Raw genomic sequence first — 144179 nt, 5'->3', positions numbered from 1 at the left:
TCCCAGGAGGCAATGTGATCACATCAGCTCCAATTCACTTCTTCAGCAAATAAAAGAAATCATTATACAGAGTACAGCCACATTCCATTGCTGTGAGAGTATAGAGGATCTCTGTGGAGGGGACCTCTGGAGCTTGGATACATGGGATCAGGTCCATTCATATGTGTGCCATGAAAGGATCAGCTGCATGAACCATCCTCATCTTTGGGTACATCTACCAAGTCTGTGGAGCATGGACTTCACCCAGGGAACCAGAGGCCTGTCACAAGGTCCCAGTTTTGAACACTCTTACCAGCTGTGCTTGCAAAGTCCTTCCCCAAAGTAGTCATGGGGTCCCTAAGATTTTGCAGGGATAGACAGAATTTGGTGATACTTAGTTGTGCCATCGTTTAACCCCAGATGGCAACCAAACACCACCTAGCCCTTCACTCATGTCCTCAGTCCCGGTGGGATAGGGAAGAGAATTGGAAAAAAGTAAAAATTCATGTGTTGAGATAGTAATTGAAATTAATAAGAATTGAAACAAAGCAAAATATAACAACAACAACAACAACAACAACAACAAATTAATAATAATAATGGTGGTGGTGGTGATGTTGTTGTTTGTTATTGTTATTGTTACTATTTAATGAAAGCAGAAAAACAACCCCAAGAAAAATAAATCCCAAGTAAAACAAGTGATGTTTGATACACTACAGTTGTTCACCACCCACTGACTGATATCCAGCCCCTCACTGAGCAGAAATTGGTACTTCTTGGCCAGCTTCCCCCAGTTTATATACTGGGCATGATGTTTTGTGGTATGGAATATCCCTCTGTCCACTTCTGAGCAATAGTCCAGGCTGTGCTCCTTCCCAGCTTCTTGTGCACCTCCTCACCAGCAGAGAATGGACAACTGAAAAGTCCTTGACTTAGTGTAAGCACTGCTCAGCACCAACCCAAACATCAGCGTGTTATCAACTTTATTCTCATACTGAGTTCAAAACAGAGCACTGTACCAGCTACTAAGAAGAAAATGAACTCGGCTGAAACCAGGACAAGCTTTAAAGTATTTATTTCTTTGCAAGAGGTCATAATTTCAATAGGGAACACAAATGTAAGATTTCTTCAGCTTTGGGACAGACATTTTCTAAAGGCTTATCTGGATGCCTGTACCCTCTGGGTACCCAGCACTCTCCATATTAACATTTACAAATGATGTTTTGAGGTATTTCAGATCTTTTAGGGCAGAGGGATTTCTCTGAAAGGCAAACCAAATAGGCTGTGATACACTGCTCTGTCTCCTCCCCCAGGAGCTCTGTAAAACCTGGATATTGCACTGACAGGCAGCAGGAGAACTGCAGGTGGTAAGAACAGCCAGTTTTTAAGTTGCCGATTCTTGTATGCAAAAAAGTGGCTCCACGTAGGCACCTGAGATCTAATATGAGGTTAAAACCAGGTCCTGACCTTGCACTTGCACACAGCAGAAGAAGGTAATTCATGGATTATTGTCAGGAGGCTTTGCTCCAGTGACACACTTAGTGAGCAGCTGTGAGCAGGTGAATCCTCCCCAGTGCAACACAGCATCAGGGCTGTTCAGGTTTACACTGTACCTCGTAAAGAGATGGTAGAAACTGCCCAATTTCTGTTATTCTGCACAACCCACAAACCTAAAATAGACTCTGCAAAAAGCTACAGCCTTGTGACCCCCCTCTTGTGCAGACTGAATTAAAGATATAATTGAAGGTGCCCTATTGGCAAAGCTCAGTGTCTATACATACTGTGTTTGGACAATGCAAAGAACTCATAAAAGGCACTGAACAGCTTTAAAACTATAGATACCTCCCACCTGAAGAAGGAGGCATTCAACCAGAGCCTGTTCATTCCCTGTGACCCAAAACCCAGATGCAGGCTACTAACTGAGCAAACCAAACAGGAGAAGTAGGCAACAAAGAGAATTTGGAGTAACTGAAGATCAGAATGGGTAGAGAGGTCATAAAATAAATAAGGAGATAAGGACCAGACATGAAGCAGAGACATCATGCAGAGCATCAAAATGAGCAATCGCCAGTGGGCAGTGCATCCATCACAAAGACATAGTATGCCACAGGGATCTCACAGGTGACATGGGGAAGCAGAAGAAAGCCCTGCACTGCTACAGGACTTGCTCCAGGCAAGGGGTTGTCACTCCTCCAGCAGAAAATAGGACTATAGGTGAGGAAAACAGGGCCATAGGTGAGTGTGAGCAGTCTCAGCCTGTTTCTGGGAGACGGTTAATTTAATGCTGCTCACAGCATTACTGCAGCAAGAATGCAGAATTTCAAGTGTCAAGTAAGTAAATTTGTATTAAAGTAACTGCAATTATACACAGCCTGCAGTCACTCCCACGGGAGGCTGTGGCAGGTTTGTGATGGACTTCACTGAGAGCAGAATTAGGATGATAATCAATACAAGCACAGCCATCATTTTGCATTTTCTTGTAGCTGCCAAAGCCTACCATAGTAAAAGCAAAGGGCTTTTTAGATTACAGAGCAAAGGCCTGCAGAGATTTCAGCTAGTCTCTGAATAATGGCATGTGATCAAGTCCTTTTGTGAACAAAAAAAAAAGAGAATTTCCCAATACGTGAATATAATTCCAATGCTGTGATACGTTATTTGTTTCACCGCTAGTTAGGTCACTGCACAGTGTTCAGTGGCACAGAAGATTTTGGTCAATCAATGCATTTTTCATTTCTCACCTCTCATCTAAATACTGGTTTGTGCCTTAACTGTGTATCTCTGATCTAACAAAAGAGAAACTAATTTTAGTGCTGTGAATAATCCACTGTGCTCAAAAATTAACCACTTCCTTCAATTACACAAACAACCAGGTAACTGAAAAAGTAATTCAATTTATTACTAATCTGATGGCTTTTTGAGATTTTTATAAAAAGGTAATAACAGAAAGAACTCATCCAATTGGCAGGGGGCCAAAGGGAATTAATGGGAGGCAACCAGGGCTGCAGGTGGATACCTAAGGTTGCTCCTTTGGTGCACCTGAAGCTGGCTCAGAAGAGAAAGGCTTGCTGAGCACCACTACCACAGAAAAGCTGAGACTGTGAGACTGAAGGCATGATTACACCAGTGAATGCCCAGTGCAAAGTAAAACCATGCCTTCCCAGATAACTGCAGTGCATCCCATAGTTCTGACCTGAAGACTATGCAGAAAATCTCCATTTGACTGCTGTGCCTGACTAACCTGAAGAAACAACAAGTTCTCTAAACAGGATTTATTTTCCAAGTAATTACCTTGACCTGCTTCAGGATGAGCCCGTGTTTGCCAGGGGGAGCAATACACAGGGCATGCTTGCTCCAGGAGGAGCTGAAAGACGTGAAGGAGCTTGAAATGGAGAAGAGGCTCTATCCAGCAGCAGGGCATGCAGAGACCTGGCCCCAGGCAGGGCTGAACTCCCTTTTGCACAGTGCTGAAATTAGGAAAACATTCGCACACAAGAAGTGCCTCTTGTAGTGCCTAATGTAAAGATTGGCCAGGAGCAGATGAAGAGAGGGAGAGGACAGTGACAAAGAAAATCTTTACCTTAAACTGCTATTTGCAAACTGTTCAAAAAGAAGAGAAGGAAGGTAATGATGATGACATGAGACTTTAGGCTGGGGACTTAGCATATTTTTTACCTCTGCTGTATGTTGAAGCTCAAGGGAGCTGCCAACCTGCTCCCTGCTTCCTGTTGGGTGAACACAGGTGAGAAATCAGGGAGTGGACCTTCATGGTGGCCATTCATGACCACAGGGAGGGGAGACAGAAAAGGGTATCCAGCTCCCTAGTTTCTTACCAGTCTCTAGGCAAGAACCCTGCTCTGTAGCAAGCAAAATCCTTTCAACAAGAGCTCTCAGGATTTCTGCAGTTTTCACAATCTTTGGGTTCCCTCTATAGTCTTGGGGAGATACTATCTCCTTTTTCCTAAACTAACCTCTTCACTGCAAAGCCTCCTTCTCCATCAACTCTAGAGCAAACTGTTCCTCTTTCCCCTCCATCCCTAGTTAGAGAGGCTCCTTTGTTCCAGGGGGCAGAACAATATATGTGCTCCCTTGCTCCTGCACCTTCTAGAATTTCTCCCAGTAAGACAGAGATGAGCAGAAAGAGCTGTTCAGGCTTACTTATTCTCTGACCCTGTGAGGATGTGACACTGAGATGAAGGGCTGAGACACTTCCAAACTGTCCTGGACTTCGCTCCTCTACCAAAAAAATGCCAGTGCCTGGAAAGGTGCACTTTTCTCCCCTCCCCACCTGCTTTCACCTGCTTTTCTCCAGTCCCTACCCGCATGCAGTCAGGAGAAAGGATATGGCTGAAAAATGGTTGCACAGTTCTCTTGGTAGGAAGTCCTGCTAATATGCAAATTGATCATTGGGATTTAAAGTGTTTAAATTCCCAGCACTTTGCTCTGTATACACTCTTTTGACAACATGATGCCTTATTGAAGCTATTTTGCAAATTTTTTTGCTCTTCACATGGGAGTTATGATGGGCAGATTTGGCTCTTGCCTTGTGCCCTCAGACAGGGCAAAGGGATAAGGGGGGGTCATGGCTGATTTCTGCCTCCCACTGGTTGTCCTGGGGTCAGCCAGATTAATGCTTGTATTTTGTTTGATTCATTCACCGTGCTATCAGGGTAACCCAAGACAACACGGGTGACATTTACTGTGAGCTGGCCCCTTTTTCATTAAGAATTGGCCTAAATCCACACACATTTAATGGTAATTGCTAGGCAGGCAGCACAGAGCAAATACCTTTTATTTCAAATCCAAGACAAGTCAGTGCTGGCTGATAGTTTGTTGGCGCTTTCCTACGTTAATTAAGTACCTCTCATCTAATATTACATGCGGTCTTTCTGAAAACCTCTAGTGAAAAGTCTATTTGTTAAAAGTGCCAGTTGAAGTCAAAACAACATCAAATATTGCAAATTAGGATTCCAGATTCCAGGATGAGATCTATTAGTCTTTCCCTGCTCAACTAATTAAAAACATGGAGGGACAAAATTTGTTTTGTCATTCTTCCATCCGCAGGAGTCCTTACAGTAACTAAGAAAAGAAAACAAAATTCCCCTTCATTTATCTTAAGATATCGGCTGGCTTACCCATCTGTGAGCAAAGAATGTTTTTGCTTAGCTTGCTTAGCTAAATGAATCTTGGTTCACTTGCTTGCAGCTGAAGACAAATTAGGCTGATTATACACGAAAGGGCATACAGTACATCTAGGAATTAAACTGCGACTCGGTATTTAGGATGAATGAAATGAATAGGCAGCAACAGCTTTGCGTGGCTCTGAACAATCAGCAGTCCCCTTCTCTTGCAATCTTTTTAAAGCACTTTCAAAATAATCCTCGGTGTTACTCTTGTGTGTAAGTCGCTGGTTTGCAAGTATGGATTTTTAAAGAAACAAAAAAAAATTCCCCATGCAAACTTTTCCCCCTTTGGAACGGGAAGCATTGCCGAGCTCAGCAGCTTGCTGCGGTGCTGCCTTTCCCACTCAGCGGAGGAATTCCTGACATGCCACGCTGCCGGGCTGCTCCGTGCACAGATCGTAGAGGCAAGGAACAGTATCGCCCCCTCCAGCAGTTTTATTTCCCACATCTCTTGCCCCGTAGGACACTGCAGAATGTGTGCTGTATCTGCTGCAAGTGCTTGACAGGTGGTATTTCACATTCACCGCTCTCGCTGCTATCGGGAGCAGCCTGAAATACTGAGTTCTTCACGTGTCGGTGGTTTTCAGTAATTAGCATATTTCAGCCCAAATCACAAACATCCTGCCTTGAAAAGAATGATAATTGGTGACAAAATCCATGGCATGCAGTTACATCAAATGCAAATTTGGGCTAGTAAGATAGATGCTGGGCTGCACTAGGAGAATTAAATGCACTGCTGTTAGCAAAAATAATTTTTGCTAACATTTTAGGCATAATGATTTTTGAGAAGACATTTCTAATTTTAGCGTTTATGTGATAAAAGTGGGGATTTGAAATACGCAGATAAAAAAAGTCTTATTGGACTGTTCTTGTGGCATACCAGTGACCATTCCCTGTATAACTGCTTCTCAGTATGACCACAAAAGATAAATAAATCTTAAACAAAATGGAGATTTAGATGTTCAGTTCCTCTTTGAAACACACATCCTCATTTGTTCTATTCCAGATACTTGCTGACATGCAGTAATTCCAGTTTTGTGCTCTCTCCCCTCACTGTACATGTAAAAGGGAGGCTGGAGAGTGTCTTTTTTTCTTTTTTTTTTTTTTGAGCCAGTATGGGCTTAGGTTCATGCTAGCTCCTCTGCAGTGCTGGTTTTACAGTTCCGTGACCTGAGCAAGGGTTCAGGAACACATTTGATACTGTGATTGGTGTCAAGAGGGGAAAGAAAAGCAATCTCTCTAGCAAGAGAAATCATACATTTCTTGAATAGTGGGTGTGGCCCATCTGCTGAAATCAGATGAAAACTGAAAGGCAAATATTTGTACCCAGATAGGACAAACTTGTCTTTTGACAGCAACAGACAGCTCCTGGGAAAAGCAGTAGAGGCTTGAACTGTACGGAACCCCAGCAAGGAAATTCCTTCAAACAAAGAACACTACTAAGGTGTTTGGAGCTTGCTGGCCAGAAGGTTTTCTACATTATGATCATCTTAAGCCTTGAGAAACTCCTTCGGTGCACATGGGCGACTGAAAGACAGAAATACTGCATTTGTTTTGCCCACTATGACACAGGGAGCCCTGGCCAAAGTAAATAGTGAATCCAGGTCCTGGGGGTCTCACTCACAATTACAGCCAAATCCAGCTTTTCTTCCCATCTCTTGTTTCCAGTGTGTGACTGTTCTTTCCATCTGTACTTGCTTTCCTGCAGCTTGGCCATTCTCTCTCCCCGGCCACCCCTGCCTGTACTGCCATGGCCATCTTCCCTCCTCAGCACGCCAGGACTTGGTGGCAATGGGTGTGATACCTAAAGCCTCCAACATCTGCTATGTTTCCTACACTCCATTTCAGCAGCATGGACAGTCACGGTCCATGTCTCTGTCTTCTCATCTCAGCTGCCCTAACACATATCAAGGCTCTGGAGATGCAAGAGAGCACTTTCCAGACCACAGACACAAAAAAATACCCAAAATTACAGCAGCACCTGCAGACCCAGCCACTCCCTGTTGACGGAAATGTGATTCTCATCTCAGTAAGAAATCAGAACAAAAGTTTTCTTTCAAAGACTTTCTGACTAGAAAAACATGGGAAGCAAATATAACAAGTCAAATCCCCAGGCTGAGATAGCATTGTCAACACAAGGCAGGATATGGCATTTGGTGTGAACTCGATGCTATTTTATTAAAAGCTGATAGGTGCTCATGAATATAAGTTAGCAGTTTACTTTTATCTAACAGGGTTTTTTTTTTCTCTGAAATGACAGGTTCCTGTTTTAGTATATAAACTTGCTTTTGATGTACAGATGTAACCTAGAACTTATCAATTGCGGAGAAAACAAGACAAACCACGGTAATATTGGGGGGTTGTAACACAATTATTGAGCTTTCATGATATAAGCATCATAGCAAAATTATTAACTACATTCAGGAGGGCACATCCAGCTTGCTTTTGAAAAATCACATTCCAAACACACACACACATATATTTCTATAACAGCCATATAAATAGACATTCAGTCATATCCTAACTTACAAAACATACACTACTGACAATAGGTGTGATAAACCCTTGTCTAACACTGAACAGCTTTGTCTCTTCTCTCGCTACAATTCTCTACCATGCTGAAAACAATTCTGCACGTGCTGCTGAATCCAGGCTCTGAAATCTGAAGACTGTTAGACCACCGTGCTGTACAATCACCAAATGCAAGATTAAAGTGTACAGAGGCACCATATTACTCCATTATCAGCAAAGCACAAAAAATATCTTCTTTTAGTTATTATTTATACGGTTTTAAGAAGCTGAATTTCTTTCCAGAAAAGAATGTTTGAGAATTTGCATTCTTATAACATAGTAATATTATGGGTATCTAAAGGAAAAAAAAATATATAAATGCAGTAATTCATTTTATACATATTTTGTATATAATTATTAGCTTTTTAAATTAAGGATGAAGTTACACCCATCAGATATGTGAACAATTTCTAAAACAACAGTGGTTTTTTGGTGTCATAAAAGACTCTGAAATTTAATTTAAATCTTACATTACTGCTGAAGTACATTTAATGTAACAACAAAAAGGAAAACAGCAATGTTAATAGCTGGCTTGCTTTAACAGCCATCAGTGAGTGATCCTCACAATGACTTCACGTGGCACTGAAAGCCGCAGTATCCCCAGAAGTCTACATGCAGGGAAATCTTAAAAAGCAGTCACACAGAGAGAGAGAAACTAGGATCAGAACAGAAGTAATTGCAGAAGCTCCATTTCTTTTCCAGCCCTAGAGACATGCCAGTCCTCTCATCTTCAGCACCAATGCCATGTCAGTGAGAGCCCGGCAGCCCGGGGAGCTGATGCTCCTGGGGCTTGGCGTGTGTCAGGAAATTCCTCCTCTTTTCTGCTGCCTGGGCTGCAGTGGCTGCACTGGCAGTAGGAGCAGCTCAGGGAAGGGAGGAGGGTGATGTGCTGCAGGGGCCTGGGGAGGTGAGAAGCAGCTGGGAATAACCCAAGCCACGCTGGCCTTCTCCCTCAGATGTTTGTGGGAGTTTCTGTGGGGAAATCCAATATAGAGACAAAACAGGGAGTGGCTGTTTTCTACGACATGCAAAACCAGGCTGCATGGCATACGTGTGAAATGAAACCTGCCTACTCATGATGCAACTGCAGTCTCAGTTCAGCTGCGTCATTTTCCATTGCTGTTCCACAAAGATTAGCATTTAAAACCTGACATCAGCCCTTTCAGTCATACAGGGCTTCCCCAGAGAGATGACTAAACAATCACGCAGGTAAAAGGTTTAATGAGCACTTTGAAGGCTATCTTCATCTAGATCAGACCCCTATGCATATATATAAGCTTTGGCCAGAATTTTAAGTGATTCTTAGAAGGCTGGTTGTTAATAATCTAAGATGTCTCATACAGGGTCTTCTCCTCCACTGGAAAACACAAAGACATTTATAAATTAATTTTTTTTTTTTAAGGTTGAACATTGTGGAGTTGGCATCACTGAGATGCACCAACGATCAGCAGGGCAGGCCATTGTTATTAGCCAGAAGCACTGGCTGCACCCACTGCTTCCACCATCCCTACCAGTGGGTAACTGGAAATCTTCCCTGGGAAACCAGCTCATGGAGACACCAGCACGTTCCTCATGCAATGAACAGAAGAACAAAGATAGAATTTGGGCTTATTTGGACTAACATTTACCTGCATGTCATGCATTCAGACATGAAGGGACACCAAACCCCTCCCGAGCCCAGCATTTGTGCGTCCTTAACACTGAGCAGACACAACCTTGCCCGACGTGTGAGCCACAACTGACAGCTTGTAAAAGCCCAATGCAAGGAACAGCAAGCCCTCCTGAAAACTTTTCCCAGGATAAAACCGAGTTTCCTACTTTTCTTCAAAAATCATTTTCTTTCAAAATCATTGCAGTGATTTTTGGGTTTGTGCATTCTGGTTGGTATTTCCCTGCACATAAGTCTTGGGTCTCTTCTGCAGAAGTGGGAAAGCACAGACTGCTCACAATACTCATGACCAAATTTGCAGATTCATTCTTTCTCCAAATCATTAAAAATACTGTGTTGCTAATTCCAATCCTTCATCCAGGATTTCTTAGAAATGGCCAAGTGGTTTAGGATGCCCAGCAATCCTCTTTTCTAGGAGGTTCAAAAGCTGGAAAAAATAAATATGTCAAACAAGGATTTTAAAGGAATAACTAAGGTGGTAGAAAACATGAGCCCAAAATGTTGGCTGTACCCACCATCCTCTAATATTTTCTCTTTCATATTATCAAAAGATCAAGTTCTTAAGCCTGCTGAACTCGGATGGCTAGGAAAACCTGAGCTCAAACAGAAGCTGCTAATGAGAGGCATTTCCTAAAGCTGCTTTAGCAGGTGCTTCCTGCTGAAATGGGGAGGGTCACGAATGGAAATCTCATTTGGAAAGTTTCTAACCCCGAGGATAATATTCAGTGGTTCTGCCACTCTCACTGCCATCTGCACTAGAAAGTGGTTCAGACTGAACTAGATAGCACTTGATCCCACTGAGTGAGCCCAATTGTTTGCATTCTTGCACAAATGTGTGAATGGCAGCCTTCCGGCGAAGCAAATGCTGGGTCTGCTCCCTTCAAAGGCTTTGCCAGTGATCCTTGCCCTGCTGGCTTCATCCTTAATTGGCCTACACGGTGGGGAGCAATTAAAAATAAATGGTAGCTTGCTGTGCTGCTGTAAGGGGAAGTTTTGCAGCTCCAGGCATGAGTGCAGCTACCTTAGTCCATGTCGTATGCCATGCACAGGGAATGGCACAAGGGAAAGGGGAGAGACCTGGCTATTCTAAGTGCCAAGAAAAAAAACCAAAACACTGTAGTCTACAATAAATCAGCATTAGCTTTACAATTAATGGTTTGATTGTCTGGGGCCAAAGCATGCTTTCCCTTGTGTGTCTGTGGAATGTGGGAATGGCATTTCCTATTATGCCTATCATCCAGAAATGGGATTTTTCATAACATCTTCACAAGCCCCCTTCAATTCAGTCTCACCAGAGAGAGAAGAATGGCTCTTATCTGCTTGGAAAAAAATTAGGTTTCTTCAAATGAAATACCCGATACCAGAAGCTGTAAAACTAGTCTTTCATTAAAGACAACTAATCTCAAAGAAAAGCAGTGTCCCATTACTGTGTCAGGAGGCTCTCTGAAACTTTAATCATAAGGAGGGAATTTTGAACCAGCAATTAACTTGCCACAGTCATCTGTATCAAGCAATGAAGTTTCTCAGATAACTTCCTACTACTTATTAATGAAAATCTGGTATAAGGATGAACTGAAGAACATGATCATTTATGGAATTAAAACTCGAATTAAAAATACAGATTTTTTCTACACAGCAACCCATATTTCCATGACATTTAAAAGTGGATCAAAGCACAAAAAAAAAAAAAAAAAAAAAAAAAAAAAAAAAAAAAAAAAAAGGAGCTGAGAGTCACTTGATTTTCCTTCACTCCCTGAAGATATTTGACACTGAAGGTGATCAGGTACTAACCACGTAACTCATGTCAGCAACAGCCATTTTACAAACATGACATGTATGCCATTTCTTATGATGGGGTTGCACATCATTTTTTGCATCTTGCTGCTTTACTACAAAGCATCTCTGTGCTTCCTGTTTCATAAATGTGTGGTACCTTCAGGGATGTCTCTTCATTTTGTGATGGAATAAAAAGGGATGAAGTCTGCCCTAGGAAAATCTCCAGGACATCCTTTTCTTTCATCTCTCTTTGCTGATACTAAATAGAGGCTAACAAAAGGCTTTACTCAGCTGATACTCTGAAAAATTTGTGATGCAATATATAAGAGCTTAGCATCTCTGGAAAAAGCTACCACTCTTTTTAAGCAGATTCAGTGAGCATGGAATGGAGCTCGTGTAGGACACACACTTCTTGTTGCATTCATTTTTATGCCCAGTGTTCAGAAAGAAAATCTGGCATACATCTAAAAATTATTTCTCCCATAGCTAACGTGTGATGGCTGGAGTGGGACAAAAAGATTTATTTGCTATGGCAGGGGCACTGGGACTAGATGGCCTTTAAGGCCCATTCCAAGCCCTTAACATTCTAAGAGCCTATGAAACTATGCTCAAGTGCAGTTCAAACTCTGTGATTATAAAGATCTCCCCCCTCCTACGAATGACCTAAAAGAAACAGTAAAGAAAGATTTTTTTTTTTTGTTTCAGTAGATTTCATCCTCAGGGAGAAACAGGTTATATAAATTGAATTTCTGCATAGAAGTATCTTGTGTCTAGAAGTATCTTGTGTCTTGTGCTGCAGTGTAGCAAACCATCTGAACTGCACTGACAGGATATGATTTACTCAACTGCTGAACTAGGAAATTTATGTGCAAGCACATAGATTTGCTATATTGTTTGTAGGCACCTCCAAAACTCACCTTCTCCAAACCTGCAAAATTTCAACAGCAGTAGGATGCTGTGGGGGTGGCAGAGACACTTTTCATATTCTCTCCATAGACGGCTGGAGAAGATAATGTAATTTCTAATTCTTCAACAAAGAAATGTCACTCATCCCAGGCACTTTCCTTTTAGTCCATTAATTCCTGATGCAGTTTCTAAAAGAGAAAAAGTTCAAAATTAGGCAAATCTCTCTAAACCAGATCTGAGCACAGCAACAGTGAGGGGCCAGTTGCTTAGTGATAATCACAAAGGCAAAGAAAAAAAATACTGCAAGCCCTGCTATAGCTGCGTGATCAATGTGAGGAAAAGGCCATGGCCTTGCAAGGGAAAAAACATTGAGCTGGTTTGTTTTGTTACTTGTAAAGATTTCTTATATGCTCATTCTACCTGATTACATTCAACACTGACAATCATGTTTTTTGACTCCAGGATTGATGAAAAATTACTACTAAAAAAGCACTAGGGGTTCTAATAGATTGTTACTATGATCTTTGTAGTAAGGTCTTTAAAAATCAAGTTGTATTCCAAAGCACAGGACAATTCACAGCTTTTTTGCACATGCTTTTTTTCCTCCCACATATTTAAAACACAGCATTTAAGCACTATGAAACATATTTAGATGAGGCACAAAAGATGCCAATCATATGGAGGCTGTCCTAAAATAGTCTGAACAAACTATTAGACAAAAGCTGTAAGAAAACTTTAATATTAAAAAGCTACTTCTGCTAGGGCTGGTCTTATCAGCCATGAGATCACTTATGAGATCCCTTCCCTACTGCTCAGGACCTTTGACTCCCTATTAGTCACTACATGGGTCATAGGCCATGTGGCCCTGTGACCAAATGGTCCTCCACATGGCAGGAAGATATCTCCAAATTAATTTCTGACCATTGCCAGTCTCTTCCTGTTCAGGAAGCATTAGCCAGTTCTAGTTTCACTAGCCAGTGAAAACCCACCTTTTTTAGTGTTAATTCCTCATTACAATGCTTGTGGTTACAGTGGCAAAAATGTCATTTTTATAATGCAAACTATAAAAATTGCAGTTTTACTTACCTACCTGCTAAGTGCTTTTCACATTTACAAATCACTCCAAAATAGAGAGAAGGAAGTGCGACAATGATTTTTTTTCTTTCTTTACCAAAAGGTTCTATAATTCCTGAGTCAAGAATGAAAGACGGACACTGCCCTGATCCATCTAAGAGTACTGACAAAATGAAGGTGCACATAATTTCTAGCCCCAGAAGTAAGTTGTATATTTACACAAATTATGCAAACCTTGAGGGAATACAATACAAAGCCAAAAGTGCAAATGAGCTAAAGATTAAGAAAAACATAACAAAACACCACAAAGGGAAATTCAGATTGCACAGCACCTATGGGTACACAGGCCACTTCCATACTGCACAGTGGTGACTTCCAGTGACCTCTGGATTCCTTTCCCTCAATAAACTTTGCATCTCGAGTTGCATCTCACAAAGGGCTGGAGGAGGGCTGGTACTGGAACAGGCAGCTGTCAGTCCTGGACACATCCCTCGCTCGTGGCCACCAGTGCAGCACCATCTGCTGGGAACACAGACACTTTGGACAAATCCTTCCAGCACCAGCGTTTGTCCCCACCTGTCCTAAACACGACACACAGAGAAAATGTCCACCTCCCTGATTTTCTGCCCCTCTTTTCAGCAAATATGAAGTGATTAACCACCACAGACTAATCAGACTATTGCTTGAGCACTTGGCAGCTCAGAAGACTCTGCAGAAAGTGCAACAGGATACACAGAAAGCTGGCATTTTAAGGTCCTGTTCAAGAAGTCAATTCAATACATTTCAGGTCAGTGATGCCAAAATGAAACCAGGAACAGGAGGGAGGGCCCTGTGGACTGAGCCATGTTTTTCGGTGTCCAACCCTTGCAAGGAGACTGGCTTCAGACATTCAAAAGTGAGACAGGAAAGGTCAGGGTTAATTCAGCTAAAGGAGCTATTAGGTGAGAGATCTAACCTAGTGAGCATAGCACTTGCTGAGTTATTATGTCACTGTTAAATCTGGGGGAAAATCAGTCACATTTCCACAGTCAAAACTAAGCTTCATTATAAAGTAGGACATCAACATCTTTATTAGCTATGAAAAACACCATGCGTCCTCCCTACATTAACAACAACAGCCAGCTGGAAATTTTTGGCAGGCTTTTATTTTTCTCTCAGAAAAGCATTGGAGGAGTCTGAACCTTTGACAGAAATCAGAAAACTTTTACCCTGAAAAGATATTGCAGGACAGAATTTCTGCAACTTCAGAAGGGCTGGCTAAGGGTATAGGCAACACACTGAGACAACCATACTGCTGCTGTTGTGGGGAATACCTCAATTTGTCCTTCCTCAGGAATCTCCTCATCCCATCTTGTTGAGTGGCACAGGCATGGCCAGAAGGACATTAATGAAATATGTCCCAACTTTTTGCTTACAGAAGGAAAATACAGAGTGATACTCCTGGAGGTTCTACAGTTTTGGGGTAGGACATTTTTGGCAAAACCTTAATTCTTGGATGTCCTTCAAAAGCAACCCAAAACCTCCAAAAGCCAAGGATTCCTTAGTATGATGTAGCTTAGAGTGAGTTGAACTAAATGGTATCATCTTAAGGTATAAACTTTACACTGATTAAAAGAGAGGAAAGACGTCTAGGAATTCTCAGTGGAATGGCAGGCATTATTCACTATCAGCTAACCAGTTATGCATGCTGTAAAGTGGCAAAATATATCAGATTTAAAGACCAGAGGCACTTGGAGAGCCAATTCATCTAGTTTGTTTAAAAAACTCTTCCACTTCTTTTGGTAACCCCGTGGACTGAGTTAGCACAGACAAGTCTGCTTGTGCGTTCAGACTTTTAGTGAGAATTAACTTTTTTTTCCACTGAGAATGGTGTCATGGATTAACAATCAAGAAAGGGTCATCCATCATGTTTTTCAAATAAATGCTCCCTGTTTATCAATGAATCCAAATAATACTAGGTTTTCATCACTACCTGGCCTCATATTTGCAAATTCACTACACCACTGTGTCATTTGCTCCATGACTGAATTTGCAAGCAGGGCAGCCTGCATTCCTGAAAAATCCAATCTACTAGCCACAGCTTATATTTCTAAAACATTTTATAAATCTGGAAAACAATTTCTATCATAACAATTTCATAAAATATCAGGGAAAATTGAATGTATAAATCTATATAAATACCTAACTAGTAACAATCTCTGGCATTTTAATTCAACATAGTTTAGTTTCCTTCTTATAAAAATGGTTTCATTGCACAAAAGGCACATTTTAACATAGGAATTAACAGAGTCTGGATTACTGAATTATCCAAATGAATAATGTGGATTATCCAAATTCACAGTCCTGACAGTCCTGATTAACTTCTTTTCCAACTACTTTTAGTAACAAAAAATGAACAGGAGGGAAGGTCACTGTGACCAGCAGCGTTCTCTGAATCCAGCTGGAGACTGCTCACAGCAGCTATGTACAGTTTTAGTAGACAAATCCACAAGCCCCAAATATGTCTCAAATGTTAAATCAATTAGTCAATATTTAAAGGCCATATACAACAAAATTCTTTGTTCAGTTGCCCCTGCGAATGTTACCACTGTTATCTCACATGTACAGGGCACAGCAGCAACTTGCACTCTCCATCAGCTGAGAGTATCAACAACACCCAAAATAATTGTCTCTGATGCAAAAGCCTACAATTTAAATGGCAAACCTCCCAAAAAGGATGACATGAAGGGTTTATCAGGAAGGGGATAATAAAAATTTATAGGTTGCGTGTCCTAGTGAATACTATTGCAGTGTCTATAATTCCTTTTCAGAACAGTACCTCTGCATCTCCATTTGACTAATGAGGCGTGCTGGTTTCGTTTGGTTTTTATAGCAAAACCAGGCTATATACTATAGCCTTTTTATAGGTTATGTACTAATTCATACTATATGGCTTGAAGCCTTCATGCATGGTGGAGCAGCAAGTAGACAAGGGAAAAGAAATGGTAGTGTCCTCACAGAGCATGCCAGGATTTCCCTATCTGTAGTCTCCTGCTTCTGCTGTTTCTTTTTCTTCTCCCAAAATGTAGAGTGTACATGTGTGAAGCCTGGCTGTAGGGGGCAGAGCACACTCTCCAGCAGATGGGGCCAGCACATGCTGGTCAAGCAGGTTTACCAGTCACCCTGAAAGTGAAAAACAGACACAAAACCCAAGCTGAGTGTTCAAACATGGAAAAGGTAAGGTTATAGCATGGAGAGATTTCTTGTTTGAATTCCAGTTCTCACTCACATTGGAGTGTGTCCTCAGCATCCACTCACACATTAAAGGGTAAGACCAAGAAAACCCATCACAGAGCTCTACACAACCCCATGGGCAGCCTCCTGGCAATGCAGTAGGTTCAGCTGCACCAACAAATTCCAAAGTGAATGTAAGGACTCGGTGCAGCCACTGAACTGCTTACAGTAACTTTCCCATCCCGCTTCACAGAAAACATTTATTTAGAGAAAGAGAAGAGGAGGATGAGAGTATCAGAAAACAGGTCTCTGAAAAAGCAAATGCTGTATATAGTGCCTCACTTTTTTAATGAGGCAGCAGTTTGTTAATTCACCTTCCTGTTTTAATAAATACAGCCTGTAAAGTAAGGAAACATATTGTATTCACAGAAGCCTGTAACTACTCCAAAGAAAAAAATGTTAGTTAAAAACATCCAAACAGATTCCTGATTGGAAATAACCCTTTGTCTTTGGCTATACATACTAATTTCCTCAGCAGACAGGAAAAACAAGCTAACAGCCCGCAGAAAGACCACAATGCAGATTTATGTGACAAACCACCACTACCTGAAGTGTAAATGTTATGGGTGAGTGGGGAAAAGATATGGTACCAAGCGTATCCCGCAGCACAGGCAGAGGTTCAGCATTCACCCAGCCCTGATCACCTGAATCTCTGCCAGCATCATTCTTAGCCCACATAAGGCAACTGACTGATTTCAGTTGTCTCTTTTCAGACTGTTGAGCATGTGAAATGAATACAAATACCTGGCTTCTTTCACGGTTCAAAACAGAGTAGGAAACTCAAACATAAGCTGCAAAGATAAATACCTATTTGCATGTCTACAAAAGCAACTTATATCAGTCTAATGTAAATAAATATTTTGTTAACATTTATTTGAAATTTCACTACACAACATAAACTACATATATAAATTATTTTCCTTTAAATTCCCATGGACCAAGGAACAGTCCTGAAAAACATTCGGACGTGCCATGTAAGGAAACATATTATTCCACAGAGGGATTAATACTGATTTACAGCTTGTGTGTCCCAACTTTAGGAAGTTGTTCCCTTAGGGACAACATTTAGGGCCTTCTGGTCATAAAGCTCTGCCAACAATTTTAACTCCTGTGGAAGCTCTCTCCCCTCACAAGCAAGACGCCCCCTGCCATCCAGTCTTGCCTGAAATCCTGTTCAAGGTACTATAATCTGTTGCTTTGTAAACAGTGGGACAAAACCTGACATCTGACATCTCTCTTTTCACTCATGTTTAATAAAAGGTGAGCCTTTTTTTCCATGGATGATTTCTCATCTACATGTAGGTCCATCTTCCTGAAATATGCAAGAACTTAACAGCCCTGATCTCTATTCCATGACAGTCAAATTTAGACAAAATTTCCCAATACTTACTCAGAGACCAGGAAGGAATGACTGACATAAGCAGGCACACAAATAATGAAAGTAACACAATTGCTGCAGCCAAAAAGGAAATTGACTGCCTTGCAGTTCTGACTTGTGTTGGACGGTGACAACAACATTGCTATTCATTGAGAATTATCACTTATTGCCAGCCTTCTTACAGGTGAAATTTCAAATTACAGCATTTGAAAGAAAGGCTCCTGAGGTGCAAGGAAGGTATTTCTGCATAGATACTGTAACATCAGAGAAGACCTACTCTCCTTCGTTTCTGTACCCTGTGCTGTATGAATACATAACCTCATTTCCTCATGATTAAGGCAAAACACCCCAGTTTTCGTCTCAAGCAACATGCCAAATGTTGTGAATGTGAAACTACAGTTTTAATTATCATCATGAATTAAAGTCTTTAAACCACCCATGTACAGCCTCTGCTCAGAAAGTCTTCATATCTTCATGAAACTAGCACTTGAGATGGCTCATTCAGTTGTCCTCAGCTGACAGACCTGGGGACCAGGAATATAACTATTCACTTAAGAATTCTACCAACGTAATAGTAATAGTAACAGGAATATTATGCAGAAAACCTTCAGTGGAGTCGTGACTCCTAATGGGATTCCAGAGCTGTTGTGTTATATTATTAAAGAATGTTTTCTCTATGTTGAGTTAAAGAAATTCCTCTAGAAAGTGGCAAGACTGGAGGGCAGTCCAGCAAATAATTCCTCCTATCACAGTGAACCATCTAATTTTTTCAGTAATTACATATTTGTCTACACCAGCAAGCACGATGACATTCTGATCAGCTCTCCACAGAAAGCAGGGCAATGACTCCAGAAATCATACTTTCCACAATTACTGATGTGCTAAGTCTGACCCACTGAATGACATTCAAGCCAAAGTGTGGACGCTCTTGCAGTTAGCACAGCATAGAACTTGGGCCATCACAGGCACACCAACAATCCTCGTGCTGATTAGAAAAATATTTATCTAGGTGAAGAGGTGAAAAAGAAATTGTCTGTCCCCAAATGCCGTAGGACACACAGAAAAGGCGTATTTAGATTTTAAATGAAACTGTCTTCTCATATAGGGAATGCAAATAGCTGAGATACCACTCAGAGGTTATGACCCAGCCACTCAGCCCACCAAAGTATGAAGATATGCAAGTGATGTCAATATTAGGCAAATAATCTATGATGGATGCAACTCCATGTTGAATGGAGTTTGCCTTGGTTTGCCATAGCATCAACGAATTTTACCTCCAACCCTCACGACGGCACCTAGTATGTGCCTGGTTTATCTGAAGATCATTTTCTGTTGTTTTCAAACGGCATAATTAATAACGTGAATAAGTAAGTAGATGAATGCAAATATAGGTAAATCTCTGATCTACTCTGCTCTTTCCTACACAGCAAGCTGTTGCACTCTTGTATATGTGAACCAATAATGTCAGCTTTCATGCAACTCCTCCTATAGATTACCCTGGATATGTCAGTGGGAAAATGTGCAGTGGTAAAGTCAGTATTCATTCCAAAATGGTTGCATGCTGCTTCGGTTAGGGGAAGCTATATAATTAGTGCACTGCACAACAGTCAGCATGGTTTCATCAGCTATAGAAGGTATTTCCAATAGTGCCTCAAAAAAATTATAAATATGTAAGTAGCAGACATTTCCTAAATCTGCAGCTCTAAAACCACAGAGTAACAGAAAATACACTCCTCAGGTTCAAAACTATATATACAAACTATGTAACATACTGGGGGATGTGGAGCAACCTGATGCTTATGGATGAATCACCCAAGGAAGGAAAGACACAGCAGGTTGTTCTGAGGCTTCACACTCAGTACGTCAGCCACCTTGACACTGCTAAGCAGACAAAGATGTAAGCTCATCCTTAATGGATGACCATGGCACAAGAAACTGAATGTAGGAGCCAGTCACTTTCAATGCCTAACAGCAAGATGAATTAGGTTTCAGATTAGGGTCCCAGTTTGCGATTGATCATTGTCTCTTTTCAAAGTTCAGGCTCTCTTTACTTTTCTTAGGAGCACTGCTATAAACAATCCCCCACTGTTTCTTCAGTCAGTCTAAACCACAGGAAAGTTTTCTATTTAGTCTTCACCACTCCCTTCTGCTTTTAAAGAGTGATTTTCTGAAGCCATTTGGGTTTTTTTTTTTGTCTGTGTTCTGTCTAGCACTGTCTTCCCTGATTATTTACTGGTTACAGCATTCTATCTATACCTTACTGCACCACTACCATTTCTAATCCTATGCCTTTTCTAGCTCTGATTTACTCAACTTTAATTTCCTCTTTTCCTTTCTTTTTTAACTTTTTCATCTAGAAATAACATTTTATAATCTTTCTTTGTCAGGAAGATGGAGGTGTCAAGTACTTGCTGGTGTGCAGATGCTTTCCTCCTAACTCCATCTTCTTCATCCAGCGACTAGAATGTGTTGATTCTAAAAGCAGGTTTAGTGGTAGGTACATGGTATGTATTATCTATGTGAAAGCAAATATAAGTTTTATTTAGAGAATTTAAAAAAAAAATTGAAACTGAATGTGTAGTCCTCTACTTGACTAGTTAATCCTTTATTGCTTGTGTATGTTTTTTAATTTCTAACTCCAGAAAGCTACCTAGTTTAAACTTCTAAAGATACGTGAATGAAAGGGAGTAAAACAGAATACAAACTTTACACGGGAGTTCCCTTGCGGAACCTGAAAACCGATTACTGCCACCTTCTGTAAGGTTCAGATCAGATGTGATCATCTGGAAAGTCAGTCTTCCAGAATAAATGTAAAGCAGCATAATTACCATAAAAAAGGCAAATTATACAGATGACTTTCAAGGCTTGCAAAACCCAGTGTGAGAGGTCCTTATCCCTCCTACGACTATGCTTTGACAAAAATAGAATTGCCAGAGGGAAATACTGATTCCATACAATCAATAATTTTGATTTTCATGCTGTCACAATTCAGTAGCAAATTAGGAATCAGAGAATCTACCAAGAAATGCCAGATGGTTCATTAGAAAATATAGCAGCTGTCCTTTTTCCTCCAATGACTCATTTTAAACTGGTGGAAAATGAAGTTACTTTAATCTGCCCTGTACAGCTCTATAATAAAAACAGACATGAAAATAAAGGTTGAGGTATCCAGCTACTCACTGGATTCACCTAGTCTGCCATGCAGTGCAATCACTCAGCAGTTTCACAAAACAGATCACACATTTCCACCAAGGTATCTTTACTCTCACCACCCTACTGGCCCTCGTCTAATGGAGTTCACAGCTCTATAATAAAAACAGACATGAAAATAAAGGTTGAGGTATCCAGCTACTCACTGGATTCACCTAGTCTGCCATGCAGTGCAATCACTCAGCAGTTTCACAAAACAGATCACACATTTCCACCAAGGTATCTTTACTCTCACCACCCTACTGGCCCTCGTCTAATGGAGTTCACAGTGTCAGGGCAGACAAGGAAGCAGCTGTCAGTATGAACTGGGTCAACACCTACACAGGGGAGATACCAGGGACATGAGCTGACCATGAACATTGTACCTCAAACCCAGTACATGGGTAGTTAGCAGCATTCTCAGTAGATGGCATATCAAAGCTGGCTCCTGACTCAAGAGCCTGGAAGTGAAAAGCAAAAGCAATTTTAGAGGGATATACATGAAAGAAAAAGCAACTTCTTACTTCAACAGATTAGCAATACACCTATTTCCAAGGCACCCATGTATTTGAACAGAAAACAATAGATAAAGAAGTTACTTAAAAATCATACCAATATTCACTATCTTTGGGTTCTAATTTTGCAAAACCAATAGCTCAGAACTGTTAATAAATCCTTGGGGTTATAAAAGAAGAGTTTCTTAGACATACTGGACTGCAATTCTTTTTCTTTTTAGTTGTACCACTTAAGGGCTTAATTTGGTGTGTTTTAAGAATGTAATAGACAAGGCATACTCTTCTGAGTTCAGCCTCAGTTATTACAGCACAGCCAAACTCTTTTCACCATGGTTTGCTAGAGATAACAACTCTATCCCTCAGCCAAGCATAAAGATGCAAGCAGTGTAAAAGAAGTGGTCCAAGGGGACATTTTTCACATTGCTTCACTAAAAAAAGGTTCATTTTCAAGTTAATTCTTTCCAGTTCCCTAGCTAAAAAAAAAAGACAGCTTAATTCTTGTTGCTAGGTGAGTATATTAGCAAAGTCTAAAATACAGCCCAATAAAAAATTTATATGATCATCTCACCTATGTAGCTGGATTATGTGTTTATAAATTTCAATCTTTCAAAAACTTCTGGAAGATTACTCAAATGTATCATTGTTAGATCTGCAGCCACAATTTCTCCACAGCAGCAATGTAAATTACATCAGCTAGAGAGATAAGTGCACACACTCCTCTGAGAAAAAAAAAAAAAGAAAAAATGTATGGGTTTTACATAAACGTAGTCACACAAGCTCCTTTTTCCCACTTGAAAATTGCCAGGCATCTCTAAGTATACTGGTAATTCTGGAGGAAAAAAATGTTTTGGGCACCACAATTGCCTTTTTACTTTCAGACACCTGGGACCTCATCTTTCTATTACTGTCTTGAAGTGTCTAGAATGAACAAGAAATCAGTGAAACAAAGCAACGGATCAGCAAAAGTTGAATTAGTTCTAAAATTTAGATACGGCATTGAGATAGATAACTATAAAACTCAAGAAGAACAAGCATTTATCGTTATTTCTAAACAAGATATAATTTTAAAATAAAGTTGAAACATTTCCTTGCAATATTAGTAATTCAAATGTTGTTGGAATGTGAAAATAACTAATTTTTCATCCTTAAGCTGTTTATATGATTTTTTCAAAGTTTTTTCCACTTTAATAACCTACAGTTTTAATGAACACTTGACACAGGATTTCTTTAAATATGCCTATATATTAAAGTTCTCTTATCTTTCAAGTATTTTTAAAAGATGGTTAAATTGATCCACTTTGCAAGACAATGTTTATACTACCTCTTTTCAGCAGTATTGTAAACTGAATGCAAGCTGTTTTTTAACATAATCCACAGCTGCTTCAAACTGTCCTTTCTGAAGCTCTAGTGCTTTTTTCAAAGTACTTTAATGAAGAATGCCTTTAATTAGTATTCATTTCAAGTAGATTTTTATTCATTTCATAAAAATCTGGTCTGAGGAGAGTTCTCATCATGGCAAATAACTGACTAAATACTAACATCCTAAAAATTAGAGCTAGCAGTAAGGTAATTCATATGCCATTTTCCCAGATTTCCTTTACTACTGCTTTTCAGCATGTCTTCATCTTGCTATAAAACTTAAAAGACTCTGTTACACACTGAAGAAGGTTTGAAATGAAAGGTTAAATGGCTAAATTTCACCAGAGCTGAATGTTTTATGTAATACCAGCCCTGCAGAACACTGGCAATGATAAATATTGTGCAGTTAACTCCCTTTTATTGGGTCCTTTCTGTCCCAAGGACCAGAAGCACAATACGGAACCATGGGAGAAAATGCCTAAGAAATCTGTATTTTCTGCTTTGATTAGCTTTAGTTAACTATTTGCTGACTTTTTGTACTTAAGCATGTATGTGCAATCTAAAAAGACCATAAGAAAATTAAAGTTAACAATTTCCCAGCCTCCCTGCTGTTCTTTCTTCATCTATGGAGAGATTTTAGCAAAAATGCAACATTCTCTGTCTTTATTTGGACTGAAATGTATTATCTCTACCTCTGGAAGGAGAAACAGAGATGGAGTGAGTTACGTGAGCTGAAGTCATATAGTGAGCCAAGGCCAATCAGTAAAACACACATTTCCAACTACTCTTTTAACTTCACAGGACTGTACTTCTAGCACGTTGTGATATAAAGCGCCTTACTTCTTTGCATGGATCTCAAACTAGGATGTATGAAATGTAAACACCAGAATGCACTAAGCCATGGTGAAATGAATTTGAGAAGGGATTTCATCTCTCAGAGACCAGCTGAGGCAAACACAAGGAGACTGCTTCTAGGACACGGTCATTTACCAACCATGTGCAATTTTGCTGACGGCATTATTGGCATTAGAGTACCACTTCATTAAGTTTAATAATTCAGGATTTTCGTAACACCTGCCACTTAGATTAAGTCTTTGTACAACATTTTTCTTTAATCTAACTTCTACATGTTCACATTATCATGCAGTGGGATCGTTCTGAAGCTTTGGTGTTCTCCATCTATGTTGAAACTATCATCCCTTTCAAAGCCCAAACACCAAATTCTATTGTTTTTTGACTATATGATCTTTTTGAGTGATTTTCTCCCCCTAACTCAAGTCCTAAGAAGCTGTGTTATTTGAAAGACAAAGTTGATGTCCTCAGAACAAGAGACACATGAAGATCTTAGAGCAGATCCAGTGGAGAGCTTTAAAGTTGATCACAGAACTGGAACATTCAAGGAAAAGCTGAAAGAGCTGGGCCTGTTCAGCCTCCAGAAGAGATGGCTGAGAGGGGACCTCATCAATGCCTGCCAGTATCTAAAGGGGGGGTGCCAATGGAGCCAGGCTCTTCTTGGTGCCCAGCAATAGGACAAAAAGCAACAGCCAGAAACTGACGCACAGGAAGGTCTGCTGGAATGTGAGGAAGAACATCTTTACTACGCATATAACCAAGCACTGGAACAGGTTGCTCAGAGAGGGTGTGGACTGTCCCTCACTGGAGATATTCAAGAAGTGCCTGGACACAATCCTGTGCCATGTGCTCTGGGATGGCCCTGCTTGAGCAGGAGGTCGGACGAGGTGACCCCACTGCGGTCCCTCCCAACCTGACCCATTCTGTGATTCCGTGAAACAACCGCATGGCCCCTCAGTATTGGCGAGCTTCTGAAGCGCTGTGCTCGAAGAAGGAATCACTGAGGGGAATGGAACACCCGACGAAATGGGCGAGCCTGGGTGTTTACCCACGCGACTCCGAGCTCGGGGCGAGTTGGGCGTTTGCTCCCAGGCTCTGGCAGTTCCACACTGCAGCCCGGTACCTTGGGCGGCCGTGAGCCCGCGGCGTGGCCGGGCCCGCAGCCCCGCACGCCGCTTCGGGCACCATGAGGGCAGCACGACGGCTGCGCAGCGCAAACCAAGGCACTCCCGCCTGGCCGGGGGGCTGCCGACACGGGTGCACGGCCGCCCGGAGGAGCCGCGCTCGCCGCCCCCATTGCTGGGGTTCGACCGCGCAGGCGGCGCCGCTGATCCCGAGAGAGCGAGCGCAGGCAGGCGGGTGTTCCCGCCGCCTCCCGCCTCGCCGCGGAGCCGCCCTCACGCCGCCGCATCACCATTGCCCGCCGGCGCGGCGGCAGCTCGGCTCTTTGGGCGGGCAGGAGGCGACTGGACGAGGGGAACAGATCGGTAGGCGAAGGCAGATAGTAAAGAAGAGAGAGAGAGTGGGAAAGCGGCGCAGGAGGCTGCAGGCAGCGGCCTTCTTGAGTCCGGAGAGGTGCGGGGCCGCTTCCTTCAGCGCCCTGGTCTGTGAGAGGGCGCTCCGGGTGTGTGTTTGGGGGCCGGGGCAGTGAGAGTGTCAGGAAGGACTTCTCGGTGGCCGTGGTTTTTGCTGGGCGGCCTGGGCTTCCTTTCCGTCGGTCTGGGCTCGCCCGGGTGTCCCCGGAGGTGGTAGTCTGGGAGGGGCTGTCCCCCGCTCCCAGGTCGGGCCTGCAGCCATCGTGGATGGCGGGCTAGCAAGGCTGCAGCGAAAGGTGCGCTGGCGAGCGGGTGTTGTGGGCTCTGTTGCTGTCTCTGCGCCCCCGAGATGCCGCAGTTGAGGTCAGGGAAAGTGGTGAGAGCCGGCGAGGTGAAGCCGGTTGACCCCGAGGTCAGCAGCCCCGGCTCTCCGCGGGTAGGGTGTGAGCCAAAGGGAAAGCTGGTAGTCAAGCGGAGTCGTCGCCTGGCACCAAAGAGAAAGCCTGAGCAGCCCTTACCTTCCTTTCCGCAACCTGACACGCTCTCTCTCACTTCCTTTAAGTGTTTTGCTCTTTCTGTGCCTATGCATAAGGAGCAAGGTGAGAACAGACAGAAATTCCCAGGTAGAAAAACCAATGGAATCCCGCAGAGGAAGTCTCCCCGAAGAAGCAAGGGTGTAGCTTCATTAATTTCAGACACAGCTGAGTGTGAAGATTGGCAAGCCGCGGCTGCAGCAATGTGCTGGGAAGGGACTCTAAGAGGGACAGGTCAAAGTCAACAGCTGTTTTTCTCAGGAACTACTTTGCAGAAAAAGTTCTCAGCAGGGATTGAAAGGAATGAACATTACTCAGAAGACCTGAACTTCTCATGTTTCCACAAGGTTTCAGGTAGCTCAGGAACAGAAGGCAAACATTCCTGTATGGAAGTAAAATTACAAGTCCCAAACTTGAAGAGGAAAATTGAGAGTACAGAGAGACATGGAATATCCTGTTTTCCAGAACCAGAAGTTCTTCAACCCAAAAAGGTCACATGGAGTACTGAAGTGAAATGGACTGACTCTACAATGATGCAGAATATGCAAATCTCAGATTTTAGGAAGAATTTGGGTGCTCAGGAAGTTGTCCCTGAACCAAAACCTCAGGAAGAGGTTGATATACTAGAGAAGTTGAATGGGTGTCCATTAGTTGGATCAAGAACACTAGGGACACAGGAGAAAGAAGGGAGATACTTGGGCAAGAAAGGCAGGAGATCAGTGGGGAAACCAAAAGTACATGGTCCTAAGAAGAGGGGTAATTCTGCCTTGCTAAAACAGCATGCACAGTGTCCAGAGTCCAGGAAAGGAGCTCTGAATATGAGGAACAGAAATGCCTTGCTGTCACAGCAGCTGCAGGACCTGCATGGACAAGAGCAACCAACAACCAGAAGAAAGACTCAGAAGTGTTGCATGAGAGAAGAGCAGCAGAGCTCGAGCCCTCAGAAGCGACCACACAGCCCAGGGGAAAGTGGTAAGCACTGGTAGCTCCATTGTAGAAGTACAGGTACAGAATTTGGGTTCCCAGATTGGTCCTGCAGTAAGACCCCTTTAAAAACTGGCTGCTGCCTTAGTTTGAGACAAGCTAGGATGTGCTTCACAATACTGTGAATTCCACCAGTCTTAGAAGAAGACAGATTTTCAGAAAGAGGAAAGGCTTTTCCTGAAGGAGAAAAGAAGCCTGTTTAACACTGAGGAGAGGAGACCAATTAGCCTTTCAAGGGGGTAGAGAAAGGCAGGAAGGAAGGGAGAGAGGAAGGGATATAGACAGAAACAGGCAGGCCATTGGTAGGGAGTGCTGGGAGTTTGTTTCTCTCAAAAGTATTCCCCATTTCTTCAGAGGCGGTCAGCCTCAAGCAAGAAAGGAGGCAGTAGTTTCAGCAACGCCAGAATAAAAGACAGTCAATTCCTCATTCATCTGTTTATTATCTGTTTATTTTTGATTATGTATGATGCTGTCTTGTTACAGTGTTTGCCTTTTTAGGGTGCTGGGGTTTGCTCTCAGAACTTTTTAGTTGCTATTTTATGAAAAATCCCAAAATATGTAGAAGCAAAAAACAAAAAAGTATTTTGATGTTTTAAGAGAATGTTGAGTCAAACTGGACCAATTCTGAAAGAGGAGTTTTTAAGGTCTCTTTTTTTTCAGGATGATGGTCTAAAAACATTACTTTTGAAGTGAATACATTCAAATGACATAGACTTACTGTAGAGTATTAATATTTTATCTAAAAAACATATTCTGAAAGACTGAGGTATTAACATTGTGCTTTGCCTTGAAAACAAATGTCTAAAAAAAAGGGCATTATACTAGCATGCTCTTGATTCCATTCTGTAGTCTTAGATTTTTAGATATACAGTTATTTACATAGTCTGTATTTGCTTTTAAATAAAAAGTAGTAGTTTCTAAAAATGCAAGTCCTCAGTTTATCTGGATCTTCTTGATCAGTCAGATGCATTTGGTTGGACTGTGTCTCTGAAGGATACTAATAAGTGTTCCTACTACAGAGAACCTGCTGTGCAAACAAAAGATTTTAAGGCTGAGCTTGCAAACAGCATCTGCATTTTTTTGCTGGATTTGCTCTTATTTGTTTTCCTCTTATGTGGAATACACAACAAATGCACAGCTTCCAGTCCTTATGACACTGTCCTTATGACACTGTACAGTTCTGCTCCTCTTTGCATTTGTTCCTGAAGGTAATACATCCTTTTTACTCTGTGTCCCAATAGTGTTCATTTAAAAAAAAAGTCATAAAACTTCACTGAAATATTTTAGCCTTATATAGTGTCATGTTCTTTAGCAGCCTTTAATGTTTGCGGGTTTTGGTTCTCTTTATAATGTAGGGTTGTCTTTTTCTCTTAGAGTTTTCTTTAATGACACTTCTTTGGTTTTTTAATCAGCAGAGGAACAGTTGAAAGCAATTGAGCAGGACTCTGGTACTTCACAGGCTGTAAAGAAGGTTAAGACAAAGCAAAACAGGGTAGAAGATTCTAAGAAAAAGGAATCTCACTATTTTAAATCTTCTACAGTTTCTACTTCAGGTGACACTGAAAGCAAGAGCTTTCTAGGCCGTGCTGTAACAGAGGAGCCCAGTGTGCAATGTAGAAAAAGGCAACACAGATCTGGTAAAATCAAGCAGTTGCAAAGTTTAAGTGTGACTGCAGCTGAAAAAGTGATGAACACATCTGCAAAATGTGATGCTGAACGTGGCAGTAATGCCCTAAACCGTTGTAGTGGCTTGCTCTGTGCAGCCGAAAAGAATCCATTTGTGGTATTAGAGGACTGTAGCTACATCAACACATTAGTGAAGCCTTCAGCTAGTGGAACTACCAACAGTTATAAATTAAATGGATTCTTCCATGTAGCCCATGGTACTGGAGACCTGAATGATAGAATTTGCAGCACTAGTAGAAGGCAGAATGAGAGATCACTCATAAAAGGTGGTTTATCACCTAAGAAAGAAAAGAATGAAAATGAAGAAGGCTCTGTTTCATGCTGCCTGAGTGAAAGCAGTAAGTGTTTAAGGGGAAAAAAGTTGAATATTGGTAGAAAGCCTAGAAAAAAGATGAAAATCACAGAGGAATCTGCAGACATGGCTAGTAAATGCAAGTGTGACTTACAATCAGAAGCATCAGTTGCCATGTCAAGCTCATTTTCAGTTTCAGGGCTAAATCATTCTCTCTCAACTTCATGTGATCATACATCAGATTTTAATACAGAAAAAAATACTAAGGAAGTAAAAACTGTATCAGCCTGGAGAAAGAATAGTACCAAATTACTTGAGTTTGAAACTGGCTTTAAGAAGACGTCTGAGCTCTCTGCAGTAGTAAAAGGAGAAAATTCAAGCAGTGTGGCACGTTATGCAGCTGCTTCAGATAGCCTTGGAGCATTAGTTCAGATCCATGATGTTTCTGATCGTCACAAAAGCAAGACAAGAAGAAATTTGAACAAAGTTACTAAGAAATTGCAGCAGTTTACCTGTCAAAGAATAATACCCATGACTGGTAAAAAAGTTTGGCCTGTTGAATCTTGTGCCAGGACTTCTGAATGGTTTCTTAAAAGTCATAGGTTCATCTCAGAAGGAAAAAGACTTTTAAAGGCTGCTTTTGAGGTTTCCTCTGATAAAAGCAGTGTTAAAGCTGTGGAATGTAGTGCAGTGACTGGGAATGTGAGACAGCTGGATTTGCATACATCATTGGCAGAAATTACAAAAGAAATTACACATAAAAAGATCGATCCAAATATTGACTGTCAGGCTTCACATGAAACAATGGAATCCTCTTCTGTGGGTATTTATGAGACTTTGACAGTGAACAATGAAAATGGGGAATCACCAGTTAATACAGATAAAAGTGCTGTGGCTTTTAACCATGATGATGTGCAAGAAGTTAAAGCAACCTTGAATTTTACAGCAAAACAAAAAGATGAAGTTGAAGGAGATGTAACAGAAAGAAACATGTCTGTAACAGTCCAGAATGTCACAACAAAACAACAGGATAAAAATGCAGGAGAGGTGACAAACAGAAACCTGTCTGTGACAGTCCAGAATGGTACAGCAAAACAAAAGGAAAAAAATGAAAGAGATGTGAAAAACAGAAACCTGTCTGTGACAGTCCAGAACGGTACAGCAAAACAAAAGGAAAAAAATGAAAGAGATGTGACAAACAGAAACCTGCCTGTGATAGTCCAGAGCGGTGTAACAAAGCAAAAGGATGAAAATGAAGGAGATGTGACAAACAGAAACTTGTCTGTGACAGTCCAGAGTGGTACTTCTGCAAGTAAGCCAAACAGTAGAAACTTCAGCCCTGAAGTGTCAGTAGTGAATCAGACATTTTCTGATTTAAACCTAATTAAACCATTAACCTCTGGAAACCTGACAAAATTCAAAATTCCTTTATGCAGAAACAAACCTAAATCCAAGAAACGGGAATCTGTCCATTCATTTGAAAGCAAAACTTGTAGTCCACTAGAGCTTCTTGAAAGCACTAGTCCAGGAAGGCAGAAAACAGGTGAAGAGACTTTCTTGGTAAAATCTGAGCAGCGTCCTCTTCCTGTCATGAGTGATGCTGCATCTCCAGCTTCCGTACAGAAAAAAGCAGATGAGATTGATGTTAAGGACTTCCAGCACAATGGTTCTGTAAACCTCTCTGATGAGATGTCTGTTCTCCATGAAAGTTTTTCTTCATATCCACATCCTCTTCTTGATGGACAGCCAGAGCCATCTGTGCCTGATTTCTATGGTACTGAATGTGTGCTGAAATCTAGTTTTCCTCATCATTCTTGGAATGCAGTCGACCACCTTGTTGGATTAGAAATAAATGGTGATAGAAAATCAAGAGGGAATTTTTCACAAAAAGTCAAAAGTCAAAATTTACCAGATGTCCTTGAAGCTTACAACCAAGATGTTCTTGTCATTGATGTGATTCAGGATGACCCTGACCTTTTTGGAACCAGTAATGAAGGGGAGCTTGCGCCTGCACGCTGTGAAAGTTGTCCAGTGAAAGCATCCTCTGCAAACTGCATTAAAGACACAAAGGTGTATATTAAGCCTGAGTCTCCTGTTACCTCAGAAAAGACATATTCAGTAGAGAGTAGTTTTAGGTATGCATATAATTCTTTTTTTATCACAATATTCCCAAGTACTTCTATCTCATATCCATATGCTTTGAAATTATTTCTTCTTTTGATTTTGAGTGTCTAAGTTTGATTGAACTATGACAGTAATCTGAATGCAGATAAATTAATTTGTTCTTCATAAGAGCTGGGATAAACTGAATTGTAGAACAAGGTAGTCCTAAAGGGCTTGTTTAAATGAAGTGAAATATGAAGATAGAAACAAAGATAATTAAAAATAATATTCTTGATTTGAGACTGCAGATATCCCTTGAAGGCAGTTTTCTTGGTTGTTTAGTGGTATAATACTTAGAAATGTTTTTACCTTTTAGGTGTTGCTTATTCTTCTCTTGAGTCTGTAAGAGTAAATGGTAGTCTCTACAGTAGTGTTCTGTTCTGCCACTCTTCTTCCCTCTTTTTCTCCTATCCCCAGACATGTGAATATTTTTCAGATGTGTGATTTGGCTAAGGTGTTGCAGAGGTTTATCATCCTGCATCTTCATTCTGCAAGTTCCTGGTGTAAATCATTAGGTGTTAATGTTTTACTGGGTTGTGAGATGATAATAAAAGACACAGGAAGAGAAAAAGAAATTTAAAGTAGAACCTAACTTTCGTAAATGAGGTAGCAGTTCTTCATGGAATGAACTCATCTATTGTTTAGCCTGTTTTCTCTCTTAAGCTTTGACACTTGTGTTCAGTTTAAGAACTGTTTAAGATTGAGTTTTTCATTAAAAAAAAAAAAGATAGAAATAATGCAAGATTGTCCTCCAAAGATGAATTTTTTTATCGGGATGGGTGTTTTAATTTTCTTTGTGTGGTCTTTCTAGGTGGCTTTATATTACCTATATTTTAAATAACACTTCAGTTATTTTCAGGATTGTACCACCTTATAACTGCATTCTTTTTTTTTTTTACTCCTCTCCTTATCCTTTCTTTTTCATTAAACCCATGTGCAAAAGAGGAATGGAATCTTCTTTGAGGTACTGAACACTTTTTTGAACATGAGAATATAAAACTTTTAGATGAATAAAATTTCTGCCAAAACAAGCCTCTAGAGACCAGGGCAAGTCTCTAATAGGAGCATCCAACTTCTTGAGAAGCAGCTAGGCTGTAGCATAGTAAATTTATTAGAAGGAGTATTCATTTCTTTCTGATACCTGTTGAATTTGTTTGCCATTAGCCAAGGGAAATAAAAATGCATGGTTCTTGTTTCTTAGAATTTCCCCTGGATTTGCTAAAGAAACAGACAAAATTTCTTGTTTTGCTTTTTATCTTCCGTAATTTGATGCAAAGATTATTAGATGGTAATTAAACATAGTTGGTAGCAGGAACATATTAATATTATAATTCAATACGAGAATATATTAATATATGTGAATTATATTAATATTATCATTCAAGATGAGAATATTGAAATAAGGCAATAGACCTTACCACAGTTTTATCGGGTAGCTTATGATATTACCACATAACACCAGATCATGGTCAGTTCATTTTTTTTTTTTTTTTTTTTTTTTTTTTTTGGTGGGGATTTTTTGAGGGTTTTTTTGAGTTTTACCGAATACAACTGGGACTTCAGCAGGTTATTTCTCTGGTGTTTGCTTTTTACATAGAGAAGAGTGCTGGTCACTTCCAGGCATAAGGAAAACCTTCTGGCCTGAAGCCTGAATGAGGCAGTAAAACTAACTTTTCACATATGCTTTTATTTGCCATTTTCTGTTGACTTGACTGGACAGCTTGCTATAATAACACTTGGTGGCATTCACCAGGTACAAGCTTCTAAAATGTGTGGTGATCATGATCATGTTTTATATATTCTATCTGTAACATTTAAGATATGTATTTGTCCCTCCTGAGCTTTTCTAAGGAGAAGTATTTATTTTTTCCTAACTTATCTTTGAAATAGGTGAAGTATCTTCCTAAGAACAGTTGTTTTTGTTACTCTCTTTGAGATTCATTGTTAAGCAAATTATCTTGAATATAAAATTACTATAAATCACATTTTTTAGAAATGGATGAATTGGTTCATTAGCACAGTATTTTCTTGATTTGCTATGCAAAGAAAATTTCCCTTCCCAGTATTTTAGGCAAAGATTAAATGAGATCATGAGCTTTTACTGAAAATTTTGGGCTTTGAAATGTCTTGATTTTACTTAACATGTTTAGGTGTACATCTGAAGGAATGAACGTAAGAAAGCCAAAAGAGAAAGTTAAAAAGAGTCTTAAAACAGCATGTTGGTTGTGTTTTGTCCATGGCTAAAAGTATTACTGAGAACTATTGATTTTATGTAACTGATAGATTATTTTTGCTTTTGTGCAAGATGGAAATCTTAAGTACACATTTTGTTCAAAACAGATGCATGCAAGAATCTGGAAAGCCAAGTGATACTGAAAATTCCTATAATTTGGTGTTAAAAGGTAAGGGTCTCTAGAAATTTTGGGTATATAATCAAAAGGAAAAAAAAACAAACAAAAAACTTGTCTAATTGTCTGGTTTTGTATTATCTTTTTATTGGTACAACAGTTTGTTTCCTAATGCATATTGAGTCAACATCTTTCAAAATGACACAAGCCTGAGTCATACAGGGAGCATGTACTTCTCTGTATTACTTGTCTTTTGGTAGAACTAGTGGGTTGGAGTGGGGTTTTTAAATTTGGTTTTGGTTCTGGGGTTTTTTAACGTTTCTCTGACAGTTTTAGGCAAAGAATTCTGTTAGTTGTTGAGATCATAGTAAGACTCTTGAGTCCTGTAATGGTGTGGAGTTTAAGTCAGAGTTAGAGGTGATTTTCTGTTGTGTTCATCAGCACACAGAATTTTGTAGTCAGGTTTATTTCCAGGTTGTCGTTTTGGGGTTTTTTTGTAGATGCTATGCCCATTCCACTGAGACAGTGTTTTGGTTTTAAAGGATGCCTTTTTCTAATGAAATAAGGTTACTTCAGATTTAGTGGGGTTTTTCTTCCTATTTAAAGCAGAACAGTCCAGCTAGGCAGCACATGAGTGTGATTTTTTTTCTACAGCTTGCATACCAGACCTGCTGGTATACCAAGGTATACCTAATGTAGAAGTTTCTCCTAGATAGGTTGGAAGAACAGGATTTTGACTTTCAGTAGAAGCCCTTTATTGACAGTGGTGAACATACAGAGTGCTGAGACTTTTTTTGGAGGTTCATGGTGTTTCCCTTCTGGTATCAGTTTGTCAGCTTGTTGTTAATCTGACATTCTGACATTACATGTTGATTTTGCTTCAGGCTTGAAAGGTGTCTGTGACCTGTTGTTGCTCTTTTTCCACATTAATATGTTGTGCTCACATACAAAGAGTAATGTCGGCAGATAGTGCCTCCTGGAAAGGAGTGACTAGAGACTACTGGGGGAAGAGAGGATTTCAGCCTTCAGGTATTGGAAGGCAAAATAAAAGGTAATGAGGTTTTAAGAGCTCAGATACCAAGAAATAGACACAAGTTCCCTGAGGAGGAGTCAAGAGGATGTGCACAGTTATGCCTCTGATCATGTAAAGAGACGGGGGCCTGTGCCATGGAATCTGCAATGCTGAGGTGATTGTAGCCAAACCTGGCAATAAGTTTTGTACTATTCAGTAACTTCTGCATGTTCTTTGTTGTTTTATTTACTTCATGTTCTAGCAAACTTTGAGGCTGAAAGTCTTTGCTTCTTTTTGTGGTGCCTAAAGTCCTTCTTCCCAGATCTGAGTAGCAGGATCCCATCATAATCTTAGATGAATATGCATCCAGTAACTTACTGTTTAATACGTGACTTTTAAAAAAGACCTGAACAGAACAAAAGAAGGGTGCCTGGTTTTGCTAATTACTGACTATTTATGTATTTATTTAGAAATAGCTGGTATACTGCTTTGGTGTCCTGTGTTAAGTTAGTGAAGTCGTGGCTCCTTGCCTTGGTGACTTCACCATTTAAGAAGGGGGAAAAGTACTACAGTTAAAATATTCTGGGTGACATCAGTCCTCTTCACCTTTCAAGTGGAAATCTTGTGTATGTTGTCTTTAGCCAGATGTGTCTTGTACTTGATGATCATAAGAGACCAGTGACTATACGAGAAAAGCCTTTCCAATACTGATCTGATTGTTTCATCCTGTGTCTGGACGACACAGTGCAGTTGGAAGTCATTTATGTGATCCAGTACTGAATTTCTTTTCTATGCAGAACTCTTCTGTTCTACATAAACAGCCCTTTCAGAAAGTTGCAGCCAGGTGTATCATTCATTTCCTGTGGCATCTGCAAAAGGTGCTGAAATTTCCTGACACTGAATTCTTACTGAGTTTACTATATTACTGGAATTTGGAGTTTCTCAGAGCTTTCTATATTTAGTTCAGGGTTACATCATGTCATTATGATTAACTTATGCCCTTTTCTAACAAAGACTAAGTCTTTTTGCTTAGCAAATTACCACACATATCTTTGGCTGTGTTTTAATAAAAAGCTTAACTGAATTTATTTCTAAAGTATTGAATTCAATATTCTGTAAGTAAATGTGTTGTACTGTTCTACATAGACCATTAAAGAACACACAGCTTGGATAGAATTTTAATTGCAGATTCAGCCTAATATTTATTTAAAATGGTTCCTGCCTTAAGCATGAAATATTTTTCCATATAAATTTCACATTTAGGAGGTCCTAGGAGTTCTTAAATGTCATTAGTTCTAAGCCTTTGTAATATTTAGGAAATAAAAGCTTTGTTATCTTGTAGCATGGGAAACAGATAAAGCAATGCGTTTATACATTTTCAGCTGAAGATGTGAAGACCCACAACTCCTCCAGAGGAAGCAGTCCTTCAGGAGATGTTAGTGAGGACTTTCTTAAAGACAGGCAACAGAGCCAACTAGATGAACTTTTAACAAGTTTGGACGTGGATGAAAAGGTACTGAGAAATTATGCTTTTTCTCCTTAAATAGTTTATGAAATTACAATCCACATAATTGGATAATTTTAATTACTAATGCTGTTTTATCAACAAAATCTTAAATTTCCTGAAATAAAAAGAATATTAGCAGTTCATAGATGACTGTGTATTGGCAATGTAATCTTCACTTAACAGAACTTTATTTTTTTTGGTCACCAACAATTAAGCTTCAAATTGGAAGTGAAACAGGATATTCTTACATCAGTTGTTGCAGTAATGCTGTATTCCCAATGGCATGAAAATTACTGTTCCAGTGTACTCCTATGAGTACTGCTTTGCATGTATGACATTTTTGCATAACATACCTAATTTTAAATGTTGCTGTTAAATGCCTCTCGGTATCAGAAGGATGGGGCAGCATTGGAAAGCTGGGGAGCTGCACAGCCATCATGCATCAAAGAAGAATCATTCTGGGCTTCGTTGCTTGGGCAAAAGGGCCTTTAACATACAGATTTCTGGCTGTTCAGAGGGAATCATGCTTACTGACTTTATCTGACCTTTCTCTGTCTTTCCTCTTCTAGATAATAAGTCTCGGTCTTTTAAGATTTGCTGAAGTTTTATACTATTTGCTTCTTTGATAATGAGTTGGGATTTACATCTCTTTGCCCCTCATACTTAATTGCTGATAGTATTTAGTGTTTTCCACTATTTCAGGAGTGGCTAGTGGTTTTAACTGGATAAGTTAAACTGTAAAATTCACAGGGTTAAAAATTGGCAAGTAATTGAGAAGTTAAACAGCAGAGAATCGGTTTCCCTTTCAAAATTGTTTAAAATAAGAGAAACATTTCCTTCAGCAAATGGAATTGGGGAGGCTAACATGCAGTTCACAAAGTTAACAGGGCCATTTTGTTTGCTCATCTTTTGGAGAGACAAAAAGGGTCTGTCAAGCTGTAAGGTTTGCAGAAGGTGGAGTACTTGTTGCAGTATTACCAGGTCAGTCCCTTTTGGGTTGTTTCATAGCTTAGTGGCTTTATAAAATCGGTGTCCTAGTGCTTGCTTTTCTGTGCTGTGTTAGACACTAGAAGTTATGTGCAAATAATATCACCTAACCCAAACTCAAACCACAAGATGTATACTAATCCCTGCCTAAACCTGTTCTGTATGTGGATAGAAAGTAGCAGTGCACACCTGCAGGGGGAATGCGATGGCAGAACATGTATTGCAGGTACTCTACCAACTGGGGAGATTTTCAGGTTATGCTTTTTTGATAGTTTTTCCAATTAATAATCCTGTGAGAAGGGCAAAAACTATGCATGGAGAAAATGCTACAACTATTCAGGAACTGGTAAAAAAAATTTGGAAATCCAGTGAGAGCATTTGCATCTCTAATTCTTTGGCTATAATCAATTTGTGATAGAATATGAAGTCCTCAGTTACTTCATGAATAATGGGCGAAACAAAGACGGGATTCTCTGACTTCATTCTTTATTAGTCTTTTCAGATTCTCTCCTCCAAATATGTTTTGTGCTGTCTTTTTTCTCCATATCATTGGGGATTTTTTAACTGTCCACAAGTGTAGAGCTGAGCAAAAGGCTTAAATTCTTCCTCAGTGCAGTTTTAAATTTCATTAAACTTGATGGGATAACTTTTGTGGTGTTCCACACATCTGTCAAGCACAGTTAAAGTTGGGCAGTAAGTGTAAAAATTGCTGAGATTATCATGGGAGCAAAGAGAAGTGAAGACAGTAACATTGTATTTTTTTCCAATTAGCAATCACTATTTTAAAGAACACAGTGTATAAAGGCAGTATGTCCATTAACAAAGATGTTGTAAAAATAATCCTACACACCAAATAACAGTTTCTACAGTTAAGACTGTCTTACCACACCTTGCAATGATCACTAACAGTTTTAAGTCTGTAGAGTAAATCATAATAGGCTTAGTAGTGCTTTGTTGTACCTGAAAATGACTTTTGAATATCTTCACAGTTCAAGCTTGCAGATGGAGTGCTTGATGTTGAAGAAGAAAATAAGAGTGAAGCTGGAAAAAGGTACATATAGTTTGTCCTTCATATAACCTGTGGTATTCCATAGTTGCTATACAAATAAAACATGATGTTGATACCTGAAGACCACCAGTATTTAATTCAGTTTTCCATGTTAGTGTAACTATGTGATGAAGAAAATAAATACATGAAATAATATAATTTCACTCCACAAAGTACAGAACAAGTGTAGTCATAGCCTGATAGGACAATAGGGCTTATTTTGACTTTTGACTGGTGACAAAATATGTTGACTCCATGACAGTGTCTCACTTTTGCATCTCAATGTGAGTGTAGCATAAGATGCATTTCTTGCCACAATAGCACTTACCAGAACTTAACAAAACCAAAAAATAGTAATAAATAAGTCATGAAGCTTTCCTTTTTCTTTTCTGCTTATGAAAGAATTGAAAGATCTCATTCAAATTCAGGCTGACAAATATTTGTACAGCAGTAGAAAAAGGTGCTTAAAAACATGCAGTTAAGGACATGCTTTACTGTTCTTCTAGCTTCAAGCTGTGTTTGCGGTGTTTATTGTACACATATCTTAGTCTGATTTACAGAATCACAGAATCACTGAGTAAGCTGAGTGGGAACGGATCCATAAGGATCAAGTCCTACTCCTGGCCCACCATAGCGCTATTCCCAAGAGTCACACCATGTGCCTGAGAGCGTTGTCCAAATGCTTCTTGAACTCTGTCAGGCTGGTGCTGTGACTACTTCCTGGAGAGCATGTTCAGTGCCTGATCACCCTCTGGGTGAGGAACCTTTTTCTAATATTCAACCTAAGCCTTCCCTGACACATCTTCAGGCCATTCCCTCGGGTCCTGTCACCAGAAAGAAGAGATCAGTGCCTGCCTCTCCTCTTCCCCTCACAAGGAAGTTGCAGATTGCAGTGAGGTCTCCCCTGTGTGAGGCCACACCAGTGTAGAGCAGAGCAGGACAGTCCCATCCCTTGGCCAGCTGGACATGCTGTCCCTGATGCCCCCAAGGTCACAGGACCTCTGTTGGCCCTCCTGGCTGCCAGGGCATTGTTGACTTCCATTCAACTTGCCATCAACCAGGGCCTCCAAGTCCCTTTCCATAGTGCTTCTCTCCAGTCTCTCGTTCCCCAGTCTCTCTGTACTTCCAGGGTTGCCCCATTCCAGATGCAGAATCCATCACTCTCGCTTGTTGAACTTCATACAGTGAGTGATTGTCCGAGCCTGAATTACTGTCAGACTGAGAAATTTTCATTCATCAGCAATCCAGAAATGACAGAGAATTTGTTTTTGTAGGAAAGGTATACTTAAGATGAAATTCTTAAGTAATTTGGAGAGAAATAACTTATTTTAGAGTGTTGTGGTTTAGGAGCAGTAATCACCAATTAGCTACTGCAGAAATTAACCCTGCCCTGGCTGGAACTAGGACATAGTAATTTTCAAAATAACCAAGAAACCTTAGCTGATGTAGAAGAGGGTACTGGTTTTTTTCCAGCCACGCTCACATTTCTGTGACAGACTTGTCTGCCAGAAGTCTGTCAGTGGAGAATACTGCATCTTTTTGTTAATCCACTAGAGAGCTCCAAGCTCCTCCTTCTGCTATAAAATACCCATTTAAATTTGCCTTAGTAGCATAAATAGTTCTTTATATTACAGAATAAGTAGATTGTGATAAACAAAATATGTTTGTGCAATGCAGTACTCTGTGTGGTTAGAGAAAAGGCCTTCCTTTGTTGTTGAACTATTTTCTCTAGTTTTACTGAAAAATGTTACCATTGTGAAGTTTTATCTAGATGAAAATATAGTTGCTGTTCTTATTTAGCAAACTCCTCTTCTAGTGATGCTGTTACTGAAGAAAATGCTTGTAGATGTATATAGTTTACAGTTCCTGGCAAAATAGTGTGTAATTTCATGTTTAGATTAAAGAAATCTGAAGGGAAACTGCTATGAAAATCTTGTTGTGTCAGAACTGAGGCTGGCATCACGAGGAGCATTAGAAGATTTTATGTGGTAATTTGAAATTTCTGAGTAACTAAAACTGCAGATTTTTTTGTTTCCTCTGGAAACCAGCCCAAATCATTGATGAGAATAAAGATTTATCTTGAAAACTTTGGGTTTGTTACGTGGAATTTCTTCCTCTCTACAGTAGCATTTTTATTTCAAATTGTATTGAAAACATCCTAAAGTTTAGGAGCTATTTGAATTATCTTGGTTATGAGAAGTATTAAATATCTTGAATCCCTTATAGGAGGTGGCAACTCTGTTTCTGTCTGCAGAGGAGCAAGCAAGTTAAAACCAGGATTGTACTGAACCACAGTTCTTAATGAAAGAGGGAAGGGGAGCAAGATCTCATGAAAGGGGACAATATTTTTCCTGTGGCTTTGTTTAGAAATACGAAAGAGCTTACCAAGTATTTTGCTAGCAATATTTTTAGCTTATTTTTGAAAACACTGCATTTTAGTAGTTTAATTCTCTGGGATGTACGTATTTGGGAATAAAAGCAGAACATTGGGGTTCTCTTTGAAATCACCTAAATCTTCTGTCCAGTAGTCAGTTTTTAGGAAAGAAAACAGTTGACTCCTTAAATGTAATTTGAAAAGCCTTGGGGTTTACTCCTTTGGCACATATTGCATAACAGACTAATGCAAAGTAGATGTGTCTTCAGAGGTGACAGAAATCATTTCAATCTTACTGTCAGCATGGGGGGGGGGGAGTGGTTCACAGGCACCTTTTTTACTTATTTATTGAATTTTGTATGGTTATGTGTTAGGGCAGAATAATCTCAGCTAATATCATAATCAGATTGGACCAGGCAAATGAGAGTAATGAAAGTAAAAAAGTAAAATTGTTGGGACTGCCAGCTATTTAAATTTATGGCAAGTTTTGAAATGTTGCATAAAGTGTTGAAGAAGTTCTTATCTTTTATACACTTAATCCCTCTTTTTAGGCATGCAGTACATGAAAGAAACCGCTGTTAAATTGGGTTAAACAAACTAATTTTAACAAAATTTTGGTTTTTGATATTCAACAGTGACTGTGAATACAAAGTGAACTGTGAATTGCTATCAGGATTGCCATTGAATGACCGAAAAGTAAATCTCTTCAGTGGAACTACAGAGATGAGATCCTGGACAAATGGTATTGTATGCTGTGTTGATGAGCCCTTCAGAATTTTTTTTTTTTTTGGTGCTTTATTTGCCAGTGAAATCTTAAGGACTGTCTTCAGTTCCTGAAGATATTGACTGGAATTTTACTTTGCATATATAAAAGCAAAACTGCAAGATCTCATTTAGATTTAGTAGGTTAGTGAGAGGTTTGGGGTTGGGTTTTTGGCAGAATTCTATTCTAGAAATAATTTTATTCTATTTATGCCTCTCAGATACTTTAATGGTACAGGAGTGCATGCGTTCTGAGTAGTCTGACACATTGTGTTTGACATGTGTTATTAGCAAGTAACTTGTTTTCCTTTATTTGTGGTCAGAGAATGTGACTGCAGATTTGTTTGGTTGATTGTTCTTAATAAGACTTGCTAAAGTGGTTTGCCCACCTTGCTGAAGGTCAGAACTTTGTTGTTTATGCCAATTCAAATGGTTTTGAGGCATTCACTAGACTGGATCAAATAATTATATGGATTTAATAAGTAGCACTTCTTGTTGACCCAGTATATTTCACATGTGGAACAGATGTCTGTGGCCACCAGAGAAATCATATTGGAACTGCAGTCCCTGCACACAACAAATCTGACATTTAGCCTTGCATAAATGCATGGATTATTTGGCATACAAGATAGAGAAAAATAGGAATCGATTACTTGTGGATAGATACTGCATTCTGTTTCTTTGCAATAGGTGCTTTGGAAATCAATGTTTTTAGAATTATTGATTAATATGGATATTTATAAACATGGATTTCTTGAATTAAGATCAGTGACAGGGTTCTTGTTGAGTTTCAAATGACTACAAGCTGTCAGTCTGAGCTTGTAGAACAATTTTATCATCATATCATTTAACAGTATTTTCAGGTAGTGCAAGAAACACATGCTACAAAATGCAATTTTGAATATGTCTTCAGACTCCAGTTGTTTGAAACTGTTCATTTCTTTGGCCTTCAAAGCATATGCAGCTTCTGAAGAGTTCTTCAAAGTCTTCCTTCTTTGAGTTATCTGAAAGTTGCCAAAGCAAGAGTTTCTGTTCTGGGACAGGGCAAAGCAGCCTTTTATTCCCAGAATTGTGCAGGCAGGATTGGATATTCTGCTTTAGGGCCTTCTTCCCTGCAAGTCTGACCTACAGTCAGCAAGAGTGAGTATAAACTCTTGAAAGGACCTGGTCAAAAACTTAGTGCTTGGGGATGGCAAGAATCTGGAGGAAAGATCAAATTCCCTGTGGGATTTTTCTATAGCTAGTCTTTGGCTCTTTTCTCAGTCTTTTTCTTGTCACTAAATGTATCCAATCCCGAACTTATCGAGTGGCCCACTGTCACTTCAGAAGTTTTTGCAATGTGACAGTACATAACATTTAATACTCATTGTTCTACATTATGCTCTGTCCTTCCTATCCTGGGATAGCCCTATCTGTTAGGAAGACATGGAGATTAAGATCCATGTACCTAGTGCCAATCTCTAGAAGAACATTCATTATTGGATGCTCTTTAGTAACTATAGTTTGCTAGAAGGGGCTAAGCATCCTGTCTTTTGAACACTCAGTTCTTTGAAGGGGCCAGATGGGAATCCTAGAATGCAAGGCATTCAAAAACTCTCATTTGTCTTTAGATACGGAGTGGAAAATTTGAACTTCCTTTAACATTATTCATTTTTCAGAGAAAGAAAACTGTCATTAAAGTTCTAAAACCAAGTTTCATGGTTAAGAAACCACTAACTTACTGGACTTAAACTTTCTACTTGCATTGCTTAAAACATAAGAGTATGAAAGGTTTTCTATCAGTTCGGAAAAAATAGCTTAAATTTAGGGCTAGTGATGTTGTAATGCAAAGATTACTGATAAAGTGGATAGGTTTTGAAATTAAAACTTCTGGGTATTTTTATTCCTTTTCTTATCTTTGTAAGTTAGAGCAGGGACCTTGGATAAAGTAGTGAAGTTTTTAATTTAAATGTGCTTACTCTTGAAGTTTGTGTAAAGTCTCACTTTTAGGATAATTAAGAAAACTGTAATTTAAATTACTGGCTTTAGACTGCATTAATCATTGCTGTGACTTGCAGGAACTATAAATATAAAGGAAAATAGGATAAATGAGAGTGATTTCAGTATGATTCATTTTTATTATGTGATTTGTGCCCTCATCCTAATTTTTAGGTTACAAATCTTCAGGAAGAATTACTTCACTGCCATTGAAGAACTGTGGAGATTTTGAGCCATGGAAGATGGAGAAAAACGCAAGTGTGAGTTGTTAAATCTTTGACTCTGGCACTAAATTTCTTAAGGCTATTCAGACAGTTCCCCATGTTTCAAGTCAGAAACTGTGAATCTGTATATGTTCATGTTTTTACACCTTTAAAGATGTTATCACTGAGTAAGTATAATTTCCAAGAACAAAATCAGTGATGAAGGGGCTGCTATTCACAGTGAACTTTTCTTGATTTCTGTTTTCAGCTTAAGCAAAATCAAATAATGATGTTTGCTTTATTGCTGTTTGTAGAACTGAAAAGCAGACAAGGTTTCACATGTTCAAGACAGCCTGCTTTATCCATGATGCTGGGCACTGGGAAAGGGTTAAGGAAATTGATACCCCAGAATTCTCAGATGATAACTCAGAGCTGTGGAGGAACTTGTCACCTTTCTCCTTCCTCTCTACTCATTGTCCATCTCATTTAGCAGTTCTTGCATTATCTCTGCTTGTGGTCTTCAGGACAGGCTTTTGTTGTATTAGGCAGTAGTGTGACATGGCAAGGGATTGATCTTTGTGTCCTTTGAAGTGCTTCAAGTACAGTACAGAGGTGAGGGTCTTTTCAGAGGCTGAATTATAGATTGCATTTTCTGATTTTGCTTATAGTTTGTAGCTCTTTTTAAATGTAAAAATCAAAGACCATGTTTGCTTTCAAGAAATATTATTCGGCTTTTTCTGCTTGTTGTAATTTTATTTTATTCCAGGCTTCTCATTCAGTCCATCAGATCCTTGATGCACTTAACTTGCCCCGTAAATACTGCAGATACTATTTCATGACTTCACGTGGGTGTGAAAGAACAAAATGTTGGTTCTGTCATGTTCCAGGACAAGGGGATGAAAAGGTAAAAATATTTATTTAAAATAAATTTTTGTAGTAAGGAAAGTAAGGAAAATACTCTAAATGTGAATACTTTTTAAAACCAAAACATCATCTCCTTTGTTCATTTATATATGGGAAGTAAGTAATCAATCAGAGATTGATGGGTGAAAAAATTGTTGAGAAATTCTTCCTCTCAAGGTCTTCTAAAGTATTTTTTTAAACATGGTGTCATTTTGAACTAGTAGATGCTTTAACACACATCAACAATTAGGCTGTACAAATACAGAGTAGCAGATTGCGAGACATTTCTATTCTGAGCATCAGAGAGTTGAAGCAAACCTTTGCAAAGACTTTGTATGTACTGTTAAAGCCATCTGTGGTATATTACCTTCTGCATATTTTGTGCAACAATAGGCATGTTTGTTTTAAGTTGCTATAATCTCCTTAAATAGAGCAACAGTTCTCATAATATTTGCAAGCAAGAATAATTTTCCAATTATGGGCAAAGTAGGTGTGTTTTCAAATCATTTAACAAAGGCATTTTGAGTTTAATGCTTTAAGAAATTTGCAAGGCAAGCTAGTTGTACTGACAAATAATATTTTGAAATTTGCTGTATGAAAATTTTGTAAGTTAACTGGAAGCAAATAAAAACATCAAAGCAGGTAACCAATAGCAAATGCCTAACTTGTCCTCATCAGGTCTTACAAGATTTATTTCTTACCTACCGTCTTACTGGTATGAGTGCAAGTTTGTCATTGATGTCAGTAAGTAAAAAATTTCAGAACCAAAATGTAAAAAAATAACTTGGAGTTAACCTGTTAGACATAGTTGCTAAAAAAAATTATCACCTAAAGCAGTTTGTCCATCTTCCTGATATCTTAAATGTACTGTGTCAGAATTTTTTAAATACATCAGTGTAATTGGGTTTTATTTTTCTTAATGTTTTCTCTTTTCCTATATATATATATATATATATATATATATATATATATATATATATATATATATATATCAAAAAAAGCTGCTTTATATTTTTGTTAATGCTTTCTAACTCCCGTGACAATTTATATGACATCTTAAAAATCTTAGGATAATTTGAGAGTAGTTTTGTATTGAACATTTTTCCCAAGTGTGATACATCTTTGGCAGGCTGTAGTGAATATTTCTAATTTTCAGCTAGTTTATCTGAAGTATTTTGGTTTGTAGTGCTTCATTGTATTACAAGCACATTAAAGAATTGTTTGCCTAAGAGTATTACAAATCCATTCCATTTGATTTTACTTGTAGTACAGCACTCCAGCAGACTTTAACACTTCTACCCACCAAACCTAGCCAAACTTTCTTGGTAGTCTAAAAGTATACCTGAGTTTTGTTTGTTTGTCTATGTATTTATGTTTTTAGACCTGTCCATTTAAAAATGATAATAGGCCAAGCACCTCATGGTGGCACCAAAGTACATCAAAGAAAAACAGGTAAAGAAGCTATAAAGGCGTCTGATCTTATGCAGGAGGAGTAAATCTACTCAGGAAAAGTGTTATGCAGACTGATAGTCCACTTGCTTAGAGCTCAGTGTTCTCAGTGATAATAGTCACTGAGTGAAGAAAAATACCTTTCCCCACAATGATATTTTTTCTTTTTCATTAAGTAACTGGTTGATGCTTTAAGGCATGACTTCCTAGTATTTAATACTTTACAGTTGTAGTTGATCACACAAGACAGCAGTGCTTGAATTCGTAAAAACATCGTATGTTTTGAAAATCAGCATATTCTTGAGTTCAGCAAGTTGTACAAGTTACCAATTTTTTGGGGTTTTTTTAAAAGATGCCTTTCATTTTCAAGCAGTGAAATCTGTTCTATATTAGGTAAAGTAAACAAAAGACTGTTTCAAATACTTGCCAGAGTATTTAAGGAAAGGGTGCGTCTTAACAACCTGTATGAGTGATGGAGAAGAAGGTAAAGGAGGGGATGCTGTACTCTTCTCCATTGTCCTCAGTGAAAGGGCAAGACGCAGTAAATTGTATTAAGCTGTACACTTAATACAATTTACTGTATTAAGTGTACAGCTTAATACAGTAAATTGTTCAAATGGCATTTCAGAGTGTGGCACAGGCAATCAGTTCATGGTTAACTGGTTTCAAAACACGTTGTTATGCAAGCTGTATTTCTCTTCGTGATTTTATGTTAGCTTTGTGAACCTTACTCATTAATTTTTTTTTTTTACTCCTATCCATTGAAGAAGTTTTTACTCTCTATGACTTCATACTCTCATTTCCCTTCATCCTGTGAACCTCCTAACAGGAAAAAAAAGATATAGGAAGATTTCTTCCTTCATTATTGTTGTCTTACAACTTCAGGGCCTTGGATATATGCTTCTGTTGTGGTGGATTTTGTTTTTGTTTTTTTAATGTGGCTTCCTAAAGAAATGTGATTCTACACTGTCTTACTGTCTCTAACCACCACTAAATGACCTTTGAACCTTTTGGTCAGTTTCAGCCACATGGAATAGGAATTGTGCCTCTCAAAGCTTCCACAGCGTACAGCAACTTCCTGTGAGAAGGATCCTGGTTTTGATCTCACTGAGATAAAGGCTACAGTATGGGGGTTTCTTCCTTATTAAACAACAGAGTAGGAACTGACTGGGAGATGTTGAAGTATTTGGTGAATTCCTGTGCTTGTTCTTCTGAATAAGCACCTCTATGTTATTGTAGTAGGACCATGCTCTTAGTGGAGAGTTGGTTGGTTGTATAAAATACAGAGGCCTTTATTATGGTTTTTTTAAATTGTCATGTTAAATGAGTCATGGAATCAACTGATAGATGACAGAATAGTGTGATTTATACTGCCTTTTGAAAATAGGAATGATCTCTTTCATGTACCTACATTCAAAATCTGTTACAGCTAACTCAAAATTTAAAGATTCTGACATTTTTACATTGTCTGTGGGTGCAGTTACACCTTTCAAAATTGGAGCAACTAAATCAACTGAAGCCCTCTAGAAGGTGTAAATGAATAACACATTTAGTTTCTTTTATTAATGTAATACAGCATGTCCCATGATTGAATACTACTACAAGTGGTTGTCCAAGCAATTTCACTAATACTTGGAGCACTTTTTTTGGAGTCACTCCAAAGAAGGAGAAAAACATATGCCGTAAGAAAGCAAATTAATTTCCTTACTGTAAGCTAAAGTTTATTCTGGAAATGCCTTCAGCCACCTGGGAGTATAGATTTGGATTAAGTGAGTTATAACCTGTTCCCAAGTGACACTTCACGTATACAAAAATTTGACATGATTTTATGAAAGGTATATCTTGGAATATAGCTCAACTTTACAATACTGCTTCCAAATAAAAACAGTACCTTATTGTTTTTTATTTATACTTAGATGTATCATTTTTGTATTTTTTGGCTTGATGCTCTAAATGGCTTTAAAATAAGATGTCCTGGACATAAGTATCTCCAGTATCTCCTGCTTTGATGATAATTAATTTGCTGCATAATGAACTTCATGAGTAAATTGTGTGTCATTTTGAAGTTGCATGTAAAAATAAACCTGATTCAGTTATGTATTACCATGACTACTAATTTAGGGCATTTTCTGTCTCTTGATGTTTAACTATTTTACAAAATAGTATTAAATATGACCAATTTACATTGTTGTGCAGAAATACTGTAAGTGTTCTAGAAGTGGCAGAGAATTTCTAAAAGGGGGTGGGGGTTTTCCTGAACGGGATGCTAAGATATAACATCAGTAGTCTTCATTTCTTCATCTGCAGGGATGGAGCAAAATGTGTAGGTATCACAAAGCTTACAGCTTAAGATGTTGAGACAAGAATGTTCCAATACTGAATAACATTAAAATATCTAGGTGTGAATTTCTTTTTTTGAGTCACTTCAGTCTGTGGTGAAATGGCTCATTAAATCAAGTTAGTTCTGAGCTTTTTGTTCTGTGTCATTATGAATGATTCTTTGTGACAATCGGTGTTACCACCTTAATGTCTGGATGATTTTTTGATTTCTTAGTTGGTACATACATGGAATTTTTACTTACCACATTTCACTTTCACATTTTTGCTTCCCTTTCTTTGTTTACAGTCTCCCACATTTATACTAATTCTGAAGTAACTGCATTTTCAAATTTTCTTTTTTTTTCTTTTTTTTGTTTGCTGTGAGTATATACATAACATGCAAACATTTGTGGTGCCCAGCAACCTCTTTCCCAAACATTGCATCTGCATTACTTTTCTGTTTGATTTGCTGGCCTTTTGACAGAGCCTTTGCCTATAGACCCCATTACCTTCTTATATAATTTGTCAGTATGTATGGGTTACATGGAAGCAATTTAAAGCTCATTATATAATAGAACTCATGCTTGTGAGTAGTTCTTTTGTTCAGCATAAACTGAAGTTATATTTTACTATAACTTTTTTCTTCTTTTATAGATTTGCATGGCAATTCTTAGGACATACATTAGTATCAACGAATCAGGCCTCCTAAAACGTGCAGGTATGGTATAGTAGTAGCTGTTGATGATCTTTGTTACTTAGCTTATTTAAAGCAAATTAAATAGGCTGTCGAAAGAGAAATGGTTGCCACTTCAGCAGTGAATAAAAAGTTCTTCAAATTAAAGAATACATTCAATCCCTGCGTTTTAATGGTACCGTTTCCCAGTAAGGCTAGAAATCTAGATAAGCACTTAGCTCAGGAGGTTCTTAGAAATCTTACTTCCACATAAAATGAACATACCTGACTGTAACTAGACTTCGGAGTAGAAATATGTAAATAGGGCAGGTAGAAGGTTTAACAGAACCTAAATTTTATTAAGGTGCTTTTGAACACCAAAAAATGTTTGTTTTGGCCAAACATCAAAAACCCAGAAAGGCGAGAATGGAAGCTCTTGAAATTAAGCGTTGCTACTGCAGCCACCCTCAACCGCTTTAGTTTAGTCCTTACGCCATATATGCAAAGGATTATGATTGACACATTTTAGGGACTGCAGTTCATTCAGAGCCATCTGAGTTTTTGAGTTCAGTCAGAAAGGGCTTTTGTTTTGTTTTTGCTCTGAACAGTGATTTCTTTTATAGTGCTCCTGAGCAGTCCTTAATTTTTGAAAGCTTCTTAGAGTGTAGCAGAATGAGAACAGGGAATTAAGTTGCACTGTGTGCTGCAGTGTTCCCATACTGAGCACATGAGTGTTTTAATGTGGGTAACACTGGATACCAGCAGGCCACAGTACATGTTTGTAAAGGAAGAGTGGCACTGGAACAGGTTGTAAGACCGTCCACTGTAACACACCACTTCCTAGATCTTTCTGTCTGGAAAGGCCTTACTACATTGATGCATGTACCAAATGTAATCTGGGTTTGTGCATTCTTCTGGTGCTGCACCAAATCAGCTAAACTTTCTAGGAACCTACACAGCTTACAGTGCTCAGTTCAATGATACAACATATTTCAGAATAGTCAGTCTGGTTCTGATAAGGTTAACACTGTATTCAGACTGGATCCTTTCACTCATATTTCTCCTACCCCTGTTCTATAATATCTTGGACAATTAAGCATTGTTACACTGTGTCTAAAATGTAAGGAAATAACTTGTTTAAATAGTTAGCATCAGTTAACCCCAAAGTGAAATTCATTTTAATTGCTATTTCAGTCCAGATATTTGTGCAGTATTACAAAGAAGTTACTCCTGGTGTGGATTTTACTTCTGAAGTGCTGAATGATCTTCTTGTTTCATTGCTCAACAACTGCTTGTTGCAGGAAGTATTTCAGATATTGAATGTAATTGTACAAATCAAGACAGTGGTAGGTGACTTTGTAATATTTTTTAAATCTTAATTTCATAATTTTAGTTTTTTGAGTACTATGCCATAGTACTATTTATAGTAATAGGTTTGTTTTTACTCTGGTACTTAAATCTTGGGTGAGGGGAGTAATTCAGAATACCCTATTAAAAAATCTCTACGCTTTCTAATTGAAGGGAGTTGCAAAACTGAACGTGCATTTTTTGTCTATATTAGCCAGCTGTAGAAGTTCTTCTGAAAGTTTTTGAGCGTGTGGCTTCCTTGAATATAAGAAATGCTGTGCCTACATTAATCAGTACCCTCTGTAAGGTATGAGTTTCATTTGTACTAGTACTGCTTGTTGGAATTTCTGAAATACATTGCCTGTTTGAAAACTCAAACATACCAATTTAAAAACCAGCACTGAAATAATATGAAAAGTGTTATTGTGAGTAGCTGAATTCGTGGTATCGATTTTCATTTATTCCTTCATTTTTGACTGAGATTCACTGTGATGTGTTTTTCCCAATGTTGTTTGCCATTTACCTCTGAAGATGCATTAAGTCATCACAACTTTTAATATGCTTACTTTTCTTACCTTGTTTGATAGCTCATTGATGCTGGTATGTTCCTTGAGTTAGAACATTTTGACTACATTATTAAGTTACTTCGTCAATTGCAAGTTTCCAGTTGGGAAATGAGTACTGTCTTGAACATAAAATCCAGGTATGTCTTTAAGGAGCTATTCTCTAGTTATAGCTGCTTAGCTCCTTCTTCAACATCTATTTTTATAAATTTATGTGGAATCTTTAAAAGATGTTTTGGATGAATATACTATCGTATCATGCCCAGTTGTATTTTAAAGTGCTGTCAGTCTACTGTGTTTTAAAGATCAAGCATTGTTAAATCAAAATTTAGGTTCTGACCACAATTATTAGTTTTTTCCATATCAATCATCATTGTACAATTTGCTGGCAGCTGTGATAGAAGTTTATATAGCTAGCCAAATTAGAAACATCATGGTTGAATATATAATTTATAATATGAATATATCTTTTACCCACTTGAGCATATGGTACTTCTGCAATAAACAACCCTTCTAGGATTAGTTACAATCTGAAGTAGTTTTCTAGTTTCATTTACAGTGTGACTACATAAACATTTGTGCCAACACTGCTAGGGAGGAGGGTCATTTTTTGAGTACTGCTGGGATATGCTGGACCAAATTCAAATCTGTTCAAAAACTGCTAATACTTCCCCATCTCTTGAACATGATCCTTTTTCATTTTTGTATCATCTGCATCAAATACACACACAAGTTGAGAAACTAACTTTGTGATTCATAAACATACCTTTGATTCTTAGTAGAAACCAAATATGCAGCATCTGTGAAAATAGCTTTGCTCAATTATTTGTTTAATACATGCACTGACTTCCCTTGGCAAGATTTTAAATGAGCGTTTTCAGTGTGCAGTTTGTGTAATGTGAAGCAAATAGGATCAAAAATCACATCCATTTAAAGTTCATATGTGATAATTTGTTGTTCAATGGGATGTGTTAAAATTCAAGTATTCTTTTTTTTTCATATGGAAGAATTAAGGAAAGATATTTTGAAAAGGCATGGATTTTTGACTTCAACTTGGCAGTGGCTGAAATTCAGGTACAGTATATACATTCTTCATGACTTCTTTAAAACCTACATGAAATAGCAATTTCTATACATTTTTTAATTAGTGGGCTTTATTATCAAGTATAGTGAGCTTATGCAAAGCCGTGTTTAGGAAGGGTTAACGTGCAGGAGAAAACTGTCTTAGGCCTTTCTGTAATGTCAGTATTTTGATTTACATACTTGTAGTTTTTTATCTTCGTTTTGCATCGAATTCAAAGATTTTGTAACTTTCAGCAATTATTTCCTCTGCTTTACATTTGTTGTGCTTGTAACTGGTAGTGGTACATCATTCCTCACCAAAAAATTTATTTAATACATTATTTAGCAGATAGAATTTGTATCTGGTATACAAACACACAATCGTAAAAGCAATTGTCAGCATTGAGCAGTATGTTAAAGAATAAGAAAACACTGTAAAACATTCTTCATTTGGACACTTGTGTCTTTCATATTCAAGGTCAGATTACTCATTATGCACAATTGTAATATAGTTTGCATATTATCACACATCCAGTGTAGATCCAGAGATTGAAATATAAAAAGGGAAAAAAGAGTACTGATTTTTTTACTCCTTTAACACCAAAGTCATCAAGTGATCTGGCAAGCAAAAGACAAATTCGTATAGAAAATAACCATAAACTCAGCATGCATCATGGGAAAAAAAATACTGAATAAATGCCAGTTCCTAAATAGGATGAATAAGTTATGAGCTTTCTCAATTGGGGTCATGACATGAAAAAAAGAATTTAATTTCTTGAGGGATAGAAGTAATTAGCAGTCCATGCAAGTTTGGCAACATGTAACTGCCATATGACCATGAATGTTCTTGGCAGTAGCATTTCATCTGCATTTTTTCTCCTTTAAGTCTATCCCAGGTACATATCTCAAATTTCACTATATTTTCTGTTTGGTTTTCTGGAAGCAGGTTTGCTTTCATTTATCCTCTGCCTCCTTTACAGCACTGCAAGGAAAAAAGGGATTGGACCAAGCTGGGAGCTTTGTATCTTAATGCAAGAACTGGTTGTGAACATTTTGAGGATCTTCAGAAATTGTTTTTATCTATTGCTGAAATTCTAACCAAGGATTCTGAGACAGACAGACCAGGAGTCCCTTTTTGTGATTTTGCTGATATAGGTAAAATTAAGATGCAAGAAGTGCTTTTTGTAGAGGATTTAAAAGATATAAAAAATTAATTCATATAGTTTTCTGATTCTTAGTTAATGTTATGTTACAATATTCTGAATCTTTTGAGGTATAAATACAGTCAGCTGTAATGTTCAGTACAAGCTATTTTCCAGTAGAAATAAAATGCTTACACTTTAGGAAGATTCTGAAGGAGGAACAGTAGAGCTTTGTGAAATCAAAAAGAGAACCCAGAATTCATAATCTTTCACTAAAAATGGCCTATGCTCAGAACAACGGCAAATGTATTTAAGTATTTTCATGTAAAGTGTCACATGAAAATGTTACATCATGTTATTAGCATAAATAAGCTTTATTTCTGTAAGTATATATACTTGTGTGTTTTAAAACACATTGAACAGGTTACGTCATGCATGTAATTTGTACCTTTTTTTTTTTTTTTTAGTAAGTTGGATTTTTAGAATTATTTTATTCTCCAAAGAATCAATGTTTTCTGCAAGGGCTGGGTGCTCAAGAACCCAATGTTTTATTAGTTCTGGCAGGTTTTCTTGCCTCTTTCCTCCCTATGCCCATTCATTTGCATATCTGTATTATTCTTCCTAATGAGTTTGCAGATTACTGAGACTTGGTGAAGTGTCAGTGGAATATTAAATCATTTTGCAAATAGATATTTTTCAACCTGTATTATCTACTAAAACATAATGAATATTTATTCCAGGTATGTGACATATCTTTTCTGACCGCAGACTTTCATATCATAAAAAAGCTTCCAGTTGTGACAGAGGGAGAAAATTTTGTTGGAGCTTGGAACTTAGTCCATCTTTCCTAGAGCAGTGGTGTCCCAACTGATAGGACATCCATCAGTAAAAAATTTTTGAGCAGTGACCCACAATTTATTTATATGTTATATACATGTGCTACTACACCAATATATTAAATTCTCTATAAACTATGCACAAAAACAGGAATTACAAATACAAGATAATTATTAAACACTGTATTTTGAAGTATTTTACTTATTTTTATTTTCTAATAGTACAAAAAAATATTTCCTTCCCACAGCTGAATAGATTGTTGTATTCACACCCTACTTTGAGACCACTGCTCAAAAATTCTAACAGTTCTTCCAAAGAGGTTGTAATTACTCAGTTCTGCAATTACCAGAATTTCTTCATAGTGCCATAAAATGTAAAGCTTACTTTACAAATAATGATGTTACTAAATTATGCCATTACATGTCCAATCATTTTATGGATGACTTGGACTACTCTGAAATACTGTCTGAATAAACTATAGTTATTTACTCCTGATGTTAAGACTTAGGAAGTTGCTGCTTTCAATGGCAAGTATTTCAGAAAATGTATTTAGTATTTTCACAATTACTGTGTTTCTGAAATGTGTCATTTCTTTAAAACTGCATTTACAGGTTAAATAAATAAACAAATAAGCCTTATTCTTTTTCTTTCCAGTAATGAAAAATTCACAGAATAATAAAGCAGACAGACTTTTCATTGGAAGGACTGGGATAAGCGTAATGTATTCGTATCACAAAGTACTGCAGTGGATAAAGGTATGCCGTGCTACAGGAACATGACTGGAAGAAAAAGAGAAGAATTAGTAATTTCTCTTCTGGATATTAAACTCTAATTTCTGTAGTGGAATGACTGGGTGTGCCACCTGCCTCCTAGTACTTCCTAACTGTCCAGCTGGACCAACGCATTTATTGTGCCATTCTGACCAGTAGTCTTCTATGGAGCCTATAATAATTTGATCTTACAACCTAGAAACGGATGGCTCATGTTCATTTTGTGATTTTTCTGAGCCGAGGTTGAGTCTTCCTGAGATACTGGGCTGAGGTGCTGATGGATTATTTCCCAGAAACATGACTTCTTTCTTCCACCTGGCAATCATGGTGCATGCTGAGACCTCCCAACTGAAGTGATATTTAGAGAGGTTTGGGCAATTTCCTGCACTGGTGCTTCTGCATCTGACCTCAAATAGAATGGATAAGGCCAGGAAGACAGAAGAGCAGTATAGCACATCTGCCTGTTCCCCAGAACTGCTGAAGTGCTTTTCTTCCACTGAATCTAAGTTTCTAAGTTCCATGAATCTTGTAAAACTCCAGTAGTCACCAAGAAATACCTTTACAATCATATCTTTGCTGTCAAACATTACACAGAGCCAGGGCTAAGAGACTAGACTTTTGATTGGATGTTTTACATTCCTTATGCCTCAGGCAGTGTTGGTCATAATTTCACTGCAGTAAAATCCATTGCAATGTTAAATCTGTCTTTTTCTTCCTGGAAGGCACCAGTGCATACCAAACTCGATCTCTTATAGAAAGCAACATGAAAAGTGATAGCATAAGAAGTGATATAAACCCCCAGTGATTTTAGATTATGTTTTGGTCAGTGATCACATTCTGAACTTGGGCCTGATCCTTTCAGCTAATAATTATGCTGTACTGGGATGTGTGGCATGCATGAATTCTCCCACCTTGGTCAATCCCCAAGCCCTCAGGGATGTTCCTCATCCTGTACAGGTTGATTTCTAGCATGCACTTTTAGGAGCAGAAGGAAATGCTCTCAGTTCCCTTTTCTCTCTTGAAGTTTTAGGTTGGCTTTTCTTTGCAAATTACCATCAGGGAACCCTTCCTAGTTCACATCAAGGAATTAAATTGTCTTTTGTACAATTGTCTCTAAGGAATGACCTTCAGGAATTCTGTTATGTAAAAAACCTGTGCACTGCTCAGTCTGTTTCCAGGGTCAAGCCAAGGAGATATATAGTAGATGTGCTTAGTCTAGAGACAGGATGCCTGTTCTGATGAACCATTAAGTTTGCAGCATCAGCTTCATTAGCTGAATGGTCTTCAACAGGTCCCTTTCAAGCTGCAGCACAGTAGGATACTGTTTAAGAGTAAAGGGGAGGAGAGAGATGGTCTTTGCATTAGCACTTGAGTAATACTGCACTAGAACTGTAGGCATTTTTGTTCCACAAACTTAGCAGTTAGAACAGTTAAGATACTCCTGACCACAGAAGAGAGAATCTAAATTCTTGGCATTGAGGAGTGGTAGTGCTCACATGCCCACTGAAGAGTTTTGTTTGGCTTGGGTTTTGGCTGTCTTCTTCAGCATATAGTGTTTGTGTGCCTTCAGACATTTTAGCTGTTTTCCAATCCATCTTAAGGGAGAGCCTTATCTTGGATTGCACAACCCCTGATATTTCAAGGAGATTCATCTTCATGTCCTAATTTCTTCTCCTAATGTGTGAGAAGCACATGTAGTGTTATTCTTTCACAACATGAGTTGCTAAAAGTAAATGCTTATTACAATACTGTGATTTCTTTCATGTCTCGAGCAAAAGATCTTTATTTCTTTGAGAGTGCTGTGTTAGGTATCAAACCTACTTCTCAAGAGATTACTGATCAAGATCCTCAAACAGCTTTGTAGGCAACCTGTGTTGACCATATTAGAGTGTGAATGAGGTTCTGCTCTGAAGGATTTTTATCAGAACTGGCAGATAATTTATCTGCCCCAAATTTATCTCTGCTTCAGGAAGCTGTCATTCTTACCTCTCCCTACCTGTTTCACTCCATTATATATATCAGATAAATCCCTAATCCTGGGCTGATGGGCTAGTATCTACTTGGTCCATGTCTTTTTTGCCCAGAAGGTAGTCCAGAAAGTAAGATAGTAATGAATTTGCTCTTCCTGCTCTGACCAAACTAATTTTGGCTTTAGGATATGCCCTGTGCTGTTTTATGAGTAAGCTGGACTGCCTGAAACTCTAAATGTGCTTTTCATATCATTTTTCCTTCAAGAACATCAAACCCCTTTATTGCAGAGCTTTGGTGGCTCTTGGGGGTAAAATATGTATGCTGCTTGGGCCTGAAGAGAATTTTCTTTGTAAGAGGTAAGGAATATTCATAAAACAAATGTACTTCAAAAAAACAAACAGCAACAAACAGCCAAAAAGTTGTTGAGATGAAGTTTCTGTAGAAAACCAGTCAAAATACCAGTCTGGAATCTGATGATAAAGTTGTTGGTTGTTACAGTGTTGGCCAGATAGGCCCAGCTTCTTCCCGTTTATTGTCCTACTGCTTACAATCATCAGTGTTTTCTTTGACTTATGCTGGAGTAATTATTTCAGTTTAACAGTTATGTCTCTGCTGCAAAATTAAAATTCTTTGTGTGATCTTTTAGAATTTTGTAGATTGTGTAGTACTGAATGAAATCAAAATAAAAAATATTAATAAACCACAGTAAGCACATAATATTATTACAAAGTATATTAAAAATACTGTATTGAACATTATATAGTAGAAATAATGTTATGGAGAAGTGTGTTGGGAACTCTTTGACAGTAGGTTGGTAGAGTTTTTTTGTCTACATAGTAAAAAAAAAACTTAAAACTCTTCATTTGAAATTCTACCAGACTTCACCCCTGATTCAGTTTGGAACAGATAACTGCATTGATACCTCTAAATCTGTGCCACCAAATTAGATCTGTTCTATTTTATATAAATATACTCTGTGTACACTGATACCATTGCTTTCTCTGACCTTCCCTCTTTCCCTCTCCCTCTTACACCAGGGAAGGAAGGTTTTGGATAAACTGCATGAGCTACAGATAGATTTTACACTCTTGCAAGGACTTGTAGGTGCAGGGAGGTCAGCATCCAGATGTCAGATTGTTAATAAAGCTGCAGAAATCTTTCTTTATTCTGGAAATTTGGATGGAGCAACAAGGGTATTGAGAGGTAAGCCTGTCTTAAAATTTTGACTTAAATTTGAACAGTTCACTTCTATGACAGATTTCCAATAAAAGTTACAAGCTGGTCTGTGTTACTAAATACCGTCAATTATACTGAGGCAGCAAAGGAAACATGATCATCTTACTGGTTAGTATTCTTCTTTATATGTATAAGAAATATTACAACTAAGTTTTTCAGATGTTTTCACAGTATTCTTCTATCAACACCATTCTACCTAAAGATATGCCATAATGAGGGAGGAGTGCAGCTTGGAAAATGATGCTGTTCCATGCTGGGAGTGCAGTTTTCCTTTGAACCAGGGGACATTCAGTGTCAAATTTCTGGCTTGGGTCCATGCAATGTTCCCTTGTGCCTCACAGAATCCACATTTGATATAATTGCTTTAGGGCAGTACCATATTTCTGCAATTATTACATATGGTTTTTTGGAACTCAGATCTGCTGAAAATAGAAGAAATTCAGAAATAAAAAGAATAGAATGTATGCTGTAAAGTGATATTGAAGATGTAAATTTGCTCTTCAGTTTTATAGCTGTACATAGATACATATCTATATATGCCACTGACAGTCAATTTTACTGCAGTGATATTTCACAAAAGGGGTGATTTACAATATAACAGTTCAGAGAATCATCTAAGGAGTATTGGTCATGAGGAACAAATTATTAATAAGTCAAGCTGCACTTCCTGTGCAATTCTGAAGTTTGTGTTATGGTACAGTTTACAGTACATTCTTAATATCTCTAAGTCTCAACATCCAGAAGTTCCAGTTCCTAGAAATAACACTGCACTGTTGTTTGCCTCAGAGTCAGAGTGGATCACAGATGCACCATTGTGGCCCTGTGATAAAATGGACATCCTCAATCGACATAATCTGTTATGTGCAATAGTGCACAAATACTTGAGGAAGAGTTTGTACAGGCAGGCATTTGAAGTTCTGCAGAACTTACCGGGTTTGCAGCATCATTCTGGTAAGTAAAGAAAAAGATACTGTGTAAAGAGCTAAAAATTTAACAGATGATCCTGTGCTGTTCTTGTAGTGTTTTGTAGCTAAAATTTGTTGAAGTAAGATGGGTTTATACAAGCCTGTTTGTGTTTTCCAAAGAGTATAGTGTCAGTTAAATATGTGTTGTGCTCTGCAGCTCTTGCTGCACTTGTGCACGCACTTGGATGTGCACACACACCCGTCCTCTTTTGCTCAGTTACTACACAGACAACAGGAAAGACTCATCAAAATTTTTAAGGATCTGTACAGTATATACAGTGAGATAAAATAGCAATATTTTAATTTTATTTTATCTTAATTTCAGGTGAATGAGGTGGGGATTTTTTTCTTTAACTGAGCTGGCTAACCTAAGCGTCTCTTGCACACCATGTTAAGAACTGAGTGCTCTTTCAGGCCTAATTTATCTGGCAAATTTTGGTTGAGTACTTCAGAATGAGATATGTAGTTACTTAGGCTCCACTGAGGAAACCTCAGCTGATTCCTGTGTGTAGGTCTCAGTCTACTGCCACTTTTAGGTATGTTATGAGAGATTGGTTGGAAGATCATCTACTTTAGAGAATAGTGAAAGAATCTAGTTCTTCGAGTTAAGAGGTAAATACAACAAGGCTGCTCAGTCCTGCCAGAAAGGTGACAGTTCAGAGTAAGAGTAGAAGCAGAAAACCAAGGGGGTTTTTATTGGTGGAAATCTTAAATCTGAGAGATTAGATGAAGATTGTATTTATAGGCTGGAGCAAGTGAATGTATTTTTATGTGATTCTATTGCTTTTGGCAGCAAATTGTTACTTGAACCTTAACACTTGTCCTTCACAATGTGAATGAACTACTGTATGAAAAGACTTTTGATGAATAAAGCATTCATGTTATCCCAACCTTGTTCCATCTTGCTGATAGGGGCAAGAGTTCTGATTTAGGTACTGATTGAGAAATGATCCTTCAACTAGATTTGCATTTTCATTAATTCAGTAGTTAATATTAATATTTTAATTTCATTTCAGATATTATAGATGCTTCTCAATACAGCTGCCTTTTTAATAAGCTGGTAAATGCCTGTTTTGAGAACAAGAACCTTGGGGTCTCATCTTCTGCAGTAGACTTCATGCTTTCCAAAAAAATTGCTATTGATTTTGTTTTACTTAGAGGATTAATCACAGCTTTGGGAAGAAGTTCTTTATGGTCCAAAGCTAGGACCTATTACAAAAGTAAGTTGCTTCTTAAACAATATCCTCCCCTTACATTATTTAAATAATGTGTTCATAACATTTCAGTATGAGTAAAAAGAAAAACAGTACTTTCTGTGTCACCCTCAGGAATTTATTTGTTACCAAAAATACTTATTAGGAAACGGTGAGTTGAAAACAGGAATCAGTGCATACTACCTGGCATGAAATAAATGTAGTTGTGATAAAATTAATTTTTTACATTCAGTTCCAGAATTTCAAGTATGTGAGCTCTGAAATGGTTGAAAAGTGCATCATCTTCACATTTTCATCTAGGCAAATTAGATTTCCTGATACTTCTCTCTAGAAGTGTACCAGCATCTCTGTGGTGGTAAAATTATTAATATTTAAGATTTGAGAAGTCTGGCTAATTATTTTATCCTACCTATAAAAAAATTCATTTCAAATGAAAGCTAATAGTCTGTAATTGTTTTCAACTCCCCATTTCTGAGCTAAGATAATACTGGGTGCACCACTCTGCAAAGGGTCTCTCCATACGGTCACATTATTTATTTACGGTTTGATTCTGTCAGTTGCAGTTAGCAGACTGCTTTAAGAGACCATCCTTTCTGGAATGGATACTTGGTTTTGTTAACATTGGACTTAGAGTTTTTTTTCATCTCTTTTTTTTCCCCTTGAAATGCTGTATATGTTGGGTTGCTGGGATCACTTGACAGAAGAGAGGTGAACAAAGTAGGAGATGCTGTTCAAATGTTCTATCATTTTGACCATGATTAACAGCCTAATTGTACAAGTCTGCCTATTACAGACTTGCTGTCTCCAGACTTCTGACACAGCTTTTTAATCATAGCTGATAAAACTCATTGGGAAAAAATTCCAACATTTTACAACTGTCAATATTACGTGTGAATGCTGTGTGCTGTGCTCTCCAATCAGGCCATTTCATAGGTGAAATAGTAAAATCCATTGAGGCTTTGGGGTTGGGGTTTTTCCACATTTAGTCACACAGAAGAGAGATCTGTGTTTAGTATTGGTAATCCTAATTCCTCATTTTCTGCATTTACTCTCAGATGCTTTATCACTGGGTTGCTACCCAGAGCTGCAGGGAAATTTATATCACAAATTCCTGAAGATTCCCTCTTACCTGTCTGAAGTTGAGATGCTGTTGGCCATTGAAATATTTCTTGTTTCAAATGCCAGTGATATTCAAAGTTCAATGACTACTAGTCAGACTCTTCAGATAATACTGAAAAGGTTTGTTGTAAGATATGTACCATTTTGATTGTATTTATTCATGTGATCATGTAAGTAATAGATCTTGTTTTCCTTATCCTTCCCAAAAAATACATGTCTTCCTTTTGTTCCTTAGAAAAGTAAGAAGTTTTTTATTTCTTTTTCCCATGTGTATGCTACTGTGTATCTGTTTGTTTTCTTAAATAGTAAGTTCTGCTCTTGAAAAAAATGTACACATGTCACTTAGGCACAACCTTGTTCCAAAACTAATTACATGCCAAAACTTGAGTAAACCTTATAGATCCAAGCATGTACATGAATTCTTGCTATATCCAGTTCATTAAATGGTTTCCATTCCTTTACTGAATCTTCCAGCCCAGAGATTTTTTTTTTTCATTAAATGTGCTGTGAATATTGCAGAGCTACTTTGCACTGGTATTAAAGCTTACTACTTTTCATTACCATTAAAGATGTTAAAAATGCTCTTTCTATAACTTTTTAATTCTTCAGAACAATAATATAATCTGTCTAGAAATTAGCATAATATTTATCAGTGAAAAATGCAAGGCATTATTTTTATGTTTTTTTTAATCTTCCTGCAGTATAAAGTGTTAGACAAGTGACACATAGGCCTGTATAGTACCTAATTTTATATTTGTTAAAATTCCCTTACAGATCTGAAGATACAGTTCAGAATAACAGTGCCTATAACGAGGCAGTGGAGAGGCTGATCCAGGCGGCTCATTTATCTGATCCAAAGCTTTTTCTTAAGCATTTGACAATGAATGTTAATATGGAAGAAGTTTACAGGCTGGAGCATTCATCTGCTCTAAAATGGCTTCAGGAGAATATGAAATGGGCTGAGAAGGTCTGGCTGTTCCAGTAGTTACTAAACAGTTCCCACTGTGTTCGGACTGTGCCTTACTGTTTTACAGCAAGGTTTCAAACTCAAGTTGTGGTTTTAAATACTATATTGATGGTAATGCAGAGAGTAGCACAGAAATAGCAATTTTTTTTCCCTAGCTATCACACTGACTAATATAGATGTTTTGCAATGGCATCACCAGATAATGAGGAAGCTGCAGCTTCAGAACCTGCATTCTTCATTCTTACAAAGAATTAGCACTTAGCTTGTTTCTCCCAGCAGGTAATCATATAAGTGTAGTATAAGCATAAATAAGAGTGTAGGTAAGTGCCTTGGTTGAGTGCATCTACTGTTCTTGAGTGAGACATTTTCCACATTCATTGATAGTCTGTAGAAATAATACCTTTTTCCTTTTGTCTGCCTCACAGTAACTTGTGAGGTCACTGTCCCAACTGTTTGCACCTTAGATCTTAATTTCTTTGCTCCAAAAGCCCAATAAAAAACACTGAGAATAAAATAACTTCAAAATCACTTGAGACATGCCTGATTTAGGATACCTTTCTTCACAGAACTGAGAGCCTACATGTTGCTCACAGCTGAAGGTTTAGTTGATAATTTAATTAGATATTTATTTGATGTAGATAATAGCTTGTGTATGGTTTCACATTTGTATGTATGGATACTTCCACTCAAAAGGAAAACGTGCATTCTCATTTGATTGTGCTCTTAGAGGTGGGTTTGCCCATCTTTTAGGTTCTGCCGACTGCTTGATGAGATGGAGACTTTTAGCAAGCTTGTTTCACCATTCCTCGTTCTTCAGGATTTCTGGGTTTTTTCCACCTGAAAATCCTGAATCACATTCAAAGCATGAGTTACATGAGTCACATTCTACAGCCTGAGTAAGAAGAGCTAAACATTTAATACCAGAAAACCTCTCTTGGCAAAACAATACAGCCTCTGTCAAAGTTGATACTTACTGAGCCCACCAATTTTGTAGTGTTGTTAGTTTAGATCTTCAGCACCAACCTTCACAAACTTGCCAATAATACAGCTTTTTTGGTCCTGCTCTCCATCCCCTTTAAAGCCTTTAGTTCTGAACACTTAAGTTCCTTTGGGTATAGAAGTTCATGAGTTTTTAGGCTGTTCCATCATAAGTGAGATTAACATGGGGGAAGAGGACCTCAGTGTTTGAAAAATGTCTCTCCTTTGGAGTAGCATAAGTCTATTCCCAGTTCCTGCAGCATTATTTCACATGTCCTTTGCAGCTCTAAATCATGAAAGCCATCATGACTTTAGTACTGGGTGGTTGTGCGGAGGGTTTTGGTGTCAGGGTTTCTCTGTTTGGGGGAGGTTGCCATTCCAGTCTTGCGGTTTATGCCATTGATCTGATGTCATGAATGTGATTGTCAGTTGTTGGATTCCTGACCTCCTGAGGGCCAGGTCCTGAACTTTTTCAGTACAGCTTCTCATCCAGTCTGTTAGGGAGTTGCTACTGGAAGAGAGAGGATTGAATCTGATGACCACCAGGATTGCTACTTTCCTCCTGTGCCACCTGTACAGAAAAATGCTAGGATAGAGGCTCTTGTTTTTTCACAGGGTATCATTTTTCTGTAGGGATCATCTGCCGGCCTTGTAAAAAATGCTAGATCCAGTACCAGTGGTACCAGATGGCATTTCTGTAGAAGCCATTCACCTCAGTCTTAAGAGTACAGTTGGCACTGGTCCAAACAAACTTTGGGTTCTGCCCCTTCACATTCACAAAGATAGCTCTGCCATTTGTAAGGGTATCCACCTGATCAAATCTAACTGGATTCTGCTGATTTTGCTTCTCAGTAGCTGAAAGACTGGTTAAAAAGTAATCAGGTTTCAGGTGAGGGATCTAAACTGATGCTCTTGCAGGCACTCCAGCATTAGTGTAAAGAGCAATTTTGAAAGGTTCCAACAAACTAAAACTGGTAGTAAGAAGCAAAGTCAATTTTGCTAATTACTTCTTGTAAGATCCTTTGTGGCTTAATCTCCCTTGGAATTAGACAGAGGCTATCTGAACCTCAGCTAAATCCCACGTTTCTGTGAGTGGTACCCAATGTGGCTAATAGTGTGTTTGACAGACACAGAAGGACAAAATTCTCTTTGTATGGCTTCAAAACTTGTGATGTTCTAGAGACAGCAGAATTTTTTCGTCTATAAGCAGCCTTGAATTTATACTTAGATCATCCCCAGGACAAAACTCCAAATGTTGCTTTATTTTTCAGACAAAGGTTAATCATTGACCTTCAAGCTTAACTTGGAACTGTGTAAAATATTTGCAATGTTTTGGCTCCATCTCCTGAGTATCGTCTTCAGCTGATAGGATGTGATCTCAGTCATGTTTTATATTAACAAGCAAAGCAAGCTCCCCACGTCATTGCTCAGAGGTTTTGTTACAACTGAGGCTTCTAGTCTTTGTGTCAATATAGTGTTTCTCCATTTATCACCATGATAAACCAGTAGGCAATTGAAACAACTTTGCTGTTTAGTCCTGTATTTTGCTTTTTTGTTCTGTCTGGCTTCATGTGAAATACAATGCAAGTCTCCTCGTTTTGATGTGTATCAGAAGGCCAGAGTAACACTCTTAGTAACATTGTAGGTATTTTGGTTAGAGAAATTCCATGTGCCAAACAGGACAAAACTCCAGTGTGGTATGGAAACGAGCCTGGAAAGATGGAAAAAGTATCCTGAAGAATAACATCAAGTACAGCAGAGGCAATGCAGTTTTGCAGAGGCAGCCACTCAGTAGATAATACCCATATTTTTGTTTTCTCTCAGTATAAGTTAAGCTGAAAGAACTTCTGTTTGACATTAAACAACATATTTGGTATAATTTTTTCATATAGGAAATAAAATATATGTTAACCTGTTTACAGAGAGAGAGATGGAAAAATATGCAAATAAAAACTTCCCTGTGCTGTGCTCAGTAGCTTTCAGTAGACAACACTGTGCTCCTTCAGTATGTTGTTGGATGCTTGAGAAATTCCCTCTGTGAAAATCTTTCTTCAGTTTTCACTGATTACACACTATGCTCTTGGAAAGATTATTTTTGTTGGGTGTGGACAGTTTCTTGTAACTAAAGCAGAATAATATGGTTTGGAAGACTTACCACAATTTTATTTCAAAATATTGATAATTTTGAGAGTTTCAAGATGCAGGACAGAGGTGAGAAGCTGGAAGTAGGACCTTGATAGTTTTATGGTGTTTTATAAAGGGTAATGGGGGAGGAAGGGGGAGAATTTTGGAGGAGTTGTTAAGTTGTTAATAAATGGTTTTTAATATTTATATAAAGCATTCAAAATATCTGAGTCTGTATTGTCATTAAATTATTTAATTCTATTCAGATTCCTGTAATGAACATTCTTAGATATGCAGCAGATAGGCAAGCAGCAAAGCAGAGGTGGAGAGTTTAATATCTTGTAACACTACAAGAGCCTGGAGAATGATATGCCGCATGAGGAGGTTAAGAAAGTGTGAAATCAGTCAGACTATGCAGTTCTTCTTCACACCAGAGCACACAATGTAGCAAACGCTCATGAATAAATTGGGCTGAAACTCCCAGCTGTGGAGGTGGCCAGCTTCCAGCTTTTACTGGAAGTGGAGGCTACAGCCAGGGTTACAGGCTGTGCTCAGTTCACTGAAGAATTCAAATGGATGTTAGTTTCACTTGAGGAGAAATAGTAAAATTAAATATCTCTGCTGCAGTAGTAGAAGTTTAATTACTAAAGTCTCAGTGTCATACTCCTCAGCTTAATAAACTTTAGCCACAGTAGAAGCAATTATTCACATTTCTTGTCCTTTCACATTCTCCAGATGCATCTTGCACCTTTGTGGTTTTATTGGAGAAGGGTTTTTTTTGCAAATCCAGCTCCATATTTTTGAGTCTACACTCCTGTGTAACTTTTTTTTAATTACTAGAATGATGTGTAGTATCAGAATGATACTGACATGATTGTCTCAGAGTTCTGGACCATTGCATGTGATAGGATTGGAGAAAGTGATGCTAGTTTTTGACCTTCCACAGACCAAGGACCAAAACAGAAACGAGTGAGGAGAAAACAGTTCCAATTGCCATTTCTAGCAACTTAGAACTAAGAAGCAAGAATGTTTTAAAATTCTCTGTTAGGGCTCAAAATGGCAAAATACAAACTTTTTCAGATGATAATTTTATCTGGTATTAAACAAGCTTTCCATTTAGAAATCTGTGCAGCTCTTGCTGAGCTAGTGGGATGTGTCCTGGGTATTTATAGGGAATATCGTGACCAGATAAAACAACAGTAGTACTCCCATCAGCGCAATAAATGTTGGGACTTAGATAAAAAGCAGGAATTAATTCCTGAGCTGGGGCAGGATGAGGGTGTTCTGTTTGAAAATGTGTACCCTAAGCAGTGGAGCTGGTATCTGGCACTGGCACCTGCTGATGACTTCTCCCAATCTATTTTATTCCTCAGCAAGTTAACATAAATTCCAGGTGAAAAAAACAGCATGCTTTTCTGTTGAGTCAATTAAATTTATTTTTTCATTTACATAATTGTCCAGCCAATTTGCTTACATAACTGATTGGCTTCAGTTGGGAAGTGAAAAACAAACTGCACGTTACGAAAATTATTAAAATCCCTCAAGGGCTGTGAGAATGTTAACTTGATTTAAAGCTTCACTGAACTACAGATAGTTCCTAAACCTTGACAGTTCTCTTTTTAACCTTTTCTGGCTGGAAATGGAATAGATTGCATGCAAGTAACAGCAATCCCTAACAGTTAATCTCCCTTTGTATTCGAACACTGGCAGCAATAGAGACATTTTTGCTCCAAGGTTCCATGTCCCTATGTCAGGTGCATTTTGACACCAACTACCTTGGTGTCAAAAAAAAAAAATAAATAGAGGTGTAAATGTATGTGTACATCGAGAGTTACTATTGCAGGACATAGTCTAAGCTGTGCCAGGGGAGGTTTAGGTTGGACAACAGGAGGGACTTCTTTCCTGAAAGGTTGATTAGACACTGGAATGTGTCTAAGGAGGTGGTGGAGTCACCGTCCCTGGAAGTGTTTAAGGAAAGACTGGACGTGGGTCTCAGTGCCATGGTTTAGTGGCCGGGTGATGGTCGGTCACAGGTTGGACTCGATGATCTCAGAGGTCTTTTCCAACCTAACTGATTCTGTGTAACTGCAGGAAAGCAGCTCTTGCATTCCCCTCGGGACTGCAGAGCTCACGCCTGGTTCTTCGCCTACTTGGTGGGCTTTTTCCCGCAGAACAAAAGGCGACGTGAAGCGCGCGCAAGCGTTTGGCTCCATTGCTCCCATCCCCTCAGCAAAAGGGCAGGCATTCCTTCTGTCGGGGTTTTCCCGTATGGGGTTATCCCGTATTTTCTGTATCCGTGAGGAACCGCTGCAGGTGTAGCCGGACTGACGGGCGCAGTACTCTCAGCACTGGGAAAGGGTCGCTTCCCTCAGGCGCCCCTGAGGGACGGGGCCTGCGGGGCTCGCGCCCGGCGCCGGGGGCGGGGGGGGGGGCGGGGGGGCGGATGGGGGCGGGGGGGGCGGGGGTGCCCCGCCCTCCCCGAACGGCCGCTCAGCGGAGGAGCCGCCAGGGGGCGGGAGCGCAGGCGCGCGTCGGCCCCGCCCCCGGCGGGAATCCCCTGGGCCCGCCCCCTCCGGGGCCGTCGGCGGGGGCGATGGGGCCGAGCCCCGGAGGTCGCCGTCCGGCCTCGGCGGTAAGCGGGGCCGGGCGGGGGCCCTCGGCGCGCCTCTCCGCGAGGGGAGGGCATGAGCGAAGGCAGCGCGGCCCGCCGCCCACCTGTGCGGGGGGTCCGCTCGGACGGCGGCCGGAGGACGGTGCGAGGCCGAGCCCGGGCGGTGTGGGTGGGGGTCTGCTTTGAAGCCGGGCCGGGCCTCGTCGCTCGGTGACCGCCGGTGGGGTGGGGGCCGGCGGCTGCTCGTGCGCTGGCGCGCGTGGCGGTACGTGCGCACGGGCACGCGCGGCCCCGGGTTTCGGCTGAGCTCGGGTCGGTTCGGCCCGGCCCGGCATCGGCGGCTCCTTATCCCGCGTCTTGTTCCTGAGGGTGCGAGAGGCCCGAGAGCCGGATCGCGGTCAGCTCTGCCGCCCTCTGGGAAGACCTTGCCTTTAGCGGATCTTAAAGCGAATTCTAACAGGGATCTGTTTTCGGTGGTTTAAATTATTAGTGCTCGGACCACTGCAGCTGATTCCCTTCCAAGCAGTGAGCGAGTCACGTTCACCCGAGCTTATTTTCTGAGTGCTGTCATCTTGTTGCTTTTCACGCTGTTTTCTCCGTGCTGCCTCAAGTGTAGGTAAACACCTGAGACAGACAGCGGCGGGCTGACCGGGGGGTTGGCAGCGATGTGACACGTCGGGGTGCCAAAGGCTTCTGCGACATAATTCGTATTTCTTTATGTTTCACTGGGTTTGTCTTTGAGGTGGGGAGCAGGTGAAGCTCAGCCAAACCCAAGAGGTTTTGTTTTTCAGCTAAGCTGTGTACCAATTTCCAAGCAGTTAATAGAGAGTTTAAAGCAAGAAACAATGATGCTTTTGTCTGGTTATATAAAGCGTCACCGCGGATTAAGTGAGATTGTTGAGTTTTTTCCATCCTCTACCCAAATGCCTGAAGCTGAAATTACAGTGAGGGAAAACTGTTTTATGACCAGAGAGCTTGTTAATGTATTTAACCTAATTTATGATTAGGACTCTTGTTACAGACAGTGAAAATGACATGGATACTGTTTTGCCCACCTATCTGAAAATCAGAAGACAAAAATTACCAAATGTTTTGGTGATATTTTAGCTCAGTGTATTTTTTTTCCTCCCACTCTCTGCCTCTAGTCAAAATTTAGGTTCTTCATTAAGTATATTGGTATTGGTAATATGCACTTTTGAAACTTCAAGTGTTTTGCAAAGTAGGCATAAGAAGTGTCATTCTGTATTGGAACACAGATGATGTTTCTCTGATAGCTGTTCATCTCATGTTCTTTAAAACAGCATATGTAACAGGCATGTTATTTTGATAAATACAAAGCATATTAAAAAAAAATGCTTGAAAACATTGCCAAGAGGGAGCTTACCTGATAATCCCTAATAATTAGGTGTATATTTGCACTCTGACATGCCAAGTGGTTTGTCTGCTGTTGGCAAACTCTAGCCTACAGTTGCCTAGTGCATAAGTTGCTGGTAAGAATTGCTAATTCATTTTCATAAATGTCAGCAAACCTTTGATTAATAATCCCAGGCATTGCTTTATGACAGTGATTTTCCCTCTGATTTTATATTACCTTCCCATAAAGTAGTTGGCACTTGTGTTTTAAAGTATTAATATTTGTTTGGGTGTGGGACTTAGTAAAAGTTTACTTGTGTTAGTGCTTAAAGAAAGCTTCTATTTATTTGCTTTTTAAATTCTTAGGAGTTCTTTTTCCCTAAGTGGAGTACCTTTAAATGTTCATTCTCAAATCAAGATACTGTAATAACTCATAATATTGGCAAGACTCACTTTTAGTAGAGGAAACTGAAAGAATTCTTACAAAAAGCTTTCGGTTTTATGTGTGCTTGCTAAATTTTATATTACTATTGTGACTTTAAAAGTTATCACCCAAAACTTAGAAAGTGCACTGATAAGTAACAGGGGAAAATACCATGTCTATTTCTAAAAGGTTTTTTTTTTATTTTCTTTTTTTTTTTTTTTAAGTGAGTTAATGGATGGCTGAAATTTGGCTCAACCATTAAGTTGCTGAAATGTTTTGCTGCTTGGGAACCGTGAGAAGGTATGGCATGTTACTGACCTAATTTACCTTTAGCATATGTTTCAGTGTTTGCTTATGACTTGCATATTTGTAAAACTGGTTTGGTATTTTTGTTTCATGCTTATTTCTTTGACATGCTCATCTTTACAGCTTGGAGCTTTCAGCAGAGCATCCACAGTTTAAAATCCTCCAAAGCCATATGCCTGTCCTCAAGTGAGACATTAAAAAGGCTCTCAACAAAACAAGGGTTTTTAAATGGCTTAATTATGAGAAATATGAATATGATATCCAACATATTACTGCATTATTGAGTTATTAAAGCTTAGTGCTTCAAAATGTGTGAATACGTCTGTAACTATGAACTTAATTTAACTGAGCTTTTCAGTGCCAAAGCTATACGCCAAAAAGTTGAACTTTGGAGAGATGTGAAGAAAAAGGAAGTTGAAGGGAATTATTAAACCAAGAAACTAAATCAGTCTTGGAGTATGATTGCATAATGTGTTCTAGTAGAGATTGTGTTTCACGTCTTTCGTGAAGTAGAGACGCTGCCCTCAAAGTGGTTGTGACCTTGATTTCAATACGAAGCCTTTCTCTGCGCTTCAGACCTAAATGAAGCTCTTGGAACAATCTTTGCTCCTTGTGAGTGAAGCTGTAAACATCTTTCATGCATTTTCTCCCTCTAAATCCATTTTAATTCACTTACTTTGTCACTCCAGTTGAAAGATGCCTCAGAGTTCTGTCTTTCACCTTCAGTGAATGAATTCTTCCTTCTGTCACGCAGACTAATTTTGGCCTTTGAGCATTTCTCTTTTAAGCAAGTTCAAAATAGACTTTTGGCTGGAATCCTAAGCCTTCCTTCTAGCCTGACAGTGTTGTTTAGATACAAAACAAGGGAACTAAAGTTAGCCATACTTGGCCATTTTTCATCTAGAATAACAGATGAAACTTTATGATTAATAAACTCAGAAGTATGATTAATGGTTTCCAGCTATGTTGAACTTTCTTTCTGAACTATTGGAAACATCATGCAGTGTAGTTTGAGAGTGGATGTGGGAAATGGTGTACAAATAAGGTGAACAGAGAACTGAGCTACTCTTCCTCTAGCACCTTGGTCTAGGATGATGTGAATTTCTTGCATGTCAGTCATCTGCAATCAGAAGGGTAACTGGTTAGTTTACTGTTTTCCTTTGCTGGAAATATTTATTTTTCCTTTTACTGTTTTGTGTCCACTTGCTATCCAAAAAAAGAGAAAAATTAGTTTTTTTTTTTCTCAGCAAGACAATTATTTTGGTGCTTCCAGATCCAAACTGATAAAGCATATGACCAAGTGGACTTTTATGCAGAGTGCTTTGCTTCCTGTCTTGCCTAGTCTAGTAGAGATGTTTTTCCTGAATCACTGGCAACTGTGGCATGATTTTGTCATTAAGAGCTTTCACTCTCCCTAATAACATTATATTGCTGTGGTACTTCACCATCTCCTGCTATTTTGAGTAGGATCATGGGCTGTAGTGATGACTAGTTTTAGTATTAGAGTCTCTGAAATGCAGCCAACAAGGAGGTAGTAGTGTTTGCCAGTGATATATTTTAGCTTTTTTTTAATGTTACCTTTCATCTACATGCGTGAAAATTGTTCTTAAGTCATAGCAAATTTGGAATTCCATCAGCCTTCTTACATCATGAGGTTTTTGTCCCACTTTTCTATAATAACCTCTATTTTCAGCAAGCTGACTTTTAAGATTTGCTAATTAAATATTTGCCCACCTCTTAGGCAGAAAAAATTAAGTCTTCACTGCTTTCATGTTTCTAATTGAAGAGCTGGGAAGGTTGACAGAAAAAAAGGTAAAATAAGGGTCACTGCTCCTGCTTGACAACTCAAATATTATCACTTATCATTTTCCAAAATAAAACATTCTGCTTGTTGTCTGAGCACAAATATGGGGATTTTTAATTTTTTTTTTTTAATTAATGATAGCAGTTGGGAAAGTCTCATGTGTTTGTGTCCAAGATGATTATTTGGTCTAGGATGCTGGATAAATAAATCTCCATAAAACAGTCCTGCGAACTATTATTAATAAAGTTATTAGGTTTATGTGAGTTGGAAGCAGCTTTGTCTGTAATCTGCCATATATTTTCCTATTTGGGGTTGCAGTTTGAATGAACCTGTGAGAAGTGAAACTGCATTGACAGAGCAGAGTCTCTGCCCTTCTTATTGCAAACTAAAATGAATGTTGATCATCAGAATTGGCTTGATAGATTTGTTAGCTTGTGAAATCGGCTGAAGGAGAAACCTGTTGTTGTGTATCTCCCAGTTCACATTTTCTTGCTGCTTCTGTGTATACTCTCTTGCTTCTTAGTTTGCTAAACCTGAATATTACCTTTGAGCTATGGCAGGATATTTTGGTGATTTTTAATGCAGGACTTGATTTTTATTTCCGTTTCAGTCTTCTGTAACACAAGTGTGCCCGTTACAGAACTGTTGTTTAATTTCTACATAATTGCAGGCATTCTATAATTTGAACTCTCTGAACTTCCTAGAACTTCTTCAACTTAACTTTTCCTTCTGATCTTAGGTAAAACAATCTTTTTCTCCTACCATTAAATTTCTTTTAGTCCTGGTTTCTTGTAATTCAATGAAGTTGAAAGTGCAAAAAGTATTGTCTTTTTACTTGATGTTTTCTATAAAAGAGTATGTTCAGGAAAGTAGGGGTTTTTTTTAAAAAAAAAAACACATACCTGTGTAAGGTATGGAGCTCAGAAACTAATGCAACACTTTTTTTCACTGAGTTGTGATTATTATTCCTGGGTAAAATTTAATAGTCTTTTGGCACTGCTTGAAAAATACTGGGTTTGGCTTTTTAACTTGGAGGTTCAGAGATATGTAAAGGTTAGCTTTTTAGAGCAGTTTCAGCCATGTCTACAAAAAATATCCCTAAAGCTAGTATTTCCAGTTTGAACTACTTGACTGGGAATTTTTATTTGAGGCATATCTGAGAAAGTAGAAGTTTCTGTACTTATTTACATGTCTTATTCAACCATTAGCATCTACCATTCCTCAAACCCATGGGATTGGCACTGTCAAAACACCGCTTTGTTAATCCCAAGGGGAAAGATCCAGAGTTCAGACTCCTAATTTAAATCTCCAATTTTAAATTATTATACTTGCAACTGTAAATGTTTACTCCTTTCTATCACATTTTAGTGTAATTGTATCAGTTTGTCACTTGATTGGTAACATCATACATAAACATTTTACTGCTTTGTTAGGTTATGTCTGGACAAGGTATTGCTGCAATGCATTCTTCAGTCAAGAACTTTGTCAGGCGCTGATGCCATCAATGCTCTCAGACCTTTCTATTTTGCTGTACATCCAGATTTCTTTGGCCAGCATCCCAAAGAGAGGGTAAAAATACTTTAATATGCTTTCTTTGTAAATATTTCATGTATCGAGGATGGAAATTTTCTAGTTTTCCTGCTGTCAGAGAGAGAAAAGTAATTTTAGAATTATGGTTGGTACCAGAGAACAAAAAGATGCACTTCCTTAATTTTTAGCAGGGATAGGTCCCCTGAAAGTCCCTTATTTGTTAATCATATTTTCTAATTGTTATAAAGAAAATACTGAATCCTTCCAGGCGAATTTTTAAGATATTTTATCCCTTTGAAATGCTGTGCATTGTATTTGAATCAATTAATTTCTTTAAGCTGGAAAGCCAGTGGGTTTTGCAATGTACACAAACATACAAGTATGTTCACTATACAAATTTATTCATGCAAGGTAATTATAAATGCTGAGAATATGAACCATATTAGTACTTGTTAAAAGCAAGTTTTAGTAAAAGCAACTATTAGTGCTTGTTAAAAGCAAACATTTTGTGAAACCTTATTCTTCATGTAAGATTAAAAAGGATTAGATGAAAAATGGCCAAATTAATAATCTGTAATTTTTGTTTGTTTTTGTTTTAAAACAGGAAGTAAATGAAAACTCTCTGAAGAGGCTAAATGGCTACTTGGAGAACCTACAGAAACCAGGATTTCGTTCCTTTAAGCCAACTCAGCTTACTTTTTATGTAAGAGAAAGAGAACCAAACTCTTCTAATGTTCAGGAATCCTTCAGTACTTCAGGTGCTTTTATATTGTGTAGAATGTATCTTCCTGTATTTAAATTCCTTCAGACCATTGCTTAGCCTTGTGCAGTCATAACGATTTTTCAACTGGATAAAATCCTGTCAAACCGTGAAAATCTGTATTAGATCAGGCAGGTGGGACCATCCCAAGTAATTAAACATCTTAAGCTTTAAAAAGTCTTGAAAGAATGAGTCATTACAGCCCTGAGGTCACACTACAGTATAAGGAAGTAAAAAAGGTGGATGTAAATGCTCACATTTCTGCTTTTAATACCATTGCTATGTTTAACTGGAGCAACAGTTGGGATCTTGTCCTCATTGCACTTCATGTGCAGTACCCAATGTCAGGGCACTTGTAGAATCAGTAGGAACTTACTCTCTAAGCAGAAGCTGGATAATATCTGAAGTTTCAGTTTACTTCATTGTCTCTTATCTTTGAGACTACAAAAAATATTGCCAAATTTGAAATGTTGCAATTGATTAAACTTTACTCTACAATTTGTCTCCAGTACCAATATGCCTTACCTAGCAGAAGAGTTTTACATTCTATATCCTGACAGTCAAAACACTTGAGCAAATTGTGTGGCACCCTCATGCTAGAAAATAAAATCCTGCTGTTTTTCAAGAAAATGGTAGGGTTATGTCTGGTTTCCTTAACATAACATTTGAACTGGAACCTGCCTTCTGCTCTTGAGTCGAAAGCTTACTTTCTAATTAGGGAAATTGGGCCCAGTAGCTAAGTGATGGGACGTAGTTAAACTGCATGGGAACTTTGCAGTGAATATTGAAATAACAGTATCATCATAATTTGCAACGACCTGTGCCTTGTTTAGCTTCTTCTGTAAGAAGAAATAAATGGGAATGCATTTTAAATAATTTTAATTAAATAATACTTGTTTTTTACAGGGTTTCGAGCAGTCAGTTTTACGTTACATACTAGGGATCTCCTGAGCACAGTACTAGATATTCTCAACTCCTGCAGTCTATCTACAGAGCATGTTCAAAGTTTGAATGTGAGCTCTCAGCCCCACAAAGAAACAAAAAGCACAGTGAACAGACCTATCAAATGGGATAAGACTTATTATTCATTTACTGGATTCAAGGATCCTGAGGAGGAACTAGAGCAAGCCCAGAGAGTGGAAACAACTTTACTGTATGTAATGCTTTCATTGAACTGAAATTTTGAAACCTAAATTGGTCTTATTTTAATGCTGAGTTTTTTAAAGGTAGGCAATAAACATTCTGAACAATACAAACCATTATTGTCCAACATGTAATTTTGCCATGCTTGTTATAATTAGAGTTCAGATGAGCTCCTGGAATAATTACAGTGCCAGCAAAGCTGAAGCATTCTTGTCTCTTTGCCCAGCAGTCATGCTTGGTCAATCTAGTTTTGGTTGATCTAATTTTTCAGATTTGTAGAATGTTGGTAGCAATTCAAAAAGAGACAGGGGCTCCGCTTGCTCCAAATAGCTCCTTAGCTTTTACAGGACTTCTGTAACACAAACCTATATGGCTGTTAACTTCATGGTTCCTATTTCATTGTCACATTTTGTTGAGGGTGGAAGATAATACATGAAAACTAAGGTTAAAAGGTTTTAATACACATGTTAACGCTATAACTTAGTGTTGTGTTTCTCATTTGTTGTTCAGCAGAAAAATTTGAATCTTTAAGTCAATGTAGTTATACACGCTGAACTTGCATTAGATGTAGCATGTTTTGTAGTAAAGTTGGTGGTTTAAAAAAAATTGTACGTGTGTATTTTGGGACACATACACATTTTGGGGCCTTGAAAAACTTTTTGTAACAATGAGATTTAAGTGCCATTTGAAATGAATGCAGAACTATGCTGGAAGGATCTTCAGAGCAAAGTATGCCCCTTGTCCTGCATACCACCTCACAAATAAAACTACTCTAAAATACACAATTACAAAGCACTTAACTGAGATTTAACATGCTAGAGAATATTTTTACTGATTTTTACACATTTACAAGGAATGCCACAGACAGTTACGTATTAACAGTCTTGTTTTAATATATAGACAGCTGGCATCAGGCCTCCCTTTTTACTCGAGTTTGAATTTTTTTGCTTCAAATACAAATGAGAATGCAACTGATTGTTTGCAAAAGTTAGAATATGAAAATTAGTTTATACTATGAAAAAGGCTAAATCTCTTAAATAGTAACCTTTTTCTAGAAACAAAATTACCGACCGCAATTTTAGATGTGCTCAAAGAGTCATGTTTGTCTGGTTGTGATTATTGACAAAAAACCTGTAAAACTTTGACCTGTTTAGTCTATGTTCATGTCAGCTCCATAAAAGTTACTTAACTTAGCCCTTTAGTACCACCTCCCATATTTGATAGTCTACTATGATCACTTTGGGGTTTTTTGTTAGGTTTTGGTGTGTTTGGGATTGTTTTGGGTTTTTTAAAGGCACATATGTGGAAACTCCTTAAATTAAATCACAGAGTTGTGAAGATCTCCCCTGAAGTGACAGTGATCTGTTGTTTTATGCCTTTTACACATACATCCAAGTCTTACAGTTTTAACACTGTCAGTGATTTTGATTGTTAGATTTCTTAGGCCCCTCCAAAGATATTAAGTGCCAGGGTTTCCTTTGTAGATATCTTAAGGTGAAGCGTTTAGCAGTTTCGTCTTCTGTCCTCTATTTTTAAAAAATCCCTTTACCTGATAATTTGGCTTGAAACATATTATCAGTAAGAATTAAGTTACCTGTACTGCTTACATGATAAATCATACAGCAGCATGCTTCTACTGTTAAGTATTTTTCTTCTTCTTTCAGGTCCTGGCTAGATGATAATGAAGCAAGTGCAGTAAAAAAGCTGAAAAAGAGTTTGCCTCTTAGAAAAGAATTAGAACGTTTAAAAATTGAACTTTCTCATGAACTCCAGCTCTCAGATATCAGGTAATTAATTAGATCAGTTGAACTTGGATTAAGACAGTCAAAGCAAGAAAGTGTTGTCTAATACTATGCTATGAACTTTAAAAGCTTATTTCAGCAAAACAGCTATATTTCTTATATGAAGAACTGTTACTGCACTGAGTAAATTTCTAGAAGTGTTCTGCTGGGACAAAAGTTACAATCTGCTCTGAGAGACCTCCTATTTGTAAGTGAAAACATAGGTTGCAGTTGAGGCAAACACAGAAATAGAACTGGTGTGTATGTGTTAGTTTGGATGTTTTGCTGGTTAAAATTAGGTTTCCTAAAATCAAGCTACTATCTACAAAGGTAAGTAGACCAGCAGTAAAGTGCAACTTTGCACATGGTACATAATGACATCCTGTGAATGCTTAATAAAAATGTTCTTTCTTTTAGTGTTTAGTTTCTCACTCTCCGGGGGACAAGATTTGTTTGTTTGAAAGATCTGAGTACAGTTGGAGATCTTGAGTCTTCAGAATATTTCCAGAAAATAATTTGCAATCCTTTTTTAATTTTTGTGCATTTCAGTGAGAATGTTGTGAAGTGAGATATTCAGAGTGGGGAAAGTGTCAGTGAAGGTATTCACAAATGGAAGAATAAACTTTGGGGGATTATTTCAAGGGCTAGTCTGTTATGTTGTATTTTTTTTAACCAGGAAGAAGAGAGTTGGAGCTTCTAAAATCATGCTTTTGTACTTTCACCCTGCAAAAGACCCTAGTTTCTTTTAAGCTGAAGCCAGGTTTTTTGAACACGATTTCTAATGCTCTGTAACTGTGCTGTGGTGAGGGTTTTTAACATTCTGAAACAGTCTTCGGTATTAAACGCGTAGGTTTGATTTTATTTATGGCTTATATTCATTTTCTTAAATAGCTTGCACTTCTAAAACACATTAAAATTATTGTGTTCCATGAAAAGTTATTTATCTTCCATGAGTTAGATTGTTACAATTCAGAAAAGAATGTGAGTGTTGGAAATCTGACAAGCCAGTATCTTAATAGGACACTATGACCTGTGATTCTGGAGCCTTGTGCTAGTTCACAGAGATCTGAAAAATAGCTGGGTCACTGGCATTATTCTATGTATAAGTTTAGGACAGATGAAGAAATGGCCACCTTTTTCTACTCCCGTGTGGTGCTGCTGAAAGCGAAGTGATATTGCTAGGTAACAGTAAATAATTGTTTGAATTACTTGTATTTGATTAAATTGCCTCACAAGTGCTGTGGCATAGTGCCATTCTCTGCAACCCAAAGAGTGAGGTTTTGCCAGTTAGGTTTTCCTAAATGAAAATGTGTGGGTACTCAGCCAGCAGCTGAGTAACCACACAACCACTTGCTCATTCATACACCCCCAGTGGAATGGGAGGAAGAGAATAGGAAGAGCACAAGCAAGAAACTTTGTGGATTCAGGTAGAAGTTTAATACCTGAAATGAAGCAAAACCGTGAGTTCAAGCAAAGCAAAAGGAGAAATTAATTCTCTGTTCCCCGTTGATGGGCAGGTGTTTAGCCACTTCTGGGCAGTTGGGCCTCAGCATGTCTAATGCTTGCTTGAGGAGACAAACACCATAACCATAAGGGTCCCCCTTCCTTCTTTCCATCAGCATTTATTGTTGAACACGACAAATGGTCTGGAATATCGCTTTGGTTTTAGTAGGAGTCACCCAGCCTGGCCGTGTCCCCTCCCAGCATCTTGTCCACCTCAGCCTGCTTCCTGATGGTGGGGGGCAGAGTGGGAAGAAAAAGTAAAGACCTGGACACTGTGCCAGCACTGCACAATAGCCAAAATATTGGTGTGTTATGATTACTATTAATAAAATACAAAATACGAGTGTTATGAAGAAAATTTACTCCATTCCAGACTGACATAGTACAATAAAGGAATGGGAATTTTCCACTTTGAGACAGTTTTATATCAACTAAAAGTCTGTAAAAAGGTGTATTTTTCCAATACACTGGGACTTCACAATTTAGATGCTTTTTGAAATTTGCTTAGCAATCAGTCTCATCAGTCTGTGATTGAAAAAAAAGTCAAAACTCTGTGTATTAAAGCCAGCAAGGTAACACCTGGCTCTTGTATGGTTTAACAAAAATTACTCCACTGTAAAATATGAATAATATATAGCAACTTTCCATTGGAATTGTGGTAATGTTTTGGATTAGGAACCAAAAAAAAAAAAAAAAAAAAAAAAAAAAAAAAAAAAAAAAAAAAAAAAGGACAGAAGACAATGTCCTTACATACTGTATTTGCTCCTCTGGACAAACATTACACAGTGTCCAAACAAACTGCATGGTCCATGACCAAACCAAATACTGGGTTGTCTGGTGTTGTTCTTCTGCTGTTGTTCTTTTACTAACCTTTTTCTTTTTGGGAGAGAGATTTACAAGTTCTGTCTACCTTGTTTTATATTTATTTTACCTGGTCTTGGTTTTCTTTCTTTGTTTTTTGGGACTCACTTTAAGAAACACTGGAATTTTATTTAGGCTTTTTATCAGTTCAAATAGCATATGACATGGACAGCTTTTAGGTAGCCTTTGCTTTTATTACTGTTGGGGTGCTATTTTGCTTGTGTTACAAGGCTTTGAGTTGCATCTCAGCTTCTGTGACTTTTTTTTTTTTAATACTATTGCTTTCAATAGTATTAATTTTTTTTTTTTTAATACTATTGCTTTCAAATACATTTTTATTTAGGTGGCAGAGAAGCTGGGGCATTGCTCACCGCTGTAGCCAACTACACAGTCTGGGTCGCTTGGTCCAACAGCGACCTGAAATATTAGAGAATGTTAAAGGTATTTCTGTTGTTTGTTTCATATATCCTAATATAGTATTGATTCAGAAATGAGCATGGGTCTTCTGTGACAACAGAGCTCTAGTTCTTTTTAAAAATGATACTTTTGATACTGCAAAAACAAATTTGTCAGGCTTATTGAAAAGCTGATGAGAATTTACATTTAAAGCTACTGAGTATTTTTTACAGTGACCTTTCCTTAGAATTGATTGACTGCACTCAGCTTCTAGTTTACTTCTTAATAAATGCAAGTAGTGTCTGTTGAAGGTACTAGGCTTAATATTAGCAATGATAGTAAAAAATCTAAACTGAACCTCTTAAAGGATGGAGTTAGCAATAGATTGTTACCCATGGTATATTCAAGTCAAAAATCTCTAACCCTAGCGATGATTTATTAGAATACTTTAAAATGCTTCTTGCTTTCTTTTCTCATGAGTTCCATCAAATAGCTATATTAAAGTCATTATTTTCTCGGGAAAAACTAAAATATTCTGTAAACCTGACCTACCATTCTTCTCATACAGCTGTTTGACCTGTGGCAGTAGCTGTTTACTCTAATTGTAACTCCGCATTTTATGCCTGTCTGCAGATACTCAGTTTTGAGTGGCTTTCATTTGAGGGTTCACCTAATCCTTTGCCAAAAGACAGAGTGGGAAGGACAATGAGTAGTAGTTTTAAATTGTATCAGGTTTCAAATTAGTTTCTTTTCCTGAGCATGCTAAAGATAGAAAGCATTACAGAAGTCTGTCTTGTGAACTTGATGTAGTCTGCATTTTTGAAGATATTTAGTAATGCACTGGATAAATACCTATCAGTAACCATACAAGTACAGTTGATGTTGCCTTAGGGTACAAGGATGGATTAGGTGCCTTGAAGTCAGTGTTGCTCTTTGGGATTTCGGAACACTGATTTCTGAGAGCAAGAGCTTCTACTTAATCCTTGTCTTGTAGATTAATATATCACACTGAAGACTTATGGAAGCTTATTTTGATAAATAGTTGCCTGTGCTTTTACCCTAAAGAATTATTGAAGATCTTTATACTCAACTTAAAAAAACATACTCAGACTCAAAGCTGATTTATCCCCCTAAAAATCCACCTAGATTTAGCCCTTTATGTTGTCTCTGTTTTAAAAAAGAATGAAAACATAATGTGCAAGTGTTTCTTATAGTTTGCATGTTGCTGAGAGTTCAGAAGTAGAGTTGAATGCCCTTATTCATAATTATTTGCCCAACTTTTAATTTGCATATGCGTCAAGTACGTAGCGTGCGTTTCCTACTTTATACATGATTTATACAGATTCTTTGAATATCCTCTTTGATGAGATTTTCTCATATTTTAAAAGCAGTCATAAGAAAAAAGCCCAATTAAATAAAAATCTATCAAGTTCAAACAGAGAGAAGGCAAATGCTGGGTCAGGTTTGTATGACAAAAATCCCTAACCTGGACTTTTCAGGAACCTTTCAAAATTTTGAGAATAATAGAAGCACCTATTCACATGCATTTGTGCTGCAGAAATACATTTCTTTGACATGTTAGCAGCCTGGTAAAGTCTTCAGTAATTGTAGGAATGATTGCAGTAAGGCAAATTAGTAAAAAGCTTTGTTCAATCTCCAGGACGCACGGTGGTATTTACAGACCGCTCGGGTATGAGTGCAGCAGGTCACATAATGCTGGGGACCATGGATGTTCACCATCACTGGACCAAAGTAAGAAGATTTCAAATCATTGAAAATGCCCGTTGTTGTGACATCCTTTTTTAAACTATAAACAAAAATTATTAATAGGTGCAGATAACCAATGAGTGTTTTGAAGCAAACACTTAGCTAATGCATTTAGCATAACGGTGTACACTGCATTTGAAATTTAATCCTGTGTGTGCTGTTATTAACAACAGTCTTTGCTAGATCTCTGCTTTCATTAGTAAGTCAGTACTACTTCTGATTAAAGAAAACTAATTTGTTATGCACTGTTCCAGCCTGTGCAGTGAGTCCTGGCACAATACTTTGTGATCCATAAAGAGCTCATTCCCATGAAGAGCTAATGGATTTTATTCTGATCTTTTGTAAATATGAGATTTAAAGGGAGTTGTGAAGTGATTATTTCAGTCAATGACTCTAACCAACCCTGTCACTCCATTTTGTTCTTTTAGGCAGCTAATGTGGATGTTGCAGAATTTTATCTTTGGTGACTATGGCAATTCTGCTGCTGCTTGTGTAAAGTTCAGAGCTGATAAGCTTTCTGACATCTAAATGATAGCATTGTATGCAAAGGACCAAAAACTAAATATGTTGCAATATAAACATGTCACTTGAGGAATTTTTCTTTAATCTTGGTTACTGAAACCTTACTGATAATTCTATCAAAAATATTTCTTCATAAAGGGGATTATTGGTGGAATTTCACAGTTGGGAATTTCACCCTGCTAGAATATCAGAATATTCTATTTCTGTATTCCAGTCAGTGAATAATATGAAAAGTTAACACTTGATCTTCTTTTTTTGATTGTGCTTTGAATTTTTCCCTTTATGTGTTTCACTGAGGGGGTGAAACAAACCATGGCTTGTTAGTGTGAACAATTTACTAAGAACTTAAACTGAGAAACCAGAATTTAATAGAAAACTTTCTGAGATTTGAGAGTGTTGATAGTCATTGCAATAAAAGTGTTCTGATTATACTAAAATAAACACTGACTTCTTGAAGAGATAAATGCTTCATCTCTCTAACCTTTGCTGCAGGTTTTTCCAAAGGTATCATAAAGCCACACAAAATGTCATGCAGACGGAGCAATGTGTGTAGTTAGTTGTAGTGATGGTATTGGGAAGACAAAAGAGTGGTATATATTTGAACCTGAAATCAGAGGCTTTTTATTTCGAAATGCAGTGAAGATTATGTGAAATGTTACATGAAAGTCAGTGAAAATCTTGATGAGGTTGGTGAGTTGGTTTCTAGAGAGCATATTTGTCCCATTCTACTTCATTTTAGAAAGCAGTCCTAAGCGCTGTTACTTTTTGTTACTAATTACTAGAAGAAGGAAGCAGTAGAATACTGTCCAAGTCAGTCTCTAGAATACTTGGTCAGAGCTACAATATTTAAAGGATTTTTGCTGGTTTTCCCTATTACAAATGCAAAACTGAACCAAATTGTATTGTGCCAAAAGCTGTTCTGACTCTACTATCAGAACTATCTAGTGTCTATTCTACTGTTCTCCTGAGTTTCTAAAGAGATAGTTCTGAAGTCACTTGACTTGTTGCAGCAGCAGCTTTTTCTTTTTTGTATGAAAAGCTACTTTAAAATAATATCAACAGGGTAGATGGTAAGTAGTGACTACTATATGAGGAACAGCTCAACCACTATAACTGTGGTGATAAATGTTTTATATAGGCATCGGATTATATATATTTTTTGTTGTCTGAGACTATTAATTTTTGAATATATAGATACTCATCCATGTTTTTATGTCCTTTTGGTACCTTTATGTTATAAATACAGAAAGTACTTAAAAGCTTGTTCGATTATATCTTGTCCCAAAACATTTATACTTGATATTTCTCACCTATGGTATTCTTTGATTGTAATTTTTTCCCCTCTGGTTCCATGTTTGTGTTGTTAAGTGTCTCTTTTATGGTTTCTTGTTATTTTTTTAATTTATTAGAATTAACTTTTAATCTCTGTAACATAGAAAATGTTCATTCATGTGTATGCACAGATTTTTGAGAGACTGCCAAATTATTATAAGCTTCAAAAAAGGCTGCTGCTTTTGGAAGATCGGATAAGCCAACTTCTGGGAGGCATCCAAGTAATATACGTTGAAGAACTGCAACCTCTGTTGACTCTAGAAGAGTACTTCGAGACTCTGAACTCTTTCTATAATAAACTACGTGACAGCAGATTACCTTTTCATCCTCGCAGTCTGCGAGGCTTGCAAATGATTCTGGAAAGGTAGGTGTTGGCAGGGAAGGTTGATTTCTTTTAGAGCTTTTACTCTTTTCCTTTTTTTTGTTACACTGCCTATTGCTCTCACTAAGAAGAAAAATGAAATAATCTAGGATTTTCACTATGTCAAAGTCTTTTTGTTTCTAAAGGTTTTAAGTGCATTTTTATGGGTTAAGAAGGAATCAGATTGAAGAAAATCCTGCTTAGTTTCATTCAAGTTGGACTCAGTTCTTTCTGGTTTAGAGTGTTAAATCAAAAGTTTTGTGCTGTCATGATGGCGTTTATATTTTTTGAGTATTATTGTCAGCTCCTTTTGAAATGTAATTTTAAAAAAGCATAACCTACTATATTTCTCCATTCTCATGAACCAAACTTGATAACTTTTTACCAATTATTCTGATTGTAATTAATTTATATTCTTTTATCTCTAGATTTTTTTCTGAAAGTAATTTATATAAATAGTTGCATTAAAAAATTATACATTGTTCTTTACTTCCATTGTGTTTCATTAGTGACAGATATGCACCAAGCTTACATGAACTTGGACACTTTATGATCCCAACAATCTGTGATCCAGCAGCTCTTCAATGGTTTATTTTTGCCAAAGCACAGGAAGCAAGAGAGAATTTGAAAAGAAAGGAGGAGTAAGTGTTCATGTGACTTGATACACTTAGCTCTTTAACATCTTTGCATGTCCTGTTTTTTTATTTGGAGAAGGAGGATAATTTTTAAAAATGTATTCATACCCTTTTGCTGAAAAAAACCCTTTTGTTTCTAAAATAGAACTTTACCCATCAGCTTTACTAAGTTAAGAATTACAGCATTAGTGAATGCAAACAGTTATTAGAAAATACCCTCTTTCACCTTGTAGAGACAATTGTACATCATTCAGAAGTAAAATATCTTTGCTTACAAGACAAAATTGCATAATTCTTTTTACAATTATGTCCCTAAAGAAAAGGTGGAAAACACCTTCTTAATGAATAAGAAAAGGAACAATTTTTATTAATGTTAATTAAAATGTGACAAAAAAAGCAGTGAAATCTAAACTCAAAATAACTGAGACCAACTAGAGAATTATTATTTCTAGTTGTTGATCAGGCAGCTGAGAAAAATATTAATTAGTACCTAACAAGGCAAAGAAAAAAAAATTGGGGAAGAATGATGAGAGAAACACCTTGTGGGTACTCTCTCACAGATGACGAGAGTGATTATGGTAGGGAGTCAGAGCACTATACTTAATATTAGGGCCATGGTCTGTAATATCCATCGGAACTGTGAGTTTGTTTCTTGACTGTACCCTGTATGTGTCCTTGAGGATGAAGTAGAGATACTGGCGTTTTTAAATAAAGTACTGTTACAGGTTAGTGGGTGGTACTTGTCCTTTCAGAGTTCGTTACTGCAAGTCTTTTTTTTCTGCTTTGGAAAGTTTTTAATGAGTTGTTGAACTATCACACTGTCATCGGTATACATGATGTATAGATCCAGATATGTTCTTGTGAAGTTATTTTAGGCATGAGTCTTGCTGAAGGCTCTATGGTTTTAGCTCTGTTGAGACCTCATTACTTGTAAAGATATGTTTGGCAGGTGGACTTCAGTAAATATGATTTGTTGGAATTTTTCCACGACCCTAGTCCAGCTTGGAAGCTAAATTTTTGTCATGTATATTGTAACTACTGAATAGTTCTCTATGTAACTGTCCACATGTGACAGCTGGGAAAGTACTGTCGATAGATTTTGGGAGGGCTGTTGTAGCAAATATATGCATTTGCATCTGGGTAACTCACTCTCCAAAAAACCTCGCACTGCCGCACTTCATAAAGACACCAATCCAGGAAAACTGTGCCCTCAGAGTAAAAGCAGCTGTGTTGTAAGATTGTAAGAGCCAAGATGCATATCTTGTGTGCTGGATGATCCTGGTTTGTATGAAATAGTAAACAACTATACTGGGTCACAATATCTATCCCCATCATCCATTAGCTTATGGAGAGGCTTTATGCATGGGGCAAAAAATGTGGTGGGTCTTTTACTCCATACTCCTTCCCAGTTTGTTTCTGACTGCACTTGAGATAATGTTTCCAGCTTCAAGTACTATCTCATGTTAATAGCAATCAGTAGACTTTTTATTTTCCCCCATCTTAATTATCTTATTATTTTTTGAGCCAATTTGCATTTTGTGGCTCCAAATATCCAATAGCAGCAAACTGCATATTTGAATCACATATGGCATGTGTATATGAAAGAGGGTGGAGGTGTTCTGTGATTTATATACCCACAGGCTGATGATATCAATTGTTGTTGTTTTGTTCTTGTGTGATAGGAAATACAAAACAGTCATTCTGTATCACCTCTGCTTTTGTTTTGTAGCTGTGTCACATTTCCTCTTACTTGTCTTTTATCGAAGCTGGAAACTCCTTTTCCACTTAATGCTTCCTTGGACTTACTCATGTCCTTCTGATTTTCCTTAGCCTCGTGTGGTGGTTAAAAAGGCCCTATGATAAAGGAAAATACTTTGAGATGTACTGGCTGTACTTTGCACATGGACTTGAATGTTTTGCATGCAGTGAACAGCCTTGTGTGGCTGTAATTCTGACCTGAATGCACAAGGAGATCCAAACGCTGCTGCTCTACAAAGTTCCAGTATCTGTGTGGTTAATATCAGTCTTCTAGTAATGCAGGATTCTCCTTCCCATGCTTCTTTAAAGTATCAGGTTTGTGTGGTGATAAAGTTGCAAGCCTCCCTGTGGAAGTGACAGAAAACAAACCTGCAGTTCTCCAGCTAACTGGATTTCCTTCAAGGGAGCCTAGGATTTCACAGAAGTGGAAAGCTTGGTGCTTAGGTTATTTGGGAATGCACTCAGGAGGCTGGGGTGGAAGTGGTCCATAGAGAGGACAGGCTTGCTCTGAGTTAACTCACTGGCTCAGCTCATGGCTGACTGCCAGAGTGAGCTGGGCTCAGGTGAGTAGTGGCGAGGCCCTACAGTAGCATTTTAGTTTGAGGCAAATGGTCTCAGTAGCTGTGTCTGTGCTTAGCTTGGGCTGATTCACATCCCATTGGTGCTGCTGCTCTGTAGCTCCTCCCCTGTCTAGCAGAGGGTCTGTGCTGTAGGGCAGCAGTGGAGCTGCGTCTGCAGCCAGGCTGGCTTGGAGGTGCAGCTGTGTTCGTGTGGCATAGTGCCCTGGCTAGTGGGGCTGGCTGAACCTGAACTTGTGTCTTCATCAGTTGATCAGTCACAGCTCCAGTGCCTTAATTAAATCTACACATTAACTTTCTTTCTGAATAGTTTGAGTTTGCATGTGGTGTCTTGTTTCTCTGGAGTGAAGGAAAAAGTCATCTGCAAGCTTTGGATTCAAAATTCGTAGAATCATTTAGGTTGGAAAAGACTTTTAAGATCATTGGGTCCAAACACATCAACAAAGTTTTGCAATTGGAAAGTTACTAACACACTTAATATGCATGAGTTTATTGTACCTATCAGTTGTTGATTTTGATGACATATAGAGTACTGGTTTAATTAAGACAGAGTAATTATGAACACGATTTTATGCTTAAAACCTAAGCTTTCAATGTTATTTAAGTATTTTCATTCCTTACATTAAAAATGGAGCCTCACAGGATTTTTATTTTTGTTTATCCCAGTTACTTAGTGAGCAAAAAGATGTCAGAGCATGGGCTTTGAAATGTGAGTCCATGGGCATGTGGTGCCCATAGTCACGGAAGAATGTTCACTCTGACTTGTGATATTGTCACGTGTGACAAAAATCTCAGCTCCACCATACCTGTCTGTGAATTGACACCTTTTTTTACATGCATTTAATCTACTTATTTCAGTATTTCTTGTCTTAATATATGTTCAATATATATTGAAATGGTTATTTTAAGGCAGGGGTTTTAAGAGATGAAGTTGTAAGTTTGTCACTGTGTGTTATCTCCATTTGCTAGGATGATGATTACAGAGAGGGAGCTAATCAACACTTCCACGGAAAGATTTTCTTTGGATCGGCTGTATAAAGAGCCCAGTGTTTCCAGTGCACAGATGATAGATTGTTGTAAGCGGCTGCTGGAGGAATCCTTACCCTACCTACAAGGCATGCACCTTTGCATTTCGCATTTCTACTCTGTGCTGCAGGATGGAGACCTCTGTATACCTTGGAACTGGAAAAACTGAGGGATGTATCTGATAATCAGATGAATTGTTTTATTTTCTGTAAGAGGTTATAAATATGAATGTTTTTAAGAGTAAATTATTTAAATCTGTATTTTGATATCAGTATTCAGCTCACAAATTTTCTTCCAACTGCTGCTGAGGAAGGATTGCAGTTCTAGACAATTTGCACAATGCGCAGTATTGGTAGTCCTGGGAAAGACATCTGTACGTTATCCATACTACTGTAGGAGTCCCAGTGTATGGTTACAGTTGTGAAACCACGTTTTTGTAGTGAATTCTGAAAATAAATTAAATTTCAAGTCTGCAAAAATGTGCATGTGTATTTTTAATATACATGAATATCACCAGATAAATCATCTTAAATAAAGAGTGTACTACTCCAGCCAGGCATTACATGCCATCTTAAGGGGTTCATTGAATGCAGAAGTACAGAAGTTATCTGCTGGCATTTCATATTGCCACCTATCACTGAATTAGAAAAAAAAAACAAGGGAAAAAACATTGGAATAGTTATCCTTTGCAGAAGACAGCAGTACATTGACTTGGAGTCTACAGCAGAATTTCACGTGCTGGTCCAGCATTGTTGCCTTAGAATTCCAAAATGTGCCAGTTATACTGTCTGTGGTTACCTTAAAGCAGATGTCATTCTCTTTTTGTTTTCCGGCATTTGCTCCATAAATACCAACAATCCTCTTTACTTACACTATAACAGATTGCAAATCCCATACACAACACTTGAACCCTGAGTAGTTTAATGTGACATCTAAGGGAAGGAAGCACTGATTTGTGTGGGATTGTCTAGAAGAGTAAGTCCTTCTCAGTAAGAACAAGGAGTTTGCAGTATGGCAAGTGCGTGGATCCTTACTGGTACTTTATATTCCTTGAAAAAAAATGAAATAAAGTGTGAATGCATGTCAACACTTTTTCATTGTAATACATGCCAAGATGCATTTTGGTATTTGAATTACTACTTAGCAAAATATCATTTGAGAAAGGCCAACTGGTTAACATTTCTGGGTTTGAATTTACCATAACTGGCAAAAAGAAAAGGAATTGTCAAATGCTTACTTGCGTTGTATTTTTATTTGTACTGAGCTGGGAAATTGGTGTGGTTCTCTGTTTTCTCCTGTTAGAAGGCTCAGTATCGAGTTGTTTATTAAGATGTCAAACTTAAAGCAAAAACCCCCACTGTGATCTCAAAAATGTCTGTTCTAAAACATCAGGACAGAAGTGGTACTTCCTCAAGGCCGTCAATCCAGGGGATTTACTGGCAAGACCTGGAGAGGTTTTGAAGATCAATTGACAGTTTCTTCCAAGTAGTTAACTTCCATGGCCCATGCCCTCCCTCAGTCCATCTAGCACTGCTGCTACTCTGTCCCACCTGTGCTAAGCAAGTGAGCCAGTCCCATCAGCTGTAGCCCAGCAATATTCCCTCATTCAGCTCTTGGAAAGTAGGGTGTCTTTGGGAATAAAAAGACTATACTAGGGGGGTTTTTCCTGCTTGAGTTGAATGACTCCTTATAGAGCTTGAGGGATGAAGCAGCTGTCCAGTTTGGCTGTAGAGGAGATGATAAAAGGTCTAAGGGAAGGTGAGTGGATGCAAACAAGAGCCTGAGGCCATCCTGTGAGGACTGACACTAATGTCACTGAAAGCACTGACTGCACCTTGTCTTTGCAGCACAGAATGGACTACTGGAACTGGCTGGAGGAGAAGACATAGAGGGCCTTTATGAAATACAGCATGGGATGTTTCCACAAGTAATGGGGACCCTGACATGGAATGGGGGTTGGAGAAGGCAAGGCTTGACAAGGGGGAATAGGACTGAGCTTAAGTGTAGAAACAGTGAAGCAGTTGCTGTAAAACGTTTCTAATCTGGGATTCATCTGAAGATTCTTACCATTCTCTCTAAGGGAAAATAGCCAAAATCCTGTGGCAGAATGTGTCAGCCCTCAAAGGGCAGCATGGCAGTTTACTTTGCTGATGGTTCCTCCAGGCTAGAGTCTTGGGTCTAATAAACCAGAGTTCCAGTCCTGGAACCAGCAGGGTGGTTGTCTCACATGCCATGGGGGTGTGCCTTCCCTCTTTTAGGTTTTTTTTCCCCTGAGGTCTGAAGGAGATCCATTATGAAATCTCCAAAACTGCTCAGAAGATTAGCAATATAAAAATGAAGGGTGAGTATAGGTCAGTAATTCAGCAGTGTAAGGTCTGGGTGTAACTGGTGTTTTGTAGTGCACTTTCTGTTGGTTTTGCTGCTGAATGATTAAGTTGCCTTTACAAACATATGGGCCTCTTTACATTCTTTAACATACTTAGAAAAACAGTGGGGAAAAAAGGTGCATGTTGTAGGTATTTATTTGGTCATGTTTGATTTATTTTGAAGACTGTCACCAAAGTAACAGAATTATCCATTTAGATAAATGTATATGGGTTAAATCTGTCAGAATTACATTTTGATTGCTAACATTTTATGTAAGGCATTGGGAAAAAAGGAGTTGGAACTCTGAAAATCTTTTGTCACTATGGCAGCATGGAAACAGATGATGAATTGAAACTCTTGTGTTTTTAAATAGTGCAGAACACCTCAAATTCTGTTCAACAGACAGTGCTGTCACAACTCTGTGGAAATATATTTGAATGAGTGCTGACATCTACTGTATTTTTATTTTTATCCAGTACAACATTCCTGCTTGCTCTGTGACCAATAACTGAAAACGTTTGGTATGAAGTTTCAAGAAGCATCCTCTTTAAAAACAAATCCTAATATTAAATTAGGTGGAGTTGATGTCTTGCTGTTTTAATCATTATTGTTTGGCTCAGATTTGAGCTTTTCTACTGTTCAGAAATTTGCAGCATACATTTGAAAGGTAAGTAAGAAACCCTACCACTGATCAAAGAATTGAAATGTGTGTTGGTTATCCATCATGAGTCAATAAACTGTGATGCCCAGATCGTGTCATTTGGCCTCTCAGAGTGGTTTAGTATTTTAGTGCAGCTGCCAGAAGGAAATCTAATGCTAAAATAAAAGAGATGGGGGCTTGAAACAAAATTTATCACCTTAACAAGTTATTTTGATGCTGTTTAATGCTGTGACCTTGAATTGCAGGCACTGGCAAACATTTTCCATTTTGTCAGGTGTTGGTGTAACATTTTACAGTATCAGTTCTTTGTGAATTCCAGTTTTACAGAACTCCTGCCTGTGTTTTAACAGCTGTGTATGAAAATTGCATGAAATTGCATGCAATAGTGCCCATTTTGTCATTGTTCTTATGGGTATTAACAGCTGGGGCACAGTCTCCAGCACTAGTAGGCTTGTATTCATGTTTTGTAAGACATACAAAAGGTTGATAATGAATCTGGAGAAAGACTTAAAAAGGGAAAGTCTTCCAGAAGATTTGAGCTGATGTATCAAAGCATATCCAAAATTCATCAAAACTCTTCATGGAAAAATGTAAATCTCATCTGGTTTGTGTACATGACTGCTTGAAAAACCTTTCTGAGGAAACTGAAATTTTAACACTTAGTAATTTCCAGTTGTCTTTCTGAAAATACTTGTCTGAAAAGTGTTATCTCCATGACTCCTTGGACATATTCGTGTATGGTATGTGTGTAGTACATGCATACAAAGATGAGACTTTCCTAGTGTTTCTTTAAAAGCTTAACATCGTGCAAATTTGTAATAGAGAAGGGCAGGAAGTTTTGTTTGGTATTTTTTTATAGAAAGGTAGCCTAACTGAGGAAGAGAAAACAGCTGTAAATACAGTAAAAATGTTAATTTTAAAATTTGAGAGAGCAGTGATCCTTTTCAGATACATACAAATACTACAGTAATTTGACTTAAAATGCAAGATTAAAAGCTGGGATCTCAATTCTGTGCATGGGAAAGATGTCTAGATACCTCCCTGGAAAGCCCTGTTAAAACTACAGTATATAGTGATGTAATGGGAAAATAATCTTCTTTTGCAGTTTGTCCTTTTCAGCTACATATTCCTTACACAATTGCTTAAATGCTGAATAATTTAGTACTTCATTTTTGCTAAATACTCCGATGAGGTGCTGTGTCTAAGTAGCCAGACTGATTGATTATGAGCTCAGCAATCTCTTTAAGACAAAAAAACTTTAGAGGATATTTTATTTAGTAGAGCTGAAATTCAATATTTTCTTGCCAGCTTTTAAATTCTGAATGTGTCTTTTCTGTGATCTTCCATTTCCATAGCTTTTGGCTATTGTGTGGCTCCATATTTTAGTGACTTTAAATGATTTTTAACCCTTTTACTTTTCCTGATGTATTTACCAAAAGAGGTTTAAATGTCTATGCTGTGAACTGTGCTAACTGCAGACTCCCCCAACGTGCCTGAAATTGGGCTGCTTACTCTCTTTGTGAAGTTTTCTTGGATTTTAACAGGGAATAAGATTTCAGAAAAGTGAGAGCGGCCCAAGTTTGTGCCAAATGTAACGGCTGCAATGGCCACGTGAATGGTTCTCAACACCAAGATTAAATAAAAAGAACGGGGTTAATTTTCTTCTTATTTAGTACCAACATCCCTACCTAGCTATTCAGGACAACACAAGGCAATGCACTGTAGATTAAGATACCAGTCACTTTTAATTTCTTTTTGATTGTTTCTCTTTCATTGTCTCCTTTGTCATTTGATTTTTTATGTTGCAGGGACATAGTTGAGCAGTCAGCTAATGCCTGTGGTAGCTGTGTGCACCCTCTCTCTGTAATGGGATATTCTGGGACCATTTAATAAAAGCAGCAATCGGATGGGAACCTGATGTCCTCCCTCAAGACTGCTCTGTGATCTGGCGGCCACAGTTCAAGATCAAGGCCTTTCCTTGATAGTGCTTTGCCAGCCCACACGTTATTTTACCCACTGGTTTGTCATGCTCCTGGGAACTTCTCATTCAGAGCTGGTTTTATTTTTTTAATGGGATGTTTCAGGTTCATTGAGTCAGTGGGTTGTATTTGTAGACTGAGTTTTTTGAATCCTGCTTATGTTATCATCCAAAGGCATGGGTGACTTCCATTTTCAGCTTGCGTTGATTTCAGACAGTCCTTTGAGACAGAGCTGCAACTTTCATGCAGTACTGGAAAAAAGAAAAGAATAAATGCACAGATTTTGTGAAAAAGTTTTTTTTCCTCCCCTTAATATCCTGTTTTGAAAGGAAAAGCCTGCTTTGTTCTGTAATTTTACTGTCCTAACATGAAGGAGAAGATAGATTGGTAGATTCTTCATTGGTACTTTCTTATTGCGCTTCAATTTCACACAATTCAAAGCACCATGAAGTACTGAACAAGGAGCACTAGGTGTACTTTAGTTTGATCTCTCTCACCAATTGGCAGCTAGGGCACTGCTGTGCATAGACTGTGTGATTTGGGGCTCACCCTGCTAGCAGGGGCCAGTGAAGGTGATGTCTCAGAGAAGCTGAGTTACCACAGGTGAGCCGATGTTGTCTTCATCAGGAGGGCCTGTGCAGCCTCAGGGGAGGACATCTGATCACAGTAACCTTCCAGGTGGAGTGACCTGAGGAGCCCTGCTTGTCCAAAAAAAAGGATAAATATATAAGTAAAATAAAGATAAGAATAAAAATAATGACAGAAACAAAAGGGAGGAATGGCCTTTCTTAAATTACAACCTGAGTTTGTAGCAGTGCTGACAGAATTAACAGCTTATGATGTTTTGAGACAATTCTCTGATTCAATTTTGCATAATTCAAATAAGAGAAGATTCCTGGAGGGTGATGTTGCTGTCTTCAAAATATACAATCCTTCCAGCCAGGTGATATTTAAGCACAGGGCCATTAGTGTATTGCATGATCAGATGCACATTCCTCTCTGTTTAATCTTTGAGCTTGTAAGACCTTTCTCTAAAAGGTCACTAAGTGTTAATCTAGATGTGACTAACCAGTTCACAAAGGTTTTGTTAGAGGGAAGCTTGTCTTGGTCAGTATTTGTGTGATGGCTGGAATAGCTCAGTGTCTTGCACTCTGTATTACCACAAACAAAATCAAATCAAATTAATGAATAAGAATTTAAAAGCCCATATGGCTGCAAAGTTTTCTTCACTCCTCAGGTCTTTGTTGCCCTGGCATGACAGACTTAGGGGAGAAAATAAGCTGTGCTGTAAGTTGAGGGACATATGTGCATCCTGGTTTTAGCCAGAAATCTGTGCTTCATTTTGAGATGGGGAAAAGTGAGTGGGACAAAGGCCCTGCAGGTTCAAACCCCTCATGGCCAAAGTCAGGAGGTCAAAAAAAAAATTACATACACTGTATGGTTCTTTTCCTCTTTATTGGGTATAAAAACCATGACTGTAATCTTCTGGCGGGAGCCACAGTTCATCTACAATTTATGCTCTGGCCTGAAAATGAGGAAAAAGAACAACCAAGTTTAGGATTGCTTCAGCTTGGCATCTATGACTTTTTACCCATCTCCTTCCTAATGCAGCTGAGATTTCTAATTATAATTTAGTAGCGTATCCCTAACTGGGTAGCAGGGGAAAGCCACAGAGACCTTACTGCATTTGCAGGTATCTTCAGAAGTCTTCAAGGAGTCCTAAAGGACCTTCTCAACTCATGGGTCTCTCTTAGAAGCCTTGACATTTAATCAAGCCTTTATTTGAAAAATCTCTTGAAGATACACTCTCAAATACCAAAATGAAAACATATTCTCTCATCCAAGTAAAGCTGTGTAAGTCTGTCTAGAGAGCATGGTATATCTGCATACAAGAAATTGCAAGGCAAGGTTTCCAAAACTGCTTTCTGCTTCTCACAAAAAAAAAAAAAAAAGTTTTGCTGGGCACAGACACGGCATCCTAAACTCTCAAGCTCCATCACAGCCCCTCAAAATGTAGTCTACCTGCCTTCAAATATGTTCTTGCACGCTGCTCATCTCGGTGGTAAACTGTAGAAGTTCTACACAAATACTGAGTCATCCATGGCACAGGGTACTTGGTAACTCCTCTGTTCTTTTTTGGTGTAAATTTTGTGCTGATTTTGTCATTCCCTCATTGTTCCCTTCTTTTATTATGTTCATTTGTTCCAAAGATAAACCAGCTTTTCTTGAGGACAGAGTTAATATGAGGTGAAACTCAATTATGCAGTGATTAATGGAGGCCTAGGTGCAGTTGGCAATTACTTAAAATGGACTGGATTTCCAAGTGATTACCTTGTTTTCTACAAATTTATTTTGCAGACAACTGATTATACTGAATTTTTCTTGGATAATAAATTTGTGAAACATTTGCAGCATCACCCTGAGGCATTAACAGAAATTGCCTCCTCACTGATAAATAATTTAGATGGGTAAGACCCTGTACACTCAAAAGACCTCATCAGTTCCCAGCTTCTGGAGGGAAAAGGTGACCACAAAAGCAAGGAGAACTGCCCTGGAAAATTTGAGCATTCACACCATGGTGCACTGTTAAAGTCATGGCACAGGTAGGTAAGAGGCACAAACAGACGATGTCTGAAAAATAACTTGGAGTAGCTGTAAGCTGTGCTCGTGTTTCCCTTTCTGCTTTTTTAGTCATTGTGCACTTCCTGCTAGCCAGGTTATAACCTTGGGATTACTCTTTATATGATGAGTGTATTTAGAATGAATATTTGTGTCCTATAACTTTAACCATAGCATATGTTATTAAAAATTAATTTAATGGTCTTCTAGGATCCAACTCTGGAGGCAGCAAACAAGCGTCTGGGTTATATATTGTCTTCAATAATTCATTAAGAGATTTTCTAGAACGCACCTCTAGCAAAGCTCAGAGCTGTTCTAATGTCAATGACAAAGCTCTACCACTTAGTTTAACAAAAATGGACAAGATTTCTCTGTTTGATTTCTCTGTTTGAGCTGTGTAATATTTTATCTCATTTAATAAAGTTTATTATAAACGTGACTTGGTACAACAAAAATCCTCATGATGAAGCTAAAGCATCATTTAATTTTCAATGGACATTTTGCCAACAAGAATTTTAATATATCATCATGTGTGTGAGTATAATAAATAGTTGAGGACACACAATGATTCAGTATGAATTATTTTCTCAGCAGTTTGCACTCCCAGTTGCATTTATTCTATCTTCAGTGTTATTCTGGTTTGAACTTTGTAATTGTTGCTGATTCTTTTTTGGCAAAGTAAAGCTGTTTTCTTCAAATACTGGCAGTGCTGCATCCTCAGTGTGGGAAAGATCTCATTCCACTTTGTGCACCGGATGTACAGGTGCATAAATATACAAGGATCTATGGGAAGAGTGTATCCAGGAAAATGTCAACATTCTGAGAGCCAAAGTTGAATCCAGGATGCTAAAATACTATTTTCTGAGGTTTTGTTTTCTTTTTGGTTGTTCTATTTTCTTAAACATATACTCTTAGCCATAAGTAAACTTTTAAATGTTTACTAACTGTTGCAGAAGTCAGTTTCCAGTGGGGAATTGCACCAGAGTTACTGTAAGCTAAATGTACAGTTTAATTGCTGTCAATTTTGTGATGACAAGCCCCTGTGTGGCTTCAGTGAAGTTCTTTCTCATTTACATGACAGCCAGCTAATGTGTTTTATAATATTTCCCCTTTCCTGAAGGATTGCATAGCATTTCTGTAGTCCCTGTTGGATGCTTTGCATCCAGAAATTACTGTTGAAACAATACTGCACCAAGTGTCCTGGATTTCTTTGCAGATTTTTAATTCCTGCTATGAACAGGTCAAGTGCACAGATTTTGTGAAAAGTTGTTTGGGTTTTTTCCCCTTGATATCCTATTTTGAAAGGAAGAGCTTGCTTTGTTCTGTAATTTTACTGTCCTAACAGGAGGGCACAACATGAAGGAGAAGATAGATTGGTACACTCTTCAGCACGGTTATAACTGAACTTTCAACAAAGCAATGTGACATTTCCCTCTCACTGTAAGAAGGTTCTGAAGAGAGCCATACCACAAGCTTCACACTGACAAATTCACTTGTCTGCATTTTCATCATGCAGGGATGTGGCTTTCCTGTAGGGAGAAAGGTCCTGTCTACATGCATTCCCAGTGATGTGCTGCTTCCATTAACTTACTCCGAAGGGAATACCTAGGCCAGTCCTCTTCTATAACCTGCCTATGTTTCATTTCCAGACCTTCTGTTTTATAAAAAGCTGGATCCTCTGCTAAATTTCCAGCAAACAAAAGCTGAGTGTTGGTATTATGTGATCCAGCAGCTCAGAACAATTCAGCAGGCTCCAGCCTGGAGGGGAGGGCTGTGAGCACATGAGGTGTGCTGGACCCATGGGGATCCCCAGGTCTCTTTCCCTGGCATGACCTCCCCTCACGCTGCAAGAGGAACATTCTGGTGTCTGGTGCTTGTGAGGGGAGATCCATGCATATTACTGGGTTTCTCCATCCACATCATCTCTGCCATCTCCAGAATCAGCATGAGCCAGAGTTCTAGGAACCCATTGGTCCACACAGAAAGATCAAGAAAGCAAAAGCACTGCCAGCAGTTTCTGACCATCCTTCAGGTCATGAGCTCTGGGGAGAAACAGCACTTGGTCCTCTGATGTGCCTACAGCGGAGGCCAGGAAAGGATCCGAGTCTGCCGGCAGGACTTGCAAAGACCTGAGTGAAAGGAGAGCATTTCAGTCCTCCCTGCAACAGGCTGTTTGCAGCTTCCCTTCAGACAGGCTGGGATGTCATAAGGGATGTGAGGGACAGTGCTGTGATCTTGTCACACTGGTTATCAGCAATTAGTGCTACATCTGATATTGCATCTGCTGCTGCTGCTGGGGGTCACAGGCTAGCCATGCCAGGGAGTGCAGGGACCCACACTGGGCAGCAATACCTTGGTAAGGTGAGGGGCTGGGTGGTGCCAAGCCTCTTCCCAAGAACCAGGACTCCCCACGTGAGGGAAAATGCTACTCCTCTGGGAGGAGCCCATCCAGGAGAGCTGGAGGCTACCTGGAGATTGTGCAAGGAATTCCATGGGGAGGGAGAGCATGGCTGTGGGCAGGAGTGCTGCAGGCTGCAGCTTTGCACCACGCTGTGCAAGCACAAGAGCTGTGCTGAGGCTGAGGGCTGCGGACCAGCACCAGGGGTTTTGATTCTTTCTAGAGTGATCTAGGACATGTGGAGTGGCTGGGTTACTCCTGCTCACCTGCTTGTAAAAAATGTGTCACCCTCCTGGAAATGCTTCTTTATGATGGGAATGCTTAGGTTTGGTACAGGGTAACTGTGAGAACTGTAGTCATCCCGGTATGGAGGGATCACATCTAAAAAGACCCCATCATCCCCACCCAAGCTCTATGAATGGGCCTGCTCATGGGGCAGAGGTGGATGAACAGGCTTCTCCCATTTGCTTGTGTTTTACTTCCAGAAGTTTGCCTTGTCTCCAGGCCTTACAGGTTGCTCTTCCTTCCTGAGTACAGGCAGTGATACTAGCAAGCAGCGCCCCTCAGGTGCTGCCAGTGGAGAAAAACAGTGCTCCAGAGGAAGTGTCCTGTTACAGCAAAGCTGGCCATGAGACATCCCACCCACTGTCCATCAGGCACCTCTCAGGGTGGGCTGAATACCCACCTCTCCATCATCACCATGTGCTGCCTCCTCCAACACAAGGCAGCAGTTCCTCAGCACTCACTAAGGCACAATACTGTTCCCAACCCATTCATGCTCTGCCATTGCCATTTCCCCAGGGGCACAGCCAGGCCCCTCAGCTGCAGCCCCTTAAGTCACAGCAGTGCAGGACCTGATGTTTAGGGCTTCGCTGGCCAGTAAAATTAATTATACTCTGTCTCTTCTTTAAATAACCTTCAAAGACAGAGATATCCAGGTTACTTGTATACCTTGAGGGTTGCGTTCAATCTCTGTCCAGGTGAAATCTTTGGGTTGTGTTCTTCACACAAAAAAGAAAATTTCTGATTTTAACTTAGCTATTTAAGTGATAAATCTGTGATGGGTGTGGTCTAATGCAGAATGAATCTCTCAAATGTTTTAACAAGGAAGAGTAGGGCGTGTGGGACCCAGAGCTCTGTCCTGCCAGAGGAGCAGCTGCGCCAGCGCGATGAAAGATATTCCACTGCGGGATTTCTGACACATGCTGCCCCTGCATTTCTGGTATTTATTATAGAGGGAAGGGAAGACAAAAGCTCAAGGGAAAACAAAAATCTAGGTCTGCCTCAGGTTATTATAAACTGAGAATTGATAGGCAGGCTCAATTGCCTGTTGCTAAGCAGCCAAGAGAATTGGTTGACCATACCCTGGGCCTTTTAAAGAAAAAACACAAAGCAGAAAGCTTTGTGTGCGTGTGTGTGTATGTGTCTGTATTTGGTATATGAAATAACATGTAAGTATCATATTGGAAAACAGACATACAATTTTTTTTGTTGTTGAATGTTTGTGGGATGCTGCTGCATGGGTGATGTGAAACAAGTCAGGCCTTGGGTGGGCAAGATAACCTTTGCTTTAAAATAAAAAGAAAGAGAGGGATTCTGCCATACAGAAAGAGCAAGAAGCACTTTCTCAGTGCTTGGCCATGGGACTGCCCCTTTAGGGCATGATCTTGCAATACCCTGAAAAGCTGAAGGCTGATGATCACAAGAGCTGATTCCTGAGGAGCCAAGTCCACCCCTCTCCCATCATTATCCCCAAAGTTGCCTTCAGCATTATTTTCTTCCAAACTCCAGTGTATAAAACAGAACAAAGTACTGGAGAGCCCTGGCCCTTATTTTCACCACTGCTGTTCCCAGCTGGCTTTTGGCCAGAGCTGTGGGAAAGGTAGGATGCAAAACTCATGCTGGGTGAAGTAACAGCAGGTCCTGGGGAGAGAAGGGAAAGCTCAGCCCCACATGGGGACCCCCCCCCCACTACACTGCAGGCTTTCCAGCTCCTGCCTTTCCCCCTTTGTACTCCTGGTAGTCGGGCAGCTGAAGTGGGAGAAAAACTGCATCTGCCTGGTGAAACAGTCTCCCAGAAGGTTATGACAGGTTTTTGTTATTTTCTATTTTTTCTATTGCTCAGACAAGCTAAAATGGTAAAATAAAATAGACATTATACTTGATGAAGACAATGTTGTCTTGGGAACCAGCTTTCCTCTCATCACCCATGATTATTTCACACCCTTTTCCTTTTTGCTTCAAGTGTGATTTGGCCTGCCCCAAAGTTAAAAACCCAGAGCCTAGCTTGGTTTGCAAATATCAGTCTCAAAGTTGGCGATTTCTGTCTTCTGACTCTGACATCCCCAAGTCTCTCCTCCACTCCAGTACCTTCTCAGCAGCCCCTCACTCACCAGCAGCACCCACAGAGTTATCTCAATTCAGAACAGATCTGCAGCAACCTCACTCCTTTGCACCAAACTGCATCTTCCCCAGCACCCAGAGCGAATCCCCTTGGAATCTGCTCACTATGGAGCATTACTCCCTGTCCAAACCAGGTTTAACACGTGCTCCTGCTCCTCACACATGCCAAGCAGACCTCAGTCTGCAGGGGTTTCGGGGGTGGTGAGAGCACCCTGGTACCACTCCTGGCTCACTCAGTGACTTGGAGTGTGCATGGGCACATGGGGCCATATCTGCAATGTGCAAACAGGAGCAGGCACAAGGAGGGAACGCAGCGGAGCTGCACCATCGGGCATGGTCAGCCCATCCCTGCTCCCCCTCCTTCCCCGAGCACGGGCCTAAAAATAGATGTAATCAGGTTTCAAAAAGGAAAAGAAATGGAAAGGTCAAGTGTCACGACCTTAGACATGCTCTGAGGCTGCTTTTCTCCTGGAGCAGCTCGCCCTCGCTGGGCCCCCCGATGGCGTTTCCGGACCAGAAGCAGCCGGGGCGCACGCCCTGGGCACGGCCATCAGCTGTGGCCTCGGGTCAGGGGGTTCTGCCTTTTCATCCCTCCCCATCCGCCTTCCTGCCGCCTGCAACCAGCTCCTTCCTTGCCTGGGAAAAAGCACCAGTGGGCCCCCAGGGCTCCATCCCTGTCTCCTTGCTGCAGTCACCTCACAGGGCCAACCCCCCTCCCCTGGAGCACCTGCCAGAGCCACACTGATTTCGGGGTGCTTGAGCTCCACTCTGTACCAGGTGGGTGCAGGGAGGCACTCAGAGTGTTCCTTTTATGAGCCCACAAGTGTTGGCTTTACTTGGCTGGCCCAAATGGCTGCACTGCTCTCTTTGATTTTGTCCCCATCATAACAGAATGAAGCAGCACATTTTATGTTGGGAACTCCAGACCTAGAGCAGGGAAGGTAGAGGATATTGCAATTACATTGTCATTTTTCCTAACTGGTGAGAAATCCCTCCATCATCCTTTGTTTTTTCCCTGCTCAAATAACATCTGAAAAACTTTGGTAATTTTTTTGTGCCTATGTGCTTAGTGCAGGTATGAGTCAGGACTCACATTCTGCCTTCTCTTTCCTTTTTGGGCAGTGAAGAGCACACAGTCCATCCTCTGGATCCAACCAAAAAGCCACAGAGACTATTCTCTGCCTCTGCCAGCCCTAAGTCTGCCCTGGCACTCTGCATTTATGAATGTTGCAGAAGTCACTTTGTTTCATTGTTCATCAGTTCATATGGGGCTGGCATGGCAACAAAGCCCTTTCCCGTGCTTCCCATTTGCAGATTTTTGTGTTTCGTACTGGGAGTATTTTACTCAATGGTTTAATTTTTATTGCAGCAGGAAAATGTAACACTGCAGCAAAACCAATCCATGGGTGCTGTCAGCTCAGAGCATCCTAGGGGCAGACAAAATCCACACAGGATCCTGACCTGCAGATGCAGGAGCTGGCAAAGCACAAATACTGTAAGCAAAGCTCCCATAATAAATTTATTCTGCAGAAGGCAGAGGGGGCAGGATTTGGGTTTCTGGCAATGCCATGCAGCTGCTCCCTCCTCTTCAGGGCTGGGGGAAAAGGGCAAAAAATGACATGTCAAATAAACCATGGCATTTCTGAAGTGTGAATGGTCATTCTAACTGCCTGAAATATTCAGCAATGTAGCACTCAGTCTTTAGCATTTTATTTGTCCCCTCAGTTTGTCCTTGTCCCCTGCTTTTATCCTCTAAAGCTCCCACCTCCGTGTTCCCGGTGTTTCCTTCTGGCTTGCCTGTGCCTCCGCCCTCCTCCCGCATCCTGCATCCCTGGGATCCTGCCTTACAAAGCACAGCGGAGGATTTCAAAGCTGGTTGTCTCTATACCAGTCCACCCAACCTTGCCCAAAATAACCGTGGCACTCAGGGAGGTGGTGGCTGTCACACAGAAAATAAGTTTTTTCCAGGAGCCACCAGTAGCTGAGTGCACACTTTGCACAAGCTGTCTCCTGCCATCAGCGAATATCCTGGATGGATGCATGGGGATCTATAGCAGATAGGTTTTTAAAATCCAAAGTATTGATGCTAGAAAATCACTTTGAATGGGTATATTCAGAATATTACCTCCTTTTCTTTAATTAAGAAGATGTATCTATTAAACAGGCATATTCTCTGCTTTAAAATGTTCATTACTTCTGCAGTTTTCTGCTTCTGTATGTCGTAAATCTTTTCTGGGCACGTGGCTTCCTCCATAATGATGTGTGGAAAACCTGGTGCATGTCATGTTATTTACTACTGGTTATTTGCTTCATCTGCAATACCAAGATCTGCCATCTGAGGTGGGATTTGCTTCAAGATCCTTAAAAACTTTAGCTCAGAATATAAATCAAAGAGCTGCTTTAAAAATAAAAAGTTTAAACCGAGCCCTTCCAGGAGGAAGTTTTCTTTGACTCAGATGGGAATTCATGCCAGCTGATGAAAAAGTATTCATAGAGACTGGCTCAGCCTGGCCAGTGGTGCCAAGTGGTACCTGAAGACATCGGGTGTTGCATGAGCCTTTGGGACTCCCGGTTGAGCACAGGGAAGTTCATGGCCATTGGTATCTTCAAACATGTCAGGTGTCCCCAGGCAGCAGTGACTCCTGCTCACAGTCCAAAAAGATGTTTGTGGGCCACCATCTCCAAAACACCCTATGTGACCCCTGGAGGAAAGGTGAGGCAGTGCTCTGAGACCCCCAGGTTTAATGCACTCGTGCCTCTCTCACCTGCATTTTGTAACCTGGGAACCATTGATCATTGTTTTTATTCCTCATCCTGGCCAATTCTTGCTACAACTATAGATGCCAACACACCTCCCCCTCGCTCCGCCAGACCTCTGGGGCATCAGAACTGAAAGCACTCAGTGCCAGACCACACACAGCCCCAGGGAAGGATGTGGGAGCTCAGGGGCTGCTGTTCCCATGGGGCTCACACAGACTGTGCCTCAGCTGACAGGGACATCATCACCAAGCCACCTGTGGGCTCCCAGGACACCCCAGGGACAGCAGTGCCCCAAAGGGTTTGACAACTGGTTTTATGGACTTGAGCACTGCATGTCCTGGCTTAGAACACCCTGGCACAGCAGCCCCATGCTGCTGGTGAGTAAGGAATGTTGTTTTGGGGATGGAAACCTTGCTCTTACCAAGCTGTGCAGGCTGTCAAGGCTCCCTCATCCCACTGGCGTTGTGAGGGGTTGTCTACCAAACTGTGTCTTGTTGGCCACATGACTGCTGGAATGCGTGGAGCTGCGTTAGGGCTGGAAGTCACAGGATTACCTCATGTCAGACCAAAAAATCTGTGATTTTTTATTAGCACAAATTGCAACTTCTCCTAAAATTTGATGAAAACTTTTCCCAGAAACTGACTTGCTTGTGCAAGGAAAATTTGCTCCTGTATCCACCCAAGCTGAGCACCTTCAGCAGCTTGAACAGGGTAACCAAGCTGAGCTGAGAAGGCCGGACCCAAACCTTGTGATGTGCAGTGTGACCTCTCCAAGCAGACAAAAGTTGTGCTGGTGAGCTGGGTTCTGGATGTTTTTCTTGATGTTTTCCCCAAAGCTTTGGTTGACATTGGCCATTTACCCACAGCAGCAGCATTGCAGAGCACATGGCAGGGGAACAAGGACATGGGAAATGTGCAATGAATTGAGCTCTGGTACACAAAGCACATGCCCATGGCATGATCTGATGTAAACATCAGACCTCTGACACATTCAACAGAAGCCAAACATGCTTGTGCCCCATCTCCTTTGGGGTTCTGCTCTGCGTGGCACAATTACACACAGGCAGGGTCTGTGGCCTGGGCTATGAATTGTTTCTGTACTTTGTAGCTCAGCTCAGAGTCTGTACCATGAGATTGTCCCACCTCCTCTCACTTGTCCTATGAAGAAAAATGTGTGTTGGAAGTGAAACCTTCCTGAAGCCTGGTTTAGACAAGTTTGAAAATACTGAGGGATAATCACACTGACTAAAGGAGAATTGGGCTTGCTTTAAATCATTTCTTGCGAAAAACACTGATTCCTCATGGCATTTTTGCATGAACTCCTAAAGCTCCACCAGCTCTCCAAAGTGCATATTTTGCTTCAGCTGTCCTTGAGAAACTTCATATGCCAGCAGCCAAGTGGTGGTGCACAGAGCATGGCTTTTGCTGTGGCAGATGGAATTCAATTACTTAATGAATGTGGTGTCACAACCATGATTTTCAGGCTCCTGCTGCCTCACATCCTGAGCAGGAAGAGGGTCAGGAGCCATCAGCCTGGGTGCAGCTTCTCTACTCTGTTTGCACTTGTAGAGCAGAAAATGAAAAGCAAATCCCCAGGGCCAGAGGTTTCTCCGAGGTTGTATCTCCATAAAAAGAAGTTGGATTCCTTCTGGCTTGTAAATCCTGCTGCTAATCCTTCTATCAGAGGACAGCACCCTCCAAGGTGTCTTCAATTTGGCAGGCAGACCTGACAGATGTTAACAAAAGCTTTTTAATTACCCTTTGGGAAATATTGATGAATTATCGGGAGGAAACTCAGATGGGCAATTCTCAGAAGGTGAGGAGCAGCTCCCAAGGAGGGGGGCAGATAAGCCTTGCTGAGTTGTTCAAAGTCAACTGGGGTTAAAAAGTGAATACCACATAGCAGAAAGTAAAAGAATTATGGCAGTGGGTCAGATCTGGTGTGTCTCCTCATCCCAAACCTCCCTCTAGCAACAACAAGTAGCAGATGTTCAAGGAAAGATGAGAAACAGGGTAAAAGTGATATCCTTGTATGTTCTCCTGGATTTCAGCACACAGTGGTTTTGGCAAATCTCTAAGTCCCAGGGATAAATCATACATTAAGCCTTTTATAATTCTTATTTCTCTGATGCATGACTGTGAGATTTTTGTCCTGAATCCACAGGAGCTCATTCAGCCACTGAACTGGCTTTTCAGAAAGACTCTGAAAAATGGCATTATTGCAATATCCTGACCTTCTCTGTGGCTTTCCACATGACTGCTCTGGAAGGGCAGACTGCTGGGCTGTCTAAATCCAGCCAAGAAGCCTACACCAGTTACCATTGCAGATGTGCCCAGCTCCAGCTTCCCAGCAGCTCCATTAATGATGACAGGCCTGACCACAGGGGGAATGGCATGTCTCCCTCTGTGGAGCAAGAGCAAGGCCACAGGTTTGGGTTGCTCAGTCCTCCAGGGCTGAAGGGCCATTAAAGTCTGCCAGGACAGCAGATTTGCAGATTTCTCTGCAGATTGGTGGGATATAACAAGAGTTTCATCGAAAAGGGAATGCCTAAAACCACAGGGGAGAACATTTTGAACGTGTAGTGCAAGAGGTTCTACCCATGAGGATGGATGTGCTCAGGAGGATGGGTTTTGAAAAAGACAGAGTGAAGAGGGAAAAGCCTTTTTTCTTTGCAAAATTCTCCATTTCAGCTCCAGGCTTTGCATAGCAGAGGACAGAGTGGGATTGTAAATTGTAGCAGCTCTCATCCCTGTGCCCTTGGGGCATGCACCCAGGCATCAGCCACCTCAAGATGCTTGAGAGGCAGAGGGGCTGTGGGTCAAGGAGAGGATGTGGCCACTCCGAGGGGCAGTCCCAGGCTGTAACCCACACCGGAGACCGCCTGCTTCCACGGGCTGAGCTGGTGGTAGGAGAAAAAGGGAAAACTTGGGGCAGCCTAATCCAGCATTAAAGTCCTCACTAATTCTCTCCTTCCTGAGGACACCTGAGCCGCAGGGCTGGTGCGTGGGGGCCGGCGGCTGCCGTCCCAGTTGGCTTGAGCAGCTGCAGCCATCTGCAGCCCTTGTCCCCAGCAAGGTACAGTTTCTGCAGGATGGAACCCCGGGGTTGGATTTCTGCTCCTCAGGAGTCACCCCAGTCGTGGGGAGAGAGGGATGCAGCTTTCTGGACAAAAGGAGAGGGAACATGTTGCATAAATAACCCTGGTGCCAGGTGGGAGATGCTAAACTTCTGTGTCTCTCCAGCAGAAATGCTTGGAAGGAGGGAGTCTGCCTGGAGCAGAGCTCTCCCCTTACCCCAGTAGTCTGAGCTGCTGGGAGCCAGAACGCTGTTGGAAACTCTGCAAAGGGCAAGCAGAGAGAAGGCAGGGAAGTCCTGTCCCACGGGGTGAATAGGGCAGGTCCTGCTGGAAGCAGTTCACATGCAGATTTTATCCCCAGTTACTGCCAAGGATAAGGAAAATTGCCGGGTCTGTGAAAAGGTGAGATAAGGCAGCAGCCTTCTGTGCATTTGTGGCTTTGCAGCTTTACAATGTGGTGATGGACACACTCAGATCCAAATGCAATGGAAACTGACATGAAAAAAATCAGATTGATGCAAAACCTAAAAAGGAGAAAAGATACAAAGATAACGCACTTCACGTTTTCCTGTCCTCTTTGGTTGTTAGACCCACTGAGGCTGAAGCAGCTTTCAAAATGCATAAACAAATCAAAGAACTAAAAATAACAGCAAATTGTTAACTCACACACCTGTATATTCACAAGTGGTCCTTACAATTAAAATGAAAGGATTGGATTTTTTAAATCCTTGCTATGTTATTTAAGTACACCATGGGCTGTGTTGAGCATACAAACCTATAACCTTCATCAGCTTTGCTTTCTACCCTGCACACTGATATTTTTTTCCTCCCTATATTTATTTTCTACTGCTTGGAGAATGAAATCAGTCCAAGGACCAGAGGCGCTTGCTGGTTCTTCTGCCCTCCCTCAAAGCAGCTGGGCAGTGCATGGACATCCATCTAAGGGCTGTCATCAGCCCAAGGGGCAGAGGGTGAGATCCAGCCTGGGGGATGCCGGTGTAGGGCAAGGAAAGTGAGAAAGGCATGGGAGGGATTCTCACAAGTCACAGCTCAACTGCAAGACTTCTGAGTGCTCTCAGGGGAGGTCCCAGGCCAAGTCTTGGGCCACAGTCCCACATGTGTAAAACTGGGATAATGTTTTCAAAGCTTACATGGCATTCAGGAAGGTTGTGACTATGAATGGTCATGAAAAGCTCCACCAAGGCAGACTTGTGGTCCTTATAAGGGCTGCTGTCTCTCACTTGAGAGAAAAGGCTTAATTCAAATCAGCTGTCCCCATTGGTATTAAAATTGTTATCACCATTCCTCTTTTGGCTGTCTAAGAGCAATTGTCCTAGAACTAAAACTGCATTTTAAAGATTTGAACTGCAGTTTGACCTCCACAGGTCAGCCAGATTCCTTGAAAATAAAGATTGGAACTTGCTTTTGATTTTCTTCTCAGAGGCCTGGCCACGACTGGGCTTGAAAATATAAACACCAGTTATCAGCATTCAAACAAAAATGTCTTGGAGGAAAAACAGTGCCATTATTTGGAAGCCACGGCACAAACTGCTGGCTACCCTCCTTCAGAGCAATAAAACACAGATAGTTTCAGTGAAGAAGTAAAATTAGTGCCTGAGTTTCCCACCCCTGACTGCTATTCCAGACTGCAGTTTAATTCAGCTGTTTATGTGAAGATGCCCTATTGGGATAAGGCAGTGAATCTATCCAATGTTGCAGACATGAATGCCTTTATTCTTCCTGAAATAAAAATGGTGTCACGGGATCTCTCATGCCTCCCCACAGACAGAAGCTTGATTTAAAATGCTGTCTGAGGGATCACATCACTAGAAGCACATATTACTTCCTAGCTCAGTGCTGGGGTGTTGACAGAAAGCAATAAAGTGTCCTCAGCCATGACACGCAGTGAGATATTGTGTTCCCAAGTGCGGCTCAGCACCCAGGCACCCGTGCTGTGGCAAGGGACAACGAGGCTCTTCAGTCCCTGGACCGTGATGGCAGATTTGCACCCCTTCTCTGGAGGTACTTGTCCATCCAAATCAGTATAAGCATGGCTTTGTAAAGAGCTAATGAACTTGAAAGATCCCTGCTGCAGCATTTACTCATCAGCTCGGCTTTTGACTGTGTAATTTATATTTCCCTGTCCACACCGCTATTTTCAGACGTGGTTAGTACAAGGATTTCAAGTGTAAAGATCCTTGCTAAGCAGAAACTTCCCCATAATTTATCTCTTATTTGAACCATCCCTTGAAATGTGTTTGCTCAGTGGTGTCAGCAACCCCCAGCTGACATCACTGGACATCACGGACACACACCACACCCCTGAGGAAGGCTGGAACCCTGGCCCTTGGAAAACACAGCTGGGAAATGTGCCTGCCATCAACTGGGAAAGATGCAACAGCAGGCATCACCTGCCACTGCAGGACCATCCTGACCCAGAAAGGAGCTATAAAATCCCCAGGGATCAGTTGTTTTTGCCATGGTCCCCACAGGGTTTCCCAGTGTGGGGAGAGAAGAGAAGCATTTTGTGGTTAAGGAGAATGTCACAGTGGGAGTGTGCAGAGGAGCAAAGCTATGCTGGCTGTAGTGGGATTGCACTGAGGAGAACAGGTCTGTGCCCAGAGGTGGAGGACAGCCCACATGTGGCCCACCCGGAGCAGCACTGTGAGATGAAAAGCACTGCTGTTAGCAGTCTGTGACAGCCCAGCCTTTGGAAAACAGCCAGCCTGGGGGAATGGTGTGTGTTGTGTAGCCAGGTACACTTGCAGCAGGAGTAACATTCTCACTGAAGTTGCTAAAACATTATTTTTCAGCCTGGCTTCTTGTCCTGCCCCTCGCACTGCCCAGTGTGTTTAGGAGAGGCAGGAAAGCAGGGCATTGCTTTAACCAACACTTGGCCATGAGGAAATTCCCATGTGTAGCCTCAACATGGAAATCTCACTGCACTGAAGTCACTACCAGGAGTAAGGCTGTCTCACCAGCACCACACAACATGCTTGGCTTTCCTCCCTGAGGGCCCGTGTCCTTTGGAATAAACCCCTTCTCTGCTCTGTATCCATTCCCAATCTCCTTGTGGGAAGTTGCTGTGTCGAACACCATCTTGGGGCTAACTTTCTGGCACAGCACTTCAGGCTCAGCCCTGCTCTGTGACTTGCTTGCTCAGGTCTCCTCCAGCGATGTTTTCAGGACAGTAAGTAAGCTGAATAGCCAAATTGTCCTGAAAAAAACCCCAAAAATATATTATTTTGTGATTTGCTGTCTGCACAACATAGGCAAGAAGTAAATAAAATAAGTAAGTAGTCATACTTGTGAAGCCATTGATGTGAGAGGGAAGAAGCTGAGCTGATGGGAGAATGATGGCTCCACAATGGCATCTTAATGGCATCGCTCTGGTTCCTCAGCAAAATCTGTTTCAATTCCTGCACTGCACAAATCCCTGTGTTGGTGGGCACAGCCCTGCATCACTGCTGACCATTCCTGCAAGTGAGGAAAACTGCTGGGCAACAGACTCCTGGGTTTGTCTGCAGCCAGGCTAAGGGACACCTTTTGTGCCCCTGTGCAGCATCGCTTGGGCCACCAGAAGGAAAGGGGCAGCTTTTCCTCCAGGTCTGGTCCTATGAACAGCTTCTGAGCCCAATCCCAGAAACAACTGAGTGTGAGGCATGCTGGCAGAGGCTGAGGTGGCAGACTCCCCTCTTGCACTCCTACAACTGCTGCTGTTGAAACACAACCCTGGTTTTAAATCAGTTGCAGTGAAACAGAAGGCTTTGAGAAAACAAACTCCTTCCAAACATATCCTTAACTTCATTTCCTCTGGTGGCCCTCCTTCTTTCTAGGCTAGGTTTCATGGGTCACTCTGTATTTTAGGGGTTTTTTTTTCTTCTTCTTCTAATTTTAATTCTTGTCCCACCAGGGGTTGTTCTTTCATAGGATCCCAGCCATGAATTCTCAGATGGCAATGAGGGCTGAGACAGGGACTTGCCTGTGTTCTCTCTGCTTTTTTTTCTTTCCTCTTTTTTTGCTAAGTTTTAAGCTGAGCTCTTAACATATCCCATATTTTATTCATTTAGGAGGATTCTTTTACACCACATGAAAAGTAGATGGTCTGCCCAGTCTGTAATCACGCTAAAAAGATTTAAACCAGTAATAAATACAGGCCTTTTTCCTAAAATATTTTTTCCACCAAACACCACTCCTATTGAAATGCAGCCATTTGAACACTATTTATTTATCTATCATGTTTCCAAACCCACAGCTGGATCATCCTTATCAACAGTCCCTTCTCACAAAGACAGCAAAGTTCAACACCTTAAAGAGGAGTCGGATTAAGAGTCACTTGCCTTAGGAGCTCTGCTGGAGCAAAACGTGGCAGAACTGGCACAGTTTCTGGATCAGACCCAGAGGAGGAAAGTGAGGGATGGGCTGTGGGCTTTGTGGCTGGTTCACACAAGCAGGCAGACCATTCTAGACGTGATTAATGTGGCGTTTGTTACTCTAAGGCAGTGGATTAAGTTCTTTTTGCCAAAAATTTTGTTCTTTAGTGCAAAACTCCCATCCCACAGCAGCTCCACTGAAATGTCACTGGCTGGGATTACAGTTAAGTCTGACAGATTTTCATCTTCTCTTCCATTTCTCCTGTTGGCAGAAAAAGGTCAGGTTTGCCTCATGCAATCCAGCCCTGAAGCACCTCTGGCTCCCTCTTGGTAGGATTCCCTCAGGACAAAGCTGGGGGATAGAGAAACCATGCTCCCTGAGATTTGTAACAATGAGAGTAAGGTCCCAAAGCTGCAGCTCCCTTTCCCTTCCTGCCCCAGCACAGCAGCAGCAAACCCAGACCTTCTTCCCGGCTTCCTCAGGCCTCTGCCACTCCTCCATGTGTGTCATTTTTATTAAAACAAAAACAAAAGCAGAAAGCCACACCAGTTTTCAAGGTCTTCCCAGGGCTGGGAGTCACAGAACAACAGACTCACCAAAACACAGGCTCACAGTATCATAGAACTGTAACTTCATCGAATGGCTTGGGTTGGAAGGGACCTTTATTGTCATTTAATTCCAAACCTCCTGAAATGATCGGGGACATCTTCAGCTAGATCAGCTTTTTCAGAGTCCCATCCAACCCTGACCATGAACGTTTCCAGGGATGGCACATCCATTGCCCCTCTGGGCCACCTGTGCCAGCATCTCACCACCTTCACTATAAAAAGCCTTAATTTTTCCATACATCCAATCCCAGCCGTCCCTCCGTCGCTTTGCGCCCATCACCCGCTGCGTTATCGCCACAGGCGCTGCTAGCTCGGTGCCCCCGTCGCTCCGGCGTGCCCGGTGCCTCACAGCCCGCGGCGCTGTCCCATGTCCCGGTCCCACCGGGTGCCGCTGGGTGCCGCTCTCGCCCCGCCGAACCCGCCGAGCCCGGGGCGGCTGCCACCGCTGCCGAGTTCCCGAGCCCCGCCGCCCCTCCGCCGCCAGCCCCGCCGCCTTGGGAGCCCTTGGCTCCGCTGCCCTCGGGCCCGCTGCCCTCGGCCCGGCTCCCCTCAGCCCGGAGCGCCCAGGGTCTCCGGACGCGCCCCGGCAGGAGCGGCGCTGCCCGGGAGCATCGCCGGGACCGCGCCGCGTGCCCGCTGTTCCTGCCTCCGGAACGAGCCCGAGCTCCCCGCAATCGCCTGTTCCGTGGCGAGGGCCGCGATCTGCCAGCCCCACCGCCGGGGAAACAGACGGGGGTTCTAGCCAAGGACCCGCAGCGGGGATCCCGTTCTCCCATCGTTTCCCATCGGGAGCGCAGGCTGCGGCACGTGCCGGAGCTCCATCGGGGCTGCGCGCAGGGCAAGGCCGGAGACCCCAGACCAAAATTTTATGGCAGCACCCAGGCGCTTCACTCCCGCCGTACTCAACGGGAGCCCGACACTCAAACAGTTTCGGGGATCGGGGTGTTAGAAGGCGAAAGATCGAGGGAAGCAGGCTAACGCGGGTTTTGGAGCTTTTCGTTTAGCAACTGCATTTTATGGCATATTTTCATAAAGTGAGTTCAGTTTGTCCCTCTGGTAACACAAGCTATTGCATATTTTTGGTGGTTTTTTTGTTGAACAGAATGATTTTTAGATGGAAAACACTGGATTGTGTAGCATGAGGATAATACTCTAAATGAACATCATTTTAGTAGTGGATGTTTATTTTTAAGATGGCAAAGAGCAGATGGGCAACTATCAACAAGCGCAGGATAGTGGCAAGAGCAGCTGGACAATGCATGAGCTCATTTCTATTTAAAAATACCTAATTAGGACTTCAATATCAGAAGTCACTTAAAAATGGAAGTTCTGACTACAAACATAAAACAAATTTCCCTGTGTTCATCACTGGTGAGGTTCAGCAACCAGCTTTACTTATGGACTTTTCAGTCTATTTAGAATATTTATACTGACAGTTTCCAAAGAAAAGAAGAAACAGGTCATGGGAACAACTCTGTAAACACAGACTTCAGATGTAACATCTACTGAAAAATTCATTAAGTACCTACCTATCTGTTTGACCCCAGGCCCATTAATCCCAGAGTGAAAGGTCTGACAACCCAAGAGGGTGTGGGCTTTCAGAGAGGTCTTTCTTCTTGGTCCACATGGTTTCCTCACAAAGCAAGCCCCCATCCTGCACATGCACAGCAGCAATGTCCCTGTGTGACTTTTATATCCATTGGAGATTGATGGATCTAGATATCCACTGACTTGTGGCCATTAAGTTGAGATACCTTTCTGTGAGGCTGCCAACCACACTCAGTCAGAGGAATTCCTCCTGGAAATGTGTACATTGAGAGAGTGTGGATTGTATGGGATTTTAGTTGCTATAGGATTAACCTTTACTCAGCCTGTAGGCTGGGAGGAGGATTTAAGTGTTGTGCTGGAAAACGTCCCCTGGAGATACTAATCTTTTCCACTTCTTTCTTATTTCACTTTAAGCCTTCTTCAGGAAATTGCTTGTGGTTCAAAACTGAGATCTCTGATGTACCAGCAAATACATCTCCCAGGGGCTCAAATCTGCATTTCACACACAAAACCCACTTTAGCTAGCTCAGGTGTCTGTCAAAGCACCAGTGTGTAAACCGAGGCAAAGAGAAGATGCAGAGAATGGAGAAACATGCTCCTGGAGCCGTGGCACACGAAAGAGCCCATCTTTAAAACTCAGCACGAGCTCTGAAAACCAGGATAACGCACGACAGAAATTATTTGAACAGCCAAGGAAAATCAGCAATTTACCTGAATGAAAAATGGTTGAAGGTTAGGTATGTCTTTTTTTCAGCTAGGTCTGCAAAAGTTTGGTATGACTTGGTATTGTTTGGATGGATTGAATTTCTAAAGCCTGAGCTCCCAATATAGTCCAAATACAGCCTGAGTGGGAGTTTGGCCATTTATCACCCTGGGAATATAAATCAGACCATGGACTATGCCCAAACTGCACGTTCTTGCAGGGTAATCGTGAACGTGAAAAAGGCTTACGTGCTTCCAAACTGAGCAGCCAAAGAGAATTTAGTATCCCAAATCCTGCAGCAAGCTGTGAAGGTTTCAGTTGTATCCAAAACATATCATTAGGCCCTTTCATGATTTTTGGTAGTCAGAATCTTCCCAAATATCTCTGAGCATTTTCATTACTTCGTAAATTTTCCCCAAATAGTTTAGACAAATTATTTTCAGCAGATGGCTTGTTATGAATAGCTTGTGAATTTTTCACTTTGACATCTGTACTGTGTTTACTGGGTGGTTTAATCAGTTCCTGGGCTGAATGACTGAAATGTTTGCAAGGGAGGAAAAATGAGCACAGGATACTAAATAAGAAACAGTGCATTTCAAGGACAAACATATTCAGCTGACTGTTTTCACAAACACTTTCAGAGATTTCCAGCAATTGCTGGCTACCCTGTGGATTCTGAGTGCTGTTACATGTCTATGCCTGCAAGCCAAACTCATCTCACAGCCCAAAGGGTAATTGTGAGCTTCTTCTCAATTTTGAGCAGCCATACTATTTGCTCAGAACCCGCCAGCAGAATTTTTGCTACAAGTAGTTGTATTTTAACCACTGCCCAATCCTGACTCTGATGTGGAGGCAGTCTAACATTGTTAGGCAGAGTTGCATGTCCAAACTATGCTTATCTCCTTGCTTTGTATTCCTCAAAATAACACTGGAAGATAAGGCATGCTCTTCTTTGATCACTAACCTCCAACTGGTGAACGTTGACCACAAAGGATAAGTATGCATTGAACAGAAGTCCTAATGATCAGCACGTGGTTACAGTTTCAAGGAATGGGAAAATTAAAACAAAAAGAAAAAGAAAAAAAACACACAAAAAAATAAACCAAACCAACCAACAAACAAAAAACCCAAACAAACAAAAAACCACTAAACATGAGAGAGGCTGAAAATGAGGGAGAAATAAGGCCAGTTTAAAAAATTTCAAATATCTTCAACAGAGCAATACCATAAACAAACATACATTTGCTGATGAGACTTAGCACACTCTTGCTTCGTAGTGTCCTCTCCTACCTAAAGACAGTTTAATCTGTAAGAAAATTGCAGTAACGGGGAGCAAACTACCGGGATAAGGATTGTCTCTGTTGTAGGTTTTATGACACGTGGTATAAAGGGGTTCCAGCACGGCCATCATGCAAATATTAAACAAAAATAGCACTGGGAGGAGTGGCAGGAGGTTGTGAGACTGCAGCACCAGTGGCAAAGCCATCTGCAGCAGCGCAGGCTGCATCACGCTCCAGGCTCCAGCCGTGCCTTTTCTCACACCAGATGCTGCTGCGCCCACCACCTCGGCTCACCCCCGAGTCCCCGGCATGTCTGGCACGCAAAGGCTGGCCTCAGGTTTCCTGAAAGGCTTGTGATTTTCTGCCCTGAGTTGCCATCCAAATGGTAAGTAATAAACACTTTAATAATTCATGACCAGTCAGTAATATCTTAAATAATTTAACAAAAAAATTTGTCATCTTTCCTTGTGATAGAAGATGCTGGCTGGAAAAAGGCTGAGCAAGGTTTTGTGTCCACCTCAGCCCTTCCCAGGAGTGAGCTTTGCCCCTGCCTGAGTTCAGCCAGGTGGGTGCAGCCTGCAGGGGAGCAACGGGAGCCTACCCTGACCTCAGGGAGGGGTGAGCACCGACTAGCTGGTCAGAGGAACAGGGGGAGCCACACACCCTCTCCTGTAGTGGTTGTCCATATTCTGAGTTGAGTTTGTGGAGCTGCTTTCCTACCCACTGCCCTTGGTGCTGAGACACCCAATTCCCATCTCATGTATCCCTGCTTTCTTCCAGTTAAGCATCCAGCTTCTCTGCACAGCAGACCCTGGAAGTGGCAGCTCCTGCTGGGTCACCCAGGCTGTTAAAGGATCACAGCAGGCCTAAGGCAGCTGGGGAGGCAAATGGCCCTTCATTCCCACGCCGTTTAATCAGCAAGTCCCAACAAGGAGGATGTTATCTTCCAAAGGCATGGAGAAGACCTTGGAGCTGTGCTTAGTCCAGAGAACCACTTCAGAAGATAAAACCCCAAGAGCAATAAGAGACAAAACACACTGAAAGTCAAAACCGGTAGTTTTACCTGTTTAGACTGTAGCCCACACTGCAGCACACCCTGGCATCAGGCTGAACAGAAGCAGCATCCAGCAAAACAAGCCAAGGTCTCCAGGTGCTTGAAATTATACAAGTGCTCAAGAATGTAATTGAGAAAAGCACATAAGGAGCACAAGTGGTGTCAGTCTGAGCATAATGAATATATAATAAACCATACAGAAGCATTCTTGTTTATTATGTTTCAAAAGAAGTCTGTGCTGTTATTTGCAAGCAGTTCCAATCCTGATAATGGATGTGATCCCCTGCACACAGGCTTTATTGGAAAAGATGTTGCATTGACTCCATTGAAGTTAAGCTGACAGAAAATGTGGTTCCCTGAAAATTAGCTGTTCCCCAAAAGCTAGAGCATTTGCTGTGCCTAAGTATATATTTTCATTTAAGAACAGCAGGCCACCCCACTGTTAGAAGTGTTTGAGACAACCCCGGCTTTGCAGTGAGCATCCAGCCCAGTGGAGCACTGGGAAAAGGATGGCAAGAGGAGCAGGACAAAGGCAAAGGGCAGCACTGCCCAAAAACCACAGCAGAAGGTAGTGCAGCCCATTCCTGCTATCCATGAGGGTGAGAGCTCAGACATTTTGCAGAGCTTGCTCACAGGAAATGCTCCAGCTGAAAAAAGCAGGGGAATGTCTAGTGGCACCCTTCTTACCCTGAAAACACATCTGCAGGTAATTGGCTTGGCACATTTTTAAAAGAACCAAAGCAGGGCTTAGGAGCTTTACCCATCCCCAAACAAGTGTAAACTTCTAAGCATGAAATCACTTTAAAAATTCCCTCTGGGAATTAAAAGTCACTTTTGTGACTCATGACATGAGGCTGCCATTTTTGGACTTTTTTAATGGCAACTCCAGGATAAGGGAGATCAGAGGGAGACAAGCCTTTCCTTGCATGGGAGGGTTCTTGTCCACTGTAGGGAGTTCCCTTGCCAGGAGATGATTCTACCCTGACCCCAGCTGAGCCTGGGAATCCAATGGCTCCCAAAAACTACCCCAGCCTAGTAGGAAACAGCTGTAGATGGCAAGCAGCTAATCTGAAGCAATCCTGGGGATTTCTTTGAACCAAAGGACTCGGACTTTAGTCTGTAATGCCTTTTCCATAATGAATGACATGTAAATTATCTCATAGCGGGTAGTGTGTGTGTCAGCACTGGCATTCCCCAACAAAGAGAGCTTCTTTGGGAATTTCTAAACGACCTCACAAATGTATGTACTTACTTACTGTGTCTGCTTGCCCACAAACACTAACGCAGCACTAATTAACTCCTTGGAAGTTCTCTCCTAGCCCTCAGTTCCCTGCTATTTCTTCCTGGATGGATTTTACTGTGCTCAGGGGAATCCCAACGTGTGTTCCAAAAGTCACACCCATTTGATGACTCCAATAGTTTCTGACTTCTTTTTGAAGCAATCTTTCCTTTGCCTTACAGGTTTTCGCCCTCAATAACCCCAGATCCCTTTTTGAAAATATACAAGCTGACACAGTTGGTGCATGTCAGGAAAACTGTCAGTTACTGAACGGGCAGAAATCAGCCTTCTGGGAGATGCAATACATTATTCATCATCCTCCTAAGATCATCTAGAGGTCAGGTTATTTTGGCCTCAAGGTGGCTAAGATATGCACTCACTCCGTGGGCTGGCCACGCTCCCTGTACCTGGAAGCCTGCGGTGTTACGCAAGGCGCTTGCATCAGAAACCTGAAAAGCAGAGAGGGCTTCATAGCTCTGCAGATCTCTGCTGGCAGGATCAGATAGCTCTTCACTGGCTTTTGGAGACACCCTCAGGTCTGAGAGAGTCAGCACTTCATGCTTTGCACAAAGGTAAAAGCTTTGCTGTTTTGCCAGTGGGGAGCTACAGTTTTAGCAGTTTTTCAAGTAATGTTGGGATCTGTACGATCAGAGAATAAAAGTTCAAAACTTCATCCTAAAAGACAAAAACTTCATCATAAAAGACAAATTTATGCTTTTGGTTCAGAGTGTCTACCTGCCAGGGCCAGCGTGGCAGGGTGCCCAAGGGCAACCAAGGCAATATAGATGCTGCCTCAGCCCTCAGCTCCTGCTGTCAGGCACCCTGAGATGCCCAGTTTCCTAGTTCTGTTCTGGAAGTTTTGTTTTGACAGTCATGGAGCCAATCATCTCCATGTCATGCCTTTGGTCAATATTCAAAGTATCTTTGGGAGCTGTTGAATATTACAGCAAGTTTGAAACATTTCTCTCTTGAAAACAAAATATAATTACCCAGTTAGGTGAAAGCTTTTATGGTGCTATATATAGCTACATCAAGGAAAGATATAAAATCAGTTTAAAAAATAGAGGTTTTTTATGTCTGGGATTTAAAAAAAAAATGAGTGAAAAAGTGATCCAGCACTACCAAGTAGAAATACTGTTTGCATCCAGGAAATACAAAGAATTCCCTCATACCTCCAGAAAAGACACAGTATTCCCCAACAGCTCTGATACTGCCTTTGTTTTCACTGTTGAAATAGCCACATCAGAAAGGCTTGAACTGGACCGGATTCTCCTATCCAAATTTGTGCCTCTCGTTCAATTCTGCAATATACATGCAATTGAAAGGATTAACAAGTACCAGCAGAAATGGAAACACTTCAGAGGACTAACTAGTAGAAGTTCTTCAACCCGAGGAACCCAATATAGTGAGTTTTTCAATTGTTTGAAAATCGACTGTAACACCATGGAGTATTTATTGGTCAAACTGCAAAAGTTCTGCAATTTTAATTGCAGTTACCAACTTTGACTGTCCTGTGTTGTCCCCCAGAAGGAGACAACAGGGGGCTGTGTTTTCCAGGCTGCACAATGCTCTCTGAGGTGCTGAGCATGGTGGCTTCTGCAGCAGCTCTCACTCTGCACAGAGATCTTCACTTGGTGCTTTTATCATACTTGAAGGCTGCTTTGTACATCCATCAGCTTCAGCCAGGTCTGTGTTTGATCTGCCAATCGATGCTCGACATGAGATCTGCCTTCAAAAAAAAACACACTAAAAAAAAAAAAAAAAAAAACCAAAAAAAAAACCAAAAAAACCAAAAAAAACCCAAAACTAAGGCAGAAAGGAGAATGCAAGGAAGGACCAGATGGTCAGACTCAATTCAGTGCCTGGGAAAATTATGAAGCAAGTCCTGAGGGACTCTATGTCTACCTCATGAAGGATAGGAGAGTGACCATGGATAGCCAGCCATGGGTTCTCCAAGGGTAAAGTGTGCCTGACCAGCCTGCCTGCCCTGCTGATGGAATATGGTCCCTGATCTGCAGGGATGAAGAGGGCAGTGGATGCCTCTTTCCTTGTCTTTAGCAAGGTTTCCACCATGGTCTCCCATTGCATCCTTGTAGCCAAACTAAGCTGATATGGGCTGCATGGATGGACTAGAAAGCAGGTGAAAAACTGTCTGGATGCTTAGCTTCTGGAGAGAGTGGTCACAGATTCAGAGTCCATCAGGCAATCCATAAGCGAGTTTTGGGGTCAATACTGAGGCTGTGATTGGTTTACACCAATGTCACACACACTGGAGGATAACACCTCCTCAACAAGGTGAGAGACAATATCAAAACAGGAGGAGGTCAATACCCTGGAGAGCAGGGCTGCTCTTCAGCACCTGCACAAGATGGAGAAATGGGGCATTGGGCACCTCAGGAAGTTCAGCACAGGTGGATGGAAAGTCCTGCACCTCATCTAGAATAACTCCATGCATTAGTGGGGACCTACTGGGGAGCAGCTCTGCAGAAAAGGACCTGAGGGTCCCTGTGAGCAATGGCCTTAACATGAAACAGCAGAATGAAGGCTAATTCCAGACTGGGTTTGCTCAGCAAGTGCATAACCAGCAGGTGAAGGAAAGTGATCCTTTCCCTTTTTTCAGCAGCAGTGAAATTGCACCTGGGTCCTGATAGGGCTTCCCAGTGTAATAGAGTTATGAATATGATGAAGAAAGTGCTGGAGAGGAGCACTAAATGGCTGGAAGACTGGGGTGTGATGTGTAAAGAAAAGCTAAGAGAACTGGGTTAATTTAGCCTGAGAAGACTGGGAGGACAAGAGGCAGCAGTCGGGAATTGCAGCTAGGAAAATCCCACCTGGATGAAAGGAAAAACCTTTGTTGTGATGGGTGGGTCAGATACAGGAGCAGGAGAGGCTGGGGAACCTCCAGCCCTGAAGATTTTCGAAACCAGCCTGGCAGCTGTTTTCTGTGCCTGCTACCAACGCAACAGTCACTCTCACAGGGGCTACAAGAAATAAACATCTTTACCTGACTTATTTTCAAATTCCTACCAGAAGAGTGACAAAAAGTACCATTTACTCAGTGAAGACTTGAATGTCTTTTAGGAACAGAGATGTGGTGACTGGCCCATGGGCAGTATAAGGGCAGGAAGGTGAGTGCCTGGGGCTGCAGCAACACTCGGTCTCATCACCTTGGTATGGGACCCCATGGAATGATTGAAAAAGCGGCTATGGCCACAGTTTAGCTGGAATTTGGCCTGGAGTGAAGTCAACAAGAAAGAAAAAAAACTCTGACATCAAAGCTTTCCTTTCAGGGTCAATTTACACCCTCAAATTGTCTGTCAATCTAACAGCTCACTGCTGAACAGGGAAGGTTTACCTATTTCCAAGGACCCCCGACCTCCTGGTGCTCCAGCTCCCCATCCCATCACCTTCTCTGCTCGAGCACTCATCAGACCCTGCTGTCAGCTGCCTGGGGTGTCCACTGATGAGCAGCAAGGAGCAGGAGCTGGAGGGAAGGAGCAGGACTTGCCCCTTTCTGATGTGTTGAGCTGTTAGATCGGCTCAGCCACCTCCTGTCACCTCCTGCCAAAGGGCTGGGTGGGAGGAAGAAGGAGCTGACGGAGCTGTCTGGCTGCAAAAGAAAATGCTACCGCTGGAAATGCACAAGAACAAATTTCCCTGACCTAGTGCTGGCAAGGTCACTTGAACAGGCTCCTTCTGCAAGAGGTTCCCTGGGATGTAGTGGCAGCAGACAGAGCAGTGGTCCTCTCAGAGTGCCACTGGCAATGGCAGGACAGGCACTGGCTGCTCTGCTTGGTCTCTGCACAGGGGATGGCAGGGTGCATTTACCACTTTCAGAGGGGAGGTCACTGACTCTGTCCTCTCAAGGGCCAACAAGGCCAAAACAATTCCCAGCGGGATGCTTTTTCTTCATCTACCCAAGGCCAAGGAAGCAGGCTATCTCATATTGCCTGGCATAGGGTCTGGTGAGAGCAGATTACTGACTAAGCACTAATTTTTACATAAAAGAAGCTAGCAACATGCATGGGCCAGATTGTCTTTCTTCTTTGTGCATCACAACCTAGAAGACTGTTCCCTACTGCTGCTGCAAATCAATCAGTCAAAAGTTTCCTGCCTTGGTCTCCAAATAACTTACCTTTGATTATTTCTAGTTCCACTGTACAGTCCACCGTGTCTTGAGGCCATGGGACAAAAGCCAGGAGTCCTACAGTGCAACTGCTCTCTTAATTCCTTGGGTGTCTTCCCTGCTGATACATAGCAGAGATTGGCAACTAATCTATATATAGTACAGCACTGCAGCTGAGACACAATGCCTGCATTCAGCGTGCATACATGATGATGTCAGCAATGGCTCTTTAATTGCATCATGGGAAGTGAAAGGAGAAAAGAATTGGAAGAAAAAAAAAAAAATAAGAAAGGGGGCCCCTGGCCCCTCCACTTTACATAATTTCCTTCACCGCCAGATGGGAACGCATGGGAATGCTGGCCCTGCATCTCAGGAGCTCCCTCCCCAAAGCCTGGCATCGCCACATCTGTTTCCATGATTTCCTACTCTTCTGATCTTCTTCACCTGCCCTGCACCCCACCACCTTGGGCGAGCTTCCTGAGATGCTGCTACAGCCATTTGATTTGGCTTCCTGAGGCTCGCTCCCTCCTTCCTTATTTTTAGTTCTCCAGCTTGCAGTAGCATCCAAAGGCCTGTAGTTGTGAAACACGCTGGAAGGGCAGGGTCTGCATGCAGAGACCACACAAGCCCCTCTGGCTGCTTTTATATAAATAAAGGAGCATCTGTAGTGCCAGGCAGTGGCTCACAAAAGGGGCTGTCAGGCTCAGCACAACTCCGCTGCTCTGCAGCTAGCAGAGAACAGAAAATATACAAACTTCTCTTCCCAGCAGACATCCATCACCATAAATGCACATGGGTTTTATTTGAAAGGAGAGACAGCACCCTCCCTGCTTTAGTACAGCAAAAAGGGGAAAAGATCCTCAGAGTGACAGCATTCCCCTCACTAAGACCTACAGCGTCAGCCAAGTCAACAGCTTTAAAGCTCCCCTATAAAGTTCCAGCTCCTGCAAACAGGACCTGTGGTATCCTCCATTTTAAGAAAGCTTCCCTTTGTCTTATCCCCCAGCCTATTTATAGCTGCTGTGGTGGAGGTATACTGGGAAGGCTTTACACCAGCAGGCGCAGGGCCCTTCCGTGCTCAGCGAGGAGGCACGTGCAAAGGGACATTTAATAGACTCCAAGAAACTCCTTGGAGGCTGTTAAATGTGTGTGGCTCCTTGGGGCTCATTTTCTGGGAGGAGACTCCCACCCAAAGGGTTTTAGCTGCCTTTTTTCCCAGTGGCATGCCACGGGGGCTTTGGGCTGCGACGTGACTCACCGGCTGTTTCTGTAGGTCCACTTTTACGAAGGACTGTAGGGATGCCATTGGGGTCTCATGTAGGAGAGGAGGCAGCTGCCTTCTCCCACTGCCAGAGAGAGCTGGCCAGGCCAAGAACTTCTTCCTCCTAGGCTCCCTGGTGGAGCAGTGAGGAGGGGAAAGGCCACTTCACAGGTCACTTCTTGTTCCCAGAGTCTTTGCAGAGAAGCCAAGACAGGAGACTCCAGCCAGGACAGGAGACTCCAACCTCTTGCATGTCTGTGAGGACACAAAAGCCTCAACCTGTAACCTGAGCCTGGAGAAACAGCATGCTGCAAGGTAGCAGAAGCTTCCTCTGAGTCCACCTTACACCTTTCCCTACAGGAAACACAATTATAACCACAATAAATATTCACATGAACCAGAAATTTGATTAGCACCATGCCTGGCTGCTTGCTTGTTCATTCACTCTCGTAAAGGCGCATCACCATTGTATGCACTGTCCCTGACCAGTGTTGGTTTTAACACATAGAACCCTAAACATTTCAGGTCCAAATTAGCTTCAAGCATGTTTCCTGCTAAGGACAATGCAGAAATAAAACTGCTTTTCCCTCTCAGCATTCCACTTATACCTTTGGAACTGACCTGTCTTCATCCGAGCAGGCGCAGGAGAGAGCAGCACCTGAATGTGGGTCAGGATTCGTGCTGTATTTTACATGGAATCACCTGAGGGAGCCTGCCACTGGCTGAGGTTCACGGTTTGCCAGCACTCGGGGAATTACAATGCATGGCCCGGAGGGAGAAGCATCTGCCCACACCCCCCAGGGAATAATGAGGAAGAGGCAGAAGGGGAGAGGCAGTGTTGGATGCAGGCAGTCCAAAGATGTAGAAAGATGTAGGTGACCTTCAGAACCATTCAAAGAGATGGGAGACACTATTGTGCCTCGGAACACACTGCAAGAGCACTTCACCCTTCCCAGCACAAGGTCAGGCACGGCGGTGCTGCAGCCTGTTAGGGGACACTCCCACCTCCCAGTTTGGGGGCTGGTAATGAATAGCTGAGGGTGCCAGGCTTCCCAGCTCCCGCCGCCAGATCTGGAGGGGAACAGCTGCCTGCGCCCAGAGTTTACACAGCTGTGGGGAAGCGTTAGCAGCTGACAAGCCACTCTCCCTTAAGTGTCAGCATACACCACCTCTCCCTGCTAGGGGCACTCCCCCAGCCGAGTAAAAAGATCTTGCAGATGTGAACACGAGCGAAGGCAAGGAGAACTTCTGAATTACAGCCCAGCCAACTGTGCGGAGGTGATAAATGTGGAGTGAGGTATGGGAGCAGAAGCAGTGTCAGGAAACAGGAGGCTAATAACAAAACTCTTGCAGTTATTAGCCCATAATGTTGGCACCTGCTTTCTACCTCCACCTGCTCAGAGCTTGCATTTTTTGACCTGCAGAGGATGTTTGCCAAGTATGTCTATATTGCCAAGCTTTTCCTGAAGGGGAAAAGTAATCTGATGGGACATTTTGTTGAAGGTGAGTTTGAGAACCTCCAAGACTACTCCAGCATCAGTTTTCACTCTCAGTAAGTGAAGTCACTTCTTGTGACTGAGGCTTGGATTTAGACCATTCTTAATGGTAGGCATTGCATTTGAAAGCTGTTTAGAACAGAATCAGGGTGAGAAGAACCAGACATTTGCATCTTCTGGCCTTGAGCCCATCCTTGGGGGGCAATAGTTGAGCTGTCATCATCAAAGATTAAAGCCAACACAGGTACTTAGCCTAACAAGAAATCTGATTGAACAGATGGTGAATAGGGAGAGATTTGAGAAGTCTGGAAGAGGAAACTGGCTTTAGACATACAGTCATTGGGAGGTAAAAGTGCTAAAAGTCTTTGTGATGCTAAATCCCATTATGTGGTTAGAAATGGATGATTTTCAGCCAGAATTTCTGAAAAGATGAAGGAATTTATCAGAATGCACAGGGGGAAAAAAAGGGAGGTAATTTAGTTTTGTCTCAAATGTGCAGTAGGAAAGAGAGCAAGGCCTAAGCATAAAGGTGCTCTCAGAGACATGATAATAGAAGTGAAAAAACCCAAAACTTTCTACAGTGCATTGAAAACTTACATCTTGATATCAGCTGCCTGCAGAGCTCAGTGCTGTAAAGCAAGACAGTAGGTGCTTGCTTCTTTCTGGGAACAGAGGATTGATGCCTAAACCTGGTAGTGTCTTCAGGGCTAAAAGTAATGTCAGCTGCTTGAGTGCAAGGGTCCCTGCTCCCCAAAGCCAGCCCTTGAAGACTGTACAGATGCAAAGATGCACACCAACAAGATCTATAGATTTCATATGAACATGTGCACAGAGGAAACTCTCTCTGTTGCTTTCTGGATCCCATCACACCCTAACAAGCACATCTTTAAACTCAAGGTGACCCTGCTGTAGGGGAGATGGATGGGAGGAGGAGGGGGTGTCAAGAGCTTGAATTAATATGCTGAGCAAGCCAGTTTGCAATGATTTATACCATGGGGACAACACTTACTGCTTCTTTGCTCCCCAACCCTCCACCCTGCTCAAGATCCAGCATATCCTACAGGAAGCTCAGGAACACATGCAGAAAGTTGAGCTTACTACTGTACTTACTAATGGATCCAATGACAGATATATGGTTGAGCAAGAGTCAGTGTGCAGGAGCAGGCATGGCAAATTTGGAATCTGAGGCAAATTTAGAAGTTTGTGCTCGCAAGAGGAAATATGAGGGAAGGAGAAAAAAAACCCAGCACAAATCAGAGCTAAAGTGGCTGAACTTAAGTGGCACAGTTGTCCGTGGAGCACAGTTGTGGTGAAAACCTAAGAATGTATGGATATTCCTCTGAGTGTAATGAATAAGTCAATAACAGCGAGCTAAAAACCAAGAATAAAACCTTCCTCTTTCATTTGTCTGGCACTATTTGACAAATGCCAAATCTCCGAAGGCTACATCAGCATCAAGATCTTGCTGAAGGCTTTCTTTGTGAGTAGACCTGTTGTAAGTGATGTTTTTGTCCATTGATTTACTAGATGAATTCTTGAGCAGGAGAGGCAAAGATCCAAGCAGGTTGTAATGCTGAGTCTCTTGTCTCTTTGTTAACAGATAAACAAGGAAGGGGATTCTCAGGGGCAGCAGGACAGGGAGACTTTTAGATCTAGGTCTTTCCCTAGGAAAGACTGTGCAGAATTTGAAGCTATGAACCGCTGTATTGGCTTTTTGTGGTTGTGGTATAGCAATATTGGAGTTGGAGTTGTTTTCTGGGTCCTTAGGTGCAAAACAGCAACAATGATAACAGGAGTTCAGACCCCTCTGTTTACCATTACCTGTGCACAAGGGGGACTTGCACCAGCTCCTCAGCTACTCCTCCTCACAAGACCTGCTGAGCTCTGAGCTCACAACTCTGTCTTGGAGCTCAGCACAGCAGGGCAAACCACATCAGGCTGCTGGACCACTTCATGCAGGTGGCATAGGGGAAACCTCATTCTGGGAATGTTTGCCTCTAAAATTACAGTAAAATATCCCCAAACTCACAATTACTCTACCTGGTTCTATTTAACAAAGCTTTTAACCTCCAGACCCCTGGGTTTTCCAGCTGTATTGCTTTTGGCAGGAACACCATTCTGTTTGTCCTGTAGTGCTGCTGGCAGAAAGCAGATGCTTTCCTTCAAGAAAACGGAGCTTCCAAGTGGAAAGCACATCCTGGTATTCTAAGCAGATGCCAGAGAATGACTCAGGTGCAGTCTATTTTCCACTAAAATTTAAGGGCAAAAAAGAAAAAAAAAGCATTTTAAATGCATCCTTTAGCTGCAGTGGCTGGGCAGTTAGTCAAGGACAGACAAATGTTGCCAAATAGATATTTTTCAACTAGGTAGAAGCCGGCCTGGATCTTGAGAGCTATTTCAATTCTTGTTAAGTGTCTCTGAAGATCTGACCATTCATGCCTAGGTTTCAGCATTGTTAGAATGTTTTAATGCTTAATGTTTTCACACAGTTCTGACGCGATCATGACACAGTAATGATTTCAACACAGTTTAAAAGATGGGTTTGCCTTTAGTACAAACCACATCATTTCACATTCAGCAACAGTGTATGAATGGAAGACAAAAGAAAGATGAGAGATATGGGTTGAAAAAGACTGGAAAAAGGGGGATAAAATGCGAGAAACCTCAGCAGAGTGACACAAAGGAGAGCTAGCAGAATGCAGAGAAATGTCTCAGACACTCACGTAAGCAGGGAGAGTTCATTTATTTGGCACAGAGGGACAATAGCCTTGCTAACCAGGATAGCTATTGTTCTTTTGTTTTTAACAAACAAAAAGGGAAAATGCGAAGCACTAGCTTCCCAGGGAAAAATCATAAAAATAAGTTCTCATCCTGCTGTCCAACAAGGAATGAGAAGCCTCCCGCACTTCACCTATCGCCCCCACGCTGTTACTCACTCACGGTGTTTGTCGGCTTAGAAAACAAATGAAATATATTGAGGCCTCACTCTGAGGAGAGCTGAGGGCGTTGTTATAGCAGAACAACTTAATTGAATCGAAAACCACTGAGTCGATGCATTAAGCAGAAAAATGCACGGTGCTATCTGCTGTGTAGTCGAGCGCACAAGTGCTCCAGCAGCCAGGGCTTCAGAAGGCTTATAATGCCAGTGTGTTCCCTCTAGCTTTATTTCAGCATTTTTCACAGTGAAGACAGAAAGCCATCCATAATTGGAGGAAGCCTCAAAATGTTGCATTCCTCCAGTGGTGGAAGTGGAGAGAGAAGAAAAGGAGGACTTTGATTCAGCAAGACAGAGGTGCTCCCATACGAGGGTGACAGCTGGAGAATAAGGACCCTCTGTTCAGGGACAGTGAATTGCTTATAGCCTTTTACAAGCTCAGGGAGGGTGTAAGATGTAAACAAGCTTCGGGAGCCTTGGCACAAACACAGTGGATCCTGTCAGCAGAAAGGACCTTCCACAGCACATAGGTAGCGTCGTGAGCCCGCTAAGGACCATTTGAAGCATCGATGTGCAGAATTGTCCCCTTCAGCCGGCTTGCTGGAAAGCAAATAGCTGTCACTGAGGGAGGCAGGGGTGTCAGATATGCCTGGAGACACGCATCTGGGAATTTCTGCCCAATTAAAATATTTCTGAACACAAAAGATGACAGTTTCCATTGAGGGAGCCGGTGCAAAGCGTTATCTGGGAAACCCAAACAGATCAACCGTGTGCTTGTTGTTCAGGGAATTCCCGCTCTTCGCAGCTGACTTCATGGGGGAAAGGACAAGCTCTGTAGCATCATAACTCTTTGCAGCAAGTACAGGACAAATAAACAGAGCTGAGGCAAGGCTCAATGATTTCTTTAACCTCTGGATAGTCAAAGCTGTGGTGGATTTCACCTGCATGCTCAAATGTGAACATACGGATATATAATATAAAGAACACAGACCCAGAGCCAAATCCTTTAGTGATACATAAGGCAAGTTCTCAGCAGAGTATACTACTGAGGGGCATAATAAATATTCATGCTTGTTTACAACTTAATGCACCTGTCTTGCCCCATGGACTTCATCAACGATTCCCATTGCTTGGTCTTGCATAAGGGTGTTAGCACTCCTGAGTTTCTCTGAGGGCGTTTTGAGATATGGCTTGAACTGTGTTTAGTACCTGCCATCAGAAGACAAAGGGCATTTTTAAGTAGACAATTTAGGTTAGTGTTATTTGTGCATCTAAGGCCTAAATAGCATTAGTTGTTTGTACACCTAAGGGCTAAACAAGGGAGAAACATAACTGAATATATTTTAATAACCAGTTTTCCTGTTCTGTGATGGTTCTGAGAATTTATTGTCATTGCTGAACAGTAATTAGTTTTGAGTTTATTTTGGTTATTTACAGATGCTTCGATTCTCTAATCTGTATATTTTCCCATTTTTATATCTTTTCCTGGTTTTTTGACTTTCCAATCTCTAAGCCAGTTCCACGTTTTAAAATTTTTCAGATCTCCAGTTTCCTTGTTAAGGGTGCAATGCCATGCATCCTCTCTTGCTATCGCAAGCCCCGCTAACCAAGAGGGTGGCCGCTCGGTTGTGCTGCAGAGCCGAAACTTTCCACCCAAACGTTGCTGGTGGCGGGGCAGTTCATTAAAAGCAACATAATTGTTGCGGATTTTTATTTGAGTGCGGTCTCGCAGCAGCGCAAATGGCATCCCCGCTAATTTTCGCTAACTTCATCGCGCCACTTTGAAGGAGAGAAGCGCCTGCCCCTGCCCAGCAGCAAACCCCCCCGGGCTCGCCCGCCCGGGCACGGCAGACCCGGCGGCAACCGCAAGAGCGCGGAGAGGAGCCCGTCACCCCTAGACTGGGTGTCAGAAAGCAATTACGCGAGAGACTTAATGTTAAAAGCTGCATTAACGCCTCGGTGCTTTCAAAGAACGACCCCGAAGCCCCGCTCGCATCCCAAGCCAAAAAAGGGCGCGAGGGTCTGGCGACTGCCCGAGCCGCGGCACGTCAGACCCGCGGTGGCAGGGGGGTCCCCGGCGCTGAAACCGGCGGTATTAAAAGATGGGGGGGGTGGGCCAAGGGGGCTGGATGCGGACGGATGGGGGCAGGTCGGGCCGGAGGAGGGCGAATGTTTCCTGCCCGCCGCCGCCGCCCCCCGGCCGCCCCCCGCAGCCGGGCGGAAGTCAGCCCGCGCCGTCGGAGCTTAAAAGGCTCCCGCACGCCGCGCCGCCCCAGTGCCGGCGGCCGCAGCGGGGCCGGAGCCAGCGCCGCCGCCAGCCCCGCACCCCGTCCCCCTCCCCCCCACCTCCCCCCCCCGGGGCCGCCCTCCGCACCCCGCCAGGCGGGGAAGGCGCCCGGCGCGATGGCTCTCCCCGGATCCCACGCCGCCTGGGACGGTGCTGCCGCATCAGTGAGTAATTCCTGCTAATTTACCCCCCGGGGCCGGTGGGCTCCGGCTCGGCAGATCTCGGGGGAGGAGGGCGTTTTGGTTTTCGCTGCTTTCCTCCCGCCGCCCTCCCTCCTCTCGCCTCTTCTTCGGGTTTTATATTATTTTTGTTTTCTCAATAAAACACCACGCGAAGAGGCGAGATGACAAAGGAAATGTGATCCTAGGCGCTGCAGGGGCTCAGAGCGAGAGAGAACCGGAGAGGAGGAGGAGGGGGCGAGCGTAGCGCTCTCGGATAGCATTGCACAGCGGCTCCAATTTGTGCGAGCGAATATAATACACCCCCCATGAATAATTCAGGGCGGCCGGCGGGGACCTGCCGCTGCTCCTCTGCCCGGCCGCCGCAGCCTCTGCGAGCCGCGCCGAGCCCGCGGCACTGACCGGCCGGCAGCAGCCGCCCGAGCCGCCGGGTACCGCGTGTGCCGGGGCTGCTGCGGGCTCGGCGCTGCCCTCCGCGGGAAGCCCCGCGTAAAGGAAGGCGTCCAGGGGCAGCCGGGACTCGGAGAGGCGAGAGAGAGGACTGCCCTTCTTGGCTGTCCTCGGAGCCCTTTTATTCTTCCCATCTCCTCCTCCGCGTCCCGCCAGCGTGAGTCTCTGCCGGTGGGGTGGGCACCAACGCCGCCCTCCATCCCCACCCCCCAGTCATGCGGTGGTGGAGCAGGCGTCGGCGGGGGAAGACTGGAGCCGGAGAAGTCTGCCTGGCCACTGTGTTTCAGTGCCTCTCTCTCTCCTAGAGCTGCTCTGGATTGCAAAAGTGGAGGGGGGAACTGAAACGAAATTTCCCCTTCCCCCCCGACAAGCACAGGTTTAAAGGAAAAGAGGAAAAAACCCAACGCCCCAAGAAGAAAGAGCGAAACTTGAGTTAAGCCCCTGCTGCACCCCGCCCGCCCGGCCGCGAGGGACTTGCACTGCCGCCCCGACCCGGTTCTGCGGCCGTGGGAACCGGAGCCAAGCCCCGGCGGACAGAGTTCGGTCCCCGCTGGATGCGGCGGGGATCGGGCGGTCGGCGCCCATGCACTTTCCGTTGAGGAAGAGGACAAGTAACCAAACCACGTTGTCAAACTGCTGACCCGAGGGGGAGATGAGAAGACTGTGTGAGGTATTGACTGATCGGGGAATCGATACAATTTGTCTAATGCAACGGGGGATCGGGGGTTAAGTACATGAGAGGGACGAGAGGATCCATTTACTGAGGGAGAACGGGACAGCTACACCTTGATACCAAAAATACTCCCCCCTCCCCGCAGCAGCCAGCCCGGCAGCAGCGAGGTACGAGGAGAGGACCCAGCTCCCTGCAGACCGCCGGATCGATGACACCGTATTTGCAAAACCGGCCCATCGATCCCACTTGGCAAAACGACTGATCGATGCCAGCTTGCTCGTAAGCTGCTTGCAGAACTACCTTCTCCCCGCGCCTCTGCTTTTCCGCCCACGCTTTTTTTTTTCCCCTTTTTTCTTTTTTTCTTTTTTTTTTTTTTTTGAGGGAGGAGAGACACATTTTTGCCCCCCATCGGGGAGTCAGGCCCATCGCAAATGGCTTCGTTTCCCGAGTCCGACTTCCAGATCTGCCCGCTGTGCAAGGAGATGTGCGGCTCGCCGGCTCCCCTCTCGTCCAACTCCTCCACCTCCTCGTCCTCCTCGCAGACCTCCAGTTCCTCCGGGGGCGGCGGCGGCTCCTCCTGCGGGGGCCCGCCGCGGCGGCTCCACGTCCTGCCCTGCCTGCACGCCTTCTGCCGCCAGTGCCTGGAGGCGCAGCGGCACCCCGGCGCGGGGGACGCGCTCAAGCTGCGCTGCCCCATCTGCGACCAGAAGGTGGTGATCTCGGAGCCCTCGGGCATGGACGCGCTGCCCTCCTCCAACTTCCTCCTCAGCAACCTGCTGGACGTCGTCGTCGTGGCGGCTGCCACCGACGAGCAGAAGAACGGCCGCGCCGCCGGGGCCGGCCCCGCCGCGGGGTCGGGCGGGGGCGGCGGCGGCGGCAACAACCGGCACCACGGCCGCCCGCCGCCGGGGCCGCCCCGCGCCGCCGGCTCCTCGCCCGCCGCCGCAGCCTCGGCCGCGCCCTCCTCGACGTCGTCGTCGTCCTCCTCCTCGGGCGGCGGCGGCTCGGCGGCGCTCCTGCTGCGGCGGCCCCACAGCCGGCAGGGCGAGCCTCGCTGCAGCTCCTGCGACGAGGGCAACGCCGCCAGCTCCCGCTGCCTCGACTGCCAGGAGCACCTGTGCGACAACTGCGTGCGGGCGCACCAGCGCGTCCGCCTCACCAAGGACCACTTCATCGAGCGCTTCGCCGCCGGCCCCGCCGCCGCCGGCCCCGCCGCGCCGCTCGCCCTCAGCCCGCCCTACCCCGCCTCGCCATACAACATCCTCTCTGTCTTCCCCGACCGGGCCAGCTACTGCCAGCACCACGACGACGAGGTGAGTGCAGGGAGGGAGGGAGAGAAGGGGCCGCTGCACTCCCGTCCCTGGCCGGCGCCAGAGGGCCCCCGCCCGCATCGTTCTCTGCCGGTGGACGGCGGCGCTGGGGACAGGGGGCAGGGCCGCCCCGGCAGCGGCCGGAGAGGGGCGCGGGAGCCGCTGACACACCGGAGGAGGGCGTGCGGCGAGGCGGCGGCGTCCCGGGCGCGCCCTACTCCCACCGGGCGCTGCTCCGCGCCGCCGCCTGGGAGGAGGAGGAGGAGGTGAGCCGGGAGGCCCCTCCGCGAGGTGCGGGACGTGCTGTCCCCGGAGGCGGCCGGCGGAGCCCCGGTCTGCCCGTGAATGGTTTGCAGCGGGGGCACTGGGCTGCTGCGGGCGCTGTGTCCCTCAGAGCGGGCTCGTTGTTCTTTAGAGCGGGCTCGTCCGGCGCGTACCGAGGGGTGGCGGGGCCGTGGAGATGCAGGAGAAAAAGGTTTGGGGTCCCCCAGAGTCCCGACGCTAAGTTAAACTGGTTTTTGGAGTCTGATTTGTACATGCCGTGTTTGGCATGTAACCCACTGGAGAAAGAAAAACGAATAAATAGGGAAGGAAGGTAGCTGTGTTGAGAAAAGAGCACTTTTTTGATTAATTAATTATAAATAAATAAAAGGTAGTGAAAAAGTTAGCAGAGATACTCGCGCTTGCATATGCCAGGTATATCTGCTGCTCTTGGTCAGCATCTTGTCTGCTTCTGTGGTGGCAGTCATCTACTGATTCAAAAACAGGAACTTGCTTTACGTGGCGTTAGTTTAAGACGTTTTGGCTTTGCAAGTTTTGCTTCTGGTGACCGTAAGTATTGTTTCATAGATCTTAAAAGAGGCAATGGCTTCTTCAAAATACACTTGAAAGTGTCTTAAGTTTCATTGGGATAATTTCTTGATGTGATAGTTTGAAACTGGATTTTTCGTTTGAAGCTGGAAAATGGCGATCTGCTGACTTTCCCCTTTAGCTCTGGGGGTCAACGCGGGGGGGATTTTGCTGGAATTTTCCAGTAACTGGTGTTGGAGGTGGTTTCCTCCCAGGATGAAATTGGACAGCACAAGGGGCTTCAGGGGAAAACCTGCCTGAGGACAGGGGTAGTACAAGAGCTTCCTGTGGGATGCTTGCTTAACTGATAAACGAAGGCATTTAGCCCAGGGAAATGTGGTGATGCCTTTGTCTTCAGTTTTCAGGGACACTTTCTATCTCCTCTTAATGTTGCTATAGCTATGAAATAATTCTGGAAAGGTCCGGCATTTTGTGTTTCTTCAAGTTGCTAGTGGCAGAGGACAAACCGTATGAATTCTGTGGGAAAAGAAAGACCTTAAAATGATATTTGGGGGCATGAAGTGTGATTGAGGAACAATCAAGTTTTTTAACAAAAAGAAAGGCAGCCCAGAAACATTATGGCAGCTGAGCTGCTTGCAGCATTTTCTGGTATCTCAGTATCTCCCTAAGAGTGGGCTTTCTAGAACACTTGTGTGATACTAAATGCTAGACTGAAATGAGGCATGATGTTCTTAAGATACTAGAAAAAAAACATCTTTCTGCATTAATTTTGGAGTATAACTTCGGTTTTATGGTACAGGCTAGAAAGCTTCTAGTTTTTGTTTTCTCAGTAGGATGAAAGTTCTTTTTGAAGTGTGTAAATGAAACAATTGAGGGCTTTTGGCCATAGCATAGAATATCCAGCTTCTAATGCAATGTATTCTGAATCCACTGAGTAAAAGAGTAGCTGGGATAGGAGCTCCAAGGTATTTTGTGGACTTAAAAGCTTAAATTGCAGAGGGAACAAAGGTATTCTAGCCTAGCTTAAAGTGTATGGCTTTTCTAGAAGTAACTTCTGAAAAAGCTTAATTTATTTTACATAAATAATTTTACTTTCAACGGTGCACTCTGAAAAGAGTTCACCTCTTAAAAGGATAGGGTTTTGGGTGTTCCTGTGTCCTGTAGACCTAGAAATTGTTTTAAAACAAGTAAGTATTTTCAAGCCCTCAGCTCCTGTTGAGAAAAGCTTTTATTCTGCAAATTAATGATCTACTACTGTTCTTGATTAGTGCGTTTTGGTGGCTCCTTAATGCGGCCGTGCCTGTACAGTATTTGCAAGTATTTATTATTCACTCGAGAGGAATTGTTAGGGAGAATCTGACCGTTGGGAACAGTTTGTCCTCTAAATCTTTATCCCTTTGGCTAAAAATATGGGTGAGGTGTACAACTTTTTTTTTTTTTTCTGAGAAAGGGTGGCTGCAAAACTGTGAGGGTTATTGCTTGTTTAAGAATGCTATTTACAGCCTCATAAAAGGAACGATAATAGAAAGGCAGCCTTCCAGGAGAGTACTTAGTGCATCACTTAAGCACTTTGTTGGGCTAATAGTGTAAAAACAAACCTAAAATGCAAGACAGGAATAGTAGCCTGAAACCTTAATATTAGTAGTTAAAAACTTGGGTTCTGCTCAGTATGTGAGAAAAGCTGGTGAGCAGGATATTCCCTCTGATTAATTCATGCAGGTAAGGTTTGGGCATAGGCAGATCTCATCTACAAGCTGCTGGAAGAGTAATTCTCTTAAATGCAGAGTTCTCCTTCCCCAGGATATATAGTCCTTGCTCTGTTATAAGGAGTTTGACCCCATCCCTGAGGGTTTTCTGCACAAAAGTTGCTGACTCCTCCCTTATTTTGTGCCTCCTTGCCTAGAACATGATACTCCTGTCCTAATATTGCTACTCATTTGTTACCTTTCATCCTGTTCCTCTCTGGTCTTTCCACCCCTCCTTCTGGGAATCACTGTCCGTTCCCCATAATTTTCCCTCATTCCACCTCCGTTTTTAGACTCCCTCGAGTGAGAAGGGAAATAGCACTGTGGGTGGTTACTTACTGGGTGTTCCAAGTCTCAAAACAAGACTACACATACACATTTGCCAGACAAGATCAGTGTAGTTGCTCATCCTCTTAATGCAGAGAAATGCAGATTTCAGCTCTTAACTGGGATGTGTCTGGCGTGTAGTCTCTTTTTAGTCGAGATGGTTCTGGTCTTGGTTGAGCTGTTGACTCCTGTTGTGTGCTATGAGTATGTAACAGTCTCTGAAACAGAGAATATTGATTGTTACAGTAGTGGCAAACATTAGAGAGTGCAACCCTGCACACTGCTTTCAGGGTGGCAGTGCCTGCAGATGCTGCAGTAATGCATTAAAGAAGGTGAATAAAACTGTTTTGGGGTGCAGGGGAAGCAAAAGTCAATTCTTTGTCATAGAGCTTCTGTTGAAATCCATTCTGGTGGTTTACTGCTGGGAACCTCACTGTCTGATGTAAAATACTATCATGGCAGCTGGGGAAATGCTTAATTTCAGATGTATAAAAGCATTCTACAAAAGTAACAATGTTGCACCCCTGATAATTTTCTTTTGTCTGGCATTTTTTGTGTGTACAGCACTATCAGTGCTACAGTGGCAACTAGATGGTATTGTTATAAAAACCAACCAGACAGGGGACTTGAAAAAGATTTTACTTTAGTCTTGCCCATAATTAAATCAAATATCCTCCCTGATATGTCAGTGTGTTCTTGATTTATTTCATCTTGGACTGAAAGAGCACCTCTGTTTTTCTTTTCTTGGAGGTATGAATAGGCTGTAAACTAAACCACAATCTTAGAAAATGTTGGAACAGCTGTAGGACACTTGGCTTGTATTGATGAACTATCTGAATTCAAGTGAGTTTGCAGGAAGTGGAAAATGCCACAAGTTGCATGTTAAATAATTGGGGTTTCATTTATGCCAGAGCTCAGCTCCTGTGTGCTTGAATATCATTTAATGATAACAGTGGTGGATGGTCAAAACACTTCAATAGCAGACTTCTAACACTTTCTAAGGAAGGTGTGGAGTTGCCAGGTTCAGTCAGCTTAATGGTGTGTGATCCTTCTAGTTCTCATATTGCTCTATAGATTCCATTTTAGAAGGGGTTCATGGACTACTAAGACATACAAGACAAACCCCTGTAGCACCACAGCTCCCTCTGTTGCAAGAAAGACCTTTAAAATCCCTTCTCCCCTTGCTCTTAGACACACTCTTCCTTTCTTCCTTTTCCTTGCATCGTGTGTGTCTTTGGTCAGGGTCTTAACTGATCAGAATTATTTACAAACTCCTAAGTGTTTTGCCATATCAGTGAGTTGCAATGGATCATGGGGCTGTTGTAGCATGCAGACAAGACTCACTAAAATCAGATTGCTGTGTTAAATTCTGGGGTTGCATATATTCCTGGATTTCTTATCTTTTTAGATTACAAATAAAATGCATTCCTTCTTATTATTTTACAGATTGTGAAAGATGCAATTTTTGGAGGATTGTACATGTATGGGGGAAGCATTGAACTGCCTAGCTGTCAGCTGAACTGAAAGCTACTTACCTGGTACCTTGGCTAAGGTTGCTGATTGAGTTTATGTCTAAGTTGTTATGTAGGGTGAAGCTGTGCTTTCACAGTAGGGAGCAAGCTGTCTTCACATCTCATGGCTACTCAGAGAATAGAGGCTCTCACTTCGTCCTCTGTTCTTGCCAGACTTGGCTGTGCACGCTCAGGAGATGCTTCTGTGAGTCAATTTAACTCGCTTAACGTGACAGAAAACTTCTATCCCTTTTGCTAGCACTGGTATAAGTTTATTTTAATTGCATGCTGAACTGGTATGAGGGGAAAGGAGGAATGGAGTGGTTAGACAGGAATGGTAGGTTAAATGTGGTTGCTTTTGTGTAATGGCTTTCCATACTGCCAAATGCTGAGCTTTGCTCCGTGGTGCTCCCAGTGCCATCCACCCACGTCTTGCCAAAGTGGTTGGCTGATGCAGAGGGAGTATGCCTGAGTTCCCAGTTCCAGTTCTGCATCTTTTGCTCAGGGGTTATTTGTATGAAACTGCAGTGTGTGGTACAGGCTCTTGCTGTTTCTCTTTGTAATGATTAAGGTTTTTGCCACCTAACAAAGATTAAGAATTTTAGGAGAGTATCCGGAGGCAGTGGTTTTAAAATGCAACACTTTGTGTTGCTGGTGTTGTGACTGCTAGAGCTTCAGCTTTAGAGAAAAAAATGTGCACATGAGCTAGAGAAATTCATACTTCCAGGGTATGTAAGAAACTGCATTTAGTTCTTTGTACTCATGCAGCCTTCGTTTATCATACTTACTGTGTCTTTCCTGTATTGATATCAAATGCACATACAGGTGCCCATCTGAGGACAGTGCTTCAGATTAGGTTACTGACAGTTGTGTTTTCATTTTTAACTTTTTCCCGATGAAGAAAGCAGGGTAGTGAGTTATTTTGTTCATATGTGATTTAAGGAATGTGGATTTAACATCCTTATCTTTCTAAGGGGTTGGAAAAATCTTTTGTTTCACAGTATTTTTTACCTTACAAATACTGTTCAGCTATCATGTGTTAAACCTCTGGGATTACTCTGCCTTACCTCCCCTTTAGATGTCTCTTCCCCATCACATCTTCAGCTCCTGGCTCTTCCCTGCATGCAGAAGTCTTTTGATTTAACTCCTTGTCTTAAGTAAGAGAATTAAAACTTTGTGTTTTAAACAGCTTTAATACTATACTGGAGAATCTGATTCCCCCCTTGCTGCTTTGCAGTTGGCTGGTGTTGAAATCCACTTACCGTTTTAGGGTAAATACCGCAAAGTTGTCAGGGTTTTCTCTTGGTGATAATAGGATGTTGTTACACTAATGGCTTAATTAAACATGACTTCAGAAAATTTTCAGTGAGCAAAAACTGAACATAGCATAAATGCCTTGGATGTTCAGGCAACTTTCGTGGACTGTTTTTACTTAGAGCCTGTCTTTGAAAACCCAAGAGAATTTCTGTGTGTTTTAAGGGTATTAATGCTTGCAGGCTGCAGCATAGACCGCTGAGGTTGCAGTGGCATACAGCTGGAGATGTGCATACAATAAATAGGCATGAAACTAGATTACTGTATACCCATAATTTTTTTAAATTACAGTTTTGTTAGAACCGATGCCTTGAAGATTATCTTGTAACTGGGAGACAAGGTTTAGCTGAATTTTTGCTTCAATTTAGTGATTAAATATTTCATGTGTAGCAGTTTCTCCTTTCAGCTAAATCTTCAGAGCATGTAAACATGCTTGCTAGACTATGCTTCCTTTAAGGAAAACTACTTAGTTCCTCTGTTTTAAAGTCAAGGAGGTATCCTTCATTCCTCTTTCAATACTGTCTTGATTCGGTCTCTTCCTAGTTTTCCTCCCATACTCCCTTCCTTCCTGCAAAGTTGTTGGTGTCTTTCCATCAGGCAGAGAAAGAATCACGATGTGTTGAGAGCACAGATCTTAAGCTGCACGAACAATGCATTGAATGCAAGACTAATGTTACCACAGATAAGATATCACAGAAGGGGTTTATTGTCTTCAGCTGTAACCCACTTTCTGTAGAGCAGTTACAAATATAGTCTTGGATCATAATTATGTAGTACTTAATTTTCACAAATGCTTTTAACCTATCATTCAAAGTCTTTAATTAAAAAGTGTAGAAGTACTGGATGGGACTGGTTACTGCTTGGCAATGCAAGTATTGGTTAATGTGATGAATGGAAGTCCCTCATCCAAAAATTTATTGGGCATATTGCCTTTGTTTCAGCTGTTCTCTTTGTGGGCTCAGCTGCAGCCCCTTCCATGGCTTGTTTTCTCCTTTCCCTGGCTGTGCTTGAAGAAGGGCTCTGTGGGTGGGATGGGTTTGGTTCTCCTAACAAATTAAGCTTCTGCATCTGAATCAAGTTACAGAAATGGAACAAAAAAACATGTTAAGGAATTGGAGCAATACTATCTCCTTGAGTACAAAAACTTGTTTACTACGTAATGTCACCTCAGAAGTTATTTTATTATTCCTCTTTGCTCTACCATCTTAAAGAAGAGAAATTGTATGTGGCTATGACAGTAGTGTGCTTCTTTTCTGAAGTTCTTTTGATTCTCAGCTACTTGTTTCTTCCTCTGCTATCAACCTCAACAAAATCAATTCTTTTCACTTTTAGCGTCCATAGCTGCTAATCTTTTTTAGCAACTAAAAATGTTGGCCAGCTTTGAATGCTCCCGCTGTATAGCATAGTATGAAAAGGAATAAAAGCCAGTAGCCACGGATGAGGCTCATGAGTATATGTTCTGTGTTGTTCAGGCATCTTGGATATGTGTGCAACACTGACAGAATTAATTCATGGTTACGTGTTCAGCTCTAAGAAAGAAAAGCACCATTCCTGTTATTTCATTTGAGTGTGCAACATGCATTGCTAAAACCCCAGATGAACTTGTTGGCTAGGATGATGACTAGTTAGCAGTTTCCTTCATATGTGGTTGAAATATTTTTGAAGTGACTAAGACTTGAACGGGAAACTTCAAATGCTTGTTGTTTTATGGTTCTGTATGCTTTGTGCTGTATGCCTCTGCACTGGTGCTGACTTGGAGAAAATGGATTACCTCCCAGCAACAGGGAGGTGGCTTGAGGCAAGCTCTAAACTTGTTGGACTGGCAGTGGTGAGAATCACTTTTCAGAGTTGGGTACTTAAAATTCTGGGGCTTGTGAGGTATGCCTTGAGTTCTACAGAGAAAACCTCAGCTGAAGAAACATGTGAATTGTCTTTAAACTCATTTCTGAAGTAGACAGATTAACCCAGCCAAAGGTAACTGCTGTCACCTCAGCAGCTCAGTTTTACTCCTGTTTGTTACTACAGTATTCTCTCTCCTAAGAGCACACAAGCAATCACCAAGGCTGCTCTTGTACCGGTGCTTTCCAGGGATGTGAGAACAGCAATGTGCTTGCCCTTTAATCTATGTTGTGGAGGTGGGGAGAAGGGTGCTTTACTAAGCTAAAGGTAATAGCTGAACTTGTGTTGCATCATTTTCCCTCCCATGTTGGTTAGTCTCCACGCCTAACCAAAATATTTAAAGGTGTTCTGTGAAGTTTGCTAAACCCTATCTTTTTCAGTTGGTTGCTTGTATTACATCCCCCCCCCCAATATATTTTGTGGATAGCCAATGTTGTTATAAACTGCCATCTACTGTAAATATTTCCTTTTGCTAGGCCAGGTAGTGTGAATGTACAGAACTGTCAAATGCTGTGTTTGGCTGGATTAAAAGACTGGTAGGGACCTGAAATTCAGCAATCAAATTTCAGTGTGATTCTTGGATGGTAGTGCTGGAGCTTGTTGCTGTAACTTCCCCATGTCCCATGTTGTCTTGGGTTTTGTGGACTCTGTTTGGATGTCTAGGCACTTCTGTCCAGAATGGCAGGCATATGCTAAAAAACTAATGTTATACAGCCTTTTGTTCAGCTGCTCTTGGTTAACAAAAGGCAAACTATTATTTAGGGTAAAATGTCAGCTATCAAACTTCAAATCCTCCCCCTTCACTTCAGTGGTTCTTTTTATGCAGCTATTCACACTGTCAGACAGTTAAGTGTACAAAATAAAAATCCCTAGCCTTAAATATTGGGTGTGAGCAAAGCTTGAAAGCTGTCTGCATTACGGATGCCCTTAAGCTTTGTAATCCAACCTAGTGCTGGATCAGGGACTAGAGAAATGCTGCTGCCTTGTTTCGAGGCTGGTAGTGTGCAGCACCAGTGAGCGAGTCAGTACGGGTTGCCTGACGAGGTTATTCTTGCTGATCTTCTGTCTCCTTGAATAATGCCATGTCAGGCATGGAAGGTGTAAGGGAGAGCCACCAGGTAGCTCCTGGGGTCTTGCCGCTGCTGTGTCTTGCTGTGCTTTGGAAGTCAGCTGTATAGTTCCAGGATGTGTTGGGAAGCGCATGTGTATGTGAGGCAGAGCAGGTTTGTTACTTTGAGGAAGAACTTTCTTAGAGCATAGAAAGAAGGAGCAGCATGCCGCCAAGCCTTCCTTTTTTTTTTTTTTTTTTTTTCCCTTTAAAAGCAGTGCTGGTGAAGGGTTAAATTCCAGCCCCCTGCAGCACACCCCGCCCCCACCGCTATATATGGTATGCCCAAAGGCACTGGAGATTTAATACATTGAAGTTGGAGCGTGAAGGGGGTCTGCAGCCTGCTAGACAAAGTCACTCAAATTTCAAGAATACTTGATCCATACAAGGATGTTACTTGAGAATGGCATGGCTTCTCTGTTAAGAAACCGGTTGCCCAATGAGCCGTCTGAGTGTCCCAAACACAGCTTTTGTGGCTAGATGAGCAGATTGCAAACCAGATTTTCTTTAATCGATGGCTGGCTGACCAGCAAGCTAGCTGAAGTTGTTGTAAGAACCGAACAGCTTCCCTTCAGAGAAGTGGTTATTTGTAGGGGAAAATGAAAATTGTTGTTTCTCCCACTAAAGTGCTTGCAAGTCGTGGACACTATTGTGCAGATAATGATACAACAGAATTCAGTTGAATTGACTGAATACTAGACTGCAATAATGGAAAATAATTTCCCCTGGTTAGTTCCTGTAGAAGTACCTACAGTGTTGCAGTTATGTCCCAACAGTATGTATTTGGTGTCAACTTCTGTTAAAGGCTTTTAAATGGATGGGAAAATATTGGATGGGAAGAAAGGAGGGACAGTTTATGGAAGAACAAAATAAAAACAAAACCAAAATTATCTTAAATAAATTGGTACTAGAAGGATCAGGCAGTGGTCTGGAGTGGATTCTACCATGGAAGAATTAACAAGCAACACTAACAAAACATTTGGGAATTGGAAAGTATGAAGTAAAAAAGAATTCCTAGAGCTCTGAGGTCCCAGTCTTTCTAGTGCTGCTCTTGTATGTACTAAAATAGTAATGGGGGTAAGATTTAATTCTCTCCTTGCTTCTTCCTCTCTTGTGCTCGATACAGTTGTCATTGAGGGGGCAGATGTAATAATCCCTGCCTCCCCCAATATCATGGAAGCATTGATAAGATTAGAATTAAGAATTGGATTAGAATTATATATGGTGGCTGTTGACAGAGTTCCAAAAGGTAACTACATGCCCTCCCTTATCATGAAGGTGCTGTCTTCTTTCTCTGTTCCAGACAGCATGTATTTTAATTGACAATATTCCATGGTAGTTGCTGCATTCTTCTTGCACTACTAATTTTTTCAAGGTCTCTGAGCCTGTTGCTAGGTAGTTATTGTATGGCCCCTGAGCTTTCTGTTGCTGAAGCATGGTTCCCTTACTTGAATTACTCTGTGTGGTGGCTGGTGGGATGGTTCTTAGGGGGGTTCATAGTGGGCAGTCCAAGCAGAATGAGCGGAGTGGAAGCAAGGCTGAAGTGTCTTGAGCTGACTTTTGCTGCATAGCTGGCAATTTGCTGGAGGGCTATCCACTCCAAACTTCCAGTCATTCCTGAGATATGCTTTTTCCATTTGTATGCACTTCCCAATGCATACAAATTTGTTAAACTTCCTGAGTTTTAGACAATTGTGACTTGTCAAAACAAGCATGGCTTTATCTTCATGTTATTGCTTTTCTGGCAAAGGTGGAATTATCCCACCTTTGCATCTTGTCAAAAGCAGTTCATTACGTGCCTCTGAATCTGAACTGTTCCTCAGGAGCAGTTGTGTCAAGTCAGCTGAATTTCTTTGTCTCTTACCAAAACAAGTGGAAAGCCTCTAAGGCAATGTTCTGCTGAACCTGGTGGGGTAAGTGTGGGCCCCTCATTCCAAGTGGCTTGTTCCTCAAATAATATTTTCAGGGAGCAGTTGTTCGCCTTGATGCTGTTACATATTGGTGCGTGGTTAGTGGATGTTGGTACTACATTGTAGTTACAATTGAAAATTCTTTATGATTTAGGAACCTAGGTCTTCTAGAGAACCACTAGAGATATTTTTTGCTGGAAGTGATGAAGCACTGCAGTTACAATTAATATAATGCATGCAATTCATTTCCCCTTGGCTTTGGTATTGACTTGGGATATAGGTAAGGTCAGCATGTCTTTGCAAAGACTGGAGTAGTTGGATCCTGTGGCTGGCCACTTGAGCTTGTAGTGGCATACTTGGGCTTGGCTTAGATCCAGAGGCTCTTCTTTCACTGGAACACTTCCTTGTCAGTCCTTTCATTTCTTTTCCTATGCCTGTGAGCCAGTGAAGGGAGTTCAAGTAGTACGTGATTACTGAGAGTCTTTACCAGTGCTCCTATCTCTGTCTCTTGGCAACGATGCCAAAAAACTTTATACGCTGTGAGAACAAATAGGAGAACCATAATTTAAAAGTGCAGGTGTTAACTTAAACTTACTTTCACAGACTGCAACAAAAAACCCCAAATTGAGCCATATTTTAAAGTAATAGTTTCATTTTCATATCTCAGTCCTTAGATGCAAGCAATTGTCTTCTATTTTTCTTCAGAGAGTACCACAATTTCTATAGTTGTAGAAGTTATTTAGGGTGTTCAACTACTTATAGCTTTATTTTAATTGGTTTCCAGTTTGCATGTCTAGCTGCAGAAACTTTGTGAGGAGGAGTTACTCAGCTGCCTTATTTGGCCACCAGTTTCTTAGAGCGAAGTCATGCCTTTCAATTGACATCCTTGTAAATACAATTCATAGCATTTTTATTCTGTACATGGTATCACTTCTGACACCTGTTCTTAATGCCAGCCTCTGCCATTCAGCAGAGAACAGGGGCTGCTAAGGAGCTTCAGCTGATGAAGCTCCTCAAAGGTGTGGACCAAAGATTTATTGAAGGTCCCTTTTTCTGGTCCAAACCTGTTCATCTCATTTCCTTCCCTAACTCTGCCTTAAACTGGCTTAAACTTAGAGAAGGCAGTTGAACATGGATACTTTGAATAAATTTTTGGTGAAAGCCATTGAAATTTTGGTGAAAGCTGTGCATTTCATTATAACGCATTCTTGTGACTAAGCATCTCACTTTTAAAATGTGGTTCTTGGTAGTGCAAGTCACTGTGTAAACGTGGAACAAGTGTTCATTCCTCTCAGCTGCTCAGTAATACACTTCTGTTGTCGTTCATTTGTCTTCATTATATATTGTCAGTGTATGCATGTAAACATCATTTTTATAAGGTATTTATGAGGGTTTGGCTTCCATAATAAGACCAACTTATTTTCTCCTAAATAAAAGATTACTCTTGACAGTTAATCAATCCAGGAATAATGTATTGAACCAGTACCCTGTCAGAACTGCAGTTTTGTCTTCACCAATGTTCAATACAGCTGTTTCAAAAAAAAAAAAAAAAAAAAGGAAAGCTCTTTAGTATGTATTTTAGAGTAACTGGTCTACAATGTGTCCTTCCACTTAAAATTTTTAAATTATCATGGGAAGCCTTGATGGTGTCTTGTCTTTTATTATTTTATTATTAGTTTTCTAATGTAAGCAACAGAAAAAAAAATCATGGTCTCAACTGGAAATACCATATAATGCATGAAATTCAATATGATCTTGTCTACAGGAGAACACAATATTTTCATCAATGTGTTGTTTGAATTTTAAATTCATTTTAACACCATCCCAGGAGGAAACATAAAAGGAAGCACTTTTCACCAGCTAGGGGAGAGATTGTAAAGAGGAAATGTTGCGTATCAAAACAAAGACGAAAATAAAAAAATAGAATAGTCACCTTCCAGCTGAGCTGACTGTATGCTATCCAAATGTGCTGTCAGCAGGTGAGAGACTCACTGACATGGAATGCTGTCTTGGAAATCTTTTTTGTTTCATCCAGGTATTCCCCAACATACAAGAACACAGTGTTAACCTCATTGCAGAATCTAGGTACATTTCTATATGGCTTGTCTGGGGATGGAAATCAGACAAACTATTTGGGATAATGATAATCTCCCTCATTATAACTCTATCCTAATTGTCAGCTTTTTGCAGTTTATTTCTCCCTTTGAGAACAGTTTTCTCATATGTAGTGGTGTATGATTTTGCTCCAAAGCTTTCTGGTATGAATTATTTCCTTAAGGTGTCATCCACCTGTGTTAGTGGATTGAGATGTTGGGTGTAGATGGGCAGTTTTCCATTTGGCTCCTCTGGCAAAGATACTTTGAGACAGCCACGTAGTCCCTTGCTGAAGGAGGGAGGTAGTAAGAGGAAATAATCCAAGGTGACTGATGCAGTTCCAAATCCAGTAACTTCTTTTGGATGCACATAATCCAATGAAGAAGCACAAATTTTTTGAGCAGCATGATGT

At 41.2% G+C, this 144179-nt stretch overlaps 2 protein-coding genes across 4 annotated transcripts; both read left to right on the top strand.

Annotated features, from left to right (window-relative positions):
• The first annotated feature begins 25605 nt into the window (after positions 1-25605).
• Positions 25606-64532, top strand: TOPAZ1 (testis and ovary specific TOPAZ 1). Its single transcript, XM_059861800.1, has 21 exons — positions 25606-26761; positions 28186-30886; positions 33255-33316; positions 35657-35787; positions 37758-37819; positions 40826-40932; positions 43104-43189; positions 43899-44036; positions 48458-48521; positions 49671-49822; positions 50038-50130; positions 50411-50526; positions 51394-51460; positions 52429-52603; positions 54082-54182; positions 57206-57371; positions 58191-58355; positions 59386-59589; positions 60639-60822; positions 61477-61669; positions 64308-64532. Exons 1-21 carry the CDS (start codon positions 25606-25608, stop codon positions 64389-64391), a joined length of 6207 nt encoding a protein of 2068 aa, XP_059717783.1. The 3' UTR covers positions 64392-64532.
• Positions 64533-67292: 2760 nt separating this feature from the next.
• On the top strand, positions 67293-88452 carry TCAIM (T cell activation inhibitor, mitochondrial). Of its 3 annotated transcripts, none has more exons than XM_059846960.1 (11): positions 67293-67403; positions 69384-69459; positions 72703-72838; positions 73404-73557; positions 74466-74712; positions 76367-76489; positions 79191-79288; positions 80904-80995; positions 82996-83228; positions 83735-83866; positions 87166-88452. In XM_059846960.1, the coding sequence occupies exons 2-11, from the start codon at positions 69431-69433 to the stop codon at positions 87389-87391; spliced, it is 1470 nt and encodes a 489-aa protein (XP_059702943.1). In that variant the 5' UTR covers positions 67293-67403; positions 69384-69430; the 3' UTR covers positions 87392-88452. The 3 variants fall into 3 exon arrangements, with proteins under 3 accessions (XP_059702943.1, XP_059702952.1, XP_059702961.1); XM_059846969.1 differs by having other exon boundaries at positions 67387-67524; XM_059846978.1 differs by lacking the exon at positions 67293-67403 and adding an exon at positions 67847-67998.
• Positions 88453-144179: the final 55727 nt, after the last annotated feature.

This window comes from Haemorhous mexicanus, chromosome 1, assembly GCF_027477595.1.
Source record: "Haemorhous mexicanus isolate bHaeMex1 chromosome 1, bHaeMex1.pri, whole genome shotgun sequence".
Lineage (NCBI taxonomy): Eukaryota > Metazoa > Chordata > Aves > Passeriformes > Fringillidae > Haemorhous > Haemorhous mexicanus.
This window is presented reverse-complemented; position numbering and strand designations above follow the sequence as displayed.

What these genes read in the sequence shown, in the direction of transcription:
- TOPAZ1 (XM_059861800.1), top strand. Translation starts at nt 25,606, where the DNA reads ATGCCGCAGTTGAGGTCAGGGAAAGTGGTGAGAGCCGGCGAGGTGAAG. An exon ending in AAGAGTGAAGCTGGAAAAAG is followed by an intron (nt 37,820 to 40,825) that starts GTACATATAGTT and finishes GATATTCAACAG; the next exon opens with TGACTGTGAATACAAAGTGA. An exon ending in AGCAACAAGGGTATTGAGAG is followed by an intron (nt 57,372 to 58,190) that starts GTAAGCCTGTCT and finishes TGTTTGCCTCAG; the next exon opens with AGTCAGAGTGGATCACAGAT.
- TCAIM (XM_059846960.1), top strand. Translation starts at nt 69,431, where the DNA reads ATGTTTTGCTGCTTGGGAACCGTGAGAAG. An exon ending in TTCACCATCACTGGACCAAA is followed by an intron (nt 80,996 to 82,995) that starts GTAAGAAGATTT and finishes GTGTATGCACAG; the next exon opens with ATTTTTGAGAGACTGCCAAA. An exon ending in AATTTGAAAAGAAAGGAGGA is followed by an intron (nt 83,867 to 87,165) that starts GTAAGTGTTCAT and finishes TCCATTTGCTAG; the next exon opens with GATGATGATTACAGAGAGGG.